Raw genomic sequence first — 144,179 nt, forward strand, 5'->3', positions numbered from 1 at the left:
TTTGACCAACTGAATATAAATGCCAGATAGGGTAGATGTTTGGCCACAATCAGTGAGTTTGACCTCGAGATCAGGTATATTAAAGGTAAAGAGAACAGGGTGGTATATGCTCTCAGCAGATGGGTACAAGTAAATCACTTGGCAGCTATGTGATCCTATGGGGCAAAATTATAGGATAGGATCTTGTAGGCAGGTCAGCAAAATGTTAGGTATATGGAGATTGTGCACATGTTGCAACAGGGTGCTAGTACAAGTACATGTGCAGAGAGAGGTACATGTGATATTATGGATATAGGTACAGGTGTAGGTTCATAGGTTATGGATTACTGTCTTACAAAAAATGGATTGGACAGGTTGTGAAAAATGATATATGTATTGGATAACAACGAGCTCAAGAAAGTGATATTGAGAGAGTTTCATGTGAAAACTTATTTAGGTCACCCAAGTTATCAAAAGACACTGACAACTGTGAAGAGATTTTACTATTGGCCAAATTTGTAGGTTTGGGCATAGAGTAGGCCTTTAGCACAACTTATCATCCACATACATACATATAGACAGAGAGGGTCAATAGGATATTGGAGGACATGTTGGGGATGTATGTGATGCATCAACAGAGGAAGTGGGAAGAGTATATCACTTTGGTAGAGTTTGCATACAACAAAGATTATCAGGAGTCTTTAAGGATAAGTCCTTTTGAGGCTTTGCGTTGGCGGAGTTGTAACACTCCTTTCATCTGGAGTGATCTAGTTAGCAGGGTATTGATTGGACCATAAATGTTGGAAGAAATGGAATAAGAAATGCAAGTGATCAAGAAAAATCTAAAGGCAGCATAGGATAGGTAGAAAATCTATGCAAATTGGAACAAGTGTACTTGCGCATGAAAACGAAGAAGAGCTCCTTGTGGATTGGATCATGTGCCAAGCTGGCACCATGGTTTTGTGGACCCTTTAGTATCATTAAGAGCACCAGGCCAGTAGCCTATCGAATTACACTGCCTCCAACAATGAAAGTCCATGATTTTTTCAATGTATCTTTTTTGAAGAAGTGTGTTAATGATGCTGATCATGTGATTGACTAGTTTGTATTGTAGGTGGAACCAGATAGAGAATTCCAGCCAGAGCCTTAGTGTATATTGTAGAAAAAGGTGCTCTTGCTCCAGAACCGAGCAATTTAAAGTGCAATGAAAGCACTTTGGGCCTGATGAAGCTACATGGGAGATGGTGGATTAGATGCATGCTATGTATCCCTCCTTATTTTTCGATTGAAGCAAAGCCACTTCGATATGGTGGTTTGATATATTCTTTATGGTGGTTTGGTATATGATTTATGCTGATGGTTTGGTATATTCTATAAGATGTTTTGATATATGCTTAGATATGGTGTTTAGTATATGTTTTGATACACGCTTTGGTATATGATTTGGTATATGTTTTTGGTATCTATTTTTGGTAATGTTTCTATATGTACATATGTATATGGATGTAAATATTGCCATGAGCTATGTTATAAAGCTCCACTAAGTAGTATGGGTGTCATGTCATTATGATTATGTTGTCATGTTACTATGCTATCATGTGGTTATGTTATCATGATGTTATGAAGTCATGTGGGTTGGCACTCAGCAGGATGAACATTGTAAATATCGTAATGAACTATGTTATAAAGCTCTAATATGCGGTATGTTGTCATGATTTTTTGTTTTGAATTAGTATTTGAATGTAAGTACTGCATTGAGCTATGTTATATATCTCCATGAGCAGTATGTCTTCTTTCAGCGGGTCGTTGAGGTATATGGGTGATTGAACACTGAGGATGGTGTCCCCCAAGGGGGAGGGTTTTGTAACAATCTTGGTGAAAATTCCATGTAATAAAAGTTAAAAACAATAACCATAGTTGATGGGAAACTTATTCCAGGTTGAATGTTGGGAAAGACATCCTAGGGGGTGTCCATTTGATTGTTTATGGCTAAGGAACTTGGCAAAGGTAATGACTAAGGCTTTGGAAAGGAAAAATGGCATTTTGGCACATTTATTTATGAAAATAATGGAAATTAGGAGAAAAAGAAGGTGAAAGGTCATAGGTTACATGTGAGGAGGAAATTTAAGGAAAATAATGGAAAATGATGAAAATAGAGGCCTCATTCATAAGAAGGCTTCTGAGGATCAGCTAGTAACATTTTTGCCAGTTGAGTTTTGGAGATCTCTCATTATTCTCTCTCTCTCTCTCTCTCTCTCTCTCTCTCACTCTTGGACACTTAGAGTTGGAGCAATTTTGCATTGGAGCAAGAAAGGAAAAGAAGGCAAGAGGAAGCAAATATCAAACAAGGAAAGGTAGGATCAAGCAGCTACAGTAGGCTTCATTGTAGGTATCAACTTGCATGCGTATTTTCCTTGTGAAATTTGGCATGCATGGAATTGCATGTGGTTCTTTTCTATCATGGCATGGGTTTTTCTAGGTGTAACGATGTTTCCAGCCTAGCCTTTCCATTTCCGGATAGCCATGGTGTGATGGGGTTCTCATGTTTTGGTTGAGCTGGATTGTTGGATGGATTTGAAGCTAAGTGGGGTGGATCTCCGAATGATAGAGAAAATGGCCTAGTGGTCACTCAACCAGACTGTGGATCATGGTAAAGCCACTGGCCTAGTGAACCCTGAGCCAGATTGTGGGTTGCGGAAAATCCAAGATTGTATTGCCTCGGTGGGCCTAGGAATCATTGCTGGTGAATGACAGGATATACGATAAAGCTAAGAGGTGGTTTTCTCTCCGTTGGGCCTATTAATATCAGCTTTGGGATATGTAGTAAAGTATGAAGAGTGGGTCTCAGTTTAGGGCCTAGTGTTCTGGGTTTGGATTGTGGTAAAGCCTGAGAGACTAGGAGACAGGAAAATTCCTGACGGGGTAGGTGGAGAAATCTGGTGGCATCCATGCTTGTTTGGCCTAGTGATCAGGTGGAGATCATGGTAAAACCTATCATGATGTGTTCATTGTGTTGGCCTAGTGATCAGAATGGATTATGGTAAAGCATGGTTTCTGTTGATGAGGGTGAGGTGGTTTGGTCTTGGTATGCCCTGGTTGGTTCTTTTGGTTTGAGTCCCATATTCATTCTTGGAATATGGAACGGGGGTGAATGGTTGAAGAGAGAATTCACTCAACCATTCTATGCTTGGGTGGAACTTGGTAGTCCCATCTTTGATTGGTTTATTGCATTCATTAATGAAAAATTCATTCCCTTGATTTCCATGTGCAAATGAGTTGATGTATATGTGGATTTTGATGGCTGATATGTTTATGGTATTTTTGTTCCTATTATGATGGTTATATGTAAATTTTATGACAAAAATTATGTATGGCTCTCAACATGTTTTTACTTGTATATGAATGGATAATGTGTATATGACCTAATAGAGGATGATGCAACAATTGACATGAGGGAACAATGGTACATAACGATTCTTAGATAAGTATGAGATCCCTACACTTAATTCTATTGTTTACACTTCTAGGTTACATGTCGATGATATGTTTCACGAAATGCCAAGCATGGCTAGTAGGGGTCAGATAAAGGTCTTGTTCGAATCATTGCTTTTGCATCAGTGTTTTCCTGTATTTTTATTAATTTCAGGCTATCACTCCATTCTGGGTAGTGGCCTGGGCTCTGGGCTTGAAAAAGGGGCTTAAATATTGGGGTAGCTGGCATAGAACTGGAAATTTTGGTCTCTGATTGATGGCAAGCAAACTTGTGAGAGTGACTTTGGGTTGCTGGTCGCTCCCTTGCCCATAACATGATAGCGAATATGGCCTAAGAGATGTAGAACAAAAGTGGGACCCAGGGACAAGATGCATGAGTGGTTGACTTTCCTCCTGAGGGTTCTGTTGATGATGCTGGATGAATCTATGTGATGTTCCATTGATTCCACTTCCTTAAGGTCACATAGGTGGTTGAATCTGATCATAGTAGCCTCTTGTCTCATGTTTACCTCGGTTGGCATGGTTACTTGGGTTTATGTGGGAGGAGGGTGTTACAACAAGTTTGAAAAACTCTGAAGGAGTATAGCAATAACCTCTGATTGTTTTTCTTGTGCTTGCATGGTCCGATTATTATCTACCTTACAAATCCTTATCCCTTCCTTCAATATCCTCAATGTATCTGCCAAATTAGAAGTGTCACTAGCACCACACTACTCATATGATGCATAGGGAGATTCTATGTAGTCTACCACCTTGCTAGCCATTGGATCTCTTTCATACAATGCATAATATGTCAGATAAACCAAATCACAATAAATCAATGCACCTTATCATTATTCTCGGAGGACACCTTGTCTGCAAGATCATCAAATCAATGTGATACATGTATAGCATAATCATAACAACATATAGACATATAACAAGTAAGTGCATCAATGCATAAACATCATTATAGCTAGGGTCCAATCATCAATGTAAGGCCATATAAAAAATGCATGCTATGATCTCATGCATGACAAAAACCATTACTCCACATGCATAAGAAATGAAAAATCAGCTATACATACGCATGAACTCATGTAGCCGAGCGTAAGTGATCAATTCTTATAATCAACCTACAAGACTGATAAATGTGATCAAACCCACAAGAATGTAGCCTAATATACAAGGATGTAAGTAGGCAGCATAAATCAACATGTAAGCAACATGCAACAATATGTAACTAGTCATATACTCATGACGATGCATTCCACAAACTCAACATCAAATTCTCCATGTCAACCTTACTTCAACCATAATCAATCATCAAGTGAATGTAACAAGCACATGGAATGCAAGTGTAGGAGACACACATGCAGCTGACATGCATGAATGGCTAACACACACCACCCATCTAGTCCAAGGGGTGCACCATGCTCTGATACCATTCTGTAACACCCTCCTCCCACATCTACCCAAGTAACCATTCCAACCGAGTAAACATGTGACAAGAGGCTACTATGATTGGATTCGACCTCATATATGACCTTAAGGAAGTGGAATCAACAAAACACATTAAATAACCTATCCACATCAGCAACAGTAACCTTAGGAGACATGTCATCCACTCAGACATCCTTTCCCTAGGTACCACTGATTTTTTGGACATCTTAGGCCTCAGTCGCTCCCATGATATAGGCAAGAGAGCGTCTAGAAACCCAAACTCTCTCTCACAGGCTTGCCCTCTAGGGACTAGAGACTAAATTTGTTAGTGCTATGCTAGCAACCCAAGGTTTTGAGCCACTTTTCAGGCCTGGAGCCTAGGTCACTGCCCAGAATGGAATGATAACTCATAAATAGTAAACGATTAGGGCAGAAATGATGGAAAAACAATAAGTTGAACAAGATCTTAGTCAGACTTCTACTAGCCATGCCAGACATTTCGTCAAACATATAATCAACATGTAACCTATAGGTGTAAAAACAAAATTAAGTGTAGGTATCTCATACTTATCTGAGAATTGCTATGAACCATTCTTCCCTCATGGCATTTGCTGAATTATCATCTATTATGACATAGATACATTATCCATTCATTTACAAGTAAAAAAATGTTGAGAGCCATACATAGCTGTGGTCATAAACACATACATATAACCAACATAATAGGGACAAAAATATCATAAGCATATCAACCATAAAATCCACATATACATCAATACATTTACACATGAAAAATAAAGGGAATGAATTTCTCATTAATGAATGCAATAAACCAACCGAAGATGGGACTACCACGTTCCACCCGACCATCAAATGGCTAAGCGAAATCTCTCTTCAACTATTCACCCCCATGCCATATTCCAAGCATGATTGTGGGACTCAAACTAAAGAACCAACCAGGGCATATTGAGGCTAAACCACCTCACCCTCATCAATAGAAACCAGGCTTTACCGTAATCCATCTTGGATCACTAGGGAAACAAAATGAACATATCATAATAGGATTTACCATGATCTCTAACCGATTCCTAGGCCAAACAAGCATGGATTCCACCATATTTCTCAACCTACACCATGAGGAATTTTCCTATCTCCTAGTCTCTCAGGCTTTACCACAATCCAAACCTGGATCACTAGGCCCTAAACTGAGACCCACTCTCCAGGATTTACCACATATCCCAAACCCAGGATTACTAGGCCCAACGGAGAGAAAACCACCTCTTGGATTTACCATATATCCTTCTATTCACCAGCAAGGATTCCTAGGCCCACCGAGGCAACAAAATCCTGGATTTACTGCAACCCATAGTTTGGCTCAGGGGTCACTAGGTGTTATCGAGAAATCTAGTGTCTATTCAGAACTGCTAGTCCCACTAAGGCGGGTAGCTATTTTAGAAACAAACAGATTAAATTCACTTTTTTTTCCTTTACGAGAGAGAGATGGGAAAGAAGCAGAGAGTACCAACCTCAGTCCTCCGCTTGGCTCCTTGCTTGTTTCCTTTGCCCTTTGACAGAATCTCGCCACTACTTTCTTACTTGTCCAGCTTCAAAGAGCACCTGTAGATTCACAACAGCATAATACCATCAAAGCATAGAGATATTTCACTGTAAACAATATAGGATCAGATATATATTGACCATACAAATGCATATATCAACACAATATTCATAAATACACAAGAATATGGAGGAAAACTCAAATAACTTTAGTAGTAAAAGTAGTAGAAGAGAGGATTACAACCACTTGGTCTGACCCAATGCCATCCTCCCAGCTTGAAAGCCCTCTTCACCTCACACAAAGCAAGATCACCAACAATGTATTCAAAGAGAAACCAGCAACACCTCTTTGCAAATTACCCAATTCCAACCTTTAGATCTCTTGGATGAGGAACCCATTTATAGAAATTGGCAGGGGGGTGAGTCAGCTTTTGGGATTTTGATTAGTGTCATCTCTCTGATAGTTCTTATTTCCACATGGAGATTTTAGATCTCTTACTCATCCCTGGGCGAACTCAGAGAGGCAAGTGTCAAATGAGCAGTTTCTAGAAGATTCTCTGGGCTTCCACCTAGAAAACTGCTTGTGCCATTTGTCTGCTCTCACTCATCGCACCTTACATAAAGGCTTTTCAGTATGCATTGCACTTTTTGCATGTGGCAGGTGTGATGCATCGAACCCTTTGCACTGGGCAGTCTGTATGGTCCTGCTTTGAACAGTTCTAAGTGGTTTTTCATGGAAAACTTCTAGGAGATGATGTAATTAGCTGACCTTGCTCCTTTAGGGTATGAAACATCACTTTTAGGGACTTAGAAGCCCTCGGTTTATGGACATATGTGATTGGGGTTGCAGTGCCCAAATATGTCTCTAACACTAGGCCAATGGATTTACCGTGATCCACAAGAAGGTTTAGGGACCACTAGGTCATGTTCTCTAACATTTGGAGATCCACCCCACTCAACTTCGAATCCATCTGATAATCCAACTCAAACAAAACATGAGAAACCCATCACATCATGGCTATCCATAAATGGAAAGGCTAGGCTAAAAACATTGTTGCAATTGGAAAAACCCATGCCATGATAGAAAATAACCACATGCAATACCATGTATGCCAAATCTAGCAAGGAAAATACACATGCAAATTGATACCTGCAATGAATCCTACTGTAGCTGCTTGATCCTGTATTTCCGTGCTTGATCTTTGCTTCCTCTTGCCTTCTTTTCTTTTTGTTATCACAAAACCAGTACTGAGGGCTGCAACTAAGCATGGTCTCATGTAACTATTTCAACCTATCTTTAGACCAAAGATTAGCCTCTTTGATCAGAGAGGGCTCTCTCAAAACTCTTGATAAAATCCTTCACACACTAGATGGCTAACTCTTTATTTACTTATGAAAACATAACTGGTTGGAAACACACCAAAAGATATCTCATTGGGCTATGGAGTCTATAATATCAAGTAGACAAGAAAAACACAGTGATCTCATAGAAATCAAGGCTCTTAGCATTACAAGTCAAACATATTCCACCACACATAGCTTGCTGTATACACAGGAAGTCAGAGCATATAATTATGAATTCTGAGTGATTGCATACAACAAAACCATAAAATAACATAAGGTATAACACATCATCACTTCATTTGACCATGACAATCCTTCGAGAATCTTGAGAAGAGAATAACTCTGTTTTACTATTACTGTCAAAAAAGGTCTTACAGTGGCCCAAAACAACACACTTTTTCTATTAAGTATCCAACCTTTTTTACATCTAAGTTATTCCTATATATAGCCTATCAAAACACTGCTGTACGAGACTCCTCATCAAGCATGAAGGGAGCTCGGGCTTTTGACATAAATGACCTTAACAATAACATAAACAAACTAATTGATTACAAGAGATAGGATGCTACGAAAACAGAGGATTCCATCATATTGGCACTTTAAGTCTTCTTCCTTGTATACCCTGCTGTGTCCTTCGAGCTTGCCACCTGTAGTATTGCAATAATAACCATATCCAAACTTAAAACAGATTCAATGTATATACAGCTCCGGATACTTGATGCATAGATGATTCAACAACCGAAAAGAAAATGAAGCCTATATTCTTGGTTGCTGCCTCCCCTCGGTGTTCATATATTAATGATCCATCTTTAAGCCATTTAAACCTTGGATAGTCCCGTGTGACTGAAGAGAACTCATGACCCAGCCATCCCACAACTGGACAAGTGTATCATTTAACACCTCAGCAGCTCTATCCAAACCCTAAAATTTCGGAGATAAAGTGACTTTTAGGCAAAAGACAAAACTTCGGCTTTTCTTTGAATATTTACACCTGGCCTCCTTTTCAAAATATCTGACTGATTTTCTATAATCTCCATGCTGATATTAAACCATCTCTTTAAATATATGCTGACCTCAGCATTCCAACTCAAGCTTTAAACCTAACCAGTCATCTACAGCAGTTTCGTAGCGCGCTACGAAACTGCTGTAGGTCATCAAAATTAAATATATGAACCTCAAAACAGCAATATTTCAAATCTATGATTCCTTTAGTCATTCCATATAGGTGTGAAGACACAAAAAAGTCTCAAAAACTTTTAAAAAGACAATGGCCCAAAATATATCAAAATTTGAGAAAACACATTCCTCCTTGAATCATTTAGCTAGCTTGTCTAGCTTTTCTTTCAGGCTGATGACTTCCTCCTTCAACTTCTTGTTCTCTGCTCTTAGACTTGCATTCATTTGTTTCATAGTTTTTGCCTATTTTAGAGCTGGTACTGTCCATACATAGGCGTCAGATACCGAACTAGCTTGACTGATCAAACTTGTTTTACCTTTCATCACAACTTTCTTATAACTAGTATATCTCACTGCCTTCTCTTTAAAAATATTATGAACCTGAGGTATCTCCTTACTTGCTCCAGCTTGTTTTTTAATGGCAATCACATTTCCACTTTGACTAATAACCACCTTATTGTCCTTATTCTTGTTTTTAGCTGCTTGGACTATTTCAGAGAAGATTTCAAGTGCCTCTGTCCTAGGCATGTCTGAAGGGACTTTCTCTTTTTGAGCCTTTTCTGCTTCCTTCATTTGCCTCCTAGTCATTGGTCTGCGAGGTTTAAAGGCATACTCTTCACCTGGTTCTTCAAACTTTAACCTTTTGGAAGCCTTTGACTTCTTAGAACTCTCAGGTGAAGATTGTGTTAGATCAATATGCATAGGTGATACCAATTGATCTTGTTCTATTTCAAGTGGTTCAACTTGAATTGGATGTTCTTGTTCTAATTCAATGGCTTCCAACAAATCATTTAGACTACCCTTAGAAACAGGACTCTCTTCCACATGAGCTGATTTTCCTTTTTCTTTGTTCAGCTGGCCTCTAGTTCTTACTCTTGAAACTCTTTCAACTTCACTAGACTTAATTTCATCTTTTCTTTTGTGAGTCTTCTGTTTAGATGATTCTGGTGTTTCTTTAAGAGGCAACTTAGAAGCTTCTTTTTCAGATACTTTAGATGATTTTGAAGTTTTGACTACTGATGCTTCAGGAGTTTCTTTAACTGCTAACTTAGGAGTCTTCTTTGTTGACGCTTCAGGTGTTTCTTTGACTGTTACAGACCTCTCTGGCTTATTTGTTTTAGCTTTGGGCTTCTTATGATCTGTTATTTCTTTCCTAATCTCAGCCAAAGTAGTATCCTCACTCCTATCTTCTCTTTCTCTTACAGGTAATGGAGTGAGGCCCGTTTTACTAGGGAAACCGGCCATGAATACAAACGAATCCCAGTCCTTACCAATTTTATGTAGGCTATCCAACACCAATAATTTAACCAGACCATGATGAAAAAGAGATGTTTCATAAGCTTCCTTCTTCAACTGAATCTTGTCACACATCTTAGTAATACTCCTGAATAAGTAAAAAGGGATGTCTATTGAGCTCTTACCAGTGAAGTGTAGTAGCAGCTTGAAATGATATGAGTAGACTTTGTTGTACCGACCTTCACATGTCAAGTACTTCTGGATGCATGTCAATAATGTAGCATAATTCTCCTTAAGATAGCTCCTTGGGACAGCTTTAGTAAGATCTTCGTCTACATATGGTGCCTTTAAGAACTCCTTACACGGACCCATATCAAACTTGAAATTCTTGAACCATTCTTGGCCACCTCTTGGGATTTCTGTGACTGTAGAAATGACTTCAGGGGAAACCAGAAACTCCAGCATGGCCACTTTTGAATTTAATCCCGTGAAGTTCACTGCAAATGCCTTGGTCACTTCTGCATGTCCACCTTTGAGTTTTTCACAAAACCGCCAACAACCAGCACCTCTGAACGCCTTTGCTACTTCCTCATCCCTGAGGGTTACATCTAATCCCTCCGGCTCTGTTCTCACACATCTACCCGAACGGTGCTCCTTTCTTTCCATGTTTCTTTGCACAATTCTACACAAGGAAATGACGGTGGTTTGCAGCACGAAAACACTCTTTGGCTGTAGAAATTAGGCTCGCTTGCAGTAGTCTGTTTAGAATAAAGCTCACGCTTTTCATAAAGCAGAAGACATTCATATGTTATGAAAAACACATTATTTAATGACCACTTCCTATAACGTCCTCCAAACTGACACCTAACTCAATGAAATCAGACCTGATGGCAAAGTAATGGCTAATCATGACACATAAATGGTGTGAGGAAACAATCATAACCGGACTCGTGACTCACTACTTCTCGGATTAGACATTCAAGGAAAAATGCTGCACAACAGCCCGAAACCCCGATTTCGTAGCGCGGGCAGTTCAAATTTAAAGGAATGCGCTATGAAATCGCTGACAAACGGGCCGCTACGAAAACACGCAAACATTATTTAGCAGCAGAACTGACCAATCACACTCGCGCTACGAAACTGCGCAAGTACCTAAGAGATCATACCCGCGCTGCGAAACTGCGCAAATACCAATGACATGACATGACATAACTAACCATGATGGAAGATGACTAATGCCCTTGCCTTTACACGAATTTCATTCATAACTCTTGAATTTCAAAATTTGAAATTGACATAAGTTAACAAACCTATTTACAAGACTTCAAGACTCTTCAAAAACTTATAGACAATTATCATATACATGGACTATAATTTCTAGTGATAACACCTTTCTTGCTCTAATGCCAAAATGCTCCAAGAAAACTCTAAGTGTCCAAGAGTGAGAGAGAGAGAGAGAATAATGAGGGAGCTCCAAAACTCAACTGACAAAAGGTTACCAACTGATCCTCAAAAGCCTTTTTATGAATGAGGCCTCTATTTTCTTCATTTTCCATTATTTTCCTCCAATTTCCTCCTCACATGCAACCTATGACCTTTCACCTCCCTTTTCTCCTATTTTCCATTATTTTCATAAATAAATGTGCCAAAAATTCCATTTTTCTTTTCCAAAGCCTTAACCACTTCCTTTGCCAATTTCCTTAGCCATAAATATTTAAATGAACACCCCCCAAGATGTCTTGCCCAACATTCAGGTTAGAATAAGTGTCTGTTGTAGCAGCTACAACCATCCTCCAAAATTTTGCCTTAGCTTCGTTTTGGAGCCTCCCTACCAACCATCCTTAGCAGCATGTCTTACACTGCCCAGGTATTTATGCTTTCAATTGAGTTTCTTTGGCTTATCAGCTTGTGTTTGCTAACTTGTCTACCTTTCACCTGCAAGTTGAATTCCTGTGATTTGGTATTTAAGCAACTCTTTTGTTGACTTGGAGAATTGTGTAGAACTGGAGGGAAACAAACCTTTCTCTCTAGAATTGCACAGAGCATCAAGGCAAGAAGCTGCTCTCCAAAATTGTGCAAAGCATGCAATCAACCTTCCCCTTGAAAATTGTGCAGAGCAGCCCATCATTGGGCTTGCTCTCAGAATTTGCATAGTTCTACCTAGCAGCCTTGGCTTCAGGCCATAAATTGCACAGAGCTTGAAGGGCATATAGAGCCACTAAGCCCATAAACTATGCATAATTCATCCCTAGGCTTGCTGTCCATTGCATGTGCTCACAATTTGACCGGTTCCGTCTAGGACCATGCAATCTTGCCTTGTAGGCATGGCTAGATTTTTCCTGAAAAAGCAAAAATCAGAAAGGAAAAAAGCATTCATAGATTTTATGGATATATTTTTAGCAACTGAGGGTTACATGCAAAATCCATTTTAGAAACCTCCCACAAAGTGTTGCTTTTTCCTAGATCTATGGAATGCACGTCATAAGCCTCGATATTGTCAAAACTATTTATTCAACTATTCGGACCTCATTCTTCACTTTGATCTTGGAGCTCTGACATCCTGAATGTATCTAGGAACATTCAACACACTCAACTCAACTTTTTCCGGGTAAGTCTGCTTTTCATGTCTTTTGCTGCTTTTATGTTGCTTTTTGTATTTCGCTTTGTGTTAATGTTGTTTTGTTGGTTTTGTTGAATGCTTGCTGTCATTTTAATGCATGTTATCTTGTAGAAGCATTGTTTCAACTTTTCCATTGCAACTCCTTGTTGTCGCATGCATGACACTGTTTCTACACTCACGGTCGTTGTTGCAGTGACTCGCTTCACACACCTCATTGTGTTCCCATTTTACTGAATCCTACACTCACTGATTGCATGCATGTTCATTCACTCATGTTTGCACCCAGCTTCATACATGGATTTAGTCCTTACTATTTTCAGTCACCCGTCGGTAGGTCTGAGCTGCCTTGGCCTGGACCTTTCCTTGCTCGGCTTGCACTACACATTTTTGGGATGGAAGGCCTTGCCTTGCTCGGCTTGCACTACACATTTTTGGGATGGAAGGCCTTGCCTTGCTCCTAGAAATTGTGTAGAGCTTTCCTCACACTAGCCTCCCAGGGTGTGCTCTGTGCAATTCTGAGAGGCAGTGCCTTAGTTGGCTCCCGAAATTGCGTAATGAAATTTTCCTGGGTTGTAATCATGCTGACTGAAACTGCGCATTGTGGAGTTCCAGTCCTCAGTAGGCCAAGCTAGATTGTGCTTTGCACATTTTCAGTATTTAATCAGCTCACTGGCCATTTGGAATATGCTCTGCACAGTTTTGGCAGTCAATCTCCTAGCCTCCTTGTGAGAATTGTGCAAATTTCCCAATTAGTTACCTAGGTGTGTTGCATGTAAGTCTTGAAGCTCATTTTGGTTTTCAATTGAAAATTTGCTTGCTGTGAGTGTTTCTCTGTCTCCAGGTATCACAAGTTTTCATTAGTCTCTTAGCATTCCAGGTACAATGGCTTCTAAGAGAGCAGGGTTAAAGGACACCATTGAGAGTGCAACTGGAGATGTGGTCGAGCAAGCGTCTATGAGCTTGCCCATCTATGAAGACACTAAGATGTTCATAGATAAGGAAATCAAGATTAAATGGTAGGATATCAATGACATCTTTTCAGGCACCTTTTAGGGGAATCTGGAGAATTGCAGAGTCTATGTCAACATACACAAGTCTGGCTTGTACCAGGTTGCATACAGGTATCTCGTGTTTCCATGCACAGACATGATCCACTGGATTGTTTCGCAGACTGATCCAGATACAATGGTGTTGAGTAGTGTCAGTGGAACAAAACTTGCTACCTTAAAGGCATAGGACTTTCAAGAGATGTATCACTTTCCGCAATCGGTGATCACAATGGATGCGCCCTTCACCAGGCCCAGCAGTAGCATAAACTAAAGAGACATCTTGAAGAGCTGGGTGAAAGAGCCATCTAAGTTCAGGACAACACCCAACCAAGTATACAAGACAAAGATACTGTGGAAGGCTTATTAGTTCTTGGTCATCTTCGTATGCCTCTTATACGACAAAGAGAGTATAGAGACCTTCCCACAAAGTTGGGTGATTGTGTTGGATCAACTGGTGAACGACGAAAGACCTTTCAATTGGTCTGACATGTTGGCTCTCCGGCTGAAGGGACAAGTGATAGATGCCTGACATGTACCCAAGGGTCAGCAAGCAAAGATATTCATGTTTTCTTACATACTTGATGTGATTTGTGCCCGTAAATGGTTCCCTGGCTTGGTGTTGGCTTGTTGGGGCCTGACCTAGGTTCGGAGTTAATTAGCCAAACAAATCCTTGTAGTACTGGCCCTTTCGGCAATAGTTCATGGACCGCAGACTAACGTCTCACCTGAAGCAGTATGGGGGGATGCTAGAACTAGGTTTCCACACCCTTGAGATGTCTGAGGGGTTGATTTAGTCCAACTATGAATACCTTCGTGCACTTCCCTAACCTGCGACGCCTTCGCGCCCTGTTAAATTCACCTTTGTGCAGCCCTAACCAGGGGTTGAGGAGCTTTCGCGCTGCTAGAGCAATGATCTGCACTATTTCCCCACGTCACCTTGTAGATCTTACTTATCTTCTTATGGAAGTTAGTTATCTTAGCATAAACAAATACCTTATATTATATTCACTTATTCAACACATTCATATAAGTTCACGTAGTAAATAAATAGTAAACTTACAATTCATACCCAATATAATTCAATGCATAAAATAGGAAAAGATACACAAAAATATGGTAAAACTTCTCTTTATTAATGCTTCCAACGGTTACAGACTCAACCTTCCCTGCGCACTCAGCTGCAGGGGTCCTCGCACTCAGCTGTAGAGCCTTCTCCTACTCTATGACCCAAAGACGTGACTCTACACTTAGACTCAATGCTCTTTCATTAGATCTTCTATCTTCGATCCCTTTGATATCTCTTTATAATTAGAGCCTCACTCTATTTATACAATCCCATGGTCTGCGGACCATGGGTAGATCTCTCAAACTGACATTACATTACAAAAGTAAGGGCGGACAACCCTTTGACTCATTTACCATCTTCGCACTCTGCACCCATAAATCGCGAAGTATTTACATCGGACTTAGTCAAAACTTGGGCTTTAAGCCCCAAAACTTGCCTTGGGGGGGATTCCATGCCCAACAGGCCCCCAACACAAACATCGTGAGTCACCCTCGAGTCACTCTGTCAGCGTGGAGATCTTCGCATGGAGACCTCCCAACTCTACTCAGACTGTTGCAAGGTCGGCAATGCACTGAGCCGCTGCCTGCTGTATCTCTTGTACGCATTGTTCCGAGACTGCGGTGTCGTAATTGCTCCACTGTATTTGTTCCTGGGTCCCCTCCATCTGCGCGAGCTTGCCTTCAATTATTGCGGTAATTACAAAGGCCTCATCATTCAAAGGCTAAACACGTGCCTTCAAAACTGCTTCTCTGTGTCGCGTTGCGTCTACCTGCTCCTTAAGCGCTTTGGCCTATTGCCTTCACGCAAGCCTCTATGTGAGGGCCACTGTCTACGTGGTCCCTTTGACGTTGTGATACTGCTGCTGTAGCTCACACGCCTCTGTTTCTAAGTGATGTATGTTCGGGTCCTCCTACAGATTGGTGAGGACCTTGAATGATTCTTCCAACATTTTGGTGCAGTCCCTCACTACACTACTGATCTCCTCCATCCCCGATGTAATGGCACTAGCGCACTATTCCTTTACCTCCAGAGGAGTTGAAGGCTGCGCCTTCAACCGTAGCTCTGTTATCTAAAGGTTTAGCTCTAGTTAAACTTTGGCCATTTGTTCTCGTGCCTAGTGCACCCCTGCTGCTAATATTTGAATACGCGCCTCTGCTGGTGCTTATGCTGGGATGGACAAATTAGGGACCATCTAGCAGGCTTCTTCAATTACTTGCACCATCTGCTTGTTCTAAGACATGACCTTGTCGCGTTGCAAGCTCAAATTCTCCATGTTGATCCTCTTTTCACTCAATACCTACAGCGTGCTGCTCTCCCTAGCCCGCAGTTTTGCAGTAATCCCATCCTGCAGAACATAGAGTGTCTCCCGAGGGAGCGCAGCCATGTTGATTCCTATTCCCTTCAATGTACTAACCATAGACCTTGTGGCCTCATTTGTTGTAACCAGTTCCCCTTCTGGCAGCACTATTGTGTTGGTCGTACGAGCGAGCAACATTTCCTCGGCTGTGGCTGTTCCTACTGCGAGGCTAGTTGAGAGAGTACCAGCTTGAGGAGTGCGTACCTACAACTCCTAAATCTGTGCTCGAAGGGCCCCCAACATAATCTGATTCTTCTCCACAAAGTTCTAGAGGGCCTCTATGGTGACGTCGCGCACCATCTCTCCTATATCGTATAGATCCCCCTCAGTAAGGGTGATTGGGTCGATAGATAGCTTAGACACTTTTACCTTCTTGTGCGACCCCATGCGCTGTCTCGGGTGCTGGCGCTTCAATTGTGTGGATGCTGTTTGTGAGTACGCACTGGCCTCCTCTATCTCTGTTTCCATCTCTTACTCCTGCTCAAGCAAAGATGACTTCTAGCCCTCACGCTCCTTCTTTGCTACCTTCTGTGCTACTGCTGCGGCCTTTTGTTGGTGTGCTGCTGTCTGCACAGCATCCCGCGTCTCCTGTGCCTTTGCTACTACTTCTTTTCTTATCTTTTCTTCCAACTTTGCCACGTGCAGTTTTGCCTCCTTTTTCTGCGCAGTAGAATTTTCCAGCGCAGAGATGTCTGGAGTGTGCCATTTCGGTGGCCATGTCTCAAGTACGTCGAAGATCACATCATCTGTGGCTATGTAAGGTAGTTCGTTCCACTTCTTTGCAGGGTCCTTGTGCGCCCTGAGGTAGATGTGATGAAAGTATAGTTTAAACTAGTGAAACTTTGCAAGCTGTTGTAGACAGTGGGTGATAACCACGGCTTGTGGTTAATCCCCATTCTAATTTTCATCTCCATGAAAACCCAGAATATTTTACTATTGTGGATCCGGTTTGCGTCTTTAGTGGCCCACATCGAAGCATACTTCGCGGCCTCCAGGAGATCCCTTGCAATCATGGGGAACTGTCTGTCGTTAGGCAATTCCCCAACCACCAGCACTATGGACAGCAGAAGCCATGCATAGTGGAAGGTTTTCCCTTATTCCTGTGCCTCGCGACAATTCTCCAGGAACTCCTTGTATAAGAATTCAAACCAGTTAAACTGGACCCCCTCTGCGCACTGTTCAACAAGTGCAACCATCGACATAGGCACCTCATCCGCGCGACACTTCCGCATGACCTTACCTGCTAGTATCTGAGTCGCAACTCTAACTACCTTGTTGGTGATACTAGAGATTGCATAGCCCCTCTTTTTCTTCTCCAGCTTGTATTTATTTTTCATGGCCTCCACGATGGCCAAATCACTTCTTTTACCCTCCGAAATGTCTGCGGGGTCTTCTCCTTTACACGGGAGTCAAGTAATTTGATGGATTAGGTGGTTTGTGATGGGGATGGGCTCCTCTAGCCATAAACACCCACCATGCACTAGGCAGAGCAGTTGCCTGATGACAAAGATAGTCATTGGGTGTGATGGTAATACGGCACCTAGAGCAAGTTCAACAACCCTACCTTTTTGACTTCGCGTAACCACTTGCGTGGCTCCAACTCTATAACTCCTGCCACAGTGTGTTTATTTGGCTTCATGAGGTGCACGGTCGCTAAGTGAGGGAATTTCTCGTGGTCAGCGAGATCCCAGTGTTCGAATTTTAAGCTCGATACCCTTCCCAAGTGTGTTCCTTTAAAAATAATATCGTCCAGGAGGAGCTGAGTCTACAGAGAACTCTTGCTCTCATCAATGTCCTTGGGCACCTTTGCCTTCCCCTTCTGCAAAGGGACATGCGCGGGCAGCTTGGTTAGAGGGACTGCACCCTCGGTTTCTTCCTCCATTCTCTCGTCCTCATCCTCTTCAATTATGATATCTCAAGGTCTTCTTACTCCTCATCAGTTTCCAGGTTAACCACTTTCCCTTTTTTCTCCATTGTTAATCTGGCTCACAACGGGTTTTGAGGGGACACACGCACCAGAATTATTGGCTATTTATCTTTCTTTAGTCTTGGTGTGTGCGGCGATTTAGGGATTTCCGCAACAATCCCAGTGCTCTCGAGGGAATCTTCTATGGTCATGGCCTGCGTGACTTCTTCGGTGGTCATCTTTGCGATTTCCATGGCTTCTTCAGATGTTGCCATCTTTTTCGTCCAGAAGTCTCTCAACCGTTCACTCAGGTGCTCAACCAACGCTCTCCATAGGACAAATAGGTCTCGATTTGGAATGCTTGGGGTGCACGATAGCTCAATTCGCAAATGACCTAGTGTTGTTTGCTGGGCAGGCTTTGTAATTTATAACACCTTTTGAATTTGAATTCAACTGTTCCCCCCAAATCTGATCCATTAATGCTCCCTTGGCGGCAGATTTTCCCAAATCTTGACCATAAAGCTCATCTTAAATGCCTGCCACCTACTCCATTTGGTCTCAAATTAGGCATCACATCATGAATAGTGACTACAACGGTCACTTTCTAGTCAACCCACATGATAGTGCAGCCCCCCTTGCGCGGTCACAGACCTTGTGACACTTTTCTCCTGCGCATAGCCCTGACATCGCGCAGCTCTCGGGCAGAGTAGTTTATAGTCCTGCACCTCCTTTCAACTACCTAGAGCGCTAAGACTATACTTCCCACGGCTAGTCAGGCGGCCACACCACCTGTATAGGGTTTCAACAGTCATCCATCACTTTTCCTGGAAAAAATCTACCTTTTATTTTTACTGTTTGCATCGCGCACTTTACTATTTGCATCGTGCCACCATGGGTGATCCTTTTAGTAATATACGATCCAATCCAAGGCATCAAGCTGATCAAATCTCGGTGGTAGTCCCCAAATTTGTCACCGTAGTTGTGCGCACCCTGTTTTATCACCCTGATTTTCTTATCGATAAAGTCCTTCTTTATTTCTTCCTCAAGTTTCTTGACTTCTGCTTCCACCAGAGCACTTTTCTACCTTAACCGCACCCTTTCTTTCGAATTCTTGGAGCTTAAGATCACCCTGTCAGATTGCTTCCTCAGGTCCCAAGCGTTCTTCTTCGTTCAGCTGCGCTATTCCTTCTTCTAAGGCTCCGCGAACCATCATATCTACCAGCGCTGCTATGCGCGGGCTAGGCATACTGTACTCTATTGGGACAAATGTGTTTGCTCCATAGGCCAACCTAGAAGGCGTCTACCCCATCAGTTTCTTGCACATTTTCCTATAAGCCCATAGAACTGCTAGTACACACAGGTCCCAATCACTTCGCTGCGTATTATATACCCTATTCAGTGCTTCACACACTTCGTTAAGGGCTTCTGCGTGGGTAACCTTCTGCACACTTGTTCTTTCCACACTTCGTCATCCCAACTGGAGGGACCGTTCACACAATTGCCTCACCATCACCTACTTATTGACCGTGTTCCCGAACACGAAGTCCATGTGCATCCCTGCAGGTTGTTTACCATATGCTTGTACCCACCTAGAAAGATGCATGCACAACCCATCCCGTACATTATAGTTGTCTTTTAGACACATCTGAGGCTTCCCAAAATGCATGCGTATCATTCTCCTACATTCACGCTGTTATCACCAAAATAGGACCCTGATAGGCTGCTGATCAGACAATCTTAGTGTAACTATTTCAAACCAATCTTTTAGCTAAGGCTTAGCCTCCTTAGCCTGAGAGGGCTCTCTCAAAGGGTTAATGATATTGATTAAAGATATGGATAGATGGCTAACTCTATGATTTGTGATTTTATATGTTTGTAGATTGGAAGATGGAGACTTGCTACCATTGGGCTATGGAGTCAGTGACAGAGATAAGGATAACAAATGGCTCTTCTTATAAAACTGAGGCTTGTATATACTTCAATGAAAGAGTGACACATTCAAGAAAGTCTCAAATAACTTGAAGTTCATAGGAGTCAGAGCATGTGGGCATGAATTCTGAATAATGATACATCAAGGTATTTAAAAGGAGAGAATTTAAAGTGATATATCAGAGTTTAATACCTAAAGGAAGTCAGAGCATGAGTAACCATGAATTCTGAGTAATAAGTATTAAAACATTGAAGAAAAACATCCAAAGATAGGACTCAAAAACTCAATTCACCATAGTTTAACACTTAAAGGAAGTCAGAGCATGTTCCTCCATGAATTCTGAGTAATAAGCATTAAGACTATGGAAGTAAAGCATATAAAAGATGAAAGATGAAGCTCACTGAAGTACACTAAGAATCTCAGCTTCAGAAAAGTCCAACTGCTTTTGTATATATCAATCCCTGCATAACATTTACAAAAGTAGTCTTTTTCTCTAACATTTTCCAACCCTTTGTGCATCAGCTCTTTTGCTATATATAGAGCTCTTTACACAACTTAGATTCCTCTTCTAGGATGAGGAAAATTCGAATTCTACCTGACCTGACACCTAATGACACTCAAAACTAACCATTAAATGCAAAGGACAGCTAACTAGGAGTCCTAGAGACCTAATACAACTAGGAGTGTAACTCCTTATTAAGATTACAACAAACTTATCTAAACATTTAAAGCATTCTTTGACACCTAACACTCCATGAGGTCGAATTGATGAAGCCTCCCACGTGGTCACCCAACTGCTGATGAGAAACCCTAGAAATTAGGGAACATGTTTCCCTGTTTTTAGGGTTAGATCCTTGAAAATTGCAGAGCCTTTATCTCTTCATCCATGACACATTTTACGAAACTGAAGGAGGTTGTTTTAGCCCATGATTTCTAGAACAAAAACCTCTCCTTGTTTTTTAAAATATTTCTCCAGCTGTCCAGAACCTGTCCTTGAAAAACACGTGGCAAACAGGGAAAAATCCGTTTTCTGAAATTAGGGTCTCAATGAAAGCTTCTTATCTCCCAACTGAAAACTCATATGAATAAAGTGAGATAGGTTATTGTAGCTGGACATGTTATGAAGAGAAAAATCCTTCAGAATTCCAAGATATCCTTTCATGTGACCAGAAACTGATTTTGAAAAACACTACTAAAACCAGTAGACAAAGCTTGACTTTCTGCAGTTTCGTAGCGCAAGTTTAACCATAAATTACTCCCACCTCAGAACGAATTTGAAGAAACGGAAAGAGGTTTTTGTAGTGCAGCATGTTAGGAAGAAAAGCCTCTTTCAGTTTTCAAAATTAAGTTCTCAGCTGCTCAGGAAAGCTTTTAGAAATTGACTAGTAAAAGCAGAAAACAGAGTTTCTTCAGCTGAAACAGGCTGCTACAGGGGTTTCGCAGCGCGCTGCGAAATCACCTAAAAGATGTTGCGCTGCGAAACTGCTAAAAATGATTTATGTGTTTTACCATAAAAAAAATGTAAGACATTTGGCATTGAAATTTTGTCAGTGATAACAGTGGCTCCACTTGGGATAGTGTGCCCTTGTGGTACACTAAGAACCTGCAGTTCCAGTGCCTTGTAAAATTTATTTGACAAACATCTTCTTTCAGCTTCTTGAGCCTTCACCTCGGGCTTAAGCTTGATGATGACTGTGGGAAAAAGAAATCTACCACTACTGAAAAAATGCTCAGACAACCTTGAGCTTATTTGCACTTTCCTACCTACCTACCCTATCAGCTGCATTCTCCAATTGTAGCTCAAGGAACATGAAACTTCCAATGAAGCCAATCATCAATATGATCTGAAACTTGGATCTCCTTACTGTGCTTGAAGCATAAATAAACCAGATACTGAAATAACCAAGGAAGCATGAGGTGCAACTGTTCTTCAAGATGAACATATAATTGGAAGCCTGAACAGTAAATCTTTTCCATGTATTCAGCTATAGGGTCAAAAAACACATGGTTAGTTTGATGATTCTCATAACATTTTATATCTTCTAACAACTTATCCTCAACCACACAAAATTCCTTTGATGTGCTATCCAACTGCCTTTCTGCATGATGCCCACAAACAATGGAATTTTCCTCATTATAAAGATCATTCTTTGATGCAAGCTGCTGCAAGGAATCACAAAAATGAACAACCTTTTCCTCTGCCTGAGGGTCATAAAAAATTTCTTCCAACATTTCTTCTTGCTGTGCGTAATCATTTTCATCTTCATTATGATTCGAAGACTGAGAAGTCTGCTGCATCTCTACATCAATATCAGAGGATTGAACATGGTTTTCATAAGTAAACCCCTGCTGATTTTCATGCTGCATTTCATGAGATGTTGTACTTTCTTCTTGGTGCTGAAATGCATTGTTATGAAGAGCCTCTAAAATTTCTTCATCCATAAACTCATCATCATCATAACAATCCTCCAAGTACTGAATAAGACTTAAAGAATGTCTACAACAATCTTTGAGCAACAATAAGGAAGGATGACATTCTTTATACATGTCATAGAAGACATCATGGAAATCAGCAAGAGAAGATAATGAACCATTTTCCAAACTTTTATACCAAGACCATGCTTTTCCTTCTAAAGTGGCCATAAACATCCTCATGAGACAATCCTCAGGAAAGTGAACCTTAAGACTGCGTACATGCATATGAAACCTAACCAAATGAAGAGCAGCATTGTCTTTCTTTTCATCTTTGAATATCGGAAGATCCTCTAACCAATCAACCTTTGGCATAGGATTTGGAAAACCAGGGATATGAGACCGATTCATAGGAGCATACCTGGCATTCATTATTGCAGTGGAACTCATTTTGAAACTTCATCAAGCTACTGATCTTCTAGCAGTGGAGTCACCTTACAATTTCTTATTCAATGTGTGGAGTCGCCAAGGTAGTTTTGCAGCCTCAAAGATGTCTGAGCTCCTGCTACCTTCAGAAGTTCAACCATTGATTTCGGGAATGAATAGACTTCAGGCTCCCGGCAGACGCACCAAAATGTTATCACCAAAATAGGACCCTGATAGGCTGCTGATCAGACAATCTTAGTGTAACTATTTCAAACCAATCTTTTAGCTAAGGCTTAGCCTCCTTAGCCTGAGAGGGCTCTCTCAAAGGGTTAATGATATTGATTAAAGATATGGATAGATGGCTAACTCTATGATTTGTGATTTTATATGTTTGTAGATTGGAAGATGGAGACTTGCTACCATTGGGCTATGGAGTCAGTGACAGAGATAAGGATAACAAATGGCTCTTCTTATAAAACTGAGGCTTGTATATACTTCAATGAAAGAGTGACACATTCAAGAAAGTCTCAAATAACTTGAAGTTCATAGGAGTCAGAGCATGTGGGCATGAATTCTGAATAATGATACATCAAGGTATTTAAAAGGAGAGAATTTAAAGTGATATATCAGAGTTTAATACCTAAAGGAAGTCAGAGCATGAGTAACCATGAATTCTGAGTAATAAGTATTAAAACATTGAAGAAAAACATCCAAAGATAGGACTCAAAAACTCAATTCACCATAGTTTAACACTTAAAGGAAGTCAGAGCATGTTCCTCCATGAATTCTGAGTAATAAGCATTAAGACTATGGAAGTAAATCATATAAAAGATGAAAGATGAAGCTCACTGAAGTACACTAAGAATCTCAGCTTCAGAAAAGTCCAACTGCTTTTGTATATATCAATCCCTGCATAGCATTTACAAAAGTAGTCTTTTTCTCTAACATTTTCCAACCCTTTGTGCATCAGCTCTTTTTCTATATATAGAGCTCTTTACACAACTTAGATTCCTCTTCTAGGATGAGGAAAATTCGAATTCTACCTGACCTGACACCTAATGACACTCAAAACTAACCATTAAATGCAAAGGACAGCTAACTAGGAGTCCTAGAGACCTAATACAACTAGGAGTGTAACTCCTTATTAAGATTACAACAAACTTATCTAAACATTTAAAGCATTCTTTGACACCTAACACTCCATGAGGTCGAATTGATGAAGCCTCCCACGTGGTCACCCAACTGCTGATGAGAAACCCTAGAAATTAGGGAACATGTTTCCCTGTTTTTAGGGTTAGATCCTTGAAAATTTCAGAGCCTTTATCTCTTCATCCATGACACATTTTACGAAACTGAAGGAGGTTTTTGTAGCCCATGATTTCTAGAAAAAAAACCTCTCCTGGTTTTTTAAAATATTTCTCCAGCTGTCCAGAACATGTCCTTGAAAAACACGTGGCAAACAGGGAAAAATCCGTTTTCTGAAATTAGGGTCTCAATGAAAGCTTCTTATCTCCCAACTGAAAACGCATTTGAATAAAGTGAGATAGGTTATTGTAGCTGGACATGTTATGAAGAGAAACCTCCTTCAGAATTCCAAGATAGCCTTTCATGTGACCAGAAACTGATTTTGAAAAGAACTACTAAAACCAGTAGACAAAGCTTGACTTTCTGCAGTTTCGTAGCGCAAGTTTAACCATAAATTACTCCCACCTCAGAACGAATTTGAAGAAACGGAAAGAGGTTTTTGTAGTTCAGCATGTTAGGAAGAAAAGCCTCTTTCAGTTTGCAAAATTAAGTTCTCAGATGCTCAGGAACGCTTTTAGAAATTGACTAGTAAAAGCAGAAAACAGAGTTTCTTCAGCTGAAACAGGCTGCTACAGGGGTTTCGCAGCGCGCTGCGAAATCACCTAAAAGATGTTGCGCTGCGAAACTGCTAAAAATGATTTATGTGTTTTACCATAAAACAAATGTAAGACATTTGGCATTGAAATTTTGTCAGTGATAACACACGCTAGTTCTCAAAGCTTCCTTGGTGCGTATCCCACCACCTCGTAGGCGTAGCGCGTAGTACCCACTTCAAAGCCTCGAAAATTTGTTGTTCCGGCACCTCCTATTCAAATCTATTCAAGAAAGCATCTATCTCACTTAACCCATCATAAGTAGTCAAATCCATTACTTCTATCGATACGCAGTGTAGCGATCTTATCATCATACTACAATTTAGTGTGTTCACCTTGTGCAACCGGTTCTGCCATCACTCTATTTCCTCATCAAAATCCAATGTATAGGGGCTTTCACGCTCCCATGAGATTCGACCATCCATAGTGGGATTTAACTAGTCTTTCTCTCGCGTGGTTATATTGTAGATGCAGTCTAAGTCATTGTCACTTTCATAGTCACACAATGGCTCCGTGTAGCATGATCCTTCTGCGTCAAAAGGTATGGCTACACACAGATACTTTTTCTCAAAAATCATCTTGCGCTTCTTTAGATTTATCACCCCGTTCATGTCATTGGCCCAATCGATTCCTAATAGCGCGGGGTAGGGATTGCTGTCATCCACAATCTCTATCACTTCAAAGTCTGCTAGCGTACTCTCCCCTTCAATATCCACGGTGATTCCCTGCAATCTCCCCATGGGCATTATCTTTTGCTGGTTTTCCATTCACAGCTGGATAGGAGACCATTGCAACGTAGGCATTCCTAGGCACTCCCATATATGCTTCGTTAGAACGTTCGCATCCGACCCTAGGTCCAAAATTACTTGGTCCATCTCATATTCTCCAATCTGCGTGGTCAACGTAATTTCTCTTCCTGTCCTCGTCACATTCTTTCCAATCTTCCAGACTACATGAGGTTCTCCTGCTGTGGTTTCGGTGCATCTGTTAATGAGTTCTTGCAATCCCTTTATAGCCTTATTTTCGCGCAGTAGCTTCATGCATGTTTCTAGGAACATCGTGAGCATCGATGGGTCCATTTATGGCTCCGGTCTGTCTTTGCTTCCTGAAGTGGAGGCATCAACGAAGCTCTTCCTAGCTTCCTTGAAGGTTTCCTTAGCGTGCTCCAAATCAAACTCTGGTTCTTTCGTTGGAGCCTTGCGAACCCAAGCACTATCTTCAAGTTGTTTTCCTTTATCATCTCCTATCTTAATTCCATTTGAGAGCAAAATGTTCACATTTGGGTCTTACTCCTACAGATCAGACCTCATCATTTGCAGGTTCTACATTGGGGGAGGTTGGAGCGCTCCCTTGTCACATAGCCTCGCTATTAGTGTCGGACAATCCTCCGTCTCATGATCAAACAAAGTACAATATAGACATGATGGATCCGTTGGATTCATATAATCACAGGCATAATGTCCTGGCCCCCCGCAATTGTAACATATCAGCTATCCGTGACCTCTTCCAGGTTCTCCTCCACCTCGGCTTCGTCTGCGCCCTTGAAATCCAGATCGCGCCACTCCTACATTCTGGTTAAGGGGTCGCGTGTTAGCCTAAACTCTGTAGGTAGGAGTCCTATCCATCATCAGCTCATAGCTTCTACAGGTGCGCTCATTGTGTCCCACCGATCTATAGAAATTATAGAACAACAGCTGTGAATTCTGCGTGCTTCTGCAACAAATGGCAGTTGTCCATAGCATGCTTTCCTCCTATTTGACAAATCGCGCACCACAAAGCAGGCGCCGCACTAGGTCCTGCTTGTGCCTCTGGTCTTAATGGCATCAGTCCTACTCTCGTGAGGTAATTTGTGAATATTGGGCAGTGATCCTTGTCATGACCCTGACCCTTACATTTTTCACACCATACCTCTTCGCGCACTTCCGGGTGAGCTGTCCTGTATTGTTTCAAACTCTACATCTCAAGGCATAAGTTTTTCAATTACGTGTGGATCTGCTGAACCCATAGGTTAGGATTCTGTGTTGGGGTCTCATACAAATTCATCGAGATCTCCAAGGCCTCTGCATGAGTTGTTAACCTCTGTTGTGACAACGCGTTCCTCAAATGTGGTGTTAGCGATGCTACAAACCATTTGCGGCGCTGTCCATACGTCAAAGTCATATTAGCTTTGCGAATTGTGCACTTCAGTCTCTGATCCAACTCCCAAGGAGTCTCTCCTAGTAGCATTGTAATCTCTTTGAACCCATTGATCGACTGTGCTTCTGACTTCGGCCTGCTAAATTCAGCGCAATTTGGATATTCACGATCCCTGCATTCGGATTTTCATTAGAATGCTCGATATACCAGGTCAGCGTATGATCCTGCAGAGCACTGACTAACGTTGCTTTCTTTATTTTATCATATGTAACTCCCTGTTCTTCCCATATGGCTTTTATCACGAACCAAAACTGGTCCGGATCTTCATTTCCTACTCCCTTGAGCACTGGCAAATTTATCGCGCTTGCCATATTGACTCGCGGTGGTGGTGGAGGTGGTATGGGTTAAGATGGGGGTGAAGGGAGTGAAGCTGGTGGTGGTGTGGGTGGGGGTGGTATGTGCAGAATCCTCTGACTTATCAAATTGATCACAATTGTTGGTGAGACATTTGCGAGCTCTTCGTCATCCCCTCACGGAGGTGAAATCAAGGGGCTAGTTTCTAGTTCTGCACTACCTTTGTTTCTGTAAATTCTCCCCCTTTGCGTAGTCCCGAACATCAATGTATTCGCATAATCTGATTTTCACACAATAGCATTTTAATCCAAGTGTTGAGAGACTTAACGTACTTACCTCATGGTCCTTTGAGAAAGAATTTCTTTGCCTCGCTATAGCTGATTGAAGTATCTACTGTGAACTCAGTAATGAATCCTCCTATAATCCAATTGAGCCAGTGATCAACAACATGCACGATCTTATCCTCCGATGCTTCCAATTTGTACACCAACTTTGGGGTCCACATAATAGGACTGTCGAGCTTGCACCTTCCTTGGCTATTTGCTAGCTTCGCGATCCACTCGTACAACTCAGTAGGGAAATATGTGAATAAAATTTCGTGGATCTCTGTGTACAGGTAGCAGTCTAACCACTCTTCTTTTGATAGTTGTGGATTCCTATTCTCCTGCGCTGCAAACTCGTGAATTCTCCTGTCCAACCAACCTTTAATTTCTTTCTTAGTTGGATTCCAATGATATGACATCAGTCATCTCTATGAAGATTCTAGTCCTGGCAACAAAACCATTTGTTGGCTTGTTGGGGCCTAACCCAGTTCAAAGTTAATTAGCCAAACAAATCCCTGTACCACTGGTCCTTTCGGCAACAGTCCACGGAGCGCAGACTGAGGTCTCACCCGAAGTAGTATGGGGGGATGCTGGAACTAGGTTTTGCACCCTTGAGATGTTTGAGGGGTTGATTTAGTCCAATTGTGAATACCTTCGTGCAGATTACTTCACGGACTTCCCTAACTTGCGAGGCCTTCATGCCCTGTTATATTTTCCTTCACGCAGCCCTAACCAGGGGCCGAGGAGATTTCGCGTTGCTAGAGCAGTGGTTTGCACTATTTCCCCAAGTCACCCTGCGAATCTTACTTATCTTCTTATAACAGTTAGTTATCTTTGCAAAAATAGATACTTATATTATATTCACTTATTCAGCACATTCATATAAGTTCGCGCAGTAAATAAATAGTAAACTTGCAATTCATACCCAACATACTTCAATGCATAAAACAGGAAAAGATACACAGAAATATGGTAAAACTTCTCTTTATTAATGCTTCCAATGGTTACAGACTCAACCTTCCCCGCACACTCAGCTGCAGGGGTCCGCGCACTCAGCTGTGGACTACTAGGGCTCTGCACACTTAGCTACAGAGCGTTCTCCTACTCTACGACCCAAAGACGCGACTCTACACTTAGACTCAATTCTCTCTCATTAGATATTCTATCTTCGATCCCTTTGATATCTCTTTATACTTAGAGCCTCACTCTATTTATACAATCCCATGGTCCGCGGACCATGGGTAGATCTCTCAAATCGAGATTACATTACAAAAGTAAGGGCGGACAACCCTCTGACTCATTTACCATCTTCGCGCTCCGCGCCCATAAATCGCGGAGTCTTTACATCAGACTTAGTCAAAACTTGGGATTTAAGCTCCAAAACTTGCCTTGGGGGGGATCCCACGCCCAAAACTTGGGTTGGGCACTAACACCTTCAGAAACCTCTGTTCACACCTATTACAGGTTGTTCCTCAAGTGAAACTTCTGTGGAGTTATACTAAAACTATTATACCACTTCGCCACCCCGTGTATAAGATGATCTCTGAGCAGGATCTACCTTGCATGTCACATGAAGCGATGGAGGCATTATTTAACATAGCATATTGGTATGCCACACCCCTTGGCACCTTCATTTGGATGTACAACATGGAGAAGGCTCCGCATGTGTTAGTAAATTTTTCCATGGAAAATCTGGTCATGCAATAGGTTGAATAGCACATCTTCACAGGGTTGTCAGTGAGACTGCACAGGAAGAAGAAGGCACCTTGGCCTGCTCTTCCTTTGTGGATCAGGTTGTATGAGATCCATAATCTCAAGCATGTTGAGGCTAAGATGGAGGAATTCAAGAAGTTCACCTTCGACACCATAAGTTTCAATCCATATGACTCGCATTGCTTAGTGGAAGACCACTGTGCGAGAGTGTATCATCCTTGGATCCATGGGGTGTGTGATTGGCTTGAAGAACACCCATGGAGATACTACTATAACTCCTTCGGCTCAAGGAACTAGTTAGAGTGGCTATAAAGTGGTTAGCAGCACACAAGGAAGCAACATCTAGGAGAGGAACAACATCAGTAGCAACAAAGGGCAGTAGACCTGTGCATGACAAAGGCAAGAGGAAGGTTGTCGACATTGTAGAGGTGGAGAAAAACTACAAGTTCAAAGTAGATCCACTTGTATTACAAGCAACTTTGGAGATTGTGGCAAAGAAGAGATAGCTCAACATAAGGATTGCACAAAGAGAGAGGGAGAAGGAGAAACTAGAGGAGGCAAAGAAGGAGTTGCAAGAGTTGAAGCAACAACTAAGGGAAGAACAAGAGCTACACAGAAAAGAAAAGGAAGTGCAGCAAGAACATGTATAGCAGGAGGTGCAACATGCACACATTGATGAAACTGCACCCATATAGGTTATTGATTCATCAGAATAGCTGGAAGATAACAAACAGGGTGAGCATTCATAGGAGCAGGACTTTGCTCAGGAGATTGAATAGATGGACATGGATGTGGTTCAACTAGAGCAAGATCAGGATACAGACGTCATGCCCAAAGACTAAGAGGTCACCCCATTGACGTCACTAGATCTGGGAGCAGAGAAAGTCCCAAGCGATTAAGGAGACACTGAAATCCTTGAGGACAATCTGGAAGCGGATGTGCACAACATATCCTTCCATGAGTCACAACACAGAGTTGTAAATTTGCGCAGAGTTCCCACTCTGAATGTCCATGTATATCCTGTGCATTTTCAAGAACGGGTGATCGTATCTAATGTATGAAAACATTTGACTGCATTGGCCGATGCTACAAAGGAATATGCCAAATCCACCAACTCAAGTGTGATATTCTTGATAGCTGAGAATGAGCGCATGGCTAAGGAATTGCAAGCGACCAAGTAGGGAGAAGAGAAAGCTACATCAACCGCTAGAGTAGAGTTGAAGAAAGAAATACTTAATAAAGTATCATATCTTGAGACAACCATGCAAAAGATGTACATTAAGTTTGTTACCATGCACAATTCAGTTGCACATCTTAATGGTTGGTAGCAACGCTGTTCTAGGAGAGCATGCATCTTGATAGACATAAACACTGTTGTCGATCACACGTAGATATGGAAAATGAGGTACAAGGGAGCCCTGTTGTACTTGCCAAAGATGATGAAGCCGAAGGCAATGGAGTTGAAGGCATGCATTCGGAGTCAAATCCAGAACTATGAGGAACTCCCACAGCTCATTACCAGCTTGCAGGCTTCACATGAACGAGTGTTTAGGAGCATGGATGTCATTGTGCAAACGCATGTGATCCCATCCATTGGCACACTCACTGAGGCGAAAGAAAAGAACCAAGTCTAATTGAAGTTGGACATGTACTTCGAGCAGTTAATGCACATAGCCACCACCATAGACTTGTAGATGAGCGCAGATGCTATGCACCAGTATGTTGCTGGTTTGAATGCACTTAAGACCATGATGCACATGCTATCTTATGAGTTGGAGAGAGGTGTCAAATCAGTGTACCCGGATGCAACAGAGACAAGAGTTCACTTTCAGAAGGATGTCACCATGGAGTACGTGGACACCATAACAGACTACCAGGCTTGGCATCAGTTCTCCACCAACGATCACCAAGAGGATCTCGAAGAGTTAGTCTTCCCACAACTATCTGAGTCTTAGTGATGTCTTGTATGGCTTAAGCCCATTTTTGTCTGACATGGGTACATGTGTAGATTGTATTGTAAACATGTTGTAAAGTGAAAGACCAAGTGTCAATAGTAGAATGTAAACAATCATGTGTAAGTTGAAGAGTCATGAGGGTAGGCTAAGAGTCACAAAGGGGAATGTCAAGGGTCACCCCACCCTTTGCTATATATAGAACCTCATAACTCATTGTACAGGCTTTTGGGAGCTAAGCTTTTGATAGGTATAACTTAGAGAAAGCTTGGAGTGTATTGTAATGAGCCTTGGCTTCTCCACAGTGTAGAGTGAGTACATCTCTTTGGAGGAGAAGGCGGTAGTGGTTGTAACGTTCCACTATTGGGGCTAGTGGCTGTCATGGTTGTATGTATGATTGGATCTTTCACTCTTTTAATATAATGGAGCCAACACGTTTCATGCATATATTTTTATTGTAGTTCAACTATCCTGGTTACTCTAACGATGTATGTAGTTGTAATTTATGCATGTATGTATGGGCTATTCTGTACGTGTTTTATGAATCTTATCAAAGTGTGTTGTTGGTATAACTCATCACCTTCGATTGTCGGCTATCCTTCTTTCCATCTCGTGATGTATTTCAACTCGTGTGTTCCCTTTCAAGCTGCGTGCTAACACAGGCTTCTAAGGGGCACACTCTTCTCCCCTTCAGTGTGTTAGAGCCTTTCATGCACCTTCCTTGACTTGCTACACCCTTGATCCCAACAAGAACATTTTACTTACCTCTGCGTGCAACTGTAGTCAAGGCGATACCGTACTACCCATTGCTAGGACTCCTACTCCAAACGGTCTGAGGTATAGTTGGGACTTCTTATCGGGGATATCCCCTGACATGTTGGTGGGTATAGAACTGTCAATAGTGTCCCATCAATTGTGGTTATTATTTTTTCCTTTATTAACTTTTATTATATGGAATTTTCACTAGGGCTCTTACATCGTTCATCTCATCGAGACCTTTCCAACGATATAAAGTTTATTTCAATTTGATTCTTGGATCAAAAGTTATGGCCGTTTAAACTTTGGTCTACTGGCCTCTGCCACATCATGTTGATTTTCCACGTGATGCCCATGTGGTCCTTGCATGGTTTTCTAAATTGATTCCTTGTCACCTTCCAAGATCTGCATGGCATGTTTTCCAGTAGCTGTTGGCTTGACCATATCAATTAAACAATCAAGGGACCCACCTTTTCTGTGAACCATATCACACATTATATTAAATATGAATAAATCACCTTTTCCAATTTATATGTGTATATATGTGTATTGATGCGCATTGTGCACCCCACCATAGAACAAGGCCCCACTAGAGACATAATCCTAGGGCTTTATTTTAGTGCCTCCACACAAAACCCCTAAGATTTTGGAGATGCAGGACAAATAATCTATTCCCATAAACTATTGGTAGAAATATCCTTCCTGAGACATAAATCCTAGAAGAAATGTAGCATGCCCCCCCTTCGAAACTACAAGGGTGATGTCAGCTTGGTGTGATGTAACACTACATCATCTTGACATCACAACTCTAGGTGGCCTCCTCAGGTGTAGCCACATGTCACACATTTTGGGCCCATTAGGACCTACCATAAAGCAAAAACTAGGTTCCACGTGTCCCTCCATAGTGCCACATCACCCACCTTCAATGTCACACACCTTGTTGGTCCTGGGTCCCACTAAAACTCCGACCACTTGAAAATCACATATTTTATGTTATAACAAGGTTTGGCGGAAAAGTTAGATTTTTCTGCCTTGACAAAATATGGCTATTTTGGTGCTTCGCAGCCATATACATATATATACATGTCACACCAATATTGTATGGGTTGCCAATCAAACATTCCAACACACCACGTTACCTCAGGATTTCAATCCCGAGAGTTCCTAACAAAGCCTCCCTTTGAAACCTCTGGGGTACTAAGCCTCTAAGGTTCATTCAACAACTGAAATACCTTGCAACCATTAGTGGCCCTTGCCTCCTCTGCTTCCACATTTGGTTCTCGACTCATTCATATGGTTTAATAAGACTTAATAACCAACTCTCTAGAACCTTAAAAGTTCCATGCCCACACTTTATAGATATGAATACATGTATAATTGAGCCTTTGAAGCTTGTCACACCTCCATTTATGTATATATTTGACTGTGTGGTAAGGAAAACCTCGACTCCCTACCACACTGACCTACCCCTCATGAGATTCCAAATAATTACAATGGGTTATCCCTCCTGAGATTTTGTGTTGTGCACCATGACCTACCTGAAGCCCTCTTCCTAAATGTTATTTCCTCTAGATTCAAGGTGCGTGGCTTGCACACATACCTCATCTAAGTTATTTGGATTGAACATGAGAATAGTATGTCTAAGATAGGAATGTAAACCCCCAATATATTTTAGCAGTGCATCTTGGGAATTCAAATGCACTCCTAATAACAAAGCTCTTTTCCTAAACTCCTGTGTATAATATTGGATTGTTTGGCCTTTAAGCTGCCTAAAATTATGCCAACTCATAATGGATTTTTGCATATAGGATAAAGGATAAAACTGTATTATAATTGTAGAAACAAATTCAACCCAAGTAATGGATATCTTACCATGGATTCTCGTTTCCTCTTAAGTCTTTGCTTCCAACGAAACTAGTGCATCTCCTTCTAGCCTCAGTGAAGCCAACTGGATCTTTATGTCTTCTTCTTGAAGGTTTTAAATTATACAGTATACCTCCAACTGTCGAATCCAATTGTCCAACTTTTCTGCATTCAACTCTCCATTGTACATGGGAAATTCGAATTTTATGTCCAATTTAAGTAATGGAGTCCTTCCTTTTGGGGTTTTTGAATGAGTATGGGTAGTTTCAGTGGTGGTAGTGGAAGATGTTGTTGTGTGAGATGATGGAGATGATGAGGAAGATGATGAGGATGGTGGAGATGGAGGTGGATTTCCACCATTCCCTTTAGAAACCTTCTTCTCATCTTTTTTGTCCTCTGAGCTTCCTTCTCCATGTGGAGGTTTAGAATTCTCTCCAACCATTCTAGTGTTCCTCTCTTCATAGAGGAATTTAATTATCTCAGTCAAAGTATAGAAAGCTTTCTTTAATTCTTCCTCTTTTGAAGAGGGACCTTCAGGCTCTCTTTCTTCAGACATAATGGCTATGGATTTAGGCTCAGAAATTGGTACTACTTATACCTCTTCGATCTCAGTTGAAGGCAAAACTTGAGGAGTTTCAAGTGTAATATGAATTGGAACTTTGGGTGGTGGAGATTGTGGCCTTGTGGATCTCCTTCTTTTGTTCATTACCTTAGGAGTTGTAACCAATAGCTTCCCTTCTCCTTTCTGCAACTTTAAACTTGTAAGCATCACAAAATAGCAACCATTAAAACCCTAATTGCACAAACTCAAGCAATCAAACAATTCAACCTTTGATATGATACCAACTTGATCTCTTTTTGTATGATTAGTTTTGTTGTGCTAATAACAATTACAAATTTCTAAACATATGCTTGCTTATTGCTTCTTATACTGGGGTTTCCTTAGTTGTTTGTGCATGTAAACAGGTAAATTTCCTTAAGTTTAAGATGACATTCATGAGAAAAATAGCTTCGAACACAAATACAGAACAACATACATTCAAAGTACATCAAACCATAAAATAAACACTTTAACACAAGGTTTTGATGAAGGAATTCACCCCTCCCGAGCTACATCTCCTTGGTCCAGCTTCCATGGCTTGGGCCTCTGTATTAGCTTAATGTGGAAAAATGATGCTTTACAAAGCTCTATGGCTCCTGATACCTACACCAATGTGTTCAGAATGTCCAAATTACCTAAGAACACCTCTTTCTGAGCTCAATTTGGTCGAAAATTGACTTCTCCGTGGCTTAGTTAGTCTTTTACTAGAAAAGCTCTGCTAAATTTGGAACGACTCCAGTTAGTGTGCTAAATTTGGAGGAAGGCACGAATTTGTGGGCATCGCCAAATCCTCCGCTAGATTAAACTCGGAGTTAATTAAGGTTAACTGCACTTTATTAATTTTTTAACCCTGGATTAGTGCAAACTGAAACCATTATGTTTGGCAGTTTAACGTTGCATTAACTGTTGTGGCCCGAACCGTCGGATTGTTGACTGTTAGGCATTATGGTATCACGTTCACTTGGAAACAAAAAACCATTGCAAATTTGTGAACTCACTGTTGTGCTGACCATTTCACGTTAAAACCCTTGTCTTCACATGTTAACTGTCGCAGTGTTGTGGTATGCCGAAGTCGTTGGTTAACGCTAATGGTTTTGCGGTTATAACGTTGCATTCACATGGGGGAAGGCTGGCCCTCCCCTAACCACCAACCTCCAAACTGCTTGTCTTTAAATATAAACCGCAAAATCATTGGTTAAGAAACATGGTGTAGAGGAGTTGGTAATGTCGCAGGGACGGTAGGCCGGAGGTTGTGGGTTTGACCCCGATCTCCACCATAATATTTTGTTCCAATGTATAGACCTCTAACCCGACCTTTGGGAGGTGCCACGTGGCAGCCTCCAGGCTTTCCACATGGCATTCTTCCATTAGTCCATAAATAAACCAATAATAATGCACCAACTCATCACCTATAAAACCTAATCATCGATGAAACTTGTTCATCCCTGATTCACTGTTGACCAGCGTTGACCATGGCTAGTCACTTGCCACGTCAGTAGTATGGAATGTTGACTGTGCAGTGATTGGGCATTTTTTTGCAAATTTTTCCTCTTTAGCAAAGTGATCAGAACACAATAACTTTCTCATACAAACTCGGTTTTCGATGAAATGAGTTGCATTAGGATATTTTTTCCGAGACGGACGAAGTCATTCAGGTTTTGAGCCATTATGAGAATTTTGATTTTTGAGCTAAATTTTAAGCACCTAGTCATTCCTCCCCACTAGAAACCTTTTGGACCCCAAAAGATACTATCAATTGTTCAGCAGTTGAGGGTAAAACTCCCTCACCTTATTGGTTTGCAACCATTTGGCTTGAGAAGTCTTTTGTCCCTTGAGTCCCACTCTAAGGTATTCGACATCCCCTCTCTTCGAAGTCTTGGTTTGTTTGTCAAGTATGAGGTCATGCTGAAGTTCATCAAGGTATTATGGTGAGAAATCATCTACTGATGGAAAATGAACATGCTTTCCTTGATCATCAATCAAAGGAAGCTCAAACAATCTCAAATTCTCAACATTAACAACAAAGTATATTTGCATATAAGGAGGCAAATCAAGCTTAAATGTATTGTTACCAATCTTTTCCAAAATTTTAAAAGGACCATAATGGATTGGTTTAAGTTTCTTACCTTCCCCTTGAAGTCTCTCTCTGCTAATATATAACCAAAATTTGTCGCCAACTTGAAATTTATGATCAACCTGGTGTTTGTCATCCCTTTCGTTGTAGTTGCTCGGTCTTTTCTCAAGCTATTCTTGCACTGTATGATGTATCTACTGAATTTGCTCTATGAAATTCCTTGCCTTATCGATGTCACTATGACCATCAATGGCGTCATATTTCTCAAAGATGAAGTCCAATGGTGATCTTGGCAAGTACCCATAACATGCCTCACATGCTAATGTGTTTATGGAAGAATGCTTTGCCCTGTTGTGTGCATGATGTATGTAATGCAACTGTTCATCCCACAACTTGGGATGTTTGCTGTAATATCCTCAAAGAAGATGAATAACTGTTTAATTGACCACCTCGGTTTTTCCATCCATTTGTGGATGAAAGGCTGTACTGTTTTTTAACTTTGTGTCCATCGTGTCCCACAAATTTGACCAAAAATTCCCAACAAATCAAGAATCTCGATCACTTACAATAGAAGTAGGAAGACCAAAATGAGGCCAAATGTTTTGGAAGAAAAGATGAGCTGTTTGTTCAGTTGTAATTTTCTTTCTACATGGTGTTAGTATGCACATTTGTTAAACCTGACTACAACTACATACAAGTAATCATAACCTTTCCTTGACAATGGAAGACCTCCTACAAAATCCATTGTGATACTCTCCCATGGACGTGAAGGTACCAGAAGTGGAGTGTATAAACCAAGTTTCCTATTGCTAGGCTTACTTGTAGCAAATAAAGAACATCCTTTTATGAAACGAGAAACATTATCCAACATGCGTGGCCAATAACAATACTTTGAAGATTCGCTACTGTCTTGCCTACACCAAAGTGTCCAACAATCAATGAAGTGTGCACCTCCCTTATGATATTGTTTATTTCTCCCTATGGAATACACTACTTTCTCAAGTGATACAACAAACTGTTATGTACATGATAATCCAACTCTTCAATTTGGTTTCCTTGACTCAAGCTTGCATATACTTTTTGAAAGTCACTATCATTTACATATTGTTCTATGTAACTTTCATGCAAAACATAATTATGCTCGAGTATAATAGATGAATTTACAACAGGCCTTGAAAGAATATCAACTACCTTATTGTAGATTCCATTTTTATACTTGATAACCAAATGAAATTTTTTTAGAAAACCCATCCATCTGAAATGTCGTGATTGCTACAACTTTGACTGTGACTGTAAATACTGGAATGGTTGATGGTCGGTATGGATGATGGTCTCCTTCCCCATCAAATAGTGCTTCCATTTCTTAACACTTTGTACCAATGCATAAATTTGTTTGTCGTATGTGGGATAGTTAGTTATAACTCCATTAAAGATTTCAGAATGAAATGAAATGGGCTTACATGCTGCAATAGAACTGCTTCGATGGCATAATCGCTTGCATTTGTTTGAATCTTGAATGGCTATCTAAGATCCATAAGTGCCAATATCGGTGCTGAACTTAGCTTTTGCTTCAAAGCATCAAATGCTTTCTTCTATACATCTCCCCAATGGAAGTCTTTTTTGACACTTTTCAATGCATGTAATGGAAGAAAAATTAGCAATAAACTTTCTCCAATATTGTGCTGCCCCTAAAAAGCTTCTTACCTCTGTAACTGTATTGGTCTTGGGCCAATTCAAAATGAATTCAACCTTTAGAGGGGTTGATCTTCAACTCACCTCCTCCAACAATGTGTCCCAAATACACTAAATAAGTCCTGCCAAATTCACACTTTGACATCTTTAAAAACAACTGTTCTTTTCTCAAGACATCAAGTACTTTGTTTACATGCATGCCATCTTCATCTCTTGACTTGCTAAATATGAGAATATCATCTAAGTACATAATGACAAAGTCATCTAGAAATGGTCTCAATACATCATTCATTACCCTCATGAAAGTAGCTAGAGCATTTGTAAGACCGAAAGGCATAATAATCCACTCAAACAATCCTTGTTTAGTTTTAAATGCAGTTTTCCAAATGTCTTCTTCAGCTATCCTAACTTGATGATAACCACTTTGTAAGTCTAACTTAGTGAAATACTTTGCATACCTCAACTGATCAAGAAAATCATCAATTCTTGGGAGTGGATAACGATTCTTTACCGTGATTTTGTTCAGTGCACGGAAATCCACACACATGCGCCAAGTTCCATCCTTCTTTGGAACCAAGACAATGGGCGAACCACATGGTGAAGTAGATGGGCATATGATACCTTTGTTCAAAAATTCTTGAATTTTATTTTTGATTTCCAAGCTCTCCATAATAGACATGTGATACATTCCAATGTTTGGAAGTGGAACATCCCGTTGCAACTGAATCTCATGTTGAATTCTCCTCTTGGGAGGTAACCCCTTTGGTTCTTGAAACATCTCGCCATGCTTGCTTACCACATCAAAAAAATCAGGTTTCAATTTATCATCACAACTTTAAAAATATCCATAATAAATATCATTCTTTTTCTTGATCATGAGAAGCACAAAATTTTTACTTGCATTTACTAGCCTCTTCATCTGCCCTACATTAACCATAGAAATGTTGAGCATTTTGCAATGGGCTCTCACTATGTACTCCACCCCATTCTTAAGCAATATGTATTTGTTGTCATGGCGATAAAATAATTCTTTCCTATCATACAAATAAGGACTACCCAAAATTATTCCTAAGATGTCAAGTGGAACTACATCTAACTCAACTTCATTAATGAACTTTTCAGTAATGGCGAACTTGAATAAACAATTCCTTGTAACCTGTAAGTTTTCATTGTTAACTATCCAACCCAATGGATATGGCTTATGATGAGTACAATTTCAAGGTTTAGTTTTTTAACCAAGTCTTCTGAAATCAAGTTTGATTGTAACCCACTATCAAATAATTCATCAATCTTTGTATGATTTGAAATCACTCTTACATGAAACAACTCTATTCTTGACTCTTCATTTGGAGTGTTGTTTTGACTATGTGATGAACTAGTGCTTGCAACAATTTCTTTTCCTTTTGTAACCATGGCTGAAATATTGGTCTCATCACCAGAGTCTGAACCAAGCTCATGTTGTGTGGTAGTGACCATCTTTTGTTTTCCCTTATTGTTTTGTTTCTTAGGCCTTAATTCGGGATGCAATTTCCAGCGGTGGGATTCATCATGCCCTCTTTGGAACAGTGTTTGCATGTGATTTTCTCCCCTTGTTTCTTTACACTTGAATTCTTCTTTCCCTTCCATTTTCCACCCTTTTCTTTCTCCTTATCCTTGAATGGCTTCGTCTTACTACCCTCTTTTTGAATATTCTTTCCTTTAGATTCAAGGTCCGTGGCTTGCACACATACCTCACCAAAGTTATTTGGATTGAACATGAGAATAGTATGTCTAAGATAGGAATTTAAACCTCCAATATATTTCAGTAGTGTATCTTGGGAATTAAAATTCACTCCTAATAACAAAGACCTTTTCCTAAACTCATGTGTATAATCTTGGACTGCTTGGCCTTTAAGCTGCCTAAAATTATGCCAACTCATAATGTATTTTTGCATATAAGCTAAAGGATAAAACTGTCTTTTAATTGTAGAAACAAATTCAACCCAAGTAATGGATATCTTACCATGTATTCTCATTTCCTCTTGAGTCTTTGCTTCCCACCAAACTAGTGTAGCTCCTTCTAGCCCCAGTGAAGCCAACTAGATCTTTATGTCGTCTTCTTGAAGGTTTTGAATTCTGCAGTATACCTCCAACTGTCAAATCCAATTGTCCAACTTTTCTGCATTCATCTCTCCATTGAACATGGGAATTTCAAATTTTATGTCCAATTTAAGTACTGGAGTCTTTTCTTTTGGGGTTTTTTGAATAAGTATGGGTAGTTTCAGTGGTAGTAGTGGACGATGATGTTGTGTGAGATGATGGAGATGATGAGGATGGTGGAGATGGAGGTGGATTTCTACCATTACCTTTAGAATCCTTCTTCTCATCTTTTTTGTCCTCTGAGCTTCCTTCTCCATGTGGAGGTTTAGAACTCTCTCCAACCATTCTAGTGTTCCTCTCTTCATAGAGGACTTTAACCATCTCAATCAAAGTATAGAAAGCTTTCTTGAATTCTTCCTCTTCTGAAGAGGGACCTTCGGGCTCTCTTTCTCCAGACATAATGGCTATGGATTTAGGCTTAGAAATTGGTACTGCTTGTACCTCTTCAATCTCAGTTGAAGGCAAAACTTGAGGAATTTCAAGTGTAGCTGGAATTGGAACTTTAGGTGGTGGAGATTGTGGCCTTGTGGCTCTCCTTATTTTGGGCATTACCTCAGGAGTTGCAACCAATAGCTTCCCTTCTCCTTTCTGCAACTTTAACCTTGTAAGCATCACAATTTTGCAAACATTAAAACCCTAATTGCACAAACTCAAGCAATCAAGAAATCAAACCTTTGCTCTGATACCAACTTGATCTGTTTTTGTATGATTAGTTTTGATGTGCTAATAACAATTATAGATTTCTAAACATATGCTTGCTTATTGCTTCTTATACCGGGGTTTCCTTAGTTGTTTATGCATGTAAATAGGTAAATTTCCTTAATTTTAAGATGACATTCATGAGAAAAATAGCTTCAAACAAAAATACTTAACAAAAACCATTCAAAGTACAACAAACCATCAAAGAGACACTTTAACACAGGTTTTTGATGAAGGAGTTCACCCCTCTTTGGCTACATCTCCTTGGTTCAACTTCCATGGCTTGGGCCTCTGTATTAGCTCAATGTGGAAAAATGCTATTTTACAAAGCTCTATGGCTCCCAATACCTGTAGTAGTGTGTTCAGAATGTCCAAATTAGCTAGGAACACCTCTTTTTGAGCTCAATTTGGTCGAAAATTGACTTCTCCATGACTCAGTCAGCCTTTTCCTAGAAAAGCTTCGCTAAATTTGGAATGACTCCAGTTAGCACACTAAATTTGGAGGTAGGCCCAAATTTGGGGGCACCACCAAATCCTCTGCCAGATTAAACTCGGAGTTAATTAAGGTTAACTGCACTTAATTATTTTTTTAACCCCGGATTAGTGCAAACTGAAACTGTTATGTCCGGCAGTTTAATGGGCTGTTCACATGCAATATTAACGTCGCATTAACTGTTGTGGCCGGAAGCGTCGGAGCGTTGACCGTTAGGTGTTATGGTATCACGTTCACATGGAAACAACAAACCATTGCAGATTTGTGAACTGTCCACCATGCTAATCATTTCATGTTAGAACCCTTGTGTTCACATGTTAACTATCGCAGTGTTGTGGTATGCCGAAGCTGCCAATTAATGCTAACTGTTTGCGGTTATAATGTTGCGTTCACATGGGGGAGGGTTGGCTTGCAGGTTGGCCCTCCATAACTGCCAAGCTCCAAACCACTTGTCTTTAAATATAAACCATGAACTCATTGGTTAAGAAACATGGTGTAGAGAAGTTTGTTCCAATGTATAAACCTCCAGCCTGACCTTTGGAGGTGCCATGTGGTGGCCTTCGAGCTTGCCACGTGGCATTATTCCATTGGTCCATAAATAAACCAATAATAATGTGCCAACTCATCACTTATAAAACCCAATCATACGATGACACTTGTCCATCCTTGATTCGCTGTTGACCAGCATTGACCATGCCTGGACACCTGCCACATTAGAAGTATGGACTACTGACTATGCAGTGATTGGGCATTTTTTTTGCAAATTTCGCCTATTTAGCAAAGCGATTAGAACACAATAACATTCTCATACGAACTCGGTTTTCAACAAAACGAGTTGCGTTAAGATTGTTTTTCCGAGACGAACATGGTCGTTCAGGTTTCAAGCCATTCTGAGAACTTTAATTTTTGAGCTAAATATTGAGTACCTAATAAGATATATTGTTCTTTGCTTTGATAATTTCATTTCATTATTTCTATATTAAATGCACCCCATATATTCATAACATTATTCATATTTACATCATTATTCAACAATATATGCAACTATATAGAAAGAAAAATATCATCATCAAAGCATCAGAACATAAAGGAACAATAGAAGAAAGGCATTCACACATAGAGACAACAAGATTGGTTAGAGACCAGGGCAAAACCCACTATGGGGAAAGCCCTTTCAAATTCTTCTTCTTATTAGATTGTCATTAAATGACCCAACAAATGAGAGTACAATGATCCATATCTTCATCCATATAATTATCGAACAACATCAATTATACAATATTCATGAAATGAATCCAAAAATGATAATACTCAAAACCATGATTCAGGATTCTGTAATCAACTGTCACTATCTGCAATCAACTTTTGAACCCTATGGTCAATGAGCGAAATCAATGGTAAACCGAAAAATCAAACCCTAGGTCCCAACCACACCCAGAGAGTGACCACACACATAGGCTTGCATGTCTACAGTTGTGACTAAAAATTACCTGTGTCATGCCTGGGAAATAGAAACAAAACTCTAGAACACACGTGCGAGCTTCAGACCCTACAATTTCAAACCTGAGCAAACCAATCTCGACGAACCTGCGTCAGACTTGTGCGATTCAAAACCAAGAAAGAGAATAGAAGGATGATCCATGATAATGTCCAAATGAAGTTTAGGTCACCTGTATTTATAGACTTCCAAGGGTGTCCAATTTAATTTAGGGGTGACCTGATCAAATATACACATGTGGGATTTAATTCAAAAATAGACTTTCCCTTATCCAAATTGAGCACTTCAATAGTAAAAATTAGTCCTCTCGAAAAGAGGAACCTCATCCCATGGTTGGAATTTTTCACTAAGATTCCAAATTAACAGTCCGTCTTAGCTAGGGAGTAATTCCAATTGTATCATGTAATCATCACAAGAATCCTATCATCAAATCATATCTAATCTCAAGTATCTCTTCATCAAATGTCATAACTGCTCATCTCTGCTTATTCTTGCTTATCTCTTGATTGTATGTACTCATATGTTGAACATTATCGAATCTAAAAGAAGAAGAATTTGAAATCAAAAGGGAGCCTTAGCTACAACCCTCTACAACATTGGAGAGCACATATCAATCCAAAACAATATCAGGGAGCACATCTCAACCTTAATCTACATCGGGGAGCTCAATGTCAACTCGAAATGACTACCAACAGAGAGCCCAATGTGACCAATCGAGAAACATCAAAGAGCTTATTATCAGGGAGAACATCTCAACTTGGAACTACATTGGGGAATTAGTATCAACCCAAAATATCATGGGGGAGCAAAAAATCTCCAACTCCATATCGAGCAATAGGTGACATAGGGGAGCACATCTCAACCCATCCTATTGCCCCACTGATCTTCCCAACAATGAACCTCAAGGATCACATGCTAGAACACTTGCATCATAATTTAAGCTTGGGTGAGATAATCAACTTACCAAAGGTAAGGATCACATACCCCCAAGACTCCTCAACGCATTGGAAAGATGAGGAGGGACAATCTGACCAAGCCCAACTTGCGGGTATGATGCCAACTAGGGTATACTCCACAAAGATCGAGATATGGGGAGATACTCGACTGATCAAAACAGAAAAGGCTGACACACACCATATGGGTGACAGATAGGGGAGCAACATATAGAACCCTATTTTCCAGAGATCCCTCAATCCCAAGAGCCCTCCATCTCAATTCTTCACCCGGGGAGCTCAGATAGGGGGGAAGAGATGGCTTAGTGTTCTCGATCAGTCTTGCTCTATATAGATTAGAAACATATCATCATGCTCATATTTTGTATCAACTTAATCATCATGTAACAATGGAAATAGTATCATGTTAATGAAGGACATAAAATCAAATATTAGAACAAAAAAAATATATATCACAAAAAGGATACCTTATTCATCCTCCCTCTCATGGAGGCAACCACAAGCCTAAGTTTGTCTCGTATAACAACACTGACTGAAGATATCTCGGTCCCAACTATATATGGGAATCTCTGCCAATTGGGTCCCACTCTTTATCATCATAATGCATCACTATCATATCCAAAACCTATCCAAAATAACTTTTTCAAATAGTTTCTTCAACCTGCCTTATAACTAGCCATGCTAGCAACATCGTACTCAACTTCGGCTGAGCTTAAAGCTACAAATTTTCTATCCAAAAATATCATGGCAGATATCATACTAAGGCAACACCCAAATGTGCTAACATCATCAATAACGATCCAAGCAACATAAGTATATCTATACAGTCACATATCAGTGGAAGGATGTCTCAGACCAAAAATCGATCATCCCATGCAAATATCTCGAAGTGTGTTCAATGATAACTCAATGTGTATGAAGAGGCTCAATCATGAATTCACTCAAGTTGATCTATGCAAGACATATATATATATATATATATATATATATATATATATATATATATATATATATATATATATATAGATACGGATGAGTGTTCAAACAGAACATCAATGCTTCAATCAATTCTTAGTTTCTAAGTTAGATTCAACAATATCTCTTCATAACTTCTTGAAATTCAATAAGAGTGTCCAAGGATTTTCATTTCCACTTTCCAAAAAATTCTTCAATAGATTCATGATATACATTTTCTTTTCCAATCTTCAGAAAGTAATTCATCATTCCATGATTCATCATTTTGAGCTTCAGAGGCCAACTCCCTCTTATTTTGATAATTAGAGGCTCATTACCTGTCAATAATAAACCATTAGTATATAAAACCAAAATCAAAATCTTACCTTGGACCACCTTTTGAAGTAGGGTCTTGGATTAGCACATCTTCCTGGCTTCACTAGGTAACTGTCAATGCAGACATAACCGAATCAGGAAGCTTGGTTCAAACTATAAGATGCTATCTGGAATCACAACACTTGATCAAACTAACATGATTTTCCTTACACAAATCAATAATGTGAAATCAAATAAACTAAGTCAACTCATTAAGCCATAGATGCCGAATTAAAGCTAATATCAAAGTCATAAAAGTGTATGCCAATAACACAGTAACAAACTTCTTTGGACCATATGTTAGGTAGAGTTCACATCAAGTTAAAACAACCTTTTATTTACCAATCACTATCTAATCAACCTTTATCAATTCATCCTTATGATCATAACATGAATAATTTCTGTCACTAAATATGAATGGATACATTAGGGACAAGTCATATAAGTTTCATGCATATAACAAGAATGTTTCATGTGGGTTTCATCCATTCATTGTGAGACCAATTCATACTGAATCACAACTGTTTATACTTCAACCATTGTTCCAAGGACGATGAGGCCAACACAAAACCATTATTGAATACCATTATTAGTCACTGAAAGTTACTATGCTCACATAACACTACCATCAAGGAAAATAATTAGATATCAAGTCAAAATCCTAATGTGTTATCACAGTGAGTTCAATAAGTCCATAACAAAAAAAAATATGAAGCATCATGTTAATGTTCTAAAGCATATTTATGAACTGTTAAGAATCATGTCATTGCTCATCTATACTAATCAAACAGATCTTGTCAAACTCTTGCAACTATTATCAAATAATTTCATACATTAGCTTCAATTATAAAATCAAATACTAATATGCATATTCGGGTCACTTGCAAACACAAGTTTAGTCAATACATTCACTTTCTCTATAGTAAGTCAAACATTCAAACTTCGTTGCTCATGGAACTTTTTGATGTATGCTCCATATATGAAGGATTGTCATACTGTTGGTGTATTTTTGATTTTATGCATAAGACTTTAGTTTTGTGACCTACAAGCATTAACACACCCATAGGCTTTCTTTCGTGTGGCTGATAGGCTAAAACTGCACTTTCAAGCTTGCTTATGTGTAGTTGAGGGTTAGAGTACGGAAAATCCTCTATTCTCAGACCAGAACTTGCTGCAGACCAACAATATCATATACTTGTTTACACACTTCAACAATAAAGAATCTCCTATACATCTAATGCAAATCACAATAGGAGAAGGAATCTTGTAAAGAGATTCTCCCTATGAAAGGGAATCCACTTTAGTCATCATCATTCAAAACATCAACTTGTCTATCGCAATACTTTTCATGCATCAACATAATTGCTAGATCATAAAATCAAGCTATATCGGGTTTTGAAACATATATCCATCATATTCATAACATGTCAACATCAACTACTTCATTATCATATATGAACTTGACATCAAACTTTTATCAAGAGTTAGAGTCTTATGATTAGGGCAACAAACAGGTGATTCATCATACTTCAAAGATCATGAACACAATATAACTTACATAGCTTAGTCCTTCAGGTCATCCAGATTTTACCATATGACATAATTACTAAGTTTATCAAAACCTAACCAAGGATAACAAGAAGATCTTGTATATCAATCTTATTGTCATACTTTCATCATTAAGGTTACCATGCTTATCACAAACATTATCAATAGTATCAAGTTACCATCTATTAGAATCAAGGTGCTAGCCTTCTTTATGGGATCAAGATATCCGAAACGATAGAATTTATCCAAATATCAAGCATACTAATATATCAGTAGAATCAAGAAGTTCATCATGTCTAAAAGGTAAGATACTTGTTCACTACCAAGTGCACCATCCCATCATGAGTACCATGAATCAAACTTTCATATGCATGACTCATTTGTGAAGGTGACATTCCCATCATACCTTAGGGCTTACCTTGCCATCCTATATTGAAGCTATAACATTGGAATAGAGCACCATACATACCTTGAGTGTTGAAATACCTGTGCACCTTCTTATTTTACTTATGAAACTGTATCACTATGTCAATTTTTTTTTTCATCAAGTGCCTCTTTTCCTTTTCCAACACTAATTCTTTTATTCTTGCACTAGCCATGATCCTCAATAGGGATCCACTTATAACAACTTGTTAGGAGGTTAGAAGCATCAAAATACTCAAATACACATGCAAGAAGTATAAGTAATAATCAAAACAATAATAAGATCAATAAGTCTAAACAAAAGTAAAGACAAAATGGAGCACCATAAATCGAAAATTACTTATCTTCAATGAGAGGTAATCATTTCCCTCTTAAACCAACCTTCAAGATTCATCACCGTCCATTGTCCATATGACAATGTTTCCTTCAATATTTCAACCAACTTCATCAGTAACCATGCCTAATAGAGACTTTTCCATCTACGGCTTCATCAAATCTGTCACAAGTGCTTGTACATTTTCACATTAGTCATGCTAGGGTTTCTAAATTACATAACTCAAATCTTTGCCATAAAACAGGGTTTCTCCCAAACCCTAACCTCATAACATCCATCAAACCCTAATAACCAAATTAGGGTGTGAAATTTTCTTGAGGGCCGACCTAATAAAATATGCAGATGTGGGATTTAATTCAAAAATACACTTTCCCTTATCCAAATTGAGTGCTTCAACAATAAAAAATGGTCCTCTCGAAAATAGGAATCTTGTCTCATGGTTGGAATTTTTCACTGAGCTGTCAAATTAACACTCAGGAAATCAACACCTCTCCTCTATACAAAAAAATTTCATTCCTTGCTGTTAATGTGGACAATTTATCAACACAATGCCCACTATACAATAATAAATGTAAAGGAACATGAGATAGCATTGACTTGTCACACATTCATGAATTAATCCTTCTTTACCAATTGCACAAAATTCAACATTATCCATACATGCAGGAACCAACATTCATCAATATTATCATAGGAAATAAATCAATGCATTAAACACATGCATTACATTCAAGAGCATATGAGCATCAGTAAACACTTATCTTGTAAAAGAAGTATGACAACTAATATTGGGACTTAAAATCTCCATCCAACCTTAGATTAGTTTGCACTGCGGCCTTTCTTGCAACCAATCACCCCTGAGCAGATTCCAGATCTTGAGGAGGTTTTCTCAAAGGATAAAATCAATTCTACTAGCTGAAACAAGGCGCTAAATAGGGATTCCAAAGGATACACCAAATCCACCCACCAACTAGACCATTTATTCCGGTTGAAATAGGGAAGATAAAGGTCTAGATGCCTCCACCCACCAAATATTTAATTTAATAAGCTGAAACAGGGAATCAAGAGGTCAACTACCTCCACCCACCAACTATTTGCATTAGTAGGTTGAAGTAGGGAATCCAGAGGTTAAACAGCCTCCACCCACTAGTCAAACCAGGGAATCCATAGGTATTACATCTCCACCCTCAATCAATAATTATTTTTAGTGATTCCAACCAAGCTTGGGAGTATAGAACTCATTGTATGAAACCAAAAAGAGGTAAGGAGACTTTAGAACACTCCTCACCAGGAATTTAACCCATCTCAACCCTCCAACAAATTAGGGAATCTTAAGACCACCACCCCACACTTGAGAGATGCTTTTCTAGCCTCGAATCCTCAATCAAATATTTATTCTTCTCTTCGTGTCTCTTTAGCAATGTAGTGCTTTGTTACTCTCTCTCTCTCTCTCTTTGTAACTTCCCTTTTCCAAACTCCTCTTTCTGATACCTATCTCTACGTGTCCCCATCAATAATTATAGTCTCCTCTCTCTCTCTCTCTCTGTGTAACTTCCCTTTGCCCAACTTCTCTTTCTCATACCTATCTCTACGTCTCTCTCTCTCTCTAACTTCCCTTCACCCAACTCCTCTTTCTGATGCCTATCTCGACATGTTCCCTTCAATAATTGTAGTCTCCTATCTCTCTCTCTCTCTAAGTTCCCTTCGCCCAACTCCTCTTTCTGATACCTATCTCTACATCTCTCTCTCTTTCTCTCTAACTTCCCTTCACCCAGCTCCTCTTTCTGATACCTATCTCTATGTGTTGAACTCTCTCTCTCTCTCTCTCTCTCTCTCTCTCTCTCTCTCTCTTTGTAACTTCCCTTCACCCAACTCCTCTTTCTGATACCTATCTCTACGTGTCCTCATCAATAATTGTAGTCTCCTCTCTCTCTCTCTAACTTCCCTTTGCCCAACTCCTCTTTCTGATACCTATCTCTATGTGTCCCCATCAATAATTGTAGTCTCTCTCTCCCTCTCTCTCTCTTTCTCTCTCAAACTTCCCTTCACCCAACTACTCTTTCTAAGACCTATCTCTACATGTCCCCATCAATAATTTCAGTTTCCTCTCTCTCTCTCTCTCTCTCTCTCTCTCTATCAAACTTCCCTTCACCCAACTCCTCTTTTTGATACCTATCTCTACGTGTCCTCGTCAATAATTGTAGTCTCTCTCTCTCTCTCTCTCTCTCTCTCTATCTAACTTCCCTTCGCCCAAATCCTCTTTCTGATACCTATCTCTAGTGTCCCCCTCAATAATTGTAGTATCCTCTCTCTCTCTCTCTCTCTCTATGTAACTTCCTTGTGCCTAACTCATCTTTCTGATACCTATATCTATGTGTCACTGTCAATAATTGTAGTCTCCTCTCTCTCTCTCTATAACTTCCCTTTGCCCAAATCCTCTTTCTGATACATATTTCTCTCTCTCTCTATAAATTCCCTTCGCCCAACTCCTCTTTCTGATACCTATCTCTACGTGTCCTCGTCAATAATTGTAGTCTCCTCCCATAATTCCTCCTGCTAGTCCATTTCAACTATCTCTTGGTTGCAGGGGCGTACACCTTTTACTCCCTGATATCAGTTACAATGGTTCTCCTTTCATGTGGTCATGGGGATGCTATTGTGCGAACTCCCCCCTCTATTCCCTATTGGTTGACTTCAGGTTGTCCCCCTGTTTGCCAACACAGTCCATCACTCTTAAATTTTTTCCTTTTTTCCTTGTGAATTCATCCAAGGCAAGCATGGCTCTTTTGTCCTTCATTCATTCCCAGTTAATTGATATAACCAATCCAATTTAATTTCACACTTACCAGCCTCCCATGGCTATCATAAAACAATAAAGATTCCTTCAAATCCTAAGCATTCTCCTTCCTCAAACTTTGGAATTCATGTCCAAATTCTTAGGCCTATTTTGATTACAAAAAAATAGTTACAATATTTACAATAGAGGGGTTAGCTAGGGGATATCACATTCCTAGCTGTGGTAAACTCCATAGGTTCCCTATCCCTTTGAGCCCAAGTCCAACCTCAACTGTAGTGTACCCAAATTGATCTAACACCCTACAAACTCCAAACCAAAAGCATGTCTGAGTTCTCACTCTCCTCTTCTGGTTTCCTCCCTCCTCTCGATTCTACCTCTTACCTATCCTCTCGCATGAATCCAAACCCACCCCCCCCCCCCCCCCCCCCCCCCCCCCCCCCCCCCCCCCCCCCCCCCCCCCCCCAAAAAAAAAAAAAGTCCTCCCATGACCTCCTCACTCCCCTGCACTTATGCCTCCCTTCCCCATGAATATTAACCACCCAACATAATTTCCATAACTCTTATCCCCACATGCCCTCCATCTAAATCCCATTATGACAACCTCCATAAATGCCTTGAGCTACTCCCTTGTCCTCCTATCCTCAAACTAACTCGAGGTCATTGGACCTTGTCAGGTCATAAGGAGAATAAGTAATTAAAATAATAATTCTAAAATAATAGTAATATAATAATAATATTTATTTTTATGGGGTGATTAAATCAAAATGGATTTGTGAGAATCCCAATTGATTAAATGTTGAAACAATAATAATAAATAATAATTAATAAGGATTAAGGGTTAATCAATCAATTAACCACTAATAAAGCTTGACTATTAGTCAAGTTTAATACTATTCATAGGATATTCAAATGCATTAGTGTGAGGTGTGGGTATGTATCTAACATACACATACCTCGTATGTATACAATACTAATTAGAATCAAGTACATAAAACAATCGTTCAATTGGTAGGTTATTAAAACAATATAAGATAATAGGTTTAGTTAGGGGCATTACATGTACTTCAATCTACATAATCAAGTTTACATGGATCAAAGCAACATCATACTAACACAATTAATGAGAGACCACAATGTCATTAAACAAGGTGTGATTGCGCTACTCCAAATCCAAAAGAGATTTTCAACTCTACAAAGCATAAAAGGGTCCTAAAACTTCAAAATCTGGGGAAGGTAATCACAACTTGTAAGGAAAGGGAGCACGATAGAAATCACTAATACACAAATTATACCTACTCACAAATATTATTAGAAAACAAGCAAAACCAAAAGATATGCTTTAAGGTTTCAACTTAATCAAATTGTGAACACTATGGATTTTGAACCCATGGGTATACCAATATTTTGTTAATAGAGACACCCTCAAACACCAAATAATGGATTTTTTGGTTCAATCCGTAGTTTATAGATACTTCTAAGATGGAATAACTAATTTTATTATTGTAATTGTAGGTGCCAAATATTATTGAGTCACCCTTCAAGGAAAGACTTGGAATAAAACCATTTATAGTGCATGCTTTATTTGTAAGAATGGAAAGGAATGGAATCTCCATATTACTAGTCACGCTCCTAGATTTGGGGCACTAGGAAAGCAATCATGAGCTAAGGGTAGCCTAGCACTATCCCTTGAATACTATTCATAATAATCATGTCAATGTTCCCCATTATAATTTTTTTCTCTAGGTCAAACCACTAAGTTTAGCCTCTATAATAATTGTTTAAAAAAGTAATTGGTGGACTAAATTTCTCTCATAAAAGGATGCAAGGATGAAAAATACGAAGATATGACCAAAAGTTTCCATTTATAAAATATGAATGAACATAGTTACCTACTTGATGAGAACTCTGTAAAGTTCTCTTTTTTTAAGATGTTGCATTTAGAAATTGGTTATACCTTCTTTCAAAGAAAGGTTCTCTAGAATTGTTGGGAATGGGTTCCCCCAAGAGCTAGTTTTGGGGCTAAAAGCCCATGTTTTGGGGCAGAAGGACCAAATTTTGTAATAAAAATGTAAAGTCTCCACATTTTGTGGTCGCGGAGCACAAAGAGGTCAAAGGGTTGTTCGCCCTTGTTTTGTATCATGTCAGCTGTAAAGATCTACCCATGGTTCGCAGACCATGGGATTGTATAAAAAGGGAGTCTTAGAAGAGTCTAAGGGGGGGAACAAGAGGAAGGATTTTGGGTAAGAAGTTCTAAGTGTTCTCGAGTCTTAGCGTAGGTAGAGGCTCTGCAGCTGAGTGCGCAGAGGCCTAGGGTGGAAGTCCGTAGCTGAGTGTGTGGACCCCTGCAGCTGAGTGCACAGAGGACTAGGGTGGAAGTCCGCAGCTGAGTGTGTGGACCCCTGTAGCTGAGTGCGCAGAAGCCTAGGGTGGAAGTCCGCAGCTGAGTGTGTGGACCCCTGCAGCTGAGTGCGCAAAGGCCTAGGGTGGAAGTCCACAGCTGAGTGTGTGGACCCCTGCAGCTATGTGCGCAGGGTGGATAGAGTCTATACTGAACTTGAGATATCAATAAAGAGAATTATTCTGCAATCATTGTGTATTTTGTCTTTATTTAATGCATCTGATTATATTATGTTATGATCTGGGTTTACATTATAATGCTTATTTGATGCGTGAATGTATTTTATTATTTCTGTTAATTGAATGCAAGCAAGAGTAAAGGATTACGCGAAACTAACTGTAAGTGCACGGTAGATTAGGTAACACTTAAGATAACTTGGGAACTTATACAATAACTCAATCACAGAGACATGTAAGTGCCTGGACCTCAGGTTGGGGTTGCGCGAAGATCAATCGAGTACCTTCTCGGAGGCACTGAAGGACAGAAGAGAAGGGACATTGATAAGCCCTAAAGACTTATCGATTTGCATGAAGGCAGGATCAGGAAGTATAGACCGACATCACAACCATCTTAGGGTGCAGAAACTTGGTTCCTGCATCCCCCCATATTGCTTTGGGTGAGACTTAGGTCTGCGCTTTATAGGTTGATGCTGAAAGGGAGAGTAGTGTAAGGATTTGCTTGGCTGACTAACGTTGAACTCGGGTCAGAGCCCATCAAGCCAACAATAATCAACCCTTTTTTAGGGTTGTTTTTTGACATTTTTTTTTGGTTATATAGTACCAACATATTTTTAATTATTTTTCATTTTTGTTTTCATGAGAAAGAAAAGAAAAAAACAAAACCTCCCAAAAATAAAAAAAATCATCATTTTAAAGGTAGAGGGGTGGGGGGAGGGGGTGATTCCTAGAATTACCCTTCCCCTTCCCTAAACCCCCATCTCCATCCCCTTCCCCATCAACCTTAAGCCACCCTGTCATCCCCCTCTAACCCCTCCCTAGGTCCCTCCCCTTTCCACTTCTAACATGGAGGGTATCTTGGGGCAAAAGGAGGGGTGCAAAGAGAGAGGCGAAAGGAGGGTGGCAAGGGGGTGAGGAGGGTAGTGAGGAGAGGGAGGAGGAGGGATGGTTATTGAAGAACACAAGATCAATGATAGGATTTTCAATTTTATTTTTTCTAATATATATATATATATATTGTTTTAATTTTTAAAAGTGAGGGGTTCTTTCTTTTTATCTCAAATTTTTAGTTATTTAATGTTTTTTTAGGTGATATGAGAGAGGATTGAGTTTTGATATGTAAAGTTTTGTTGATATTACATTGGAAAATCCCTCGCAACTAATTTAGTAATTATATATTGAAACAAAAAATCTATGCTGTGAGGGTTAACTTTTATTAGATTTCTAGACTTATTAAGTTATCATTTCCTGGTTAATCATGTAATAGATAAAATACGGGAAAATAGAGAACAATGAAAAATGAACACTCACAAACCATAATTAACATACGATATTCTTTGGGAAACTCTTACGGGAGAAAATCCAGTTGGAAAGTGAGGTTGCTCTGCTCTCTCTTTCACTGAATGGAAATAATGCAAATACAAAGGAGTTAGGCCTATGGTCCAGGGTTTTCTACAAAACACAAACTCTCTTTGTTTTCTCTCTCTTTCTCTGTATACTCTCTCATCTCTTGTGCTCATCTATGGAACAAAATGCACTTGAATATAATAGAACCCATTTTCCTCTTAGTGGTCCAATTATTACACAACCCAATAGCCAACTAGTGGGTAAGTTTGATTCCTTCAACTCTTAACTAGAGTAACAACATTGACCCCTTTAAATTCTTCTTCAATATCGCATGTGGTTAGCCCCTTTTCCATGAGTAATGGGGTTGACATGGCTCTTGAATCATGGTGGAAAAAATAAGAAGGTCAAATTTAGGGTGGCATAACTTTTGCATATGGAATTTGTTTGAGGTCTTTCACGCAATGTTAGAAAGGTTTTCGAGTGTAGAACAACACCAGGGGGTTTGGTATAAGTGAGAGTTTTTTGAGACCAAAATACTTCATTAAATGAAAATTTTTGACAAAAGTGTTTTCATTGATGTCAAACTCTAGTCATTAAAGTCAAGTGAACAATTAAATACTAGTGCAGGGGGAGTTTGTTGACAATTGTTCATGATTACTGTTGAGATATATCCTATCCTTTTGTTGGTTATTAAACTATTTCGATATGAGAACTATTCAAGATGAATTTTTTTGAGGACTTAGTCCTCCTACTTCAGGTGACTAGGGCTGGTCTCCCACACACCACAGGGGGTATTCCCTACTTGTATTTCTGCATATTTTCAATGAAAAAATTGATAAAGACCCATTATTAATAGTAACATAACGTCATGATAATAAAATTCCATATACAAAAGGAATTTGTAATGACCCCTCCCACATTTGACCACTTTGATAATATCTCCATGGAAGCATGAGCTGAGTGTCACTATGATATGACCCGACCTCCAAGTTCCAGTTATGGAAGTGGGGCCTACAAACCAGAAGTAAACTGACATCCCTCAGAGACTACAGATCACTCAGGAGCCTACCAACCACCCTAGGTGATCAATCCCTGAGTTGGAACTCTTTTTCACTAGGTTTACTCTCCAACCACACCCATAACACTTCATGCATTTGGTTGGGAGGCTATAAACTCACACACAAGCCTATCTCCATGCAGTTATGACCAAAAATCTCCTGTTATATGCATGCAGTCGTGAGATCTATGCCACGTTTTCAGTCTAGCCTCTACACCACTACCCATAACTACTTATAATTTTCTAGAATCATGACAATGATGATAACAATGCTAAAAAATCAAAGCTTGAGAAATATTTTGACGTAGACATGCCTAATACTAGATATACATTTCATCAAACAAATAGTAAACATATAGGCTACATGTCATGAATGCATATATGATCATAAACTTCTGAACTTCATCTGAGAATCAACAAGAAGCCTCTATTCCCTCTCTAGCTAGTTGTAACAACACTTGTTAGCCCATGGATTTATCAACCATCGAGTAACCTATAAAATCATGAACAAGAGCCATTACTAGTGCATATCATAAAACTATGCATATAACCAACATATAACCATAATAGAAACTCTAAAAAATCAACCATAAGATCACCATAATAACCAATACAAGTGCTATATAGATCGCAATAGGAAAAATAACTCATATTAACATATGAATATGCCAACCAAGTTAGGGACTTCCACGTACCACTCGACCATAAATTGGGTTGAACCACCCCCGCGCCATATTGAAAGCATGAATATGGGATCATAAGGGTTAAACAAAAATAAAACCAACCAAGGATTCCAAAAGCTGAAGCACCTCAACCCTCAAGCAAAATGATCTTGCATATATGATTTAGAAATAAATAATTCAACCAAATTGGTCTCTACCCAATCTATCTAGGGCTACAGGAATTTGTAACTCAACCCACAGCCTCGAGGGAACGCACGCTTTTATAGGGCTCCAGAGATATTCCATCTCAACCCACAACCTCCATGGAACCCAAGCTAGTTTAGGGCTCAAGAGAATTTTCCCCAACCCACAACCATAGGAAACTTGAGAACTAATCATAAAATCAAGTGTGGAACCCACTACATCATGGATATTTCGAAATCGCAAGGCAAGGTTGATCCACTATCAATCTAGGCAAATATACCTTCCAATCATAACACATAATCAAGGAACCACATGCATATACCATGAATTTAAAAACCAACAAGGAGATCACACATGCAACATGTTACTTGTAAAGTAAGCCCCCTGTAGCTGTTGATCCAACTGCCTCCTTATGCTTCCTTTCTTTCCTTTTCTTTTCTTCTTCCAAATCCAAGTGAATGCTAGAGTGCTCCAAGAATACTCTAAGTAAGCAAGAGTATAAGAGAGCCAAATGCTAAACTAAAAAAAGCTAGAACTGGGAAAATCTGAGAAAAAACTATTAGCTGTTTCTCTGATGCCTTTTTATTATTGATGTCTCCTTTTTCTTCATTTTCCTTCATTTTCCCTCTAATCTCCCTTGCATGCAAATTTGTGTCTGTTCACCTTTGTTTTCTCCTATTTTCCTTTATTTTCATAATAAAATGACAATTATTACCTCTTTCCTTTTCCAATGCCTTTGGTAATTTCCATAGCCATTATTGAACCACAAGTGATGCCCACTATAATGTTTTCCCTCCATTAAGGTTGGAATACATGTCCCATGACCTTGGTCTTATTTTATTTACAAGGAAAATCAACAAGGGGCTATTACAAACCCCTCCCCCTTAGGGGAACATTATCCTCGGTGTTCTATGATTATTATGACCAACAAAACATGCTACCTATGGAGCTTTATAACACAAATTGATGTAACATTTACAATGACCAACTGTTGAAAACATGACAAAATACTACTTATGGAGATTTATAAAGTCAATTTGATACAAAATTTATAATGAACAACACATATACTTATGCACATTTGCTTCAACCATCAAATAAACATACTATTTATGGAGCTTTATAGACACAACTTGATACAATATTTACCATGATATACACATATATACACATGCACATTTTCTTCAACCAACAAATAAAATGATATGATGCGTGCATCAGAAACAAGGGAATCTTGAGGCTCACACCTCCACCCTTAATGTAGTACTAGGATTCACCTCCTTCCTAGGAAGTCCAGAATCCACTGCAAAAATCAAAGTCTGCATCCAATATCTAGTGCTACAATCCTTGCGCTACTTGTTCTTTCAGTGAACAATTACCGACTCATTGCTCTAGGGTACACTCCCAATGTGATTCTAATTCCATCTGGCAATGCTAATGACCAAAACCAATTTATTCCCCAACCTTCCCTTCTCTGCTTCCTAGTCCCTGGGCCAATCTGGTCACCCCCTTCCGTGCAATCAATCACTTTCCAAGTTCCTTGGCATCCCCTTCTTAGGCGATCCATCCCTTGGCAAGTTTTCTTTGCATCGAAAGGTCCAAAAGCCAAGGCATATCCCTCCCTCAAATCCATCATAACGGTTTGCGCATGGAAATCAATGGACACTATTGGGTACCAGTGTCCCACAATAGCCCTGCTCCTGAATGATTTAACAACACACTATTGCATGTTCCAATTCCTTTTAATGCTACAGCTACCATTTTTGCTGTCAGGTCCAACTAACCAAACCAAGCGTTTTCCATTCTTTCCTATACCAAACACATAATTTCCATTAGCCTCAAAAGGAATTGAAATAATTTCAAATGATATCTCATTGGTAGCTCATACATAATGTGCACTTGAAATTCTGTTTACTTCTTGTCACAACAAGTAAAATTAACTCTTTGATAAAATCATAATGTATAAACATATCACATTTGATTATCTTAAAACTCGGGCCATGATAAATAAAAATCATAGATTACGTGCATAATTAAAAAATGAAATAAAACACTGGTACTTATCTTTAAATCATTCTTTGCTTCTACCTTTGTTCTTTATCTTTTCTATACACATGCTAAATTGATTTCCAAACCCAGCAAACACCTAGTGCCTTCTCTTCTCTTGACAACGTGCACACACTAAATTAGTCGCTAGCCCAGAAATAACCCAGTGCCTTATCTTCTCTTCTTGTCCAAAGAACCAAGGGAATCCAAAGACTATATCACCTCCTCCCTCAATATTAGCAACAAGGGCATCCAAAGACTATATCGCCTCTGCCGTCAATATCAACAACTCAAGATTGGTCTCATCTCAAGCTGTCCAGGGCTCTCGGGTTACTATCTAAACCCACAACCTCTAGGGAATCCCAAGATTTTACAGGGCTCTGCCCATAGACTCTAGAGGACCCAAGCTATTACAGGGCTCCAACCCACAATCTCTAGGGAACCTAAGATGTAACATGGCCCAAACCCACAACTTTAAGGGAACCCAAGCTATTATAGAGCTTTAGCCCACAACCTCCAAGGATCTAGAGAACCAATCCCCAACACGTACACATACACATAGTGTATGTTAGGTTCCTATACCAATAAGAGTCATAATTTTTGAATGACTGAGATTAAAATTGTAATATGTACATACCTTTGCTTTCTGCAAATATTTTCCATATTCAAAAAGTTAAAAAATGTAAAGAGGGTATGTCCTAAAAAAATAATCAAAGGACAAAAAGAACAAAAAGGTCAAAAAAGATAAAAAATATGAACCCCAAGAAAAGAAAAGACCATGAAAGTGAGCAAGCCAAAGTGCCACTACTATTTACTTTTATGCATAATAAATGATTGTGTGCAGCTTGTAATCTTTTCCATAATCCATGATAGTCAAATGTTTAAACTTGACTATTTCATGTTTTCAATTTCATGTTTATAGATACAGAATAATATATGATCAAACTGTTTAATCTTGGCAAATAATTATATAGGTAGAGTAAATAAAAGGAGCTCAACTATTTAATCTAAGCCCTTGGATGTAATAAGGTTAGATTTAGATTAGTTTACTATTTTAAAGAGAAATAAAAATGTTTGATAAGGGTTTGCTAGCTCAAATGCACCCTAATAAAGAGAAGTAAAAATGGTAGGATGAGAAGGTGTGTAAGTATAAGAAAGGTTGCAGAAAGTGTGATGATTGACTAGGAAAAAGCACATTTATCATCTCTCAACATGTATTTCAAATGTGAATGGGCACTCAAGCATGCAGATGGATATCAAAGTCAATTAATTAATTTCCCTCATTCATTTCACCTTTTACTTAACTAATTTCCCACAATAAAGTTCAAAGTACTTAAAAACCCTAAGTCAAAGAGGCTCAGAGCATTTCTCTGACTTTTGGAAGGATCGGACCCTCGACTCAATGACTTATAAGCAATAAGTACTAAAACCCCCTCATAAACATTCATTCCCCCTTTAGTTCATTCATTTTTCCTAATATTACTCTTTTCCTAATGTTAAATTACTTTTTCCTAACATTCCCTTTAATGATCTGATCTAGTTATGCTATCATTTTATTGACTCCATAGCCCAGTGGTTTGAAGAAGCTAGCTCTATCCATCTGTTCCTAGAATTCCACCACCCAACCAAAATCAAAACCTTATGAACACTAAGAACTAGCTTGAAATCCTCACGCAAACAAAGTTAAATTATAAAGAGAGGGACCTCTCTAGACTTAGGTTGGCTAGAACCTGAGTCTAAAGATTGGTTTGTGGTTACCTTGGATATTTCCTTCTTTTCATAACTTCTAGGGAAAAATTCTGAGTGATAACATAGTGGTGACTCCACTAGGGAACTCAAATCCTCAGTCTTAATAAACCTTTGAGAAAATTTCAAATCTTTATTTCAAGCCTCTTGAAGGTTTATTAGAAGTTATTTACAAAATTTTACAAAAAGAAAATAATTAGAAAAATCTTGAAATCTGGCTTCAAGAAGAACTCACTATACTAGGGCCAATCCTGATCCAAACCCTGCCCTAGTAGTGGATAATCCCAACTTGATTTCAAGAAGATCTAGAAGACAAGAAAGTTCAGTAAGTCCAACACCTTCAATCAAAGCAGATTCCTGTCCTGATGAGTGGTTGTTTTTAGAAGACCTCCCTTTTGATGAGTCATTTGACCTTTCCCTATTTAGAACCAGGTCTGAAAGTGCACTTGATGACATAGTTCTAGATCCAGAGTTTATTGCAGATCTTGAAGTCCAAAAGGAAAACCTGTCAATTGATGAGTATATTTTAAATTCCCCTTAGTCATCCCTTACTACTGTTAAGATCCCTGAGCTTTTTGAAACAGTTTCAACTCCCTTTAGTTCACCATTATTCCCCTCCACCTCCGAAGTTCATTCCTCACCTCCATTCATACCCTCACTTCCCTACCAACCTATCGTTACCCATCAAACACCTATTGTTCCTAGTTCTCCATCAACTACTGTATCATCCCCTGGTACCCCAACTCCACTTCTTAGCCCTGCCCAACTTAGAGCCATGGAAAATAGATATGCCCCTCTTGTGTTACCTGCTCCACTGGGTGCCATGCCACAAGACTACCAGAACAAAATTGTCCAATTTGATGGCATAGGACCTTATACAGCACAACAACATGTAAACAAAATGACAGATTACTTTGAATTACATGAAATTGATATTGGAGATGTTCAAATGAGACTTTTTGCTCAGACTCTAGCTGGTGATGTTAGGAAATGGTTTAGAGCATTGCCTGCTAATAGCATAGATAGTTTAGAAGTATTTTATTAGCAATTTTTAAATAGATGGGAAAAGAAAAAGAACCCTCTGCAGATTCTTTTAGAATACGAGAGCATCAGAAGAGGACCAAATGAAATAGTCCAGGATTATTGTACCAGATTTAACAATATATACAATGCAATACCAGTCAATCTTAGACCCCCACCTGACTTAGCTCTGATAAAGTTTCCTGATGGGTTTGATTCTGATATGGAATTCCAACTTAGAGAGAGAAATCCTCCAACTTTAGAAGACATGCAGAGTGTAGCAATTAGTGTAGAAGCTAACTTGCTAGCAAAAAGAGCTAGGGTTAGGAATGAAAGAAGATGACCTGTGAAAGATGAAGCCTCACCCTCTGACCTTAAAATATATGTCCTAACCAAAGGAATGGAAAAACTGATGGATCAGATAGAGAACATTGAAAGGAAGCCTCAATGGGATAATCAACAAGCACCTCCAGTGAGAAATCCAAACTTTAGAAAGAATCAAAATCAAAATATCGGAAAAAATGGACCTGATCAGAATATTAGGTCTCCTTTTCAAGAAAACTATGCTGAAACATCCCATTTAGAAGACCCTGAACAAGACACACAAATAAACTTAATGGGATTAGATGAAGAGGAAACTGTCTTCTTGACTCAAGATGATCAGGAATTACATATGCTTTAGCAATTGCAGACCCAATCTGGAGAATCATTCGATTATAAGCAAGGGTATGATTCTGCTATCTTCGAAGTGCACAAACAATACAACTTGAGGAGTAAAAAGAACACTTATACTCGTGAACAAAACAAGAAAGTAGTATCAAATCAACCTAAGAAAATCAAAACAACTCCAGTTACTAAAACTATCCAAATCCTCCATAGACCAAATCAGAACCCTCTTGGTCCCACCATTGTATATATAACCCATGCCCAACCCCCTAATGATCAACCATCCAATTCAATCCCCTCCAAGGAGACAATGGAGAAATCTCCAAATACCATATTAGAAAATCCATAGAAAGATACTTCAAATGCAGAAAAAGAAGAACAATCTACTCAAACTCCTACCATGAAAATTCCAAGCCCTTAAACAGAGAAAGTCCCTTTGCCTTTCAATTTTGGAGCAGAGGTGGCTAAACTGAAAATCTCATTTCCCTTAACAGAACTGATTAAAAATGAAACCTATAAATCTCAAATAAGAAAAACCTTAAACTTCGTTGAGAATGAAGACTCTGTCAACTTGTTTGATGATCAACCTAAGCTTATATTCGGTTATGATATTAATGGAAAACCATTAGAAGGAGGGATACCACCCTTTCATATTAGCCTTAACATTCATGATAAAATCTTACACAATGCAATGTTAGATTCTGGGGCTTCACATAATTTAATGCCTAAATCTGTTATGGAAAAATTAAACTTGGACATTACTAGGCCTTACAAGGACCTATTTTCATTTGACTCAAGTCAAGTAAAGTGTCTAGGGTTAATTAAAGACCTGTGTGTTTCCTTAGTACAATATCCTGCTAAGACCATTCTCATGGATATAGTTGTTGCTGATATACCACCTAAATATGGCATGCTATTGTCTAGATCATGGGGGGATAAACTCCAAGGATCTTTGCAACTTGACATGTCATATGCCACAATTTCAGTCTTTGGACATGCTAAAAAATTGTACAGAGAAACCCTAATGAAATATGTAGTGAGTAGCTAGAATAGGCCTCAAAACTTTCCTATCTATTCTTGCATTCTGACATCGATTATTTTATTCTGTACAATACTGAACAAACACAAGAAATTACTTCAAACAACATTATTTTAGAACCAAAATAAATTGCAGTTACAGCTCAAAATGAAATTGTCCAAACTCAAGAGATTTCAGATAAAAAAGATGATCAAGACACCTTAATCAATGAAACTTTTGTCCCCCAGGCATCAAGAATTATGAACATGAAATATTAAGGCATCTTGAATTTGATGGGTCTGCGATTAAACTATGAGCAGGAGTTGGAGTGTGGATATACAATTTAGAGAATGATCATTCATAGGGCCATGCTTACAAACTAAATTTCAAATGCACTAACGACATGGCTGAGTACGAAGCACTTCTTTTAGGTCTCAAATTGGCTAGAAAGTTAGGAGCTATAAGAGTTTCTATTCTAGAAAGTAAGCTTGCAGTCATACCAAGGAAACATAATATGCAGGCTCATAGTTTAGCAATGTTTGCCAGCACTTTTAAGTTACCATTTCAACCTAACCATCAGTACACTGCTGAGGTTAGGCACAGACCTGCTATCCCATATAACTTAAAAAACTGGCAAGTATTCTCTAATGATAAACAGATAAATAATTTTTTAACTTTAGAAGAAGAATTTGTAAATAGTAATGTAGATATTGACATAACATTAGATTCTGAATTTAAAAATAAAATAGAGATTAATGAAATAGAAGAGGAAGAGATAGATAGATTTCATCCCACTAAATTTACAAAATCAGATGTAGAAAACCTAAAACAAGTTGAAATTGATGAGATAATTAATGAAGACTCTGAAATCATTAATCTCAAAGACACTTGTTTGATTCAAATGATGTCCCTAGAAAACCAAAAATGGAATCCTTAAAATCTGATATTGAGGAGTGTAATATAGGTACTGAGGAAAATCCAAAATTGATAAAAATTTCAAAGTCCTTACCTCCTATTGAAAAAAGTAAAATACCTTGAATTACTAAAGGAATTCCAAGATGACTTTACTTGGAGTTACGAGGACCTGAATTCGTATGACACCAACATAATACAACACACCATCCCCATAAAAGAAAACCAGAAACCTTTCAGATAGAAGCTTAGGAGGATTAATCCCATCTTATTGCCTTCTATTGAAAAGGAAATCATAAGTATGTATGAAGCTAAGATAATAGCACCAATTAGATTCTCTGATTGGGTGTCAAATGTGGTGCCCACAAGGAAAAAGACTGGTGAGATTAGACTTTGTGTTGATCTCAGGAATCTTAATAAAGTTTCACTTAAAGACAATTACCCTCTTTGTAAAATGGATCACATCTTACAAAGGGTAGTAGGGTCCACCAGAATCTCATTATTGGATGGGTTTTCTGGTTATAATCATATTTTAGTTCACGCAGATGACTAGGCTAAAACAACATTCACTACTCCTTGGGGCACATTCATATATGTGAAAATGCCTTTTGGATTAAAGAATGCAAGGGATACTTTCCAAAGAGCCATGGACATAGCTTTTGCTAAGGAAATTCATGATTTCCTAGTAATATAATTAGATGACATCACTATATTCTCAAAATCCGATAAACAACACTTAGATCATCTAAGGCAGGTTTTCATCAAATGCAGGAAGTATGGAATTTCTTTGAACCCCAAAAAATCTTTATTTGGGTTAGAAGAGGGAAAGTTATTAGGCCATATAATTTCTAAAGATGGTATTTGAATAGATCCTGCAAGAATTGAGGCCATCTTACAAATACAACATCCTAGGAGCATCAGATAATTACAAGCCTTTTTAGGGAAAATCAACTTTCTTAGGAGATTTATTTCTAACTTAGCAGAATTAATTAGATCATTGAATAACATGTTGAAGAAAGATTCGACCATAAAATGGACCATTGAAGCTAAGAGATCCTTTGAAGATATTAAGCTAGCCTTAACAAAAACACCAATTTTGGTCAGTCCAAAGTTTGATAGGGATTTCATTATATTTTCCTTTGCCTCAGAACATACAATTGCTGTAGTCCTACTGTAGAAGAATGATCAGGGTTATGAACAACCTATTGCCTTTTTTAGCAAAGCCTTGAGAGATGCCCCTCTAAAATAAAATATAATGGAAAAGCAGGCTTTTGCTTTGGTCAAAGCTATCAAAGATTTTAGAGTTTACATTTTATATTCTCATGTAATAGCCTATGTCCCCAATGCAATAGTTAAGGATATCCTAACTCAGGATGGTCCAGATGGAAAGAGAGGGAAATGGATTGCTACTATATTAGAATATGACCTGGAAATCAAACCAACAAAACTAATCAAAGGCCAAGGTTTAGCCAAGCTCATGGCTAAATCAAACTGTCAGGCCTCATATATAAATTTTATTGCAGAAATGGATAATGGAGAGGAGATGGCGACTCCACCAATCAGCTAGGCTCCTTGTAGATTTTACAAAATCTACAAGCTCCTCCTGAATTATCTAGGACCAAAAGCATGTTTTTAAAAATGAAATCTTTAAAACTTTTCATAATTGACAATGCTTTGTTTTGGAGGAATCATGAAGGTATCCTTCTTAACTATTTACTGAAAGAAGAATCTGACAAGGTGTTACAAGAGTTTCATGTAGGTGACTGTGGAGGACATCTTTTTTGGAAAACCATTGCGGACAAGATTCTTAGAGCCAATTTCTATTGGCCCACTTTGTTTTCTGATGTAAAGAAATTTGTAACCTCATGTCATAAATGTCAGATTTTTGAAGGAAAGAAAAAGCTTTTACCCTTGCCCCTAAAACCAATCTCTGCTGAAGCACCTTTTGAACAATAGGGTCTTGACTTCATTGGTGAAATTAAGCCACCTTTCTCTGCCAAACACAAATGGATCCTCACTACTACAGATTACTTTACCAAATGGATAGAAGCCATACCATCAAGGCAAGCCACTGATACTATTATAATAACCTTCCTTGAGTCCAACATCCTATCTAGATTTGGGTGCCCAACCAAGATCATCACTGATAATGCAACAGATTTCAAATCTAAAAGAATGATTGATTTCTGTAATAAGTATCATATAACCCTGGGTCACTCCATAGCTTATTACCCTCAAGGAAATGGACTAGCAGAGTCCTCAAACAAGAGTTTAGTGAATATCATCAAAAAATTGTTGGAGGATAACAAGAAGACATGGAACAAAAAGCTAGTAAATGCCTTATGGGAAGATAGGCTAACCACAAAGAAGTCCATTGGTACTAGACCTTACTAATTAGTTTATGGAATGTAGGCTATTTTCCCATCTTCCTTGGGAACGCCAGTGATGAAACTACTCCAAGAATTGCAGGTTGAACCAAATGACATCCAAAGAAGAATCAACCAAACAATCCATTTACAGCAGACTAGGGAAGAAGTGTATATCAGATTTCAAGTTGTGCAGGAAAGGATCAAGAAGGCTTTTGATAAAAGGACTAAGGTAGAAGATTTATACCTAGGGGACAAAGTTTTGAAATGGGATTCAAGAAGAGAGGATAAAGGTAAACATGGAAAATTTGATTTTCTATGGAAAGGCCCATATATCATTTATGCTTTTAGAGGTAATAATACTTTATTCCTTAGAGAAATGGATGGCACGGAAGCAGAAGGAGGACCAGTTAATGGTTGAATGATCAAACACGATATTGAGCCTAGTTACTAATTTCACTAATAATTTGTACATTTTTTACTTTCAAAAGTCTAGAGTGGATTGGATGGTGATTTTTTGAAGTTGAAGCCCGAAGTGAAGGCCCTAAGCCTCAAAATTTTTACTGTCATAAATAGCAATAATGCAGAGATTTCAAAAGGGAAGTTGCAGAGTGACATCACAGCAATTCAGAAGGCCATTGGTCTACAAAGTTCTTGACATTTCACCAGGAAATGCCATCCCCAAGTGGAGCCACTGTTAGGTTCCTATACCAATAGGATTCATAATTTTTGAATGACTGCGATTAAACTTGTAATATGTACATACCTTTGCTTTTTGCAAATGTTTTCCATATTCAAAAAGTTAAAAAATGTAAAGAGGGTATGTCCTAAAAAAATAATCAAAGGACAAAAAGTTCAAAAAAGATGAAAAATATGAACCCCAAGAAAAGAAAATACCATGAAAGTGAGCAAGCCAAAGTGCCACTACTATTTACTTTTATGCATAATAAATGATTGTGTGCAACTTGTAATCTTTGCCACAATCCATGATAGTCAAATGTTCAAACTTGACTATTTCATATTTTCAGTTTGATGTCTATAGATAGAGAATAATATCTGACCAAACTGTTTAATCTTGGCAGATAATTAGATAGGTAGAGTAAATAAAAGGAGCTCAACTATTTAATCTGACCCCTTGGATGTAATAAGGTTAGATTTAGATTAGTTTACTATTGTAAAGAGAAAGAAAAATGTTTGATAAGGGTTTGATAGCTCAAATGCACCCTAATAAACCATGCTAATAAAATAAGTCTTTGGGAGTCTAATTTTCCCAAGTATCAATTCCCTGAAGTGCACATCTTTCTAGAAATTGTCCATTATTGCCATGCAAACTACATCCCTAATCAAAGAGAAGTGATGTCCTCTGACCAAACCATACTTTTCACCATCACTGCTGAGTCAATCAATGAAATGCTGCAACTACAACCAGGGAAAAACCTAACCCCAATTTCTATTGGAGACCTATTGGACCGATTCCCCAAGCTAACCACTACAAAGCTTGCTGAAATGTTCCAAACTTTTATTGTAGAAGTGAAACATATTCCAAAAGATCCTCCCCCATATGTATATACCATATTTTCCAAATTTGGCCAAGACATTGTAGCAATGATATCTAGTATCCTAGGCTATACCACTAGTGAGTATATAGATGAAATCATCTTAGCCTTCATGTCCATTTTCACTCCAGGACAACCTCCTGCTATCATGTATGATTATGCCAAGTTCATAGCTGATAGGATGCATGACCAATTTATTAGGATGAGTAATGAGAGAGTATTAAAGTATTCCTCAGTTTTGTACAACCTTTTCCTATATTACCAAGCTGACAAGTTCCCCTTTACTCTCCAAAAGCTTGATACTAAAGGTCATCCCAGGTTAGTGATTTTCTGGACTCCTTTGATCCATAAGTATGACTCCCCTTCTTCCTATACAGACTTAATAGAACTTTTTGTACATCCTATAGTAACAATGCTGATAGGTAGCGCTCCTCCAAGAATCAGTTCAGATATCAGGAGGATTCTACAACTTTCAAAACAACACAAAGTGGGAGATTGGTACTTGTACCAAAATCACACTAAGATTAGGATTTATGGCTGTGAGTTGGCCCCATATAAACTACCCAGATACTTCCCAATGAGGTTATTTGCTTTGGAGTACTACAGGCAGAAAATCGATTCAGATGAGGTGCATTTTGTCAAAGCCAAAAAGAAGGCCTAGCTTAGAATCAAAGATCAACTAGGCCCCTTTGTGTGTAATACCAAGAAGCTGGAAAGGATGTAGAGAAAATCATTTAGAGACTTAACCTAAAACAGAGCTTCATGTGGAGATGTGATCCCTTGGACTTCATCTACAACAGAAGACAAAAAAACAAGATGGCTCCCTACATTCACCACCAAATCCTTGAAACAGAAAAATATGCAAATCAATTGGAATGGGTGGAGAATACTTTAGTGGACAGGGATAGCACTAAAGTTGCTATTGAAAACACACTGATTGATCTAGAGAAACAGTTTGATGAGGGTTCTTTCCTGCAGGTGCCAGGGGAATCTCAAATCCAAGAAGAATCATAGGCACAAGGAGAATCACAAGCACAAAGCAAATCACATGTAGAAGAAGAATCCTAGGCATAAGAAGAGTCAGAACAACCAGAGCTATCAGAGGAGCTAATTCAAATAGGTATACCAGAGCCCATCATGAGTACTCCCCCAGTCTTGCAAACTCCTCTAAATTGAGGAGAAAAACCTCAAAATAAACAAGGAAGAGGCCACAACTCAGGCAAAACAATCTCACAGGCCTATGCAGAGACCAACCTAGTTAAAAGGCAAAGGATAAATCCCATCTCTGAACAGGAATTCATAGAAGAAATAGTTGGGGCCACCAGCACAGAAAGAGAAGGAAGCAGGCATGCCACTCCCTCTGGGGGCACACTAGAACCTTCCATATCACACACTCAGATGTTGGAAAGGAAACAGTGTGTTGAAGTGTCCTCATTCAGGATGCCAGCTGACAGAGACCAAGACATCAGAGAAAGATACAAGGACATAAAAGCTAGAAATGAGAGGCTAAAATCCCAAACTTATGCACAATACTTAAAGATGGCCCCTACCAATCAGACAATGCTTATGTCAGCCTACGATGTAAAAGAGGGTAAGATGAAAATGACATTCGTTAAGCCCACTACTTAGCAACCAAGAACAATAGCAAACTTCAAGAAGATAGACTTCGAAGTACTGGTAAAGGACATTCATCCTATTGACCAGATTGAGCTGCACAAGCAGACAGGGGAGATGATTTACTCCACCTTGACAGGGAAAGCCATCGCAACCCACCAATTGAAAAATTCCCTGAATAGCATATCAGCTCAGTTCCAATTGGATAAGGCCTCTTCACAGGCCAAAGACACCAGAATCAAGTCCTTAGAGGACTTAATCATTGAGTTGGGAAACAATCCCAAATATGTAAAGGCCATCGAAAAATTGATAAAGAAGAAGAATGATGATATAGCTGATTTGAAGAAGCAACTTAAAATTCCACCATTACATCACCCACAAACAACAAAAGTGCTAGAGACACAAAAATGACAACAAGAGCTTATGGACTTGGTCCTAAATCTAAATGACCAACTGAAAGAGACAGAGAAAGAGTTGGACATCTTAATTCAATCCAAGCAAAGTGACCTGGAAACAACTTCCATGACTGCCATTCCCATAGTAACAACTGCATTTCCTCCTACATTGGCCACATCTTTGGCACCAACAGCTCCACCTGCCACAACACTGCCAATCACAACTGAGTCTATAGCGGCCGGTACATCTACAGAGAAAACAACAGAGTTAGTAAAATCCATGGAGGAGATGTCCATCTGGGCAACAGAACTCAAAAGGCTCAAGTAGAAAGTGGCAAGCTTAGAAACTGATTGTAAGCTTGCCCAAATTCAACAAAGAGAAGAAACACAGAAAGCCCTAAGGATGGGTGAGAAAATTAAGGTCCTAGAGAAAGATTTGACATTACAGAAGCCACTAGGACAAACTAAGGAAATGCTTTGGGCCAATATCATTGACTCTGTCAATGATATTTGTCCATCAATTCAAGTTATATTTGAGAAAACAGAACTAGTAAAGGTAGCTACTGGAGCTATCCAAAAAGTAAAGGAAGAATTGGGTGAAATGCCGGAGGATGCCAATCGACTCATCCACTTCCTGAACAACAAGAATAGACATGAGCTAAATGAGCTTGGTATAGAGGATAGGACTGAAGCCATCCTGGAAGTCAAAAAGGTTCTTTCCAAAAGAAACCTCATGGTTAACTTAGAAGAAAAATGCCATAACATGTAGGTGGCCATTGACAGGTTTATGACCAAATTTCAAATTTTGAGGGACAATGGCATTCCCAGTCCTATGGTCATTAATGATAAAATCATGACCCAATTGGACTACACAGACAGACTAAGGAAGTTGGCAAAGGAACAGGTCAGTACTTTAGGTATCAAAGCCTTGCCTACAGGGAAAGTACTATATGACACTTTTGAAAATTTGTTCTTTTTAGAGCATGAGGTGAAAAATTTGTTTGTCACCAAGCCCAATTTTTCTAAGTACACAGAAGCAGACGAAATATACAGAATAATGATAAAAGCAAAGTTACCTGAGGATGAATGGTGGGAAAAAATGACAGATTTACTATAAGTTACCACAGTATATCTGAAGGTAGCCAGATGAATCAGGTAAAAGGCAGATCAGCAGGGTCAAAGAGTAGTAGGTCAAAGAGTATCAATGTAAGATTAAAGATAAAGATTATTCCAGCGTACAAATATCAGCCAGCTTAAAGGGCTCAAACTCAACTACAACAACCAACACTACCACAATAAAAGGGACAACATGATGTAGTTTTCCATCTGTCTCTATCTTCATGCTTGAAGATATTTTTATTTCCTAAATTAAATCTCAAACTGTTATGAGATATTTTGTAAATATTTTTGTATAAATACTTCACATTTTGAAGTATTTGGTGTGGATTCAAAGACATTTCTGTAGAATTTTCTCTCAAATCAAAGTCTTATTATATCAAAAAACTATATTGGCTTGCTAGATCATGGAACAAAGCTCAGATATTTTTCAGGATTCTTGTGTAAAGTGAAAATCAAATAAGTATTCTCTCATGTGTATTATTGTTTTTCCTTATGTTTCTTAAAAATCATATGTGTTCAATGAAATCTGAATGTTAAACTAGGAATGATATTTCAGAACTGTCTTAAATGCACTCTGTCTTGACTGTTTACATTCTTAATGTTTTCTACTAAACTATCTTAGCTAGGGAATTCTTAGCTACTCCTTAGCTTCCATAGTTGTCCTTTTGGTCTATGTAGCAAAGGGTTCTTAATTTCCCTTTGTTGGTGATCACCCTTTATTCCTCATTCTAATCTCAGTCCAAGGATTCTTAAGTGCCCTTCACCTTGTGTTATAGACATTTTTGTGCCTTACAGCATAGAGCATGAAATGTCAATAATCTAAGGGATCCAAAGTCCCTAAACAAGTTGTTCTTACCCTTAGAGGAACAAGGTCAGCAAACCACAGCACTGCAAGTCAGTTCTCCACTGAAAAACACTCAAAAACAGGTCAGTTTTGGATCATTGCAGCTGCTCCACTAGGCATCTGCGCTGCATAGCAGGTACAACAAAGGTTACCTGCGTTGCATAGCAAGTAGAACAAAGGCTACCTGCGTTGGGCGTACTTGGACATGTGGAGGAATCTTTTTCTCAAAGTGCCAGTGCCCAGGAAGCTTCTAAAAAGACACTTGATGATAAGATTCGCCTAATGATGAGTTAAGAGCTTCTAAAACTCCAAGTGGAAGGCAGAAACTCTGAGTGAAGGACTGAAGAACAACTGGAGTTGAAGAGGGCAACAGGTCACACATCAAGCTGACTTATCTTCACTCCAAAACTCTATATAAGGATCTCATCCCATGGGATCTGAGGGCGGAATTTTGTGCAAAGAATTGCTGTTGGTTTACAGTTGTGAGCATTGGGTGATTGCTTGAGGGAGGTGAAGAAGAGATTTCTCTCTGTCGGGAAGGTGATGCTGGATTGGACCTCTCATGGTTGTATCACCGCTTGAACCTTACTTCCATATATTAATAAAGCATTTGAGGTTCTTCTATTCGCATGTGTTTCAATGGTGTATTGTCTTACTTGCGTCTTTGATTTATGCTAATCCTTGAATCGATTATGAATGCATGCCTCTTGTAGTTTCCTTTTCTTGTCTTATTTGCAGGATCTCGTGTAGCTGGGCCCGTGAAAAGACTTGGATCTGGGAGCAAGCGGCAAACGAAGGAGATTGGATCGACCATTTGCGCAAGACATCGGTAAGTGGATCTCTTCCTTCTATCTCTTGCATGTCATAAAGAAGAAACTTTAGATAGCTTTGCTTTCAGCTGTTGCTAAGGAACTGTCACCCTTAGAGTGGGTTAGGGTCATTCTGAGTTGTATACTTTCCCCCACAACAGACTGGCGACTCCGCTGGGGAACGTGTCTTGTTAGTAGCTTGTGTTTCTTGCTATTCATTTCTTAAACAAAGGAGTACCGAATCGAACTGCATTCGAGTCCTTCGAATGCAAAATAGAGGGCAGCTACTCTAGCCCAGTGCTGGGCATGTTCATGATTTAAAAATCTGATCCACAAGGACTCTTTTTAGCTCTTTGTGATAGTGTTCATCTTCCTCAATCATCCTCTGGTGTATACTTGTCTGATAGCTTCTGATTTGGCCAAAAACCGCTCATTTTTTAGCAAACTGTGACCCGGAATCTGAGAGAGACGTGAGTTGTCTCATCAGTGCAGCTGCAACAAAGGTTACCTGCACTGCAACGCAGGTCCTGAAGGGGCTACCTGCGCTGCATCTCAGATTGACAGTGCAGCACCTGCGCTGATCCAGTTTTGCTTTGTGCAATTTGGATTCTCCACTGTCTGTTGCCCAGTTTTCAGTATTGTTTTTGCAGCCTGTTGTCAACCTGTATACCCAGCTGAAACCACTTCTCTTTGCCCTCATTCCGCCTCAGTTGTATGAAGAAACCGTGATTGTTCTTATTGTATTTCTTGCTTTCATTCACAGTTTCCCATAGCGAAAGTGAACTAGTCTTGCTGTGACCTCTTGGATCTAGACCTGTGAGAAAGTGTCGTTGTGATTCTAAGAGTTAGTTTATTGCTGTTCATAGCTGCTTGAGCATTTGCTTTCGTTATATGGTTCGAATTTCAGTATTTCTTGTGTTTGAAACGAGTGAATCTTAAGGTGTTCTTTTGATTATTGGAAAAATACTTGTTTGCTTTCGCTTGAAGTTGAATTCGAAATCGTACAACAACTTTCTTTTTGTCATACACCAAACATTAAGAGAGAAGAAAAGAAATACTTGCATTGTGCATGTGCATTTTGACAGTTTGCGTGTCGATTTAGGAAAAGTGCATTAGTGTGTGCTCTATGATCTGTTTGAAAAGATGATGTCTTTCTTTTCCTTCAGTAGTTAAGGTTTTCATAAGTTGAAAGAATTGAAAAAGCTTGCTTATGATTCTTAGACTGCATTTAGGAGTTGTCTCATACATCACGTGGTGATCCATAAAGGCAAACTGCTAAGCAAGATCAACCTAAAAAGAACTGAATTTATCTAACAACGCATTGAAACATAACGACACATAGTAGAGGTCTAGGTAGAGACGTGAACCGACGTCGTTAAACATAGTGACTATCGATCTCTACGAAGGTGGGTGATTCCTCCTGAGGGACGAGAGCGCTAATACGGATTTGTGCCCCCGCGTACCGTCGCGTATATTGGGGGACCCCTATAGGAACAAAGCCTTTATCCATAGGAAGCCGTGTCGACCGCCCTACTGATCGCGATGCAGTGAACACATCATTCACGAAGGTCGACCACTCGTACCGTAAAACGTATTCTGTGGTTTCGCGAAAGGTTTGGCACACCCTTGCCTAGAACTCCAGAGTAGTTTCTTTTGGCCTTTTTCAAACTCTATAACTGAAAAAGTCCATCTGAGCATTTGTCACTTTGGGCTCGTTAATACATCGAAGGAGACTAGAGTCATCTTTAGCTTTTTCTCGACTCTTAAAAATTGAAAAAGCGAGTTGTGTCTAAAGCGTCGTCATATAAAATTCATCTTAAACGGAACATAATTACCCTTGATTCCTACGTTGATATTTAAAGTTGAGAACATGGAACACACCAACCAAGGGATCCCAAAGGGGGGGACCCCTAGCCCTTTCTCCTCTTGGGGAGAAGTTGGTGCGCCCCACATGGCCACATTGTCGCTTGCAGGACTGACAATCGGCCTGCCAGTTTGGCTATTCTCGACCGCTGTAGTTCAGAACACCACGGTTCCTGAACAGTCGAATCAACAGTTAGACCAGCCTAGCGCCACCCCCCAGCCCTCCACTTCTTATGGATATTCCTCCGATCCTTCCTCTTCGAAGGGACAAGCCGCCGAAGGCGGAGCTCCCATAGAAAAGAAGAAGGAAAAGAAGAAGAAAGAAAAGAAGCAGAAGGAGTTGAAGGCGGCTGGGGGCAAGCAAAAGATATCTAACAGAAATCCACACACAGCACGGACCGAGCCCAAGTCGCCATGTGTCATATGTAGAGGGAACCACTTCCACAGTGATTGTCCCAGTATTCCCCGGATACTAAGGGACTGGTCCCCTCGCTTGCACAGTTCGGAAGCGTCAACCTCTGACAGTCAGGTTGAATGCTTACCGTCGACCAACGAACGTGAAGGTCCTAGACGACGAAGAGGATGGACATCCTCCTGCGAATTGTGTGAAGGCAATCACACCCTCTACCGTTGTCCCTTTTTAGATGAGGCAAAGAGAGTTTTGGAAGATCAAACGGTTGCACCGTTGCTACTTCCTCCTGGATATCAAAAACTCGCGCCAAGTCCTTCGTTGGTCGAAAATACAGCTGCCCCGATCATAGGGCCAGCTGAAGTGTCAGTCACTGAAAGTGAACCTACTGAATCCGGACCGGACGAAAGTCCGAAGTTCGAAACGGCAGTTGACCCGGTTCTCCCTTCAGAAGTTTCATCTTCAAATACCACAGTCACTAAGGATTCATCTTCAGTTGACACCCTCACCGAAGAGAGTAAGGATGACACCGTCCAGGTTCTCTTCATCAACACCGATTCTGATGAACATCAGGGCAATGTGCCCACTCCTTTATCGCAGGAAGGAGCTTCATCAGGATCATATCCGGCCGTATATTCAGTCCCACCACCAAGCAACCTGGTTGTGTCCTTTGAATGGAACCAACTAGGCAGACCCCAGTTACCAGCCAGTATACCATTTAGAATTATAGTCCAAATATACAAAATGGTGATGGCTGGAACTATCATTGATGAAGGGGCATCTGTGAGTATCTTGTCCTCTATTGCTTGGAAAGCACTGGGTTGCCCGGCGCTTTTGCCTGAGACAAGGCGTCTCTTGGGTTTTGACAAAGGAGCCAGTCGACCATTAGGGATTCTGCCTAATGTGCCTATTACCTTGAAAGGGAAGGCTGTCAAGATGAATTTGATGGTCGTCCAAAGACCCTTGGATTATAACCTACTCCTTGGACGAGACTACATATATTGCATGGAAGCAATAGTCTCCTCACTCTTTCGAATAATGTGTTTTCCATACGAAGGAAGAATGGTCAAGCTCGTAGACCAACTTTCACTTCCGGGATCACACATCGCAAGTAGTCACATACCTATCCTCAACGGTCTTTTTGATCAAGAAAGGTCTCTACCTCCGGTTCTTCTTCCTGATGGATGCGAGTGATTCGGGAAAGGAAGGCCGGAACCCAGGGGGCATGCATCCTGGTCTGCTTTGGAGGCAGAAAAAACCTTGGGTGTAAAGTAGAATTTCCGCGGAAGAATATGACTAGTCCGTACCCCGTCCCCCTCCTTCATCTTTGTGAATCTTCCTCTGAGCCATCTTCGTGGAGAAGAAGGACAAGAAGACAAAGAGAGACTGGGAATCTCAGAAGGGGCTGTTAGGAATGGGGTTGTTCTAGAAGAAGATTCTTTTGTTAAAGTTAAGTGTGTGGCGGAAGCGTCCGTCATTCACCTTTGTCTAAATAGGTAGGCTCTACCAAAGAAGGGGATCCGTTTGTGGCAGCAAGTAGGTACCGGCTTTGGGTAAAAGGCCAGCCTCACCCATTAAAACAAATGTTTTAAAGGATAAGTAGGGGCAGCCCCCAAAGATAGAGACGCTGTTGTTTCCACAGATTGTAACCATCTTTGGATAACCTAATGATAGACATCGCCGAAGAAAGTTTCTGTTTGAAAGATTAACAGAGCAATCTTTGGGTAACCTGAAAGAGGTAGGCCTCTCTCAGTAAAACAAATGTTTTACCTGCAAATTGAGGGGTAACCTTGAAATTCGACTTACACCTGTGGGCATGCAAACCTCTTGGAATGCAAGCGCGGGCGGCTTTTTAGTTTTAGGTAGGACTAACCCCTCTAACCCGTAGGATAGGCCGATACCCAGCTTGCACAAAGAGAGGGTATGGAGCAAGCTTAGGGAGATGAAGCTCCTTAAAAAATAACGATCTTCCAGGAGACCTTCCTACTTTATGACTGGTAAAGACCAAGCAGTTTTCGCAAGTGTTCATGCTCGTTAAAAAATAAACGCAAACATGAGCAGTTTTGGCAAAGTTCATGCTCGTTAAAAAAAAAACGCAAAACCGAGCAGTTTTCGCAAGGGTTCATGCTCGTTAAAAAATAAACACATATGTGAGCAAGCTTCCTCCAGAGTTCAAGCTCATTAAGAAAAATGAACCGGTAAATAACCATTTGAGACCGTAAATTCATCAGCCATAAAAGTCTTGGTCGTGTTTGTGCACCGTCACCTCCACTTTTCATTTGGCCGATCATTCACATCCACTTGATTGTTTACCTATTTTGAGGAACAGCTGCGAAGAGTGATTTCACCTAGCCATCCTTGTAATACTGCCGTGATTGGAAAATTCCAACCTGTACCTGGAATCTGCTGCTATCCCTGTTTATCACTCGTTCCTCAAAAGACGAGTCTTCTTTGAGCTCTTTTCACTGACTCGTAAAATATGAAAAGTTTGCCGAGTTTTGGCCTTCTAGCTCGTTAAAAGGACCGGAAGAGCTATCCCTCCTCTAGATTTTAATCTTTTTGGACCTGAGGGATTATTGCACAAAAAGATCGAGCGCTTGTCTAGTTCGGCTCGATAAAGATATCGAACATTCATCCCTTCTGTATTGTTTTATACTTTTTCGGACTTAAGGGATTAGATGACGAAAAAGGACCCCTGGAGTCTACTTTATGTACCCTTTTCGGACTCTCTAAAAATGAAAAGGACCGAGTTGTCTTTGTCGCTGGGCTCGTTAAAAATATTAGATAGCGACAAACTTGTCTTTAGACGAGAACAAGTTTCCCCATCGTTAGGCTCGTTAAAACATAGCGATGGGCTTGCCCGAAGGGCAGGTTATAGAACAAGCATATGTTATCCTCCTCAAGCTTGACAAAAATAAAGAGGTACTGGTCAGAAATGACTGGGGAAAAATTGGGAAGAACCTCAAAGCTTAATGGTAGCAAGTCGCTCTTGAACATGACACTTTTGCCTCCGTAAATATCGGTTTGGGTTATTATCATTCACCGGTCCCTTCACCATGGTCTCGCCATACCATCCAAATGGGGTAATGCTACCGATCCATCACATCAGTGTCGAGATATGTTCAAGAGATGTCATTCAGAAAGTGTCAACCGGGTCCCATCCACTACCATACATCATCTTTCATCCTTCCATGAACGCCACCCTGGATCATATTTCACAGATCGTTTTCACCATCATCACTAGTTCCGTTTCGTGTCACTGATGTGGGATTCATTAAGGCCCTCCTTTGACGGATCGCTTCTTGTCAACATCAGCTCACTATCCAAGAAGTTGATCTAGGAACACCCCCTCAGTACTTTGAAGCTTGCATGCCTCAATGGCAAGTTTCTCACTTCCGGCGATAGGTATACATTAATGACCTTCGACCGGGAGACTTTGCGTGGTGTTCGACGTCAGATCCTATATTCACGCCACGTGAATTGTGCTGCAGTACCTTGAGGGTCATCATCATTATCGGTGATTCCTCTCGCGCTTGTTAACAATTTACATTATTGACTGGTAATCAGGCGATGTCTTTCCATGTTCGACTCCAAGAAATTCTCACATGGATCGACTTGTACTTAGTGTGAAGATCGGAAGTTTGAAGACCCCGGATCTAGTTTCATCCATCCGGGCTGCGATATATATTCAGGAGATAAAAACATAGACATGTGCAGCAGATGATCATCCTACTAAAAGGATGATAATTAAAAGCAGAGAATTATCAGTCTACTATCAGACGATCGTCTGTTTATGTACAGCAAATGTATTTATAAAGCTGAGCATGGGAAATGCCCGCATCAGCTAGATCATGAAAAGAAAGTATGAAAAGATAATGTATTGTATTGTATTTTGTTACAGGTCACCTCCCGGCAATTGAATGAACTTCGGATCCTCCTAATAAAGCATTTCACCCGATAAACGACCTCATACTTTAGGGGGCAACTGTTATAGACATTTTTGTGCCTTACAGCATAGAGCATGAAATGTCAATAATCTAAGGGATCCAAAGTCCCTAAACAAGTTGTTCTTACCCTTAGAGGAACAAGGTCAGCAAACCACAGCACTGCAAGTCAGTTCTCCACTGAAAAACACTCAAAAACAGGTCAGTTTTGGATCATTGCAGCTGCTCCACTAGGCATCTGCGCTGCATAGCAGGTACAACAAAGGCTACCTGCGTTGCATAGCAAGTAGAACAAAGGCTACCTGCGTTGGGCATACTTGGACATGTGGAGGAATCTTTTTCTCAAAGTGCCAGTGCCCAGGAAGCTTCTAAAAAGACACTTGATGATAAGATTCGCCTAATGATGAGTTAAGAGCTTCTAAAACTCCAAGTGGAAGGCAGAAACTCTGAGTGAAGGACTGAAGAACAATTGGAGTTGAAGAGGGCAACAGGTCACACATCAAGCTGACTTATCTTCACTCCAAAACTCTATATAAGGATCTCATCCCATGGGATCTGAGGGCGGAATTTTGTGCAAAGAATTGCTGTTGGTTTACAGTTGTGAGCATTGGGTGATTGCTTGAGGGAGGTGAAGAAGAGATTTCTCTCCGTCGGGAAGGTGATGCTGGATTGGACCTCTCATGGTTGTATCACCGCGTGAACCTTACTTCCATATATTAATAAAGCATTTGAGGTTCTTCTATTCGCATGTGTTTCAATGGTGTATTGTCTTACTTGCGTATTTGATTTATGCTAATCCTTGAATCGATTATGAATGCATGCCTCTTGTAGTTTCCTTTTCTTGTCTTATTTGCAGGATCTCGTGTAGCTGGGCCCGTGAAAAGACTTGGATCTGGGAGCAAGCGGCAAACGAAGGAGATTGGATCGACCATTTGCGCAAGACATCGGTAAGTGGATCTCTTCCTTCTATCTCTTGCATGTCATAAAGAAGAAACTTTAGATAGCTTTGCTTTCAGCTGTTGCTAAGGAACTGTCACCCTTAGAGTGGGTTAGGGTCATTCCGAGTTGGATACTTTCCCCCACAACACCTTGGTTAGAATCATTCCATCCATCAGCCCTTGAAGATTTTCCTTTTGCTTTGCTAGCCTGCCCTATGAACATTCCCTTTAATGATCTGATCCAGTTATGCTATCCTCTTATGGACTCCATAGCCCAATGGTTTGAAGAAGCTATCTCTATCCATATGTTCCTAGAATTCCACCACTGAACCAAAATTAAAACCTTATGAACACTAAGAACTAGCCTGAAATCCTCACACAAACAAAGTTAAATTATAAAGAGAGAGCCCTCTCTGGACTTAGGTTGGCTAGAACCTGAGTCTGAAGATTGGTTTGTGGTTACCTCAGAGTATTCCTTCTTTTTATAAATTCTAGGGAAACTTTTGAGTGATAACAGTGTACATCACAACACATACACCCACACACACTATATAACACAACACATAAACCTACACACAATGTACCACACAACACATATACATACACTTAGTACAACACAACGAATACACATGTCATAATACAATGACTACATAATACCACATGTACACAACACAACATGTATGTCATGTACACAACACCACTTGTACACCATGTACAAAATGTACACAACAACAATACTGCACATCTAGAGACCACACCATATCTACCAGGAAACATTGCCTCTAGTGCCTTTCCCATGCCTTACTGCATGCATCTGAAACACAAGTCTTGGGTCTGTAGCTCTTTCGACTATCCATGCTTGTCCTAGCATGCCGCAGATCACACTACACTCATTCTGTTGATGTATCCTTCAACATTTCCTATCCATAACATAATCATAGGCATAGTATAAGAACATAATATCAAAAACCATATCCACATGATACTAACGTTATAGATCTTCTAGGGTTACTCTGTCCACTGGATTCTTGTTGTGGCCAGCAACAACCCCCCTTTTTATTTAGTGTTATTCCTAATACTAAATAAGTGGGGACCCTTAGTTAAAAATTAAAAAAATCAAGTTAGTGCTTGAATTTCCTTTTCGAATAAAACTTACCATCGTAAGCTTAGGAAATCCCCTTAAAAAATGTAAAAAAATCTAAGTTCTATGATAAGGTAAGACAAAATCTTTCTTTGGGAAATATCGCATCGCAAAAAGATAACAGGATACCTCCTTACAAGCCGAATTCTAACATTACAAGATCGCGATACGTGATAATAAACAAATATCGCATCGCATACATCAATGACAACTTGTGTTGAAACACCTTAAATTACTGATATGCGATGACGCATATCGCAAATTGCATTTCACAGAAAACAGATTAACAAAGATTTTCATATATTACGTTCCTACGATATTGCGATATCGCAGTTTTGCGATAAAAGTGGCAATGCGATAACACGATTATGCGATAATGCGATATTGAAAGTTCGAGATATAGCAAGCAAGCAATGTTTTGATTCTGCAATGTTGCAATCTACGATATTGCGAAGCAAATCACAAAATCGTTTCATCGCAAATCTTTCGGGCTCACGATTCAAAAAAGTATTTTCCATAAACCAACTCCTGGTTATGCGCTTTAATGCTAATTAATGAGTTAGTTGCTAGTTATTAATGGAATATGGTTTCGTGCTTATCGAAAAATCATTTCATGTAAGGTGATATATTCTATATGTCTTTGGCATTTAAAACTTTCCCATCACCTTCCTTATCATTATTCTCACTTCACTTGTAAATTGTAGGAACGAAGAATAGAGAACGATACAAAGCAGTATGCAGGATATTATGGGAAAGAAAAGCAAGCATCCAAGTTTTGAAGAGAAAGAAATGGTGCCATTGTATACAGACACGGCCTGTAATAGAGACACTAGTATTGCTATGCGGGAAGGCATGTATAATCTACTTGAGGAGGAGAATCCCAGAGTAATGGAAGTCACTTCTACTGCGGGCTCACATAGTTCTTCTGAGGCATCTATCATAGAAATAGCTTGTTCATTCTTACACTGGATAATAGCAAGGCCCAAAATTCTCCCATACATGGACATGGTTAAATGGATACTGAACAACATTGATATCAGAAACAGACAGTTTAAGACTCAGAGTCAAGAGCTTACGGAATCATTATTTTTACAAATTTTGAGCTTTATATCCGCTAAAAGAAAAAAGCGCAAAAGGTGAAAAATGCATCAAGGAAGCCCGGATCAAGAAACAGAGGCAGTTTCTGATGCGTGATTAGCGCCTAGCACTTAGCACTAATCGCGCATCGCTGAGAAAAACTTCTCGAAAAGGAAAGATTCTAATTGCTCAGTCACCTGCAAGCCCCGAAAATTGCAAGAAAGCAACGATAGAGACAGACTGGAAACAGAAAGCTCAAGAAAAGGCAAAATCAATCCAAGGGTTAACCAAGTTGAATTGGGATTATTACTGGGCACACTTGGTAAAACCACACAGCCAGTGGATGACTCTTAAGTGTATCATCGATTCTACTGAGAAAATGGCGCCAGCTCTCGCCGATTCTGTTTTCTCAGCTCAGCTAAAGTTGGAAGTCGGCCAACCGACTCTTCTAAAACAGATGTTGAATGCGTGCGATTTCAAGGAGCAGATACAGAAGTAATTTTAATTTTAGATTCAATTTTAGTTTTAATTTTGTTTTATTTTTGCCTGAAATAAGGACGGTCATTTAAACCGCATCCTACATTTTTGTAACAAGTTATTTTTAGATCTAGTTAGTAATATTTAAACCCTTCTCATGCATTTAGAGAAGGGTCATGAAATTTGTCAAAAGCTTATCCCCAGAACATGCACTTTTGTACCCTCCGAGGAGGTTTTGATGAATGAATGGAACATGATTTATTGATATTTGTATTTGATATCTGCTATTGATGTTGCACTTTTGTACTCTTAGTGGATGTTAGATCAAGAAGAGATAAAGCATTATCGCTTGAAGCTCATGAGTAGGACTAGTTATAAATGGTACTTTTATCTCTTAACTATTTCTACCTTTGTGTTAAAGTGATATTCATGTTCAGTTGTTTATATATTGATGCGTGAATGCTTGAGTTATCATTTGGCACTTTTGTACGATGATAGCTATTTATTTATGCTTAATGTATGAGTAGCTTATTATGCGATATGTTTTTCACAACTGTTTCGTCTAACTTTTTATACGAAGTGGTTCATCCTTATTGAATTCTTTTCTCATAACAGTTGAATGATATTTATTACCAATTGTTATTTGAAATCATTTTAGATCGCATAATGGAAATATTACACCCTGGGTTAGTGTAGACTTAGATATTTCTGCTTATTAGAATACAATTTCCATATTATTAGATTAGAGTTAGAATAAAAGTATTCCATTTAGAAACTGTTAGAAAGAGAAATATCAGTCCTTCACACACACACACATAAATTGGGAAATTGGTCCCATATCCCCAGTCAGACCCACTATACCAAACGGAAAAGGAGCTGCTAACCAAGGTTCGGACCAGGTGGGTATCCCCCTTGTTGTAGACTCGATTTTCGGGGCTTCAACATATTTGGCGCTAGAAGGAGGGCCCCGAACTGTGAATGGAAAGAAAATCTAAATCTAAATACCATTCTGAGAGTAAATCGCCCTCACCATCTCCCCCGAATTCTCCGTTGCATTTAAATCCAGAGTTAGAAGTTGCTAGAGCAACAGCCACTGCTACAAACCCTGACATTTCAGTAAAATCTACTATTGAACCTCATGAAGTTGAATCTTTGATTCAAAAACTTCAGCGATTTTCTATATCTCCTCAAAAATCTGATAAATCTCAAGGCAGCGTGACTTCGCAATATAATCCTGCTCATCCTCTTACCAGATTAAAGAGCGAAAAGTTTGGTGTTCAGCCAACCGAGTTACCTCTACCTACAAGGAAGAGAGCAAGGAAGTCTCCTAAAGGGTCCGATAGCGAGACTCTTTCATCATCATCATCCATCTCAACCTCTTCACCACGAAGTCAACCATCCACTCCTCCACTTCAGATCATTGTCCATCAGCCCACTAGAACTTCCACAACTCCTTCTCAATCATCTGGAGTCATAATATCCTCATCTTCTCAACCGCAGGGATCATCTTCTGCACTTTCCTCTGTTAATAGTTCAGCGATGGCCTAATCTCCATGGAATAACCCAGGGGCAGTCTTAATGCCTGCACCCTTGAGTCAGTTACCGGCCCATCCTGAAAAATGGCTGCCTAAGTTTAATCCTGAGGTAGGCATGCTAGTGGAAGAACATATAAATAACTTTATGCTATCCATAAATCTTAATGGAGTTACCAATGAAGACGCTGTTGTTTGAATTTTTCCTTATACTCTGCAAGGAACAGCCGGTCATGGTATTTCTCATTACCATTTGGATCTATTACTAGTTGGGACATCTTCTAAGAACAATTCCTGACCAAGTTCGGTGATGACAAGTCTACGGCGACATTGATCAACGACTTGTCTAACCTTAAAGCTGAGTCAAGAGAACCTATCAAAGATTTCAATTTACGTTTCAATAAAATCTTAAACAAAATTCCTACTGCTTCCCAGCCTAGCGAAGAAGTGCGAAGTGAATGGTACATTACTGCTTTACCATCAAACTTAGCAATCTTTGTTGATAGGGCTAACAAAACAACCTTAGTTGAAAATATGAAAGAAGCAATAGCAGTAGAGAAACATATTATGGCCCTAGAAAAGAAAAACATGATTGAGGAACGAAAATCTAAGAAGGTTTCTTTTAAAGAAGATCCCAAGAAAAAACAATTGAAAGATCCATTTGATTTAGAAGGATTACAAAAAGTTTTGAAGACCATGTCTAACGAGATGGTCGACATTAAGAAACAAGTGGTAGAAACTTCTTTTAAAAATCCATACAGGCCTTTTAAAAGAAATCCTTCAACCGATTCCAAACCCCTTAACGCTATTACAAGTGCTGAATTCGAAGAAGAAGAAGAGGAAATCGCTATTGAAGAACATACCGATGAAGAAGAAGTTGTAGAGTTACAAGGTATGTGGGATTTCATCCTCCCATATGAAGAGGATCAAACTAGCCCAGTCCAAACAGACACATCAACTCCATCTAAAACGCTAATCGTTTCAGATGAAATGGAGTATAATATCATAGAAGATATGAAAAAGACTAGGGCCAATATCACTTTTTATGAATTGAGTAAGTTAAAACACCAGCAAAAAGTACTTTTGAAAGAATTACATGTTGTACCAGTTGCACCTTTACCAGCCGCTGTAATTTCTCAAGCTTCCCATGACATGGGAAGACCTCCAACTAATGCGATTAATAAAGTTGATCCAAATGATATCGCCTTAATTGGGGGAAGATCGAGATCTCATACTCCCCCATTTCTCCTTACTTATGAAATTTTTAATAAAAATGTGCATAATTGCTTAGTAGATTCTGGAGCTTCATCAAATATTTTACCAAGATCAATATGTACAAAATTGAACGTTCAACCACAGAAATCCGTTGTGCACATAGTTCAGCTAGATCGATCGCAAGTCGAAGTGATTGGCGAATTAAATCAGGTTACCATAAGGCTGTCATCCAACCCAAAGGTATGTCAAGTTATTGACATTTTAGTTGCTGATATTCCAGAATTCTATGGCTTAATTCTTAGTAGAGATTGGTGAGAAAAACTTCATGGATACTTTGCAACTGACTGGTCGCATATGTGGCTCCCTTATAATGGTAAACCAAATCAGATAAAAGTTGAGCAGGAAAAACATCATAAATACATAGTAATAGAACTCGAGGGAGGAAATGAACCAGTAGCATACAGTTCTAACATCATTGGCAACTATTTAGTAGATTCTTTCCTAGGAAGTTTTAATGCTCATACTTCACCTTACTTAGAACATTCTGTTTTATCTCAAGTAGAAAATTTCTCTCAAACAGATAGTTCTAAATGTATTAATTTTATAGATAGTCCTGTAAATAAATCTTTGTTTTGGAAGTTATTTTTTGATGGTTCTAAGTCTAATGAAGGAGCAGGAGCAGGATGCGTGTTAATAAGCCCAAAGGGAGATAAAAATATGCTAACTTGCAGACTTGAATTTGATTGCACCAACGATACCGCAGAATACGAGGCTTTAATCCAAGGGTTATACAAAGCAATCATATTAGACGTCAAATACCTTCAATTTTTCGGAGATTATGAAATTGTAATCAGACAGGTACGTAATACTATACACTATTTATTAGGTCATTTAAAACATTACCAATCTCTAGTTCAAGATCTGACTGAACACTTTATAGCATTTAATATTTCCTCAATTCCCAGACTCCAAAATGCTAGCGCAGACCTCTTAGCCAATGTAGCTTCCAAGCTCATTCCTTTAGAAGTTTTAGCCCTGATCGATTTTCAATTGAGTTAATTTTTAGACCATCTATTCCTGATAAAATTACCAATTGGAGGATTTTCAGCGACGATCCTGATATCGTGATTTTTCTCACATCTGAAGGATCCTACACCAATGAAATAATTGACGAAGACCAACATGACCAACAATTGCAACATGATAGTACTAACAATGTTATACCTAAATCAGTAGTCAAGTTAGAATACCTTTATGATTTGAAAGATCGATTCAAAATATCTACCAATTCAAAACTCTAAAGTTCAACTTTGAATTACGAATTAGTAAATCTAGGAATTGATACCAAACCACAGAATATCAACCTAGGCCTTGGCCTAGCTCCTAAATAAAAATTAGCATATATTCGTCTCTTGAGACAATACAAAAGTGTCTTTGCTTGGACTTATAATGAACTCAAGACATACGACACTTCCATCATCCAACATACTATTCCAATGATTGATAATGAAAAACCTGTCTAACAAAAGTTGAGAAAAATCCATCCCAATTTAGAAAACCAGATCAAAACTGAACTCAATAAGTTATTGAAAGCCAAAATAATTTTTCCCGTTAGACATTTTAAATGGGTCTCCAATATGGTCCCTGTTAGAAAGAAAAATGGAGATATTAGAATTTTCATTGACTTTTGAAATCTTAACAAAGCCTGCCAAAAGGATAATTTTCCTTTGCCCCCCATGGAACAAATACTGCAGGCAGTTGCGGGCTGAGAATTTAATGTCATTCTTGGATGGATTCTCAGGATACAATCAAGTGTTGGTACACCCTGATGATTAACTAAAAACTACATTCAGAACTAAATGGGGCACATATGCATATCAAAAGATGCCATTTGGTTTAATTAATGCGAGTGCCACATTTCAGAGAGCCATGGACATCGCATTCAAGGGGCTAGTTAATAAATCAGTGGTAATGTATTTGGATGATATAACTGTGTATTCCAAGAAATGAAACAACCATCTCAAGGATTTAAAACAGACCTTTCAACGTTGTTTAAGGTATGGAATTTCACTTAACCCGAAAAAGTCCTTTTTCCCATTAAGTGAAGGAAAACTTCTCAGATTCATAGTGTCAAAATCTAGGATTCACATTGATCCTGGCAGAATCAAGGAGATTTCCACAGTACCCCTACCTCACAACAAGAAAGCCATGCAATCTTTCCTTGGCCAGATTAACTTTGTAAAGAGATTTGTTCCAGACTTTTCAAGAACCGTGTCTCCTTTACAAGCAATGATTAAAAAGAATGCAAACTTTAAATGGGGCCAAGATGAACATGAGGCATTCAATCTGATCAACAAGCAATTATTAATGCTCCATCTTTAGCAGCTCCAAATTTTTCGACCCTTTTATTTTGTACACATTTGCCTCGAATAGATCGTATGCTGCGATACTCACTCAAGCAAATCAAGAAAAGGTGGAAGCCCCAATTGCTTTTTTCAGTTCCAATTTACAAGGAGCTGAGTTGAATTATTCAGACGTGGAGAAAAAAGCTTATGCTGTTTGTTATCACAAAACCAGTACTGAGGGCTGCAACTAAGCATGGTCTCATGTAACTATTTCAACCTATCTTTAGACCAAAGATTAGCCTCTTTGATCAGAGAGGGCTCTCTCAAAACTCTTGATAAAATCCTTCACACACTAGATGGCTAACTCTTTATTTACTTATGAAAACATAACTGGTTGGAAACACACCAAAAGATATCTCATTGGGCTATGGAGTCTATAATATCAAGTAGACAAGAAAAACACAGTGATCTCATAGAAATCAAGGCTCTTAGCATTACAAGTCAAACATATTCCACCACACATAGCTTGCTGTATACACAGGAAGTCAGAGCATATAATTATGAATTCTGAGTGATTGCATACAACAAAACCATAAAATAACATAAGGTATAACACATCATCACTTCATTTGACCATGACAATCCTTCGAGAATCTTGAGAAGAGAATAACTCTGTTTTACTATTACTGTCAAAAAAGGTCTTACAGTGGCCCAAAACAACACACTTTTTCTATTAAGTATCCAACCTTTTTTACATCTAAGTTATTCCTATATATAGCCTATCAAAACACTGCTGTACGAGACTCCTCATCAAGCATGAAGGGAGCTCGGGCTTTTGACATAAATGACCTTAACAATAACATAAACAAACTAATTGATTACAAGAGATATGATGCTACAAAAACAGAGGATTCCATCATATTGGCACTTTAAGTCTTCTTCCTTGTATACCCTGCTGTGTCCTTGGAGCTTGCCACCTGTAGTATTGCAATAATAACCATATCCAAACTTAAAATAGATTCAATGTATATACAGCTCCGGATACTTGATGCATAGATGATTCAACAACCGAAAAGAAAATGAAGCCTATATTCTTGGTTGCTGCCTCCCCTCGGTGTTCATATATTAATGATCCATCTTTAAGCCATTTAAACCTTGGATAGTCCCGTGTGACTGAAGAGAACTCATGACCCAGCCATCCCACAACTGGACAAGTGTATCATTTAACACCTCAGCAGCTCTATCCAAACCCTAAAATTTCGGAGATAAAGTGACTTTTAGGCAAAAGACAAAACTTCGGCTTTTCTTTGAATATTTACACCTGGCCTCCTTTTCAAAATATCTGACTGATTTTCTATAATCTCCATGCTGATATTAAACCATCTCTTTAAATATATGCTGACCTCAGCATTCCAACTCAAGCTTTAAACCTAACCAGTCATCTACAGCAGTTTCGTAGCGCGCTACGAAACTGCTGTAGGTCATCAAAATTAAATATATGAACCTCAAAACAGCAATATTTCAAATCTATGATTCCTTTAGTCATTCCATACAGGTGTGAAGACACAAAAAAGTCTCAAAAACTTTTAAAAAGACAATGGCCCAAAATATATCAAAATTTGAGAAAACACATTCCTCCTTGAATCATTTAGCTAGCTTGTCTAGCTTTTCTTTCAGGCTGATGACTTCCTCCTTCAACTTCTTGTTCTCTGCTCTTAGACTTGCATTCATTTGTTTCATAGTTTTTGCCTGTTTTAGAGCTGGTACTGTCCATACATAGGCGTCAGATACCGAACTAGCTTGACTGATCAAACTTGTTTTACCTTTCATCACAGCTTTCTTATAACTAGTATATCTCACTACCTTCTCTTTAAAAATATTATGAACCTGAGGTATCTCCTTACTTGCTCCAGCTTGTTTTTTAATGGCAATCACATTTCCACTTTGACTAATAACCACCTTATTGTCCTTATTCTTGTTTTTAGCTGCTTGGACTATTTCAGAGAAGATTTCAAGTGCCTCTGTCCTAGGCATGTCTGAAGGGACTTTCTCTTTTTGAGCCTTTTCTGCTTCCTTCATTTGCCTCCTAGTCATTGGTCTGCGAGGTTTAAAGGCATACTCTTCACCTGGTTCTTCAAACTTTAACCTTTTGGAAGCCTTTGACTTCTTAGAACTCTCAGGTGAAGATTGTGTTAGATCAATATGCATAGGTGATACCAATTGATCTTGTTCTATTTCAAGTGGTTCAACTTGAATTGGATGTTCTTGTTCTAATTCAATGGCTTCCAACAAATCATTTAGACTACCCTTAGAAACAGGACTCTCTTCCACATGAGCTGATTTTCCTTTTTCTTTGTTCAGCTGGCCTCTAGTTCTTACTCTTGAAACTCTTTCAACTTCACTAGACTTAATTTCATCTTTTCTTTTGTGAGTCTTCTGTTTAGATGATTTTGGTGTTTCTTTAAGAGGCAACTTAGAAGCTTCTTTTTCAGATACTTTAGATGATTGTGAAGTTTTGACTACTGATGCTTCAGGAGTTTCTTTAACTGCTAACTTAGGAGTCTTCTTTGTTGATGCTTCAGGTGTTTCTTTGACTGTTACAGACCTCTCTGGCTTCTTTGTTTTAGCTTTGGGCTTCTTATGATCTGTTATTTCTTTCCTAATCTTAGCCAAAGTAGTATCCTCACTCCTATCTTCTCTTTCTCTTACAGGTAATGGAGTGAGGCCCGTTTTACTAGGGAAACCGGCCATGAATACAAACGAATCCCAGTCCTTACCAATTTTATGTAGGCTATCCAACACCAATAATTTAACCAGACCATGATGAAAAAGAGATGTTTCATAAGCTTCCTTCTTCAACTGAATCTTGTCACACATCTTAGTAATACTCCTGAATAAGTAAAAAGGGATGTCTATTGAGCTCTTACCAGTGAAGTGTAGTAGCAGCTTGAAATGATATGAGTAGACTTTGTTGTACCGACCTTCACATGTCAAGTACTTCTGGATGCATGTCAATAATGTAGCATAATTCTCCTTAAGATAGCTCCTTGGGACAGCTTTAGTAAGATCTTCGTCTACATATGGTGCCTTTAAGAACTCCTTACACGGACCCATATCAAACTTGAAATTCTTGAACCATTCTTGGCCACCTCTTGGGATTTCTGTGACTGTAGAAATGACTTCAGGGGAAACCGGAAACTCCAGCATGGCCACTTTTGAATTTAATCCCGTGAAGTTCACTGCAAATGCCTTGGTCACTTCTGCATGTCCACCTTTGAGTTTTTCACAAAACCGCCAACAACCAGCACCTCTGAACGCCTTTGCTACTTCCTCATCCCTGAGGGTTACATCTAATCCCTCCGGCTCTGTTCTCACACATCTACCCGAACGGTGCTCCTTTCTTTCCATGTTTCTTTGCACAATTCTACACAAGGAAATGACGGTGGTTTGCAGCACGAAAACACTCTTTGGCTGTAGAAATCAGGCTCGCTTGCAGTAGTCTGTTTAGAATAAAGCTCACGCTTTTCATAGAGCAGAAGACATTCATATGTTATGAAAAACACATTATGGAATGACCACTTCCTATAACGTCCTCCAAACTGACACCTAACTCAATGAAATCAGACCTGATGGCAAAGTAATGGCTAATCATGACACATAAATGGTGTGAGGAAACAATCATAACCGGACTCGTGACTCACTACTTCTCGGATTAGACATTCAAGGAAAAATGCTGCACAACAGCCCGAAACCCCGATTTCGTAGCGCGGGCAGTTCAAATTTAAAGGAATGCGCTACGAAATCGCTGACAAACGGGCCGCTACGAAAACACGCAAACATTATTTAGCAGCAGAACTGACCAATCACACTCGCGCTACGAAACTGCGCAAGTACCTAAGAGATCATACCCGCGCTGCGAAACTGCGCAAATACCAATGACATGACATGACATAACTAACCATGATGGAAGATGACTAATGCCCTTGCCTTTTCACGAATTTCATTCATAACTCTTGAATTTCAAAATTTGAAATTGACATAAGTTAACAAACCTATTTACAAGACTTCAAGACTCTTCAAAAACTTATAGACAATTATCATATACATGGACTATAATTTCTAGTGATAACACTGTTTTCATAGAAATTAAATATTTCAGACCTTTTTTACTCAAAACACTCACTAAAATCATAGTACCATTTCCAGCTGTAAGAAATCTTCTAGTACAAAAAGATGTGGGTGAGAAAAGGGCCAATTGGGTTACTGCCTTACAGGAATATGACGTAGAAATCAAACCAGCAAGTATTGTAAAAGGTCAAGGCTTTTGCAAAACGCTGGCCGGAGCATCGCTAATGTCCGAAAAGCCAGTTGCAGAGGTACAAGTGTATGAGGTAAGCCTAAACGATGTTGAGTCATTATACACTGATATTATTTATTATCTAAAGAATGGATATGCTCCTTCAAACCTTGATCATACTAAGAAAAAATCTTTAAGGTTAAAAGCCAAACAATATCAGCTCGTGAATGATGTTCTTTTTAGAATAAATTATGACTCTGTTCTCCTTAGATGTCTTGAGAAATCTAAAGCTGAAAAAGTCTTGCAGGAACTCCACGATGGGCCAGCAGGCGGACACTATGCTGGAGATGCAATTTCTCACAAAATTTTGCGTGTAGGCTATTACTGGCCCACATTATTCAAAGACGCACATAGTTACGTAAGGAGATGTCAAGTCTGTCAAACCGCTGCTGGGAGACAAAAGAAACCATCCTTGCCACTGCAACCAGTTAACATTGAACAACCTTTCAATCAGTGGGGATTGGACATAATAGGTGAGATCGTTCCTCACTCTTCTAAACAGCATAGATATATCCTTACAACAACATATTACTTCACTAAATGGGTAGAAGCAGTTCCACTCAAGATGGCTAATGCTGAAAATATCATTGAGTTCATAGATTAGTTCATAATCACCAGGTTTGGGTTGCCTTCCGCTTTAATGTTTGATAATGCATCATATTTTTCTGGTAATGCAATGACTGAATTTGCACTCAAAAGGGGTTTCAAGCTTAAATACTCTGCCAATTATTACCCACAAGGGAATGGGTTAGCTAAATCTACAAATAAGAATTTAATCAGAATCATTAAGCGAACCATTGACCAAAATCATAAAAATTGGCATAAGTCTTTAATATATGCCTTATGGGCAGATCGAATAATGCAGAAAGCCTCCATTGGCACTTATCCTTTTAATTTAGTTTATGGGAAAGAAGTAGTTCTTCCAACACATCTGGCAATTCCCTCTTTAGCCTTGGTTAAATATATTGATGAAGCACCAACTTCTTCCTTACAACTAAGGCAACCAGAATTAATTAAGTTAGAAGAACAACGGGGACGGGCTAAAATAACTCACGCTTATCATCAAGCATTAGTGAAAGCCTCTTTTGATTCCAATATGATATCCAGAAAGGATTTTCAGATAGGAGATCTAGTTTTGAAATGGGACAAGGCTCATGAGGAAAAAGCGAAACATAGAAAATTTCATAGAATGTGGCTTGGTCCTTTTCAAATCATAAAAGTCATAGATCCGTCTACTTTCATGTTATACGATTTAACAAGGAAAAGAGATTCTTTACCTGTTAATGGTCAGATCCTCAAAAAATATTTTCCATAGAAGATCATTCTTCTATTTTTGTAAAGTAGTTGTTTTTCTTTTCATAATAAAATCGGTTGTAAATGGTTACATTTGAGATTCACGAAAAAGACACAAATTCTCTTTTGGATTTTGTTTTTTCACTTGTATAAATAGAATTCTTTCTGAAAAATTGATCATTACTATTGAAAGATACAGTTAAAGACTCTAGACCTAGAAATGATATTAGTTTCAACTTTGTAAATTTTGATGAAAAGCCACCTTTAGTTAGAAATTGTTTTATATCAGTCCAATGAAAGGTATCAATAATAAAATAAAGATTCTCTGTAGAAAGGCTCTTTCCAAAAACTCTATCATTGTCGTCCAGAGCTGTCTTAAGGAAACAATGACTTCCTCCCCACCTAGGAAACTACAATGTTCAGAGAATCATCCAAAGATACACTTCAACTTAAAGAGTAAGAGGTCTCATCATGAGCCGACTTATCATGATCATAGATATTATAGCTTGCTGACTTTGCCAATACTGCATACCACAACAGGGCAATGACTCAGGATTGTTGCAATCAAAAGACAAGGGGTCTATTCATGAGCCAGCTTGTTCAGCAAAGTTATAAATCAGTGAATGGCTACGTCATGAATTGGCTACCAAACCAAGACATTGCTCTTTAAGGATAAAAAGAAAATGAAAGAAAAAAGTGTGGAAATGGATTCCTCTTTGAAAGTTGTAAATTTCTCTAAGTAGGATACAGGATCATTGCTAGGTAATAGGTAACCCTGTCGAAGCTATAAACACTTGCTGGCAGCAGAGGCTCTACCTATGACAAATGAGCATATTTCAAATTGATTTACAGAGAAGGCTTTGTTTTTATCTTTATAAACCAAGTAATGACTGATGTAGAGACAAGGACTAGCTTGAGGGAGTAAATAATCAAAGTTGAAAATAGAAGAAACAAAATATCATTGATAGGTAAAAGCATAAAGTACTTAGTCTTTCTATAGTAAAGTTTAATTTTCTGGAAAGTTTTCTGTTTTGGAAGTTTTGAAAATTCAAAAGAACAACAGAGATAACTGGTTCTTCCAAGTGAATCGCCAATTGTTGTGGCCAGCAACAACCCCCCTTTTTATTTAGTGTTATTCCTAATACTAAATAAGTGGGGACCCTTAGTTAAAAATTTAAAAAATCAAGTTAGTGCTTGAATTTCATTTTCGAATAAAACTTACCATCATAAGCTTAGGAAATCCCCTTAAAAAATCTAAAAAAATCTAAGTTCTATGATAAGGTAAGACAAAATATTTCCTTGGAAAATATCGCATCGCAAAAAGATAACATGATACCTCCTTACAAGCCGAATTCTAACATTGCGAGATCACGATAATAAACAAATATCGCATCGCATACATCAAATACAACTTGCGTTGAAACACCTTAAATTACGATATGCAATGACGCATATCACAAATCACATTTCGTAGAAAACAGATTAACGAAGATTGTCATATATTACGTTCTTGCGATATTGCGATATCGCAGATTTGCGATAAAAGAGGCAATGCGATAGCACGATTATGAGATAATGTGATATTGAAAGTTCGCGATATAGCAAGCAAGAAATGTTGTGATTTTGCGATGTTGTGATCTGCGATATTGTGAAGCAAATCGTAAAATCGCTTCTTCACAGATCTTTCGGGCTTGTGGTTCAAAAAAGTATTTTCCATAAACCGACACCTGGTTATGCGCTTTAATGCTAATTAAGGAGTTAGTTGCCAGTTATTAATGGAATATGGTTTTGTGCTTATCGAAAAATCATTTCACGTAAGGTGATATATTCTATACGTCTTCGGCATTTAAAACTTTCCCATCACCTTCCTTATTATTATTCTCACTTCACTTGTAAATTGCAGGAATGAAGAACAAAGAACGATACAAAGCAGTACGTAGGATATTATGGGAAAGAAAAGCAAGCCTCCAAGTTCTGAAGAGAAAGAAATGGCGCTATTGTATACAGACACGACCTGTAAAAAAGACGCTGGTATTGCCACGTGGGAAGGCATGTATAATCTACTTGAGGAGGAGAATCCCAGAGTAATGGAAGTTACTGCTAATGCGGGCTCACATAGTTCTTCTGAGGCATCTATCACAGAAATAGCTTGTTCATTCTTACACCGGATAGTAGCAAGGCCCAAAATTCTCCCATACATGGACATGGTTAAATGGATACTGAATAGCGTTGATATCAGAAATAGATAGTTTAAGACTCAAAGTCAAGAGCTTACATAATCATTATTTTTACAAATTTTGAGCTTTATATCTGCCAAAAGAAAAAAGCGCAAAAGGCGAAAAATGCATCAAGGAAGCTCGAATCAAGAAACGGAGGCAGTTTCCGATGCACGATTAGCGCCTAGTGCCTAGAGCTAATCACGCATTGCTGAGAAAAACTTCTCGAAAAGGAAAGCTTCTAATTGCTCAGTCACCTACAAGCCCCGAAAATTGCAAGAAAGCAATGATAGAGACAGACTAGAAACAGAAAGCTCAAGAAAAGGCAGAATCAATCCAAGGGTTAACCAAGTTGAATTGGGATTATTACTGGGCACACTTGGTAAAACCACACAGCTAGTGGATGACTCTTAAGTGTATCATCAATTCTACCGAGAAGATGGCGCCAGCTCTCGCCGATTCTGTTTTCTCAGCTCAGCTAAAGTCGGAAGTTGGCCAGCCGACTCTTCTCAAACAGATGCTGAATGCGTGCAATTTCAAGGAGCAGATACAGAAGTAGTTTTAATTTTAGATTCAATTTTAGTTTTAATTTTGTTTTATTTTTGCCTGAAATAAGGACGGTCATTTAAACCGCATCCTACATTTTTGTAACAAGTTATTTTTAGATCTAGTTAGTAGTATTTAAACCCTTCTCATGCATTTAGAGAAGGGCCTTGAAATTTGTCAAAAACTTATCCCCAGAACATGCACTTTTGTACCCTCTGAGGAGGTTTTGATGAATGAATGGAACATGATTTATTGATATTTGCATTTGATATCTGCTACTGATGTTGCACTTTTGTACTCTTAGTGGATGTTATATCAAGAAGAGATAAATCATTATCGCTTGAAGCTCATGAGTAGGACTAGTTATAAATGGTACTTCTATCTCTTAACTATTTCTGTCTTTATGTTAAAGTGATATTCATGTTCAGTTGTTTATATATTGATGCGTGAATGCTTGAGTTATCATTTGGCACTTTTTTATGGTGATAACTATTTATTTATGATTAATGTATGAGTAGCTTATCATGCGATATGTTTTTCACAACTGTTTCGTCTAACTTTTTATACGAAGTGGTTCATCCTTATTGAATTCTTTTCTCATAACAGTTGAATGATCTTTATTACCAGTTTCTATTTGAAATCATTTTAGATCGCATAACGGAAATATTACACCCCGGGTTAGTGTAGACTTAGATATTTCTGCTTATTAGAATACAATTTCCATATTATTAGATTAGAGTTAGAATAAAAGTATTCCATTTAGAAATTGTTAGAAAGAGAAATATCAGTCCTTCACACACACACACACAAATTGGGAAACTGGTCCCATATCCCCGATCGGACCCACTATACCAAACGGAAAAGGAGCTGCTTACTAAGGTCCAGACTGGGTGGGTATCCCCCTTGTTGTAGACCCGATTTTCGGGGCTTCAACAATTCCCTATAAAACTAGGAACCTTTTCATGCCATTCAGCTACGTAAAACAATCATTCTATGATCCCTTACGAGCCTATCATAAAAAGGAACTGTTATCAGGAAAACTAGTGTCCATTCAGAGTTGCTAGTCCCACTAAGACAGGTAGCTATCTTAGAAACAAACAAACTAAAGCCACTCGTTGTTATAGAAATTTTTGGGCACTGCAACCCCAATCATAAATGTACATAAACCAAGGGCTCTTAAGTCCCTAAAAGTGTTATTCCAACCTCTAAAAGAACAAGGTCAACTGATTACATCTTCTCCCGGAAGTTCTCCATGAAAAACTGCTCAGAACTGGTCAAAACTGGACCATCTCACCTGGTCCATGGTCAAAGTGTGCTGCATCCCACCTCAATACACACAGTAGGTGCGATGCATCTTGAAAAGCCCTTATATGGGGTGCGATGGGCGAGAGTGGACAAATGACAGGGTCAATCTGCAAGGTGGAGGATCATGGAATATTCTAGAAACTTCTCCTGTGACACTTGCCTCTCTGCATTTGCCCAGGGATGAGTAAGAGATCATCAATCTCCAAGTGGAATCAAGAACTATCAGAGAGAGGAAACTAATTAACTCTCAAAAGCTGACTCACCCCCCTTGCAAACATCTATATATGGATCCCTCATCCCAGAGATCCAGAGGCTGGAATTTTGTATCTTGTAAGGAAGTGCTGCTGGTTTCTTGCTGCAATATCATAGTGTTGGGTGATCTAAGCTTTTCATGAGCTGAAGAAGGGCTTTCTTGCTGAGAGGATGATGCTGGGTCAGAAAAATTGGTTGTAATCCTCTTTGCTCTTTCTTGATTATCAAAGCTATTCAAGTTTTCCTCCACATTCTTGTATGATTGATGTTATGTGCATTTGTATGGTCAATATATATCTGGTCCTATATTGTTTTGATAATAGATCTATGTTCTTGGATAGTTTTATGCTGCTTTGATTCTACAGGTGCTCTATGAAACTGGCTAGACAAGGAAGCAAGTAGCAAAGATCTATCAGAAGGGAGAGGAATCGAGCAAGGAACAAGCACAAGATAGAGGTTGGTCTCCTTATTCCCCTCTTATCTATTTCTCATAAAGGAAAACGAAAGTAGTTTTAGTTTGTTTGTTTCTAAGGTATCTACCAGCCTTAGTGGGACTAGCATCTCTGCATAGACACTAGTTTTCCCGATAACAAAATGGCAACTCCATTGGGGATGAATCGATTGTTTGTTTATCTGCATTTGTTTACTTTATAAACTTACAGACGGAGCCTGAAGTTAAGCCAGCTAGCCTTCGAACTGCATTTGCTATGCAAGTGCAAAGTAGATCAATTCTGCTTCACTATATCTCCGGGTTTTGTTTATGAACTGAAAAATTGATTTACAAGCTCTCTAATTGCCCTTGTGGTGGCTCTAGTAACCTCTTTAGATCTACCCCTGTGATTGATTTACTGATTACCACTTGCTTGGCCTAAATCCCTGAATTGAGCTGCTAACTGTGACCCAAAACCCAGTTAAAGTCTTGTCCCTGGTCCAGCACACTGCCTCTTCTGTGAATTCTAGATGCATCGCACTTCCCGAGTGTAGTAGGTGCGCTGCATCTCCAGTTCACTGTGTTACAGGTGCGCTGATTAGACAAGGCCTATCCTGCTCTTAGATTTGGTTTCTGTGTTCACTCTTTTTAGCTCTATTCAAGAGTTTTGCTGCCTGTAGTCAGTACACCTCTGTTGAAACCCCCTTCCTTGCCATTATTCCGCCTCTATTGTGCAAAGGACTGTAAATGTTTTTATGTATTTTGAGCCATTTTCAGTTCTCTTTTACAAAGAAGTAGCGTAATCATACTGTCGTTTCTTGATTTGAAAGTGTCACAAGTGTCGTTTTCAGTCATAAAAGAGAATTCGATTATTCTTGATAGTCGATTACACTGTTACTCTTGTATTTGATTTGAATTAGTAGTTTTTCAAGTGTCGAAATCAAGTTTTCAATTCCAAAATTGCAAAGTGTCGTCATTGTCTTCATTTTGTCTTGGAAAGAAACTTGTTAGTAATGTCGCTTTGAAAAATAATTCAGATTTGCGCCTAGCTTTCTTTTTATCATTCACACATTAAGAAGGCTGAAAAAAAATACATGCACATGCATTTGCATTTAGACTGTTTGTTGGTTTGATTTAGGATAGTGCATATAGTGTGTGCTCTCTGCTCTATGTTGAAAGAACGCCATCTCTCTTTCCTTAGTAGCTAGGATTTTCATTACAAAAAGAAGATTAAACGACTGTTTATCATCTTAGATTGCATTTTATGAATTGTACATCTACATCACGCAATGAAACTGAAAGGAAAATTTCTTAAGCAAGATCAACTGTAAAATAAATTTAATGAATCTAAAAACGATTTGGAACCTAACGCACAACATCTAGAAGTCTAGGCTAGAGACGTATTCCGGCGTCGTTAAACCTGGTAACTGTTGTTCTCATTATTGGTTGGGTGATTCCTCCACCTTGAGATGATAAGTGCTAGTATGGACTTGTGCTCCCACGTACCGTCGAGTATATATTCGGAGACTACAATATGTTTTATCCTTTATCCATAGGAAGCCGTGTCTGTCGCCCTATCGATCGCAATGCACTGAACATAGCATTCGGGAAGATTGACTGCCATACTGTAAAAAGTATTCTGCAGTTTTACGATTGGTTTGGTAATCCCTCTGTCTAGATTTCCAGAGCAGTCCCTTTCGTTCCTTTTCAGACTCCTTAAAGGAAAAGGTCCATCTGAGCTCTTGTCACTTCAGGCTCATTAAAAATCAAAGGCGACTAGAGTCATCTTTTGTTTTTTCTCGACTCTTAAAAATTGAAAAAACAAGTTGTGTCAAAGCGTCTAAAATTTATTTTAAACATAATAAATATCACCTTTCCTACATTTGTCTTAGGTTGAGAAAAATGGAGTCCACCAACCAAGGAATTCCCCTTGGAGGAAATCCTAGTCCCTTCTCCTCTTGGGGAGATGATGGTGCACCCCATATGGCCACATTGTCACTTCCAGGATTGACAATCGGCTTGCCCGTGTGGCTCTTCTCAACCTCTGTCATTCAGAACCCCGTGATTCCTGAACAATCAAGTTAGCAACTAAATGATACCAAAGTTCCCCCCCGACCCTCTACTTCGTCCAATTCTTCCTCTCCTCCTTCCTCTTCGCTTAATGAAGTTGGTAAAGCCAAAAATCAAGTAACCAAGAAGGAGAAGAAGAAGAAAGAGAAGAAGAAGAAGGAGCCAAAGGTGAAAAGGGGCAACCAAGCATCGTCTAGCGAAAATCCACAGACTACACTGACCAGGCCTAAATCGCCATGTGTCATTTGAAAAGGAGACCACTGTCATCGAGATTGTCCTTGCATCCCTTGGATCTTAAGGGACTGGTCTCCCCATTTGCACAATCCGGTGTCGTCAACCTCTGATGATCATGTTGAAGGTACACCGCCAACTAGTGAAAGTGAAGCCCCTGGAAAAAAAGGAAGATGTAAATTTCCTTGTAAACTGTGTAAAGGTGATCACGCCATCCACCGTTGTCCCTTCTTAGATGAGGCTAAAAGAGTTTTGGACGACCATCCGATTTCACCGTTACGGCTTCCTCCTGGATATAAGAAGCTCTTGTCGAGTCTGTCACTAGCTGAAAATTTGGCTAACACGCCCTTGTGGTTGGCTAAAGCATCTATCATTGAAGATAAACCATTTGAATCCACACCAGACGAAAGTCAAAAGGTCGAGGCGGCAGTTGACCCGGTCTTGCCTTTAGAGGATCCATCTTCAGATGATACAGTCACCGAAGAGAACAAGGATGACACCATCCAAATTCTTTTCGTAAGCACAGACTCCGATGAACATGGGGGCAATCTACCCGTTCCTTTACCGCAAGAAGGAAGTTCGTTAGAGTCGTATCCGACCGTCTATTCGGTCCCACCTCCAAGCAACCTAGTTGTTTTCTTCGATTGGAAACTACTAGGCAGACCCCGCTTACCGGCTAGTGTACCATTTCGAATCATTGCTCAAATATATAGAATGGTCATGGCTGGTACCATCATAGATTAAGGGGCTTCTGTGAGTATCCTTTCCTCAACTGCTTGGAAAGCGCTTGGTTCGTCATCGCTTTTGCCTGAGATGAGAAATCTAACAGGCTTTGACAAAGGAACCAGTCGACTGTTAGGGATCCTTCCCAATGTGCCGATAACGTTGAGAAGGAAAATCGTTCACATGAACGTAATGGTAGTCCAAGGACCCCTGGATTATAATCTACTCCTTGGACGAGACTATATTTATTGCATGGGAGCCATTGTCTCCTCACTCTGTAGAGTAATGTGTTTTTCGCATGAAGGAAGAGTGGTCAAGCTCGTAGACCAACTTTCATTCCCCGGTTCACACATAGCAAATAGTCATATGCCAACCCTGAATGGTCTTTTCATGCAAGGAATGTCTCATCAATCCCCAGTCCATCCTCCTGATGAGTGCGAGTGATTCAGAGGATATGACTGAAACCCAGGGGGCATGCACCCTGGTCTGCTTCGGCAGGAAAACTTCAGGTATAGGGTAGGTTTCCGTGAAGGATATATGACTAGTTTATGAGATTAGACTGGAATAAGATTCCTCCGTCAAAGTTATGTGAGTGGAGGCGACTGCGCCACTCACCTTTGTCTATTTCGGTAGACATCGCCGAGGAAGTGTTTTATCCGCAGTACGGATAGAACAATCTTTGGTAACTTGGAAATTTTTCACTATACTTGGGGGCATGCAAACCTTTTGGCATGCAAGCGAAGTGCGACCATTTATTTTTTTAAATTTATAGGTCCTCTACCCCTTTAAACTCATAGGATTGGTCGTTTCCTAACTTGCATAAAGAAAGGATGCGGGGCAAAGCTTTGAAATAATGTCGTTTTTATATATGAGACATCCTTATTATACGACCGGGTTAATTGAGCAGTTTTAACGTGGAATTCAAGATCGTTAAAAAATAAACATAAGCAATGAGCAAATGTTCCCCCAGAGTTTAAGCTCATTAAAAAATGAACCATTCTCCGGTAAATAACCATTGTGAATGTATTACCATCAGCCTTTTGAAGCCTTGGTCATGTTCTTATCATCACCTCCACTTTGTTTTGGCCGATCATTCACCTCCATTTGTTTGTTTACCCTTTTTGAGGAACAACTGCGAAGAGTGATCCTATTAGCCTTCCTTGTGACACTGTTGGGATTGGAAAATTCCAAACCTTACCTGGAATCAGCTACTACCCAAATTTATCACTCGTTCCTCAAAAACGAGTCTCCTTTAAGCTCTTTTCAACTGACTCGTAAAATATGAAAAGATTGCCGAGCAATTGGCCTCTCCAGCTCGTTAAAGGGACCGGAAGTGTTATCCCTCCTTTAGATTTTAATCTTTTTGGACTTGAGGGATTATTGCACAAAAAGATCGAGCGCTTGTTTTGTTCGGCTCGTTAAAAGTACCGAAAATTTATCCCTTTTGTATTATTTATACTTTTTCGGACTCAAGGGATTATATGACGAAAAAGGATCATTGGAGTTTTCTTTACATCCCTTTTTCAGACTCTCTAAAATTGAAAAGGACCAAGTTATCCTTGTCGTTAAACTCGTTAAAACCGAATAGCGACAAACTTGTCCATAACAGACAAGAACGAGTTTCACTATCGCTAGGCTCATTAAAACATAGCGATGGGTTTGCCTGAAGGGAAAATTATAGAACAAGCATATGTTATCCTCCTCAAGCTTGACAAAAATAAAGAGGTACTGGTCAGCAATGATTGGGGAAAAATTGGGAAGAAAACTTGAAAAAACTTTATTGGTAGCAAGTCGCTCTTGAACATGACACTTTCACTCCACATCCGAGTCGGGTTGGGTTGTTCCATTCACTGGTCACATCACCATGGTTCCGTCACGCCATCCATATTTGGGGTTAATGCTACCAATCCATCATGTCAGTGTCGCTGATATGTTAAAGAGAAGTCGCTCAGAGAATTCACCTGTGTCTCACCCACTGCAATACATTCACGTTCCATTCTTTCATGACCGCCACCCTGAACCTTATATAACTAGATCATTTTCACCTCCATTAAAATCATTTGCTTCGTTTCGTGTCATTGATGTGGGATTCACTACGGCCCTCCTATGACGGATCGCTTCTTGTCGACATCAGCTCATTATCCAAGAAGTCGATTTAGGAACAACCCTTCAGTACTTTGGAGCTTGCATGCCTCAATGGCAAGTTTCTCACTTCCGACGATAGGTTTACATCAATGGCCTTTGACCGAAAGATTTTGCGTGGTGTTCGACGCCAAGTCCCTTATTCACACCACGTGAATTGTACTGTAGTACCTTGAGGGTCATCATCATTATCGGTGATTCCTCTCGTGCTTGTTAACAGCTTACATCATTGGCTGGTAATCAGGCGATGTCTTTCCATGTTCGACTCCAGAACATCTCTCACATGGATCGACTTGTACTTTGAGTGAAGATCGAACGAGACTGAAGACCTCGGATCTAGTTTCATCCATCTGGGCTGCGATATATATTCAGGAAAATAAAGACATCAAATGTACATCATTACTGCACAGATAATCATCCAACCCAAGGGATGATGGCTCCACCAGAATCTTCAGTCTACACAGACGATTGTCTATCTTATGTACATGAAAATGAATTTATAAAGCTGAGCATGGGAATTCCCGCCTCAGCTAGATCATGAAAATATTATGAAGATAATGTATTGTATTGTATCTTATTACAGGTCACCTTCCAGCTTGAAAGAACTTCAGATCCTCATGATAAAGCATTTCACCCGACATCAACAGATTAACGACCTCATGCTTTAGGGGGCAACTGTTATAGAAATTTTTGGGCACTGCAACCCCAATCATAAATGTACATAAACCAAGGGCTCTTAAGTCCCTAAAAGTGTTGTTCCAATCTCTAAAAGAACAAGGTCAACTGATTACATCTTCTCCCAGAATTTCTCCATGAAAAACTGCTCAGAACTGGTCAAAACTTGACCATCTCACCTGCTCCATGGTCAAAGTGCGCCACATCCCACCTAAATACACACAGTAGGTGCGATGCATCTTGAAAATCCCTTCTATGGGGTGCGATGGGTGAGAGTGGACAAATGGCAGGGTCAATCTACAAGGTGGAGGATCATGGAATCTTCTTGAAACTTCTCCTATGACACTTGCCTCTTTGCATTCGCCTAGGGATGAGTAAGAGATCATCAATCTCCAAGTGGAATCAAGAACTATCAGAGAGGACACTAATCAACTCTCAAAATCTGACTCACCCCCCTTGCAAACATCTATATATGGATCCCTCATCCCAGAGATCCAGAGGTTGGAATTTTGTATCTTGTAAGGAAGTGCTGCTAGTTTCTTGGTGTAATATCATAGTGTTGGGTGATCTAAGATTTTCATGAGGTGAAGAAGTGCTTTCTTGCTAAGAGGATGATGCTGGGTCAGAATAATTGGTTGTAATCCTCTTTGCTCTTTCTTGATTATCAATAAAGCTATTCAAGTTTTCCTCCACATTCTTGTATGATTGATGTTATGTGCATTTGTGTGGTCAATATATATCTGGCCCTATATTGTTTATGATAATAGATCTATGTTCTTGGATAGTGTTATTCTGCTTTGATTCTACAGGTGTTCTGTGAAGCTGGCTAGAAAAGGAAGCAAGTAGCAAAGATCTATCAGAAGGGAGAGGAATCGAGCAAGGAACCAAGCGCAAGACAGAGTTTGGTCTCCTTATTCCCCTCTTATCTATTTCTCATAAAGGAAAACGAAAGTAGTTTTATTTTGTTTGTTTCTAAGGTTTAGTGGGACTAGCAGCTCTGCATAGACACTATTTTTCTCGATAACACTCGTGTTTTCCTTTATGAGAGATAGATGAGAAAGAAGCAGAGAGTACAAACCTCAGTATTTTGCTTGGCTCCTTGGTTGTTTCCTTTCCCCTTTGACAGAACTTCACCACTCTTTCCTTACTTGTCCCGCTTCAAAGAGAATGTTGGGTCCCTATAATACTAGTGATTACCCCATTACTATTGTAGTTATACCCCCTATTTATATTGTTGTGCCCCTATTACCCCCATATTGTTATTTCTGTGCCCCATAGAATCCCTCTATTGTTATTTTTGTGGGTTTATATTATTGTTGTTAGGTCGGCTGGATTATATTGTGACTCCTTAGACTCCTATATATAGAAAGGAGGTTTTGTCATTTGTATCATCCAAGAATTGTTCATTTATGTAATGTAAAGGAGGTTGCCCCCTCGAAGAGGCTGAATTCTAAGGCGTGGATCTCTCTTTTCTATCTTTTTGTGAGCTGGTTTCATAACATTTGGTATGAGAGCTTTGGATTCTAGGGTTTCGCTGCTCCAAACAGGTCATCGTGGAATTTTCGCTATAACTTTTTTTCTGTGACGTTTTAGAAGGCGCAAAAAAAACCCATTTGAGAAGAAATCGCGCTGAACCTTGGGTCCGAATTTCAGAGCTTTTTTCATGATATTTACGGAGATATGATCTGAGGAAGTTGGTCTTTTTGCAGACTCCTGAATTACATTCAAAACAGGTGACCTGGGGAAAATCGTCATAACTTTCTCTCTGGGGATCAGATTGAAATTTCGTAAGAAAGTACAGAAAGAGGACGGACTGTAGTTTCTTGTATGTGTGTTTTAGATTCAAAGGTTGAAACAGGGACTCGTGGCACGTCGTACAAGTTCGCTCTACTGAACCAGTCTAAAAGCAAGTCACTGTGGGAGATTTCACATAACTCTTCCTTGGAGAATCCAATTTGGCTCAGACTTGTGGCATTGGAAAGAGGACGCAGAAGGCTACTACAGGTAGAAATTTCAGAATTGGATGATTTGAAATTACAGAGATACATCAGATTCAATATCAGGCTTCTATAAAGTGAAAAAAGGTGTGTAGTTTTTTTTTAATTTTTGTGTAAGCTTGGTTTAACGGAATTCAAAGGGCATAGTAAAGCATTATTATCGGTAACTGATGCCCCGAGGAAAGAAAATGCAAACACCTAGTAAGGAACCTGAAAGCTCTAGCATGACTCATGAAGAAGAGGAAGAAATGCTACATGATATATCAAAATTACAAGAACAAGTGCAACAAATGTCACGCTCACAAAAGCTAACAGAAGCTAAGGTAAATGGCGTGGAATCTAAGATAAAGGGCATGGAAGCTAAGATGGAGGATTCGATGGAAAATTTGAAGATAGATTTGAAGACAGACATGGAAGAATTGAAGAAGTTGCTACAAGAAAGGGTCACTAATGGTGAAAAGGTAGTAAAGGAAACTCATGATGAGAACAAAAGAAATGTTAATCATGATTCCATAGACTCTAATGTTGGATCGAAGACTCACCATGTTCCAAAAATCGATATGAGGAAGTTTGATGGCAAGGATCCCGCCACATGGATATTACAGATGGAGCAATTCTTCGATCTCAATAATGTGCAAAACACACAAAAGGTACGTATGGCAACTTTATATTTGGAACCAAATCAGTTTGTATGGTATCAATGGCTTTGTTCTCGTAAACAATTTATCACTTGGGCAATTTTTACGGAAGAATTGATAGCACATTATGAGGATACAAAAAGCAACACTTTTTTTAGCCAATTGATAAGTCTCAAACAAAAGGGTTCAATAATGGAGCACATTGAGGAGTTCCAAAAATTGAACATAAGGGTAAAAGATATTCCAGAGGAGCATAGGATTGATGTGTTCATAGGGTCTTTAAAGGATAATATCCAACATGATGTGCGCCTTTGGGAACCTGATTCATTAGAGAAGGCATTCAGGTTAGCAAGAAAAATGGAAAGCAAAATTATGGCAACTAGGAAGCATACCATTCACAACTATAAAGACGGAAGTGTTGTTGCCCATAGTCTTCCACAACCTACAAGGTTGACACCACAACAATTGGAAGAAAAAAGAGCAAAAGGGCTTTGTTACAATTGTGATAGCAAATACACAAAAGGTCATAAGTGTGCTGAGAAGAAATTATTCTACATAGATTGTGAAGAGGAAGAAGAAAAGGAGCAAGAAAGGTCAAAAGAAGAGGATATATTCCAGGAACAAAGCCTAGATGAAGAACAAATAAATCCGACCATATCTTGTAATGCATTGGCGGGAATTACCACTCCTCAAACCATCAAGATAGAAGGACAAATCAAGAAGAAAAAGGTAATAGTGTTGATTGATTCAGGAAGCACCCACAATTTTATTCATTGTAGGGTAGCAAAAGAATTGAATTGCTTCCTATATCCAGCACCAGAGTGTCAAGTGATGATTGCAAATGGAGGAACAATAAATTGTTCTGGAAAGTGCCATAATATCAAGCTATCCATGGGAGAATATGTATTGACTAGCCCAATGCTTTCCATTCCAATGGGAGGTGCTGATGTTGTACTAGGAGTCCAATGGCTACAATCCTTGGGTACAATAGCTTTTAATTTTCAAGAACTTTTCATGAAATTTTCTGTGGAAGGAAAGGAAGTTGAATTAAGGGGTATTGCAGGGAAACCAGGAAAGATAATCAGCTCTAATGTATGACAAAGCTTCTAAAAAAGGAGCAAAGAGGTGTAATTGCACAATTATGTTCGCTAGATGTTTCCACATTGGAATCATCTATTTCTCCAGATCTCCAAAAAGTCTTGGACAATCATTCCAAGGTATTTGAGACTCCCAAAGGTCTCCCACCTATGCGTGATCATGATCATGCTATTCATCTGATTCCAGGAAGTGTTCCTCCAAACATCAGGCCGTACAGATATCCCTATGTCCAAAAAAGTGAAATTGAACGTATGGTTGCAGAAATGCTAGAGGCTGGTATAATTCAACCGAGTCAAAGTTCTTTCTCAGCTCCAGTAGTATTGGTGCACAAGAAGGATGGATCATGGCGCATGTGTCCAGATTATAGGGAGCTCAACAAGCTCACTATTAAAGATAAGTTCCCCATTCCTGTTATTGATGAATTACTGGATGAATTGCATGGATCAATTTACTTCACCAAGTTGGATCTTCGTTCGGGATATCATCAAATCAGAATGAAGATTGAAGACATTCCGAAAACGACATTTAGAACTCATGAGGGTCATTATGAATTTTTGGTCATGCCTTTTGGCCTTACCAATGCACCTTCAACATTTCAAGGTTTGATGAATTCAATTTTCAAACCATTCCTTAGAAAATTTGTGTTAGTATTTTTTGATGATATACTAATCTACAGCAAGTCTTGGAAGGATCATGTTGAACATGTTGACAGGGTGCTACAACTATTGGAGGAGAAACAATTATATGCAAAAAGATCCAAATGTTTCTTTGGAGTCCAGGAGGTGGAATATTTGGGTCATATTGTATCTCATGAAGGAGTTAAGGTAGACCCTAGCAAAATTAAAGCCATTAAGGAATGGAAAATCCCCACATCCATAAAGCATCTGCGAGGATTTCTTGGGTTGACAGGGTATTATCGCAAGTTTGTTAAGAATTATGGGAGAATAGCAGCACCTCTAACAACATTATTGAAGAAAGATTCATTTTCATGGACTTCGGAAGCAACAAAGGCCTTTGAACATCTTAAAGAGGCAATGTGCCAAGCACCGGTCTTAGCTACACCGGACTTCACAAAAACCTTTATTGTGGAATGTGATGCTTCAGGAAATGGAATTGGTGCTGTTCTAATGCAAGATGAAAGACCCATTGCTTTTGAAAGTCGTCCAATCAAGGGAAAGTTTTTAAGCAAAGCTATTTATGAGAAGGAAATGTTGGCAATACTCCATGCACTTAAGAAATGGCGACCCTACCTAATGGGAAGACACTTCAAGGTAAAAACGGATCATGATAGCCTTAAATACTTTTTAGAACAAAGATTATCCTCTGAAGAGCAACAAAAGTGGGTCACAAAGATGTTGGGTTATGACTTTGAAATCATCTACAAAAAAGGGAAGCAAAATGTGGTGGCAGATGCACTCTCAAGAAAGGATGAGGATGTGGAAGCATTGTTGTGTGCCATTTCTATTATCCAACCAGATTGGATAAACGAAGCAAGGGAGGAATGGAAGAATGACGAAGAAGTGTGGGCACTTATTCGAAAGCTACAACAAGATTCCAGTACTTCTGATACATTTAGCTGGCAAAATGATTCGTTATGGTACAAAGATCGCTTATACCTCTGTAAGAATTCCCAGCTAAAACAAAAGATTCTTATGGAATTGCACACTTCTCCCTTAGGAGGGCACTCAGGATTTTTAAAAACTTACCACAGGGTTAAGAAGGAATTTTTTTGGGATGGCCTTAAATCAGATATTCAAAAGTTTGTGGCGGAATGTTTGGTTTGCCAGCAAAATAAAGTTGAAACAATTAAGACACCAGGTCTATTACAACCTTTATCCATTCCAAGCCAACGTTGGGAGGAGGTTTCAATGGATTTTATCACAGGTTTACCCAAGTCTGAGGGAAAGAGTGTCATCATGGTGGTAGTTGACAGACTTACCAAGTATGCACACTTTTGTGCATTATCACATCCATTTAAAGCCAGTACAGTTTCTACTGCATTTATGGAAACAGTTCAAAAGCTACATGGAAACCCAAAGATTATTGTAAGTGACAGAGATCCCATTTTCACTGGAAATTTTTGGACAGAATTATTTTCTTGTCTTGGTACTCAGTTAGCTCATAGCTCATCTTATCATCCTCAATCTGATGGGCAAACTGAGATAGTAAACAAATGTTTGGAAGGATATCTTCGTTGCTTTGTATCTGATAAACAGACACAATGGGTCAAATGGTTGCCTCTGGCTGAATGGTGGTATAACACTTCCTTCCATACAGCAACAAAAATGACCCCATTTATGGCACTTTATGGGTATCAACCACCATCCATCACATCATATTTAAGAGAAAATTCTAAGGTTCAGGCAGTGGAACATCACATCGAACATCAACAACAAGTCCTCCAACTCTTAAAGGATAACCTCGTGTTGGCACAAAATAGAATGAAACAACAGGCAGATCAACATCGCAGTGAAAGAAGTTTTGATGTAGGTGATTGGGTATTCCTACGGCTACAACCATATAAGCAAATGTCCCTAAAGCAAGCTAAGAAGGATAATAAATTATCACCAAAGTATTATGGTCCGTACAAGGTGTTGCAAAAGATTGGTACTATGGCATACAAATTGGAGCTTCCTGCAGCTTCTCGATTGCACCCAGTTTTCCATGTTTCATGTTTAAAGAAGGTTATAGGTGACAAGCTCCCAATTCAAACAATATTGCCAGAACTTGACGAGGAAGGAAAAATTATATTGGAACCGGAAGCAGTCACAGAAACAAGAACTCGACAGCTACGAAATCGATCAATTTCAGAGTATCTTATCAAGTGGAAGAACTTATCCGCTGAAGATTCCACATGGGAGGATGAGAATTTTATGCAGAAGTATCCAGAACTACTCAAGCGTTGAGGACAACACTTTTTTGAAGGAGAGGGGCATGTTGGGTCCCTATAATACTAGTGATTACCCCATTACTATTGTAGTTATACCCCTATTTATATTGTTGTGCCCCTATTACCCCCATATTGTTATTTCTGTGCCCCATAGAATCCCTCTATTGTTATTTTTGTGGCTTTATATTATTATTGTTAGGTCGGCTGGATTATATTGTGACTCCTTAGACTCCTATATATAGAAAGGAGGTTTTTTCATTTGTATCATCCAAGAATTGTTCATTTATGTAATGTAAAGGAGGTTGCCCCCTCGAAGAGGCTGAATTCTAAGGCGTGGATCTCTCTTTTCTATCTTTTTGTGAGCTGGTTTCATAACAGAGAACCTATAAAGTCAAAGCAGCATAATACCATCAAAGCATAGAGATCTATAACCATAAAAAATATAGGATCAGATGTATATTAACGACACAAATTCATATATCAATACAAGATTAAGAGATACACAAGAATATGGAGGAAAATTCAAATAGCTTTATTGATAGAATGAGTAGAAGAGAGGATTACAACCCATTGGTATGACCTACTACCATCCTCCCAGCATGAAAGCCCTCTTCACCTCATGAAAAGCTTAGATCACCCAACAATACAATGTTGCACATAGAAACCAACATCACTTCCTTACAAAATACAAAATTCCAGCCCTTGGATCTCTAGGATGAGGGATCCATACATAGATGTTTGTAGGTGGGTGAGTCAGCTTCTGGGATTTTGATTAGTGTCATCTCTTTGATAGTTCTTGGTTCCACTTGGAGATTTCATGATCTCTTACTCATCCCTGGGCGAATTCAGAGAGGCAAGTGTCGAATGAGCAGCTTCTAGAAGATTCTCTGGGTTTCCACCTAGCAAACTGCTTCTGCCATTTGTCTGCTCTTGCTCATCGCACCCTACAGAAGGGCTTTCCAGTATTCATCACACTTTTTCCATGTGGCAGGTGAGATGCATCACACCCTTATCACTGAGCAGGCTATATGGTCCAGTTGTGACCAGTTCTGAGTAGTTTTTTAGGGAGAACTTCTGGGAGATGATGTAATTAGCTGACCTTGATCATTTAGGGTATGAAACAACACTTTTAGGGACTTATAAGCGCTTGGTTTATGGACATATGTGATTGGGGTTGCAGTGCCCAAATATGTCTATAACAGTTTCCCCCTAAAGCATGAGGTCGTAAATCTTTTTGATGTCAGGTGAAATGATTTATCATGAGGATCCGAGGTTTCTCGAACTGGAAGGTGACCTGTAATAAGATACAATACAATATATTATCTTCATAATATTTTCATGATCTAGCCGAGGCTGACATTCCCATGCTCAACTTTATAAATTCATTTTCATGTTCATAGGATAGACAATCGTCTGTGTGGCAGACTAATGATTCTGGTAGAGCCATCATCCTTTGGCTTGGATGATTATCTGTGCAACAATGATGTACATTTGATGTTTTTATTTTCCTGAATATATCGCAACCTGGATGGATGAAACTAGATGCGGGGTCTTCAAAACTCATTTAATCTTCGCCCGAAGTACAAGCCGATCCATGTGAAAAGATGTTCTGGCATCGAACATGGAAAGACATCGCTTGATTACCAGCGAATGATGTAAGCTGTCAACATGCACGAGAGGAATCACCGATAATGATAATGACCCTCAAGGTACTGCAGTAAAATTCACATGGTGTGAATACATGAATCGATGTCGAACACCATGCAAAATCTTTCGGTTGAAGGCCATTAATGTAAACCTGTCGCTGGAAGTGAGAAACTTGCCATTGAGGCATGCAAACTTCAAAGTACTGAAAGAGTTGTTCCTAGGTCGACTTCTTGGATAATGAGTTGATGTCGACAAGAAGTGACCCGTCGTAGGAGGGCATTAATGAATCCCACATATACGACACAGAATGGAGCAAATTATTTTGTGGAGGTGAAAACGATATGATGATACAAGGTTCAGGGTGGCGGTCATGAAAGAATGAAGCATGAAGGTATTGCAGCGGATGAGACACAAGCTGGGTTGGCGAATTCTCTAAGTGACTTCTCTTGAACATATCGGCGACATTGAAATGGATTGGTAGCGTTAACCCCAAAAAATGGATGGTATGGTGGACCAATGGTAATATGACCGGTGAACGGAATAACCCAACCCGACTCAATCATGGTGATGGAGTGAAAGTGTCATGTTCAAGAGCCACCTGCTACCAATAAAGTTTCTTCAAGTTTTCTTCCCAAATTTTCCCCAGTCATTTCTGACCAGTACCTCTTTATTTTTGTCAAGCTTGAGGAGGATAACATATGCTTGTTCTATAATTTTCCCTTCGGGCAAACGCATCACTATGTTTTAATGAGTCTAGCAACAGTTAAACTCGCCCTTGCCTGCATGGACAAGTTTTTCGCTATTGTTTTAATCAGTTTAATGACAAAGATAACTCAGTCCTTTTCATATTTAGAGAGTCCGAAAAAGGATTGAAAGGAAACTCCAATATTCCTTTTTCGTAATGTAATCCCTTAAGTCTGAAAAAGTGTAATATAATACGAAAGGGATGAATTTTTGATAGTTTTAACGAGCCGAACAAGACAAGCACTCGATCTTTTTGTGTAATGATCCCTCAGGTCCAAAAAGATTAAAATCTAGAAGAGGGATAGCACTTCTGATCGCTTTAACGAGTTGGAGAGGCTAATTGCTCGATAATCTTTTCATATTTTACGAGTCAGATGAAAAGAGCTTAAAGGAGACTCGTTTTTTGAGGAATGAGTGATGTTTTTAGACAGCAGCTGGTTCCAGGTAAGGTTTGGAACTTTTTCAATCACCGCAGTGTAAAGAAGGTGGCTAATAGGATCACTCATCGCAGCTATTCCTCAAAAGGGGTAAACAATCAAATGGAGGTGTATGATTGGCTAAAAAAGAGTGGAGGTGATGGTAAGAACACGACCAAGGCTCAAAAGCTGATAATAATGTGATCGCAATGGTTATTTACTAGAGGTGGGTTCATTTTTTAATGAGCTTAAACTCTGGTGGAACATATGCTTATTGCTACGTTTATTTTTTAAAGAGCTTGAACTTCGTGTAAAACTGCTCATGCCAGTCATATAATAAGGATGTCTCATAGATAGGTTCATTTTTTAGGGAGCTTTCCCCATTCGAAACTTTGCTCCGGAGCCTTTTGTTATGCAAGATAGGAATGAACAATCCTACGAGTTTAATGGGTTAAGAAACTACAAACTAGGAAAATAAATGGTCGCTTTTCACTTGCATGCAAAAAGGTTTGCATGCCCCCAGGTATAACGAAGTAGAGTTTCCAGGTTACCATTCAATTTGCAGACAAAACACTTCCATGGCTCTATCGAGAAAGGCATACCTTCTCATGGAGGAATCTTATTCTAGTCTAATCCCATTTTCCTAAATGGACGGGTGTGTCAGACTAGTCATATTATTACGTGGAAACCTACCTTATAACTGGGGTTTTCCTGTCGAAGCAAACCAGGGTGCATGCCTCCTGGGTTTCAATCACAATCCCTGAATCACTCGCGCTCATCAGGTGGACGGATTGGAGATTGATGAGAAATTCCTTGCGCAAAAAGACCAGTTAGGGATGGCATTTGACTATTAGCTATGTGTGAGCCGGGGAGTGAAAGCTGGTCTATGAGCTGGACCACTTTGCCTTCATGTAGAAAACACATCACTCGAAAGAGTGAGGAAACAACAGCTCCCATGCTATAAATGTAGTCACGCCCAAGGAGTAGATTATAATCTAGAGGCCCTTGGACTACCATTACGTTCAGGTAGACAATTTTCCTTCTCAAATTTATAGGAAAACTTGGAAGGATCCCTAACGGTTGACTGGTTCCTTTGTCGAAGCTTGCCAGATTTCGCATCTCAGGCAGAAGCGATGGCGAACCAAGCGCTTTACAAGAAGTTGAGGAAAGGATACTCACAGAAGCCCCTTCATCTATGATAGTACCAACCATGGTCATTCTCTAAGCTTGTACTATGATTCAGAATGGTACATTAGATGGTAGACAGGGTTTGCCTGGTAGATTCCAATCGAAGGAAACGACTAGATTGCTTGGAGGTGGGACTGAATAAACGGTCGGATAAATCTTTGACGAAATTCCTTCCTGTGGTAAAGGAACAGGTAGATTGCCCCCATGTTTTTCGGAGTCTATGTTTACGAAAAGAATTTGAAGGGTGTCGTTCTCATTGTCTTGGGTGACGGTGTCATCTAATGACGGATCCTCTGAAGACAAGATTGTGTCGACTGCCATCTCGACCTGTTGACTAAGGTCCAGGGTGGACTCAGAGGGTTTACCTTTAATGATAGGTGCTTCGACCGACAACAAAGGTGTGTCAATCAGATTTTCAACTAGTGATGGACTCGGCAAGAGTTTCTTGTATCCAGGAGGAAGCCGTAGCGGTGAAGCAGGACGGTTATCCAAGACTCTTTTAGCTTCATCTAGGAAGGGACAATGGTGGATGGCATGATTGCCTTTGCACAATCTACAAGGAATTTTAGATCTTCCTTTTTGTCCAGTGACCTCGTTTTCACTAGTTGACAGTGTACTTTCAACATGATCGTCAGAGGTCAAGGACACCGGATTGTGCAAGTGGGGAGACCAGTCCCTTAAGATTCAATGGATGCAAGGAAAATCTCGATGATATTGGTCCCCTTTGCAAATGAAACATGGAGATTTAGGTTTGGATGGTGCAGTGTGTGGATTTTCACTAGACGATGCTTGGTTTCCCCCTTTTGCCATTGGCTTCTTCTTCTTCTTCTCCGTTACTTGGTTTTTAGTTTTAACAGCTTCACCAAGCGAAGAGGAAGAAGGAGAGAGAGAAACAAACGAAGTAGAAGGTTGGGGGGTAACTCTAGTATCATCCAGTTGTTGATTTGATTGCTCAAGAATCACGGTGCTTTGAATGACAGAGGTAAAGAAGAGCCATACTGGCAGGCCAATTGTTAGTCTTGGAAGGGACAATGTGGCCATATGAGGTGTACCAACATCTCCCCAAGAGGAGAAAGGACTAGGATTTCCCCCAAGGGGAAATCCTTGGTTGGTGGACTCCATTTTCTCAACCTAAGATCAACAAGGGAACAGGGATGTTATTCTGATTAAAATAAATTTTATGATGCTTTGACACAACTTGCTTTTTCAATTTTTAAGAGTCGAGAAAAAGCTAAAGATGACTCTAGTCACCTTCAATTTTTAATGAGCCTAAAGTGACAAGTGTTCAGATGGACCTTTTCGTTTAAGGAGTCTCAAAAGGAACGAAAGAGACTACTCTAGAAATCTAGACAAAGGGATTACCAAACCAATCACAAAACTGCAGAATAATTTTTACGGTATGACAGTCAATCTTCCTGAATGCTGTGTTTAGTGAATTGCGATTGATAGGGTAGCAGACACGGCTTCCTAAGGATAAAGGATATAGCCTATTGTGGTCTCCCAATATATACTCGACAGTACGTGGGAGCAAAAGTCCGTACTGGCACTTGTCGTCTCAAAGAGGAGGAATCACCCAACCTACAATGAAAGTGATAGTTACCAGGCTTTACGACGCCAGAATACGTCTTTAGCCTAGACTTCTAAATGTTGTGCGTTAGGTTCCAAAGCATTTTTATGTTCATTGAATTTATTTTACAGTCGATCTTTCTTAAGAAGTTTGCCTTTAAGGTTCATCGTGTGATGTAGATATATAATTCCTAAATATGCAATCTAAGATGATAAACAGTCGTTTACTCTTCTTTTCGCAATGAAAATCCTAGCTACTAAAGAAAGAGAAGCGAAATTCTTTCAACATAGAGCAAAGAACACACACTAGATGCACTGTCCTAAATCAAAATCAACAAGCAGTCTAAATGTAAATGCACATGCATGTATTTGTTTTCTTCTTTCTTAATGTGTGAGTGACAAAAAGAATGCTAAATACAAATTTGAACTATCTTTTCTCTAAAAGCGACAATACTAGCAATTTTCTCTTCAAAAGACGAAAGGAAAATGAAGACGACTCTTTGCGATTTCAAATTCAAAAAACGGAAGGAAGACCAAGATGATACTTTGCAATTTTGAATTCAAAAATGAAAGGAAGACTACTTTGTGATTTCGAATTCAAAAATGAAAGGAAGGATAAGATGACACTTTGCAATTTCAAATTTAAAAAACGAAAGGAAGGTTAAGACGACACCTTCATCTTCAATTTGAAAACTGCTTTCAACACTTGAAATACTATTAATTCAAATCAAATACAAGAGTAACAGTGTAATCGACCATCAAAAAGAGTAGGATTCTTTTCTTTGACTGAAAATGACACTTGTGACACTTCCAAATCAAAAGACGATAGTTCGATTAAGCTACTTTTTGTAAAGGAGAACTGTAAATGGCAAAAAATACATAAAAACATTCACAATTCTTTGTACAATGGAGGCTGAATAATGCAAAGGAAGGGAGTTTCAACAGTGGTATACTAGTCACAGCCAGCAAAACTCCTGAATAAACCTGAAGAGAATGAAGAAAAAACCAAAATCTAGAGGCAAAAACAGTCTTATCTGATCATCACACCTGTAACACGGGAAATAGGGATGCATCTCACCTACTGCACACGGGAGGTGCGATGCATCCAGACTGTTAAAAGGAGACAGTGTGATGGTCCAAGGACAAGACTTTAACTTGGTTTTTGGTCACAGTTTGCAGCTTAGTTTAGGGATTTAGGCTGAGCTAATGATAGTTAGTAAACACAAAGTATAGGGGCTGATCTAATGAGGTTACTTGAGCTACCACCAGGGCACTTAGGATGTTTGCAAGTCAATCATTCAGTTTATAAACAAAACCTGGAGATAGACTGAAGCAGCATTGATCTACTTTGCACTTGCATAGCAAATGCAGTTCGAAGGCTAGCTGGATTAACTTCAGGCTCTGTCTATAGTTTATAAAGTAAACAAATATAAAGAAGAAAACAAGCTATTCGCTCCCCAGCAGAGTCGCCATTTTTTTATCGGGAAAACTAGTGTCCATTCAGAGCTACTAGTCCCACTAAGACGAGTAGCTATCTTAGAAAAAAAAAAACTAAAGTCACTCGTGTTTTCCTTTATGAGAGATAGATGAGAAAGAAGTAGAGAGTATGAACCTCAGTCTTTCACTTGGTTCCTTTCTTGTTTCCTTTCCCCTTTGACAGAACTTCACCACTCTTTCCTTACTTGTCCCGTTTCAAAGAGCACTTGTAGAGTCAAAGTAGCATAATACCATCAAAGCATAGAGATCTCTAACCATAAACAATATAGGACCAGATGTATATTAACAATACAAATTCATATATCAATACAAGATTCAGAGATACACAAGAATATGGAGGAAAACTCAAATAGCTTTATTGATAGAAGTAGTAGAAGAGAGGATTACAACCCATTGGTCTGATCTAGCTCCATCCTCCTAGCATGAAAGCCCTCTTCACCTCATAAAAAGATTAGATCACCCAACAATACAATGTTGCACAGAGAAACCAACAACACTTCCTTACAAAATACAAAATTCCAGCCCTTGGATCTCTGGGATGAGGGATCGATATATAGATGTTTGCAGGTGGGTGAGTCAGCTTCTAGGATTTTTATTAGTGTCATCTCTCTGATAGTTCTTGGTTCCACTTGGAGATTTCATGATCTCTTACTCATCCTTGGGCGAATTTAGAGAGGCAAGTGTCGAATGAGCAGCTTCTAGAAGATTCTCTGGGTTTCCACCTAGCAAACTGCTTCTGCCATTTGTCTGCTCTCACTCATTGCACCCTATAGAAGGGCTTTCCAGTATTCATCACACTTTTTGCATGTGGCAGGTGAGATGCATCGCACCCTTAGCACTAAGTAGTCTGTATGGTCCAGTTTTGACCAGTTTTGAGTAATTTTTCAGGGAGAACTTCTGGGAGATGATGTAATCAGCTGACCTTGCTCCTTTAGGGTATGAAACAACATTTTTAGGGACTTATAAGCCCTTGGTTTATGGACACATGTGATTGGGGTTGCAGTGTCCAAATATGTCTATAATAGGCACGCACACACACACACATCAACATAATCATGGTCACAACATAATTACCAGTTTTCATAAGATCAAGGTTAAGATAACTTCCTTTATTCTATTCATGCAAAGCATGCAAAACATTGAGAACAATAGTTCCCAACATAACCAAGGCACCTGATTCCTCAAATCCATTTACTTTGCCTTTCCTGTTACCTTTCTCATGACTATCCTTCCACTTTCCATTTATCCCAATGGACCCAACCAACCCAACTCATTGTCATATTATTTCCTTCAGCTACCCTTCATTCATGTACTAGGCTTCATCCGGGTCTTATATTTCATGTTGTGTTTCATTCAACTCTCCCTAAACTCCATTAACTTTCCTCTTTACCCATCCAATTCCCAAGATCCTCAAAACATAAAAAGGAAAGAACAAATATATAGAAAACAAGGAAAACCAAATACAATACAACGCCACAAACAAAGTGGCTTGACCATGCAATAGACACAATCAAAACCAAAAATAAAGAACAAACAATAAAAAACATTAAAAGAAAAACTTTCAACAGACACCATGACTCATCCCTAGTGATTCCAAGGGAAAACTCAAACCGAGCAAGATATATCAAAGTCTCTTTTTTCATGTCATACCCTGCATCATATTTCCATAAACACACAACTATTAGTGCATAAATAAATATAACAATATACCAGTTACCTTGCCCTATTGTACCTAAAACACTTCCCTTCAACTGAACACCTACACATATCATCTCTCAAGGGATTCCAATTCCTTTCATGAATTCAACTATAACTGCAAACCAACTATAATGCTTACTTCTGATCAACCATCTTCAATGTAGCTTCCTCGAACCAAGGTGATTCCATGCGTTCGGTCCCGGAGCATGAGCTCCTTCTGCTGCAAGATTCATTGAGGCTTTTCCTAGAACTCTTGCCCTAGTTCCACTTCCACCTCAATGATGGAAACCTGATGATCTTCCTACCTATTATCCAACACTGCATAAATCTAGGGAATTCTTTGACCTGCATCCCCAATTGTTCATGCCTACTATGCACTGTATATCTGAGGCCATCCACACATCCACTGTGCCACTCAGATACAAAGGGAAATCCTTCCTGTGATGATCTCCACCATAATATTTACACCACAATGGTTCTTTTCCACCACCCTTTTCTACTACTCCACAGGCCGAGACCCATGCCCTGTCCCAGTTGCATTGAACTTTTTATATGGTGCTACATTTTGTTTATCACATACATCCTGATATCATAGAAATCCTTGGCCCTTTTGTCATAATACTCCTTAGATAAGTACTTTTTCTTGAAGAGTATCTCAAACTCATCCCAAATCATCTCCTCATCTTTTATGCCTCTGACATGGTTAACATCATCCCACCAAATGTCTACTTTCCCTTTAAGTCTATAGGTGACTATCTTAGATTTCATGTTCTCTGAATAATCATGCAATTTGAATAAATTATTCATCCCAAGTAGCCATGCTTATGCATCTTCTAATTTCTGCACATCCCATCAAAACTAGGAGGTTTGGCTTTATTGAACTCTTTTGGAATGTACTTCTTTTCACTCATATGCAGATGCTAGCAGTGATGATAATGTCTCTTGGAACTAGAGGTAGAATAAAATCCGTAAGTTCTACCCCTCCTGTCAGGTGTATCCAAAGATCTACCACCTTTGACTATATCATCTCTATCCAACCTATGTCTTCTTTGTGACCTGCTACTATCTACACCATTAGTATTTTCTTCCTACCTATCTTCATGAGTCATTCCCAATTGTCCCTGCTTCTAAAAGGCTTTTAAGGATCACTGCATTAACCTCAACTTGCATTCCTTGAGCTATGGAAAGTCTTTCCTGTGCCTCAATCAAACTGTTATTATATGCCTTGCAACTTCTAATCTCTACCCTTGGACTCCTCAACATATCTTCTAAATAAAGGGAGTACTTCCCTCCTTGTTACCTAAATGACCTTTCCAATTCCATAGAATTTACGCTAGGCATGTAAGGGGAGCCATGTGAACTATAGTCCACCATTCTACTCTTCATCTTTGATCTTCTATTTCCCGCAATCATACCATGTTAGATACACCAAATAAAGACATAATCAAAATCACACCACAGTGTGTTTCAGGGGAGGCTATCTCATCTGCACAATCAATCCAGATTGGCATGATATAGATACATAATGACATCAACATGTCAACATCATGCATGATAACATAAAACTTCAATAATTCACACATGCATGATAACCATAACCATCACAAAGCATGCATAGTAGAAACACATACAATTAACATGCATACATAAAAATATGCATTTAGCCCATCTAGTCTGAGTGTTTGAAACCAAAATATTTGATACCACCCTGTAATGACCCCTCCCACATTTATCCACTTTGACAAGCTCTCTAGGTTAAACATGAGCTGAGTGTCACTATGATATGACTCGACCTCCAAGTTCCAGTTATGGAAGTGGGGCCTATAAACCGAAAGTAAACTAACATCCCTCAGAGACTACAAATCACTCAGGAGCTTACCAACCACCCCAGGTGATCAATCCGTGATATGGAACTCTTTTCCACTAGGTTTCCTCCCCAACCACACCCAAAACACTTTAGGCATGTGGTTGGGAGGCTATAGCCACAACTAAAAACCTGTCTCCATGTGCTTATGACCCAAAAACCCTTGTTCTGTGCACGCGGTCACGAGATCTATGCTACTTTTCCAAGATAGCCTCCAGACCACTGCGTAGAACTGCTTTTAACTTTCCAGAATTATGACAACGATGATAAAACTTTTAAACAGTCAAAGCTTGAGAAATATATTGACTTAGACATTCCTAATACCATATATACATTTCATTAAACAAATAGTAAACATATATGCTATAAGTCAATATGCATATCTGATCATAAAATTTTGAACTTCATTTAAGAATATCCATGAAGGATAATTGCCCTCTCTAGGTAGCTGTAACAACACTTGTTAGCCCATGCATTCATCAACCATTTAGTAACTTATCAAATCATGAACAAGAGCCATAGCTAGATCACATCATAAAACTAGGCATATAACTATCATATAACTAGAATGGAAACTATGAACTCTTTATTGAACTATTTTTCCATTAGAATCAAAAGGAATTGAAATAATTTCAAATCATATCTCATTGGTAGCTCATAAATAAGGTTCACTTGCAATTCTATTTACTTCCTGTCACAACAAGTAAAATTAACTCTTTGATAAAATCATAATGTATAAACATATCACATTTTATTATCTCAAAACTCGGGCCATCATAAATAAAAATCATAGATTACGTGAACAATTAAAAAATGAAATAAAACACGGGTACTTATGTTTAAATAATTCTTTGCTTCTGCCTTTGTTCTTTGTCTTTTATATTCACATGCTAAATCGGTTTCCAAACCCAGCAAGCACCCAGTGCCTTCTCTTCTCTTGACCACGTGCACACACTAAATCAGTTGCTAGCCCAGAAAGCACCTAGTGCCTTCGCTTCTCTTCTTGTCTAATAACCAAGGGAATCTAAAGACTATATTTCCTCCTCTCTCAATACTAGCAACAAGGGAGTCCAAAGGCTATACCGCCTCTACCCTCAATATCAAAAAATCAAGACTGGTCTCATCTCAAGTTGTCGAGGGCTCTTGGGATTACTATCTCAACCCACAACCTCCAAGGAATCACAATATGTTACAGGGCTCCACCCATAGACTCTATAGGACCCAAGCTATTATAGGGCTCCAACCCAAAATCTCGAGGGCACCTAAGATGTTGCATGGCCCAAACCCACAACTTCCAAGGAACCCAAGCTATTATAGGGCTCTAGCCCACAACCTCCAAGGATCTAGAGAACCAATCCCCAACACGTACACATACACATAGTGTACATCACAACACATACACCCACACACACTATATAACATAACAAATGCACCTACACACAATGTACCACACAACACATATACATACACTTAGTACAACACAACGAATACACATGTCATAATACAATGACTACATAATACCACATGTACACAAAACAACATGTATGTCATGTACACAACACCACATGTACACCATGTACAACATGTACACAAAAAAAATACTGGACATCTAGAGACCACACCATATCTACCAGGAAACCTTGCCTCTAGTGTCTTTCCCATGCCTTACTGCGTGCATCCACAACTCAAGTCTCGCGTTTGTAGCTCTTTCGACTATCCATGCTTGTCCTAGCATGCCGCAGATCACACTACTCTCACTCTTTTGATGTATCCTTTAAAATTTCCTATCCATAACATAATCATAGGCATAGTATAAGCACATAATATCAAAATCATATCCACATGATACTAATGTCATAGATCTTCTAGGGCTACTTTGTCCACTTGATTCCTTATAAAACTAGGAACCTTTTCATGCAATTCACCTACGTAAAACAATCATTCTTTGATCCCTGACAAGCCTATCAGAAAAAGACACACACACACACAAACATCAACATAATCATGATCACAACACAATTACCAGTATCCATAAGATCAAGGTTAAGATAACTTCCTTTATTCTATTTGTGCAAAGCATGCACAACATTGAGAACAATAGTTCCCAACATAACCAAGGCATCTGATTCCTCAAATCCATTTACTTTTCCTTTCTGGTTACCTTTCTCATGACTATCTTGCCACTTTCCATTTATCCCAATGGACCCAACCAACCCAATTGGTTGTCATATTGTTGCCTTTAGCTGCCCTTCATTCATGTACTAGGCTTCATCCGGGTATTATATTTCTTGTTGGGTTTAATTTAGCTCTCCCTAAGCTCCATTAAATTTTGTCTTTTTCCAACCAATTCCCAAGAACCTCAAAACATAAAAAGGAAAGAACAAGAAGGAAATACAAAGAAAACAAGGAAAACCAAATAACAATCCAACACCACAAACAAAGTGGCTTGACCATGCACTAGACACAATCAAAACCAAAAATAAAGCACAAACAATAAAAACATCGAAAGCACAAAACTTTCAACAAACACCATGAATCATCCCTAGTGATTCCAATGGAAAAATCAACCCGAGCAAGATATATCAAAGTCTCTTTTTCCATGTCATTCCCTGCATCATATTGCCATAAACACACAACTATCAGTGCATAAATAAATATAACAATATACCAGTTATCTTGCCCTGTTGTACCTATAACACTTCCCTTCAAATGAACACCTACACATATCATCTCTCAAGGGATTCCAATTCCCTTGATGAATTCAACTATAACTGTGTTGTACTATGAAACAAACCTGCCATTTTTATCTAACAATTGTTAGAATTTGAGCTATAAATGGTGACCCTTTTAAAATTTTTAAGCCTTGGACAATAATCCCTAGTTCTAAAGAGAAACTTAGCAAAACCTTGCAAAATGAGCTAAAGAGGAAACTTATATCGCACAATGCATATCGCACTTTTTCACATCACTATTTTATAAATCCTTTATGAAATTGCGATATGTGAAAAGGTCTCCGGCTGCAATAACCTCATCTTATCACTGCACAATCACATTTCGCAATTCGCAAAAAACTTGAACATGCCATATGATAACTGTTAATGATTTGTGAAATTCGATGTTGCGAATTTCACAATCGCATTTCGCTCGATATCTAATAAGCACTACACGGTACCCCTTTAAAGACCACGATTTGCGATTAAGGAGGTAAAGCGTGCAAAATAATTACGTTTTAAATAATAAGAACAAATGAGTTGACATGTTATTAAATGTTTAGGGGTCTGAGGGAGGCTAATCATTCTCCAAGTTATGGGTAGTTATAATTGAGTATCCCATAAAAAACTTTCTCACGATCCAAAGTCATTTCACAGAGAATTTCAATCATAATTACTTGATATCATGTGCACTGATATTTCTTGTCTCTTTGAGGCAAGCGACAAAAGAAATGTCATTAAGAAAGGTGATGCAGAATCAAACTAAGAAGACTATTGTTGAGATAGAACACATAGAGGTGGCTCCTATCTTTGCTGATACAGTTTATGATGCAGCTGGAGGTACAGAAACTTGGGAAGCAATTTACAACAGACTGGAGAACGAGCGTCATAAAATTACTATTACGAGAACAACAGCTGGGTCGACAAAGCCTTCAGGACCTCAATGCAAGGATGCCTCCTGTTCTTTCCTTCATAGGATAGGAGCAAGAGCCAAAATCCTTCCCTACATAGACATGATCAGATGGGTGGTCGAAAACCTTATCATCGAACATAGGCAGTTCAAGAATTCAAGGATGGAGCTTGTAGGATCGTTCAGGGCAGAAGACTTGAAGGCTATGTATCACATACCTGACCTGCAGGAAATCTACGACAACATATTTGTGGCTAACTTCGCAAAAAGTAATCCATACCCCTTCAAGTTAATTCAAACTTGGAGAATGTTAGACAACAAATTCAAGTATGACAAATTGGGTATGTATGCAATATACTCTTTGGCAAACCCTTACAATTATGCAGCATCAATGTTATGTAGACTGTATGGACTGCCAAAAAACACTAAGTTTTTAATAGAATGGATTCCCTTGATAGATTCTTGTGTTAATTCCTATATCATGAACTGGTCTTCTATACTATCTGACAACTTAGCCACCTCCATTGCTGAATATCGAACAAAAGAAAGCCTCCTCTTCAGATAACCTCCCTCCCTTCTATTTCTGTGCTTATATTATGGATGTTATCTGCTTTTGCATGAAATTTCCAACCATGGGTTGGAAATGGACCATACAAGATCCTTACCCAATCCATGTCAGTCATAAGAAAATATGGGAATCACATTATATACCTCACTTATACAAGATATTTCATTTTATCGTGTTTCCCCTACACCAAATGATTTTCAATAAGAAAGCCCCTAGGTTTTCCCAAGAAGATGCAACAAACCTGCTTTCTGTAGGCAAGTATTTCACTGAGGAATGGTTCACCTACATTAGGGTAGCACTGTTGATCCACACGTCCTTCCCTTATATGTTTCTGATAATCTATTAGCAAGAGAGATTGCCTACCACACTGTGGGTAAGGGCCTGACCAAAGTCCTTAAAGATGGAAAGAAGTCATTATGTCCTACTTTCCCTATCAATTGCGGCTCTTTTACTCTAGCTAATTTTGTTCATGCTACTAAGGAATCAACACAAATGGAAGCCGTCAAGCTTCATACATTTCCTACAAGGAAATTTGATCCAAACAATGTGGCATACAATGTCACTATAGGACTAAAGCTCAAGGCATACAATCATGGGGAAAATTACTTTGAGGATTTGTTGCAGTTAGTAGTTTATTTTGAGCAAGCACTTGAATGGGCAAAGGCTAACCTGAAACCTGAATATTTTCAAAGATTTCAAGAATTCAGGAATGAGAGGCTTCGGGTCATTCCAATGCATTTATTAAAGCCTGAGGATAAGCCTACCCCGAGTAACACTGTCAATAGCGCAACCCCTAGCTCTCAAAAGGATTCTCAGGTGAACATTGAGAATACAACAAACACAGGGAAAGTTCAGGATGCAGACAATATGGCTGAGTCCAGCAGGAAGCCAGCCGAAAAACAGGTAATAGACACTCCGACCATAGAGACAAGTTCAAAAGCCCAAGGCACTAGTTTGGAGCAGGAATGGGATCAATTCAATTAGAAATTGCAAGTCACCCCCAAAGCTCCAAATACTCAAGAAATAGAGGAATTCAAGACTCCTCCAAAAATTCATCAAGATATAGAGCCCAAGTCTGTCGGCGAACAGTCTACACCTATGGATCATGAAGCAACAAAATCCCAGCATGCTGAAATCATCCCTGCTCTGCCCACATCAGAAATTGTTCTGAAAGTGATGGAGATACCTCCACTTGACGTATTCTATAGCCCTCTCCACAAGGTTGTAGTTCGAAGGCAAAGGAAAAGAAGAAGGGTAGATGCACCTGAATTCTCACATGGAGATGAGCCAATGGACGTTGTTTGGAAGGACATGCCTTTTAATCTGACTGAGAACTTGACTAGACTGTCACAGTTCATAGGATAATACGTGTCAACCACTATGGATAAGGCCACTGAGGTGTCTACTCTGCTAAAGGAAAGGGAGAAAAGAATTGTGCAGCTCGAACAAGATCTCAAGACAAAAAAAGCAAGCGCAAACAAGCAGGCAACCGAGCAGTTTGCACAATTACAGCAGGATATGGAAGTCTTGAAAATAATCCATGAAGCTGACTTATCATCCAAAAACATGCAGCTCCAGGAATCAAAACAATCCTTGGATAGGTACAAGGATGTTCCCACTACTAAGGAATTCATCAGAGAGGCTTTAGAACTAAATTCTCTTCTAGTCAAGCAACAAGAGTATTTTTGCCAGAAGCTATCACACATCACTCCTTACCTGATTACTAGGGAGCAACTCATAGACAGAGCCATTGACCAAAAAATGGAATTTAATGATTTAAACACCAAGATCTCTGAATTCATTGAATGGCAAGAATCAGAAGAAGGAAAGAAGGCCAATCTACCCGATATTGAGGAAACTCACAAAGACATCCTCTTTACTGATTGGGATGCTAGGATAAAACATGCCAAGGTGGTAGTCGCGAGGACAACTCAAGTATCAAAGAACATCATTAAGGTAGTAAATCATACCTTGTTCACTACCATTCTCATGAAGGAGGGTAATTCGAAAGAAATGCCTGACTTAAATGCCGTGAGTAAAGACTGGAAAGAAAAAGCGGGAAAATAGAGAGATGTAATTACGAAACTAACTACGACCAAATGGGAGTCATATTGGCAATATTTGGTCAAGCCACATAGCCAGATCATGACCCTCAATTGTTCCCTCCATGCAACTCAAAGGATGCTGCCACCTCTTACTGACATGATATTTATAGGATAACTCAAATATCATTTCGGGCCACCTCCTCAAATTCAACTGATGATTGATATTTGTGATTTAAAGGACAAGTTGGCAGATAGCAAGTCATCCTCTTAGTTCTGATTAGTTGATCTCTGTTTATTTTTGGAGTTAGTTACCTATGAATGAGGAATGTTGTTTGAAACCTCCTCAAATTTTGTATAATCTATTTTTGCATACTTAGTTAGAATAGTATTTATACCCTTCTCATGCATTTAGAGAAGGGTCTAGAATTTTATCAAAAACACTTGCAAAGAATGCACTATTATAAGTTTGTGAATGCTTTGGTGAAATGATGGAACATGATATTTTCTGTTAGATATCAGACTACTTTCTTTTTTTGATGCACTTCTGCATTCTTGGGAGATAATTTGATTTGAATGAAGAATTTGGTCTATGTCATTCATCAAATGAGCAGGACTTCATACATCTGGTACTATTATCATGTATGCATAATTATGTTAACATTTAATTAGTGGAAAAACTTTCTTTCAATGAATTATATGTGAGATTTATTGTTTATGTGAAGCATTAATTGCACTTCTGTATTGATGCCATAATTGAGGTTTTAATTTTCATATATAACTCATTAGACATGCGATATATTTTATAAATTCCTTTGACTAACTATTTAGTCAAAGGAATTATCTTTTACGTTATCATCTCCATTTAATTGTGTTCAATCTTTATTATCACATGTTAAAAGGATATCTCTGTAGATCACATACCATACAAGAACACCCAGGTTTATTATAATAAGTTAAGTTAAAGAGATTGCATCGTAGAATAAGTAACTTAGATTATCATTATTCTATTGCAAAACATTCATAAACCACCCACTCTCATCTTAAAACCCACATTGGGAAACTGGTCCCATTATCCCCAGACTGAGCCTTCAAATGGAAAAGGAGCTATCTTAAGGTCTGAACCAGGTGGTTATCCCCCATGTTTTGGCAGCAGAATTCTCAAGCCGCAACATTTTGGTGCTAGAAGGAGGGCTTTAGCTGTGAATGGCATATAAACCTAAATATCATTCAGAAAGCAATCAAAAGAGTCAAAACCCATCCAACACTTCTATACCTTCTAGATCTCATTCAGAATCCCCTGACCAAGAATCTGAAGTTGTAGAAACATCTCCCTCATCTCCTAAAGTAGTAAGGCAATCACCATCTCCAGATTATCTTCCCGGATCTCTCGAAGTTCATTCCTTGATATAGAAACTGGAATAGATATCCATTTATGCTGAGAAGCCAAATAGACCCGAATTATCTGAAGAAAGCGTTACCTCCTTATTACAACAAATTGGTGTATTGACTAGACTACAAGTGAGAAACTTGGGGTCACTCCTTTTGAGTTCCCTATCCCTCCACGACATAGGAAAGTCACTTCATCAATACCTGAATTAGATAATAGTGAGATCACTTCACATTTCCACCTATCTATTCCTTCATCCACTTCTACTCAATCCACTACCTCTCAAATATCCACTTCCCCTATTAATACTACAATTATTGGTACTAACCCAATAGTAAGTTCTTTGCCATCTATACCTACTTCTGGACTGACCTTCCCATTTTCTCAGCCCTTAACTCAAGTTATGGCCAATCAACCTGCTCAACCTTGGACAAATCTTGGTGCTGTCCTTGTTGCAAATCCAAATGTGCTCCCAGCAAATCCAGAAAAATGGCTGCCTAAGTATAATCCTGATGATGCTCTCCCGGCCGAAGAACATCTAAACAATTTTATGTTAGCCATGAATCTCAATGGGGTTGCACATGAAGATGTTGTAATCAGATTGTTTCCTTATACCTTCCAAGGATCTGCTAGATCTTGGTATTTTTCCCTTCTAGCGGGTTCAATTAGAGACTGGGATACTTTTCAAGAAGTATTTCTTGAAAAATTTGGTGATGACAGAACTGTAGCATCCTTGATCAATGATCTTTCTAATTTAAAAGCTAATACAGATGAAAAGATCAAAGATTTCAACTCCAGATTTAACAAATTGCTAAACAAAATCCTAGCTGCCTCTAAACCTATTGTAGATGTACAAATAGAATGGTATATATCATATCTTCCTTCTAATATTGCAATCTTTGTAGATAGGGCCAATAAGGTTACCCTTGTAGAAAACATGAAAGAAGCCCTATCTGTGGAAAGAAGAATCTTAGCTTTAGAAAAAAGATCACAAACAGATGAAAGGAAGACTAAGAAAGTAACTTTTAAAGATGACTCTAAAAAGAAAACTTCAAAGGACCCTTTCGATTTGGAAGGCCTTCAGAAAGTGTTAAAAACAATGTCAAATGAAATGGTAGAAATCAAAAAACAAGTAGCAGAATCTTCTGCTCCTAAAAGACCTTTTCGATCATTAAAAAAGAACTCCTCTTCTGCATCACAACCTCCAAACACCATTTCAAGTGCTGAATCTAACGAAGAATCAGTAGAATATTCACCAAATGATGAAGAAGTTGAAACAAAAGAAGAAATTGAACTGAATGGGATGTGGGATTTTGTTCTCCTAATAGAAGAAGAGGCACAACCAATGCCAATGACTAACAGAAGAAAATTTTTTCTTGACATGTCTACCACTAATCAGAAGCAAAAAGCTTCTACTCCTGCAAAAGAGAAAACAGTAACTAAGAAATCTAAAACTAGCCAAACCGACCCTATTCCTCCAGACTCCCCGAATACTTCAAAAACATTGGTAATCTTGGATACGGTCGAATACAATATAGTGGAAGATATGAAAAAGACCAGAGCTAACATTACATTGCATGAGCTCACTAAACTCAAAAAGAAATATAAGATCCTATTAAGAGAATTGAAAGTAGTTCCAGTATCTCCCCTGCCATCTGGTATAGTTAATCAAGCTGCCTACTGTAGAGTCGCTAATATACCATTATTATTGTCACTTGTGAACATTTATTTCACCCATTTCTACCATTCTTCATCATGCCATTTATTATAATTTATCATTTAAATCCATTTTATTAATTATTTATGCTCTCATGAATAAATATTATTTATTCTCCTTTATTTCTAATAAATTGATTATTATGCATTATTTTACCAATGATAGTTCTAATAAGTTGGTTATAACACTATTCACCATTTTTAGCCTCCAAAGTAACTTCCAGATTGAAGATTTGATTTTTAAATCTGCCAACTCAGAAATTCGCTGGTTTAAGGAGTGACAGTTTTGCGGTTGAGATTCTGAGCAAATGAAGACGCATTTGGAAAATCCGGAAAATGGGTTTTGTCCAGAACGGGCCCAATTATCTTCTTTATGAATAGTTTGCCCAAATTCGGCTTGTACAGGGAGAAACACAGGGTTCTTTGAGCACGATTTTCTCAGATTTGCAGTTGCGGCCGCCCTCCAAATCTCAACTGTAAACCCAAATTCGTCTTGCTTTTGTTGAAGAGATGAGAGGGAATATATTTTCTTGTTGATCATCTGGTTAGAATCAACCCAAATTTATCATGTTGTAATTATCTATGCTCTGATATTTCTCTATTTAAATGAAACCAAAGATCAGAGGAGGGGGGATTGTTTTTGTAATTTTACACTTTCGGAATAAACTTTGATCGCTGAGTCTCATTGAGACCTGACTTTGTTATACTTTTGTGGATGCAATTAATATAAAAGACTTGGTGTTCATTCCGTCTCTGCGTCTGGAGTAATCTAAGGCGGTGTACCATCGACAGCTAAGGGCCCGGCTCCGGAGGACACTTGCCTTTGTATCATTATACGGTGATTTGTGTGTGGACTGTTTATCTTTATGACGTAGCAATCTGATACATTCTTTATATGATACGCTATTATTCTGTTATGATCAATGAATGAACGATTTCTCCATGTAAGAACTCTGCACTATGTAAATGAATTCACACGGGGTAAGAAATGGCTCACGTTTCTACTTTTGAATTTCCTATCAAAGATCTAGGAGTGACACAAATGCACATAATTCCCCCATCTTTACCAAATTTTCATGGTTTAGCAAATGAAGATTCACATACATTTATGTTTGAGTTTGAAATACTTTGTAGAGGATATGATTATTGTACTAATGATCAAAGATTGAAAGTGTTTCCTCTTACTCTAAAAGGAGCAGCTCTCCGATGGCTCATGAGCCTAGGTGGGAATTGCATCCAATCATGGGAGGACATGAAGAACATATTCTTGAAGAAGTACCAAGACTATTGCAAAGCCAATGAAGATATTTTCTATATGATACAAGGGGAGGATGAAAATTTGGAGGACTATGTAGATCGATTTCAATACAACCTTCAAAAATCAAAATATAAGCATTTGGAGAAAGAGATCTTAAAAACACTCATTCTTAAAGGAATCAAAGATGAATGTTTAGAAATCTTAAATCTGATAGGAAAAGGTGATGTTTTTCAGTTATCATATGATGATGTTTGTGAGTTGTGCATAAGGTATTCAAGAGGAATCTCCAAGGCTGGTAAGAATTCTAGAGATGTTTTTTCTTTGTTCTCCAAATCAGCTACAAGAATAGGAGACATAAAAGCTGAAATCAATGTGTTATTTAAAAATTTTAAAGTTGATTTTATTAGCTCTCTAAATGTAAAATTGGATGTTTTGCAGGTTCATAAAAATCAAGAATTGGATGAAGTGTTTTGCCCTCATGACCGAAAGGAGCATCTCATAGATACTCACTCTTCCTTTTCTAGGATGGAAGTGGCATATCAAAGAGATGGGAAAGCTGCAACAAGGCCTATAGGTATGGTTCAAAACACTTTTTCTCCATTGTCATACTTGCATAATCCATTATGGAATGCTAATGTGTTAGGGCAGCCATGTCAATATAACCACCTATCTTGTTCACAAGTTGGGCATGGCTCATCTTATGATGGCATGACTACTCTCCCTCATCTTGTAGCACAAGCACATTCTCCATATTCTCCACCAGCTCTTTCACAACACCTTGCTTGCCCATCAAAACCATTCACACAACCCAATCAGCCACATCATCAAAATGCTCCATTCCATACACATTTTCCTGCTCAACTAATTCCACACCCTCACCATAATAAACCAGTACAACATGCTTACAATGTTGAGCTGGCAAATTTACCCACCCTTACCACCCATTCTATCTCACACGCGTTATTAAAGAAAACCTACAATGAGATTCAGAATGTTTCAAATGCAAAAATTGTAGAAGCTATGGAAGAAAATGAGGTTTCTTGTAGGATGCATCAACAAACTATTTTAAAAGCTCAAGAACTTCATGATATGATGGCTATGCGAAATCAAGAAAATAAAGGATACATTGAAGATTGGTTTCACTCCATCATTTGTTTGCAACATCACTCTATGCTTCAACAATTTTTGATATCATTTTTTCAAGGGAAGCCACCTTCTCATACCCTAATTTTCATTAATATCCATTTTTCAAATTTGGGTATGTGTATACATGAAGCCTTATTTCGAAAATGGCTTCACTGGAAGTACTCATACACGTAGTCATATTCATCCTTCAATCAAAGTAGGTTAGTGAAAAAATAAAATAAAATAAAATAAGGACATAAATAAGTGCATTTTGTTCTTTTGTAAAACTAGGGTTTTTGTTGCAACATGCTATGCAAATCAACATCGGTGATAATTTTTTTATAATTTGTGTATGTAGATGAATCATAATGGAAATAATAAGTTCTACAAACACTCATTTTCATTTTTATCACCAATTTGAAAAAATGCTTGAATTTCATTTTTTTGGCTTGCGGGCTTGATGAACTTTCTGGAAAAACAGTCGGGACAGTCATGTTTTGAGGGACCAAAAGTGAATATTTTTAAAACATGTTTCTACCCTAAGTAGCCCTTGATGTCTACTTTCTAACCCAATTTGAATCACTCAATTTGGATTTGAAACAAAAAAGTTAGAACCAAAACATTAGCCGATTATCTAGCGGGCAGCTCAGGAACAGAGTTGGGACAGTCAGTTTTTGGAGGCCTAAATGACCATATTTTTAAAAATTGTTTCTATCCTAAGTAGCCCTTGATGTCTACTTTCCAATCCAATTTGAATCACTCAATTTGGATTTGAAACAAAAAAGTTAGAGCCAAAACATTGACCGGATGTCTAGTGGGCAGCTCAGGAACAGAGTTGGGACAGTCAATTTTTGGAGGCCTAAATGAATGAATTTTTAAAACCTGTTTCTATGGTAGATTCCCCTATTAATATAGTTTACAATGCAATTGGAATCACTCATTTTCGATATCGTATGGGGAAGTTATGATCAAAATACTGACTGTCTATCGTAAATCAACACCCTTAAAACTATGTTTTTCCGGCTGTTCCTTACAATATTTGACCTATCAATTCTTCTTGTCTTCAAAACTTGTTTCTATTGGAGATCAATAAATGAATCTATTTTCATTTCCAATTTGAATCATTCAAATCCGACATCAAACGAAAAAGTTATGCTTGAAATATCAACTGTTGGTCTAAGCCGGGTAATCGAAAATGACTCTATTATGCAGGTTGTTCTAAACAAATTTGACATATCATATGATTGAATTTTTAAAACCTGTTTCTACTGGAGATAAAACTTTGATTTAGCTCTCATTTGGCTTTGGAATCACTCGATTTCGACGAAAAACAAAGAAGTTGTGATTAAAACACTGCGGGCTAGCATGATTGGCCATTGCTCTCCCGCAAGTGACAGATAAATTTTACTTTGTTATTTTCTCAATGGATTTGTTATACGGAGTAACTACTTGTTGTTTTTTGCATAATTCTTGGATTAGGGGAGCCCGATCACCTCTCTTTCTCCATGATTGAATGTTTTATTGCAGGTAGACACTCGTTTTTTGCAGGTCCTGGGAAAATAAAGAAGGTCAATTTATGGACGAGTGATTTTTCAAAGAAATTTTTATAAAACAAAGGAATTTTATCCAAATCATTACCCAACAGATTCATAATACAACAAATGAAGAATTGATTTCAATTTCAGGATTCATGTCTTGTCACTGCTGCCAAAACATTTTTCAAAAAGATCATTTTTTTACATAATATCATAGTTGTAACTTAATTTACATATTGTTTTTAAATAAAATGTCGTTTTTTTCTAATTTCTTTTATATTTTGTGTTTCAGTTGTTGCTTCATTCAAAGTGCAACTCATCCTTAGCATCAATGCAGTGAACAGCTAATTCATTCTTTGCGTGTTTTTGCTATTTTTGCTGTTCTTTTTCGAAATGGAATAGCATTTGTGTGATTTTGCTGTTCCTTTTCGAAATGGAACAACACTTGCGTGTTTTTGCTGTTCCTTTTCGAAATGGAACATCATTTGTGTGACTTTGCTGTTCCTTTTCGAAATGGAACAGCATTTGTGTGACTTTGCTGTTCCTTTTCGAAATGGAACAGCACTTGCGTGTTTTTGCTGTTCCTTTTCGAAATGGAACAGCACTTGCGTGTTTTTGCTGTTCCTTTTCGAAATGGAACAGCACTTGCGTGTTTTTGCTGTTCCTTTTCGAAATGGAACAGCACTTGCGTGTTTTTGCTGTTCCTTTTCGAAATGGAACAGCACTTGCGTGTTTTTGCTGTTCCTTTTCGAAATGGAACAGCACTTGCGTGTTTTTGCTGTTCCTTTTCGAAACGGAACAGCATTTGTGTGTTTTTGCTGTTCCTTTTCGAAATGGAACAACATTTGTGTGTTTTTGCTGTTCCTTTTCGAAATGGAACAGCATTTGTGTGATTTTGCTGTTCCTTTTCCAAAAGGAACAGCACTTGCGTGTTTTTTGCTGTTCCTTTGTGAAAAGGAACAACACGTGCATGTTTTTGCTGTTCCTTTGCGAAAAAGAACAGCACTTGTGTGTTTTTGCTCATCCTTTGCGAAAAGGAACAACATTTGAGTGTCTCTGCTGTTCTTTTCTCAGAAGAAACAGCATTTGTGATTTTTCGAACGACATTTGCATTTTCACGTTTTTTGTATGTATTTTTGTTTTTTTTTTTTTTTGTGCATTTTCTTTGATGTTCCTTACACGAAACACCGCTTTGTGAGTGTTTTTGCTGTTCATTCAAAAGAGCAACACTTTGGGAATATTTTTGAGGGCAACCCTTTCCTTTCTCTTGTGGGATTATTCATAGTCAGCTCAACCACATTCTCCTGATTCTCTTTCATGGCATGAAGTACACTATTTTTATGAGGACAAAAATTATGGATTCTTTTGAAGCAAGTATTATCATTTACGTTATGATCTTTAACAGGACAACTCCTTGATGTTAGATTCTTTTCAAAAAGGGACACAATTATTTATATATTACTTTACTGCATTGTTTTTGCTGTACATGATACTGATTGATCATCTTAATACCATGTTGGTTCCACCCTTCCTGGTTATAATCTTCTATGTCTGTAATAAATGAGATTATGGGTATATTTTTTTATATATTGACATGTTCAACTTCTTCCGCCATCCCTGCTCTTAAGGAGTACTGAGCCTCCCTCCTTTTATCATAAAAATGTGTAACAAAATTTTGTTCGCAGATGGAGGATAGGGGGTCTCATTACGAGCCAGCCTACCATGTTCATAAGGCTGTAACAAAGTGACATTCCCATTATGTCCACCACACCAGGGTTATGATCCATTGGATAGCCAAATTATCCTTGGAACAGGAGGTCTCATCACGAGCCGGCCTGATCACTTTTGCTACCTTCTAGTGAATGGCAGTGTGGTTATCTGGTTACCACGCCAGTACACTGATCTCTTCTATAGAACAACACTAAAACTCTCCATTTATAAATTGAGGATCCTGGCTCATATGGGTTAAAAAGTAACCCTGCCGAGGCTATGGACGCCTGCTGGCAGCAGCGGCTCTGCTTATGGTATTGAAGTTATATCTTTTCGTCAATTATTATTATAATACCCTTTTCTTATTTTCTTTTTATCAGAGAAGTTATTTCCTTAACTTTTTCCCTGTTTGAACCTTTATGCATGAGAAATTGTTTTATGATCAATCACATCATTTTCAGCTAGAATACCGTCAGCAAAGCATCTTTTTAGCATATTGTGTCCTTTTTCGTTTTGCATAAACTATCATCACTCCAAAGCGTCCTATCTCTTATTCATAACTATCTTTACACACTTTGCTCTCAAAATAACCATAACTTTCACCGTCCTATCATTGATAAGTGTACTCTGCCTCCCTTACTGATATATTGTTCATTCCATTACCTTGCCGTCAGCACCACCCCTTTCATATGCTTTATGGTTATGGAACCCATTTTCCAATTGGAGGGGGGAATGTATGCATTATGGGATTGCATGCGATATGATTACTGCACTTTGCCATACCTTGTTGATTTGAGTTTTTGTAATTGCAATTTTGCATGCATCTTATCTGTTGATATTCAAAGCTAACACTATGGATTCAAGCACATTGTATGCAAAATAGTGCTTTGTTTACAGGAGAACAACAAGTATGGGCAAAATTCTATTCACAACATGACCGCACTATTGCAACTAACAGACGCGGCTCGAGCAACTTGCGAACATGAACAACTCTTCAGACATTATGTGCTTACCTGGATTCCACCTTTTGCATCACTTTCAGCACCAACTCTACCTACATCAGCTTCAACAACTGCCAGTATTTATATGTCATTCCACATCTTTGGAGGTAAAACTTGAGGTAAAATTGCATAGTTTTCTAATTTATTATAAATTTAGGAGAATCTAATGAAAATCCATTTTGAGCATTATTTACCATCCTTCATTTCTACCACTTCCCATTTTTCAGCAGCATATCATTTCCGAGTATGGGGGAGTGTTCCTTCATTTTTTTCTTATCACCACGCCATTTATATTCTTTATCATCCATTGCTATTCTTATTCACTCTCAACACCTCCCTTATTCCATGTTGTTTTACACCAAGCATAGAATTCAATAGCTGGTAGCAACCACCTCTATTTGTTTTTTAGCATCGCATGAGGACATGCTAATTTTTCAGAGAGGGGGAGGAATTGCTATGCATGATGGATATTTTCTACTTTCTTCCTTATTTAAGGCATACAATTTCATTTTTTGATTTCCACATATTTTTAAAACTATGAACCCAATTCTTGTAATTTTTGGAAAACACATACCTATCATTAATACAAACCCACACAATTTCAAAAAATAGTGGTTCATAAAATTTTGGAAATCATGCACTCTCACTTACAGCCATTTTGTTTATATCTCATGATCCGTGCATCAAAACAATCTGATTTTTGGATCATAAAGGCATTCATATATTATAAATTTACTTGCCAAATTTCAACAAAAGCTGGTTTGTAAGTTTTTGAGAAAATGGTTCATGAAGTTTGCTGTTACATATATCATATTTTGTTGCAACTTCATATATACATATAATTGAATGTCAATGTAAAAATTGTTATGCCTTCATCAAGATTACCAAAAGTGAATATTCATTAATTAAGGAAGAATTCATTTGTTCTATCCATTTCATGAGTTGAGATGAACATATTTTTTTATTGCTTGGTTAACACATGGGCTTTTGTCTTTGGGTTGCATGAGGACATGCAATATATTGAGTGTGGGGGTGTGTAGAGTCGCTAATATACCATTATTATTGTCACTTGTGAACGTTTATTTCACCCATTTCTACCATTCTTCATCATGCCATTTATTATAATTTATCATTTAAATCCATTTTATTAATTATTTATGCTCTCATGAATAAATATTATTTATTCTCCTTTATTTCTAATAAATTGATTATTATGCATTATTTTACCAATGATAGCTCTAATAAGTTGGTTATAACACTATTCACCATTTTTAGCCTCCAAAGTAACTTCCAGATTGAAGATTTGATTTTTAAATCTGCCAACTCAGAAATTCACTGGTTTAAGGAGTGACAGTTTTGCGGTTGAGATTCTGAGCAAATGAAGACGAATTTGGAAAATCCGGAACATGGGTTTTGTCCAGAACGGGCCCAATTATCTTCTTTAAGAACAGTTTGCCCAAATTCGCCTTGTACAGGGAGAAACGCAGGGTTCTTTGAGCACGATTTTCTCAGATTTGCAGTTGCGGCCGCCCTCCAAATCTCAACTGTAAACCCAAATTCGTCTTGCTTTTGTTGAAGAGATGAGAGGGAATATATTTTCTTGTTGATCATCTGGTTAGAATCAACCCAAATTTATCATGTTGTAATTATCTATGCTCTGATATTTCTCTATTTAAATGAAACCAAAGATCAGAGGAGGGGGGATTGTTTTTGTAATTTTACACTTTCGGAATAAACTTTGATCGTTGAGTCTCATTGAGACCTGACTTTGTTATACTTTTGTGGATGCAATTAATATAAAAGACTTGGTGTTCATTCCGTCTCTGCGTCTGGAGTAATCTAAGGTGGTGTACCATCGGCAGCTAAGGGCCCGGCTCCGGAGGACACTTGCCTTTGTATCATTATACGGTGATTTGTGTGTGGACTGTTTATCTTTATGACGTAGCAATCTGATACATTCTTTATATGATACGCTATTATTCTGTTATGATCAATGAATGAACGATTTCTCCATGTAAGAACTCTGCACTATGTAAATGAATTCACACGGGGTCGAATTGTATCATTATTCAGCCATTTCTGTAACAGAGTGCTGGTATGAATATTTGTGGGATTCGAGAGTAGCATCATTCTGTTTAGAAACATAGCTGCATCATTCAATACTTTCAGATTGCTATATTAATGTAAATCATGTACATACGGGTGATAGTTGTTGTTTCGTAATTCATTAAGGATTGCTGTTCCATTTGATTGCTGTTGTTCCATTTGATTATTGCTGTTCCATTTTACTGCTGTATCATTTATTGTTGTCCCATTTCCATTTCGCCGTTCCGTTTTACTTTCTGCTGATTTATTTACTTGCCTTTATTGCTTTGGTGTGAGAGAAGGTCTAAAGCTGTAGTGAGTCAGCAAGCCGCTGCTTAGCTCCCAGATCTTTGGTCCATGCTCTAATTTCCATTCCATTTACTTGCATTTACTGTTTTAGTGTGGGAGGAGGATCAAGGCTGTCGTGAGACACAACAGACGCTATTATGCTCCCAGATCCATGATCCCTACTCTAATTCCTTTTTCTTCATCAATTTCTAGAGGAATGAGTTATTGCTACTGCATCCTCGATTGGTGGTTATTTGAATGAATGATTTAGTTTTTTGTTGTTCAAATTAGATTCTGTTTCCAGCTTTCATTTACTTTTGCATTTTAAGCACTATAGCGCGAAACATTACTCTTAAGTAAATAGTCGCCTCAGACAGAGTACACTCTTGAAATAAAAAGTCGTCCCTGGGTTGATAATTAATGTGAGGTAATTAGGAGTTCACAAGACACCTTTTTATCGCTCCACACCTACAATATGGGAAAGCCTCCTTCATCCTCAAACAAAGTAGATCCTTCAGATCTAGTTCTGATTGGTGATCAATCTATTTCTCATGTCCCTCCATTTTTGCTTACTTATGAAATTTTCAGTAAGAATGTTCATAACTATCTTGTTGACTCAGGAACCTCCTCAAACATAATGCCAAGTGTTGTGTGTTCTAAATTAAACATTACGCCTCAAAAATCTGTGGTACACATAGTTCAGTTAGATAAGAAGAAAGTAGAGGTACTTGGAGAAATGACATCAGTTTCAATTTGGATTTCCTCTAATCCAAAATTCTCACAAATAATTGATATATTGGTGGCTGATATTCTTGAATTTTATGGTTTGATTCTCAGCAGGGATTGGTCTGAAAAGTTGCACGGTTATTTTGCAATTGACTGGTCTCACATGTGGTTTCCACATAATGGTAAACCAAACCAAATCAGGATAGACCGAGAAAAAATTATGAAGTATACAGTCACAGACCTTGAGGGAAGCAATGAACCTATTTCCTTCACTAATAACATCATTGGAAACTATTCAGCAGAGTCCTCTTTAGGATCTTTTAATGCTCAAAAGTGTCCCTTTTTAGATAATGCTGTAGTTTCTCAAATTGAGAATTTCTCGCAAACAAATGTTTCCAAGTGTTTAAATTTAATTGATAAAGTTTATAATGACTCTCTGTTCTAGACTCTGTATTTTGATGGATCTAAATCAGAAGATGGTGCAAGTGCAGGATGCATTTTGATCAATCCACAAGGAGAGAAAATTATGCTAGCCTGTAGACTTGAATTTCAGTGTACAAATAATATCGCCGTGTTACGAAACCAGCTTCAAGAAAGATAGAAAAGATAGATCAACGCCTTAGAATTCAGCCTCTTCCAGGGGGCAACCTCCTTTACATTACATAAATGAAAAATTCTTAGAAGATACAAATGAAAAGACCTCCTTACTATATATAGGAGTCTAAGGGGTCATAACATAATCAGAGCCGACATAACAATAATAATGTAAGGGCATAATAATAACAATAGTGGGCTTCTATGGGGCACAATAGTAACAATATGGGCACTACATGGGTACATCAATATAATAACTGGGTTGTACTAATAACAATAAGGGGTTACACTAGTAGTATAGGGGTCTAACATGCCCCTCTCCTTCAAAAAGTGTTGTCCTCAACACTTGAGTAGTTCTTGATTCTTCTGTATAAAATTCTTGTCCTCCCATGTGGAATCTTCAGTGGGTAAGTTCTTCCACTTGATGAGATACTCTAAAATTGATCGATTTCGGAGCTGTCGAGTTGTTGTTTCTGGGACTACTCCAGGTTCCAATATGATTTTTCCTTCCTCTTCAATTTTTGGAAATATTGTTTGAATTGGGATCTTTTGCGACTTTTGAATAAGTGGCCATACTTCTTCGTCCTTCTTCCATTCATCCCTTGCTTCGTTTATCCAATCTGGTTGGATAATAGAAATAACACAAAACAATGCTTCCACATCCTCATCCTTGACGAGTCTTCCCATTCGATAGGGTTGCCATTTTTTAAGTGCATGTAGTATTGCCAACATTTCCTTCTCATAAATAGCTTGCGTGAGATGTAGCAATAAAAATACCCAATCACCTACATCAAAACATTTTTCACTACGATGTTGATCTACCTGTTGTTTTGTTTGATTTTTCACTGAAGTGGCATTATCCTTTAAAAGTTGGAGAACTTGTTGTTGATGCTCGATGTGATCTTTCACTGCTTCAACCTTTTTTTTCTTGATATGTCCTTCTATCTCTAGAGTTTGAGGAGTGGTAATTTCTTCCAATCCTTTACAAGATATGGTTGGATTCATTTTTGATGCTCAACGTGATCTTTCACTTCTTGAACAATTTTCTTCTTGATATGTCCTTCTATCTTGATAATTTGAGGAGTGGTAATTTCGACCAATGAATTACAAGATCTGGTTGGATTCATTTCTTCTTTCTCGATGTGATCTTTCACTTCTTGCACCTTTTTCTTCTTGATATGTCCTTCTATCTTGAGAGTTTGAGTGGTAATTCTTGCCAATGCTTTACAAGATATGGTCTGATTCATTTCTTCTTTCTCTGGGGTGGGGTCCTAGCATATATATTCTTCTTTTGATGTTTCTTGATCCTTTTCTTGATCCTCTTCATATTCTATGTAAAATAATTTCTTCTCAGCACACTTATGACCTTTAGTGCATTTACTATCACAATTGTAACAAAGCCCTTTTTCTCTTTTTTCTTCCAATTGTTGTGGTGTAACCCTTGTAGGTTGTGGAAGGCTAGGAGAAACAAAACTTCCATCTTTATAGTTGTGAGGGGTATGCTTCCTGGTTTCCATAATTTTGCTTTCCACTATGTCACAAAGCCCTTTTACTCTTTCCAATTGTTGTGGTGTTGCTCTAAAGAAGGTTTTGCTCTTTTTATCCTCATAATGTGCCATCATTTCCTCCGTGAAAATTGACCACGTAACAAGTTGTTTACGAGAAAAAAGCCCTTCATACCATAAAAGTTGATCTGGTTCTAAATATGAATATGCAATACATACCTTTTGTAACAGTGGTACACCATGTAGATCAAAATATTGCTCCATCTGAAGTATCCAATTTACCAGATCCTTGCCATCAAACTTCCTCATCTCGCTTTTTCTTGATTTTAGGAGCTCGATCTTGAAACGACTGTAACTCTGTACTTTCAGATCTTTAAGTTCTAAAACTATGATCTGTATTAGCCCTCTGTGTCCTCTTTCCAATGCCACTATTTTGATCCAAATTGGATTCTCCAAGAAAGAGTTATGCACAATCTCCCAAGATGACCTGATTATAGACCTTTCCAAAAGAGTGAACTTGTATGAAGTGCCACGTGTCACTGTTTCGACATTTGGCTTTGAAAAATGTCTACAAGAACTACAGTCCATCCTCTTTCTATACCTTCTGACGAAATTTCAATCCGATGCTCAGAGAGAAAGTTATGACGATTTTCCCCAGGTCACCTGTTTGGAATGTAATTCAGGAGTCTACAAAAAGACTAACTTCCTCAGATCATATCTCCACAAATATAGCGTGAAAAGCTATGAAATTTGGATCCAAAGTTCAGCGTGATGTCTTCTGAAATGGTTTTTTTTTTTAGCTTCTGAAACATTGCATAAAAAAATTATAGCGAAAATTCCATGACGACCTATTTGGAGCAGCGAAACACTAGAATCCAAAGCTCTAATACCAAATGTTATGAAACCAGCTTCAAGAAAGATAGAAAAGATAGATCAACGCCTTAGAATTCAGCCTCTTCAAGGGGGCAACCTCCTTTATATTACATAAATGAACAATTCTTAGACGATACAAATGAAAAGACCTCGTTTCTATATATAGGAGTCTAAGGGATCATAAAATAATCAGAGCTGACATAACAATAATAATGTAAGGGCAGAATAATAACAATAGTGGGCTTCTATGGGGCACAAAAGTAACAATATGGGCACTACATGGGTACATCAATATAATAAGTGGGTTGTACTAATAACAATAAGGGGTTACACTAGTAGTATAGGGGCCTAACACGCTGAATATGAAGCACTAATCCAAGGACTGTATAAAGCCATGTATTAATGTCAAATATCTTCGAGTCTATGGTGACTCTGAACTAATTGTGAAATAGGTGAGAAATACAACTCACTGCATTTCCAGGCATCTTAAACACTATCAATCTTTAGCTTAGAAATTCACTTCTCATTTTTTCCTTCCAACATTTCTTCAATCCCTAGACTCTAGAATGCAAGTGTTGACTTGCTTGCCAATGTGGCATCTAGACTTAAACCATCAGAAGACTTTAGTCCAGACATGTTTTCAATAGAATTAATATTTAGACCATCTATTCCCAACAACATAACAAATTGGAGAGTGTTCAACAATGATGCAGATATAGTAAATTTCCTTACATCAAAAGGATCATATGAAGAGAAGATCATAGACGAGCATGAGCATGATATAGAAATAAAAAATAATCTTGATCTAAACCCAATTCCTAAGTTTGTGGTAAATATGGAAGATCTTTATGATTTGAAAGATAGGTTCAAGAAAATTACTAACTCAAAAACTCAAAGTTCTACTCTGAGGTTTGAAGTAGTAAACCTGGGATCAAATGAGAAACCTCAAAATATCAACCTAGGTCTTGACCTAACATCTCAAGAAAAAGAATCATTTATCAGGTTATTTAAAAAATATAAAGGTGTCTTCGCTTGGGATTATGTATATCTCAAAACATATGATACCTCTATAATTCAACATACCATACCCATGACTTCTAAAGAAAAACTGGTTCAGTAGAAGCTTCGAAAAATTCACCCGGCCCTTGAAAGTAAAATTAAATCTAAATTGAACAAGCTTCTGAAGGCCAAGATAATATTCCTTGTCAGGCATTCT

This window comes from Pinus tabuliformis, chromosome 9, assembly GCF_031772625.1.
Source record: "Pinus tabuliformis cultivar Carrire ecotype Pingquan chromosome 9, CPIR1, whole genome shotgun sequence".
In the NCBI taxonomy this organism is placed as follows: Eukaryota; Viridiplantae; Streptophyta; class Pinopsida; order Pinales; family Pinaceae; genus Pinus; species Pinus tabuliformis.